We start from the raw sequence: 121,896 nt of genomic DNA, 5'->3' as shown, positions 1-121,896 counted from the left end.
TGACTTGCCATCTATGCCCATACAACTTCAATCGTTAATGGTATTTCTTCAATTCTCCACATAATCAAATTTAGCACTGTCTGGATGGTCGATGCACGCCTCTGCCCTCGAACATAATACCCGATTATGGACATAATTATCGTTTAGTATACAAGTAAGTACGGCACAAATTGCAAATTATAGAAAAAAAGTGACTGTTTTTAGTAGTTTTGTTGTCTAAAAATTAAGAGTTGATACTAAACACACACACAAACACATACAAAGAAATTATACACAGAAAAACAAAATTTTTTAATATGCAAAACTTTTAAACCTTTACAAAATTCAACAACAACCACAACGAAACACCATACACAAAATCAAAAACCCAAAAAAAAAAAAAAAAAACTCAACACACAACACACTTTTCTTTCGACACAACATTTTTGCCCATTTGCCAAGGGATCACAGAATATAAGAAATTGAAAGGGTATACAAACTTCAGCATGATTGTATTATCGTCAGGTTCTTTGGCTACAATTAATTTTGGTTATACTTACACAATTCACTCCCTTGGTTAGGACATATTTGTATACTGTTAGGGAAATTGAAAAGACCGTGTTTTATATTATCCAGTTAATAAAATAGATGCCGCAATTTTATTTTGATTGATTTTTTTTATATTTTTATATCATTATAGGAAATTGTAAACATTCTTTTAGGCAGACAGCGAATGTCATCTAACAATGATACAAAACAGAAAACGGAAATTGTCCACTCAAGATTGGGTCGGTCCAGAAGTTTTGTTTGAAAATTATTTGTTTTGTTGCTGAAATATCAATTTTTTTTTGGTTGCATAGTTTAGATTTAGATTTTAGATTTTCCTTGATTTTACGATGAAGTCCATCTTTATTTTGGTCGGATGAGCATCTGGACAGATTTGAGAGAAATACACCACGACCAGCTCATACTTAAACAATCATTGACTTCTCTATTGAAATATTTTCCGTTGAGGGAGCTAATTAAGATAAACAAAATATTTTACAATTGGTAATTCAAGAATTAATTATAATATAATTAAATGAGTTACTTACACTGAGCCACAATCTTTATGCCACCAGGCTCCATACCATTGAGCACAATTACTATTCCATTGATCATTATCTTGATCAAAACTGGAAAATGCTTGATTTAAATTGTGCTTCATAACTTCGTTAGTTGTTCCTTTAAACTCTCCCAACGACTCCAACTTATATTTTGCAGTTTCGTTGCCAATTTTAAAATTATCATAACTGTCAAATTGGAAAGTTCCATTGTGAAATCCCAATTGCACATAAAGTTCATAGGTTTGGGAATGGGTAATACGATGCAAATTCTCCAGACCAATAAAAAATTCTCCCTTCTTATTTCCGAACCCATCACGATACTCAGTCCAAGTTCTATCAAAGTCAACGCTGCCATCAAATCGTTTATGAATGACTATCCACCCACCACCTTCTATATCTCCCTCGCAGAGAGCAGAAATCGGATCAATCCCCGGAATCTCAATTTGATGAATTCCCGAAGAGAGGTTTTTGCAATTGGGTTTTGGTAGTTTTCCCCGACACTCGATTAAATATTCCTTAGTTTGGTTTAGTTGTAGGGAATGTTTTTCAACTAAATGATTCGCATCAGTTAACTGAGTTTCAGATTTTTCTAGAGTTTTCTTTAATGATGAGATTTTAGAATTTAATTCTCCAATTTTGTTGCTGGAATTCTTTTCCTTAGTCTGATATTCTTCAAATTCCTTCTTTTTCGACTCGAGGTCTTTAATTGCTTTATCCAAATCTGACTTTTGGGTCGCTAAGTTCTCTTTTAGATTCTCTTTTTCTCTATTTATAGTTTTTTGTTCAGCTAAGCTTTCTTCCTTATCTTTTTCTGCTTGACGTTGAACATTTTCTAAATTCTCTTTCAATTGTTTTACTTGTCTCTTATAATTGTCTATCTCAGTTTGATATTTGGCATTCTCTTCCACCTCTTTCTGCCTGTTAACTGAGTTTGTGATAAAATCGTTAATATTAGCTATCTGTATATTCTGTTGATCAATTTTACTTTGCAAATTCTCAACTGCTTTGCTAAGCTGACTAATTTCTCTCTCTGAATGATTCTCTTCGAGTATTTTGATTTTTTCCTTCAACTCAATTATATAAGCTAGACCGAGTTTCATGGACCTATGACAATATGAGGCACACAAATCTTCCTCGTCACTGGAGAATCCACATTCCTATGTAAACAGATTTATCAATTAGATTGAACTTCACTTTGTACTATTCACTTGTTCACTCACCCCGTGATCATCCATTAGGAGAAGAGATTCTGAGATTACATGCTGGAAACCAAGAACAAGGAAGAGGCCAACAAGTGGGAGGACACTTTTCCTTCTCATTTTAAAAACTAATCCAGAATATATGCCAATTATAAATTTGTTAATGTTTAATTTACTTAACACTTGCGACTGAGATTATGTCTCTGAGAGCAATGATTTAATTTTGAAATATGCATTGAATAATATATTTTTCGGATTGTATTATCGTTTGTCGCGATAAGAATTTATTCCTTACTTAGTGCAAAATCTATTTCAGTTCAATTATGTGTTTGCACTTTGACATTAACTAAGACGATAAGGTTGTGTACGAAAATATTAAAACAATTATTGCTTATCTCTCATTTATATATATATGTATATGGGCATTTCAGAAATGACACACACGACTTTCGAAAGCAATTCATTAATAATAATTTTTATACCATGCAAAAAATAACGAAGTTATTGAGAAAAGTGACTGTTCGTTTGAACATGCAAAATTTCAGCTCTGGATCTCTTACGGGCTAGAAGTTTGTGCTGATCCAGACGGAGAGACGGACAGACACACGGACGGACATGGCTATTTAAACTGATCTCGTCGTGCTGATCAAAAATATATTTACTTTGTACGGTCGGAGATGCTTCCTTCTATACCCTTTTTGCAAGGGTATACGAATATGAATAGTCCCTTCTTCTTGCTCTAAATAATATTCCTAGAATATAAATTCTAGATACTTGCGTTTATCTTAAATTAAAAACACAATTTTTTTTTTTTTTTTTGTATATGTATATTTATTTAATGTATGCTTAATTTATATTTTATTTTTTTGTGTATGTAATAAATGTACAGTTTCTTACTTTTTTTTTAAACAATTTTTCATTAACTACAACTAAAACTTATTCAGTATATATAAAGTTTGTTTAATTTTGTTTGTATAAATGTATGTATGTATGTGTGTGTGTGTGTATGTTTTGTTTAACCAAATATAGATCATTAAACTATATAAATTTAAATTAATGAATTTCATTTAAGAATATAAAATGGAATTTGTTAAGTTTTCTTGTAGGCAAAAGTGCGGCAAGGTAAATGTACTTTCTACAGCAAAAAGAAAAAAATCTACACATTCTCAAGCAAAAAGAAAATCATAAATATTTTTGTTAAGTAGGTGTAGAATTATTTATCTTGTTTTTTTTTTATCACATTGGAAAGTGGGATTTCGTTTTTGTATTTACTTGTCTTTTCTTAATTTCTTTATGCCAAAATGTAGGAATGAGAGTATGAACTTTTGTGTGTGTTTTTCTGTTGAGTTTTTCCTCCTCTATTTATACAGACAATAAGTATGTACTATTTTATACAAGATTTGCATTAAATTAAATTATATAATATAACATATTTTGTTCAGTTTTTTTTTCTTGTTGTTGTAACAAACAAATGTGCGTTTTTGTTTTGTTTTTAAATTAGTTGTTGTGGCTAGAACTAAAAACAATTACAATTATAATAATAAATTCTAGCTAAAAACACAAATTTAACTGCAAAGATTTCTTTATCAAAAAATCCAAAATTTCAAAATGGCAATTAAAACCAAAATCGACGTGTGCCAATTCCAAACGTTCCACGGCTGCACTTTCACTAGAACGGAAACAGCTTCCAGTTAACCACTGCGCCGAGAGGGAAAAATAGAAAAAAACGTCAAAAAGTTAACAACAAATTATACAAGAAATCAAAATAGAAAGACGTGCAAAATAATAAAAAAAAACAAATAAATAAAAGAGAATGAGATAAAATGTTTTATTTTGCTAGATAAAGAGAGATTATTATTAAATAGATCGCCGCCATTAATAAATATAATTATTATAATGTGTGCGTGTGTTTGTGCCATTTTGTGTTCCACATTCCATGCGTTTCCATTTGCCAAATTACTCTTGTAGCCATTTGCTCATTTACTCATTACTCATTTTAGTATGCTGAATGCGTTTTATTTCGCTAATATTTTAACTCCAGGCCATTTTGCAATATATATTTGATAGATTTCAAATTGTTTAAACAAATGTGTATATGTATGTGTATATATGCTTTGGTGTGTGTAGTAATATGGTGTGAGAAAGAGAGCGTGTACGAGTATGTGGATGTGTATGTGTGTGTGCATGTTTCATTGCCAATCTGTTTCGGAATTGGTTTATTTGCGATGCAGTTGTATGTGATATTGTTTTTTTTTTTTTTTTTAGATTTTCGAGTTGTTTTCGATGATTTAAATGGTGTTTTCGTTTAAAAGATTTTCTTCAAGCATGCCAAAATGAAAGTCTTAATGATCAATCTAAGTATCCTAAATTAAAGTCTAAAAAGCTAAAAAAAAAAATATTAAAAAAATATATTTGAAAAATTCTGAGAAGAAATTTTCAAGTTGAAAACTCTGAAAATTTATAAAATTTAAACAAAAATAAAGTTTAGCTTTTAAATGATTAAGTATAATCGAATAAATTATGAAAATACTTGTTTATAATATTAGAATTCATGCTATAAAAGTTTCTATATAACTACAATTCAAGAACTACTTGTACTACGTTTTTTTTTTTTTTTTTATCAACTTTTTATTTAAATATGATAGGATAAAAATGAAGTAATAATGTATTTTTATGAGATCAATGCCAGTTTCCATTAATATAACTGATGGTAATGCTTTTGTTTTTTTGCTGGAGAATTTTACTATTCTCAACTCCATTGCCATAGAAGCCATTTTCTTAAATTTAAATGAGTTTTTGTTTCTTTGATCATTTTAAATTATTTGTTGGGGGTTTTTGGTTTTTGAATTTTGCCGCGCGCTGCAAGCTCAATTACCAGAGTTATACCAAGTAAATAGGCAGTCAGGCAGAACTACTAATTACTAATTATGGAAAAAAAAAAAATGAAATTAAAAGGTAATGCAGAAGGTATTTGCGCTTATCCATGCTCTAATCAAAAAATTATTATAGTATACTTTAAGGCAAAGCTTTTAACTATGTAAAATTGATTGGTTTATTGGTTGAATCTGACTTTTGTTTTTGGCTTACCGCACGTAAAAATGGGGAAAAACGTTCGTTATTGCTTTGGAAGGGGGTTTTTGCTTTTCATTTCATTTATTTTTGGGCATTTACGTGTGTGATTGGAGTTGGAGGGTGTTGAAGAATGTGTGCTTTGTGGTGTAATACCAGTGTTGGAAAGTTGTCTTTGAGTAGTAATTAGCAGAGTTTTGTTTTGTAGTATATATATCTCTCTTTCTCTCTCTGTCTTTCATTGTATGTGGCTGTTTTTCATCGTTTACTTGACTCGTGTGCGACGTATCAATCTTTGTGTCTTAATTTTGGGTTTCTTTGTTGTTGTAGATGTAGTACTAGTAGTAGTAGTAGTAGTTGTAGTGGTTTCCACAATTCTCTGCGTCTGAGCTGTTTCATTGTTGCTGTTGCTGTTGTCCAACACCGCTGGCAGATTGTTTGTATTATCGCCAATATAATTGGTTGTCACATAGGCGGGCGTGTTCTTGTTGTTGTTGTTGTTATTATTATGATTACTACTACTACTACTACTGCTATGATATATATAACTATTATGTTGATCATTTTTATTAATACTACTCGTACTAGTGCGTTGATTTGGCGTACGTTTTAAGAATGCGCTGCCATCATGTGCTTGTTGCAGTTGCAATTGTTGTTTGCTTGTTGTTGCCGCTGTTGTTGTTGTTGATGATGATGATGTTGACGAGCTGTATGATTTAGTTACGGATGTCGCTGTAACGGCACCATCCAGTGGCAGTGTTGGTAAATGCAATGCTTGTAATTTTTTCAAATATGCATCAAGAAACGATGATGATGAACTTGTTTTAATTGCTGTGGCAGTTGCTGTTGGCTTGTTGGCATTTGTTGCTGTTGTTGTTTTAGATGTTTTTGTTGTTGTGACGGTTGGTTGTTGTTGTTGTATGAGAAACTTACGTTTTTGCCGCTCAATTGCTTCATTGCTCTGTATGCCGGCATTGGCTTCATTTTCCTCATCCGTAAGTTGTTGTTGTTGCTGCTGCTGCTCATCCTTGGTTGCTTGTTCTTTTGTCCCACTGTCATTGTTGTTTATGTTGTTGGTTGCACTATAATTTGTAATTTTTCGTTTTTGTACCAAAGGTATTTCAACTATAGACTGTTCTTGTTGTTGTTGATTTGGCTGCGTTTGTTGTGTTTGTATCATGTGTAAATAGTATTCAATTTGTTTGCGTAATTCATGTGTATAAATTTGAAAAATATTCGGTGTTTGTGTGGTTGTTGATGTAGTTTTTGGTGTTGCTGTTGTTTGTGTGTAGTGTCCATTGCTATTGCTGCTGCTGCTGCTGCTACTGCTAACACTGCTGCTGGTTCGTGTCTTGACTAAGACACCATCGTTTTGCATCCATTGCCTTTCAGTGTTGTAAAATGGCAACAAACGCTGCAAATATTCAAAACTTTTCGACTTGGAGCGTTCGTTGGTGGGTTTTCTTGTCGTCGATGTTGTTGTTGATGTCGGGGATGCCGATGACACAGCAGCAGCAGCTGCAGCCGAACTTTGTTCAACTCTATTATCATCCTGTTGATGGGGATCCAATTGTTCCCCATCCTCTTCGCTATTTGTCTCTACATCTTCTCCTTCTCCTTGCTCTTGCTCTTCTTCATTCTCATTTTCAGATTCTTCGGATTGGGATTCGGTCTCTTCGCTACTATTCTCAATATCCTCGGTGGTCTCATCATTTTTATGGCTGATTTTACTGTTGTTTTTTGTTGTGTGTGTTGAGTGTTTTTTTTTTTGGATTTTTGATTTTGTGTATGGTGTTTCGTTGTGGTTGTTGTTGAATTTTGTAAAGGTTTAAAAGTTTTGCATATTAAAAAATTTTGTTTTTCTGTGTATAATTTCTTTGTATGTGTTTGTGTGTGTGTTTAGTATCAACTCTTAATTTTTAGACAACAAAACTACTAAAAACAGTCACTTTTTTTCTATAATTTGCAATTTATGCCGTACTTACTTGTATACTAAACGATAATTATGTCCATAATCGGGTATTATGTTCGAGGGCAGAGGTGTGCATCGACCATCCAGACAGTGCTAAATTTGATTATGTGGAGAATTGAAGAAATACCATTAACGATTGAAGTTGTATAAGGATGAGGAAAAAGAGTTACCAAGTTGCCTTATTAGTTTTTCGTCTGTACTTACATAACCATTACCACATGCCGAACCTTCGGCAGCTGGTCTGTAGGCCACACAGTAACCCGTCTGGGCATCGAAACAGAAAAGTTGGGCACACACACGTTCATCCTTGAAGCAGGCGTAAGTGCCGCGATCCCGTCGACACTGGGCATCTAGAGAGAGTAGTGTACCTGGCAGATTTCTACCCAAAGCGCTGTCCTCATGGGGGGCATTGTGCAGACAGGTCGCCGTGTCGCCATTTAGGAAATGATGGAAACTCTGCACCGTGCAGGCTGACCATCTGAAGCCACGTTCGGTGTGACGCAAATCGGACATAATGTAACCATCCTCCCAGCGACAACGCTGAGCACCCGGTCCGCCCAAATAGCTCGGCGGTGGGGAGCCATCATGTACAGCACCCAATCTGAGCAAAAGAAAATGTTAATTGATTAATTGCACGGCGAATGATGTCAAACGGAAATGCAAAACGAGTTTCAATGACCAGTTTTGTTTTTGTTTTTTTTCTTCACTATTAAACGGAAATGAAATGTTGCATTACTCTTTACTCTGGCGTTGATTTTTTTTTGGGAGATACGCCATTAATTAAAGGGGAAGTAAGGCAAACACAACGACAGAGAGAGAGAGAGTGAGAAAAAAAAGACTGACCAATAGTTCCGCTCGACAGCTCCGCCAGCAGCGGAATGAAAGTTAACCAAAAAGACAAATAGTTGGAGTTGCCGTTGGAGCATATATACTTACAAATGTCCCACTTCATGGGCAGCCACTATGATGCCGCTGAAGCCGCCAGTGTCTTCAATGATGGCCACGCTGTTAACCTTTTCCAGACGTTTGTTCACCACACAGGCGCCACCGACATAGGCAAAACCTTTTTCGCAACGATTTGAAGAAAATATGTGTACGTTCAGTGTTTAGTTCAGGAAGTTGACAATTTTTTAATCAAGTTATTCAATCGAAGCAAAAAATTATTAAGTGTTGGGTAAACTATATATTTTTTTTTGCCTTCTACTTTATATAATAACTTTATATACTGCAAACCAAGGGGAGGGAGGCCTTTGAGTGCTTGAGTTAATCACGATATTTGGTTAGTGGATGTGTTGAAAGCGTTTAACTTTAATCAAGTTGGATAGTTGAGTTGTTAGAGTAGTGTTTAAATCTTTTTACCTTTTCATTAGTAACAGGTTAATGTTAGTATTGATATCTTTAAGAATTTAAGCCAAAATTAGTTACTTGAAGTACTGGATATACATATCGCAAACTTATGTTATGCAACACTGGTTAAAAACAATCAGTAACTTTTGAATATTAAGCTATACTGTTTAAAAACTTAGAGTATTTATTTCCTACAAATATATGGAAGTGGATTCATTTTTGAATCGCATTAAAAATTCTTATCATTACAATAAATAATTCTATTTTGATAAAGTTAGGCAGAGATAAAAATGGAAAGTATATTAAAATTATTAAAAATTATTATTTGATCATTATTGAAATATTTCATAGATTTTGACACTTTTTAAGCCTTACAATTTGCATTTAACGATTTTTATTTAATGCTTAGATCATTTGTTATTATTTCTTATTTTAACGTAATGAAAATAAATTTCAAATAAATGTGCAAAAGATTTGTTTAAGTGCCTAGATGTAAAATATTTGCTTTCTAAGGACTTTTTTTTTAATTTTTGAGTTATAAGTTGAGTTCAAAATACACTAAATTATAATGTAATTTTTTGATCAGTGAAATGTTTTTACACATTTTCTTATTAGTTATCTAATGAAATAAAAAAAAAATATTGAGAATTATAAATATAAGAACTTGGAGAACTGTAAAGTCCACATACTTATATGCAAATCTAAGTAGAACCTAACTAAACACATTTATAGTAAATATTTCAAAAGTTCTTCAAATTGATTTGTAGACGATATTAGAATATTACCCGTTGTCTTTTTCTTTATAATTTGCTTAGACTAAACTAAAACTGCTTCATTACAGTTCTAAATAATACTTAAAGTTACTCAAAAGTATGCAATAATGTTGTTTATCTTTAAATTGAAATACTTTTCACAGGTTCTTTTTTTTATTAAACTCACTGTGAATTTGCATAGATTTTAACATGCATTTCCTAGATAAAACACGAAAATATTTACACAGACACATATATAGAAAAGAGACACATACAGAGACAGAGAAAAAGAGAAGGCAATGCATTGAAAACTGTACAGTTTGGTGTCGATTGAGCAGAGCGAACGCATGCGCAGACATTTCCATATTCTTGGTTCTCAATTTGCTTGCTGTACAGGAGGGAACCAAGACAGAACGCGTGCTACACACAAAACATATAAATTAAATTCGCATATGATAAAAATAGATATATAGAAACACAGAGAAAGAGAGAAATAAACAGACGTGCATGAAATTCAATTAAATTGGCTTGATTTGCTTTTTAGATGATGGAGCGAAGTATTTGTACATTTTGTTTTTGGGTTCGGCGTCTTTAATGTTATTTTTTGTTGAACACTTTCGGTTCAACTTTGTATAAATATGTACAATTTGGATTTGGTTTTTTTTTTTTGCCTTTTTGGCTAACAAATTGTGATCATTGGGTGTTTACCTGCGGTACCGCGATTACATTCACCATAAGCTGAGGTGCGACGGCACATATCAAGTCTGCGGGCGAAAATCGTTGAAAAATGCGTAGAGATATGATTGGTGTTTCTTATATATATATATCATTAAGATTCAATTTAATCAATTCACATTGATTTGGTTTATAGTTGTTGTCATAAGAGCGACAGTATGAATTTATAAATAGAAGGTAAAGAAAGGATACAGTACTAGATTGATTGAGATGTATAGAAGGGGGAATAGAGAGTTTTTAGGAAAGTGTGTAGAAATTATTGTTTTATACTAACAACTTTTTTGAAATTAACTTGATATACTAAACTATACTATATTTCAGTTCTCTCAGCAAGACTCAAAGATATATAGTTTAAAATCTTCACTTAACTTACATTCTACAGGGAGAAAATGATGTCCATTGGAGCAATTTACTAAATTTTAATTTCACATTTTTAAGTTCTTCATTAAGTAATAAATTAAGCTCCAAAATCGGAAGAAATAAATTTAATCGATCTATGTATAAAAAATTACTTCATTCTTTAAAATATAAATACTTTGAAGCGTTTTAAAAGTTAGTTTCCTTATTTTGAAACTTTTATGCATACCCTCGTATAAAAATGTATAAATTATTTTTGATTCTAGAAAAGCTTCACTTAGAAATAAATTCAATTTTAAATGCTAAATACATTTGTCAGTTTGTTTGTAAGTTGTTTGTTTTTTGTTTTTTGTGTAATACTCTAAACCAATGGCAATAGTTTTTAATACTAAATATAGTAAAAAAAGAATCAACCGGTTTATTATGATTTATATAAACCCGCTCCAACTACCTTTTTGCCTCAAATTAGTTTAAATAAACACTTTAACTATTTGTTTTATTTGTCGTTGTAATGTATGTATAATGTATGTAATATGTATGTGCGTGTGTGTGTATCTGTGTGTGTGTGTGTGTGTGGTTGGTAGTAATTTATTAAGACCCACACGCAAAAATTAGGTAACTTTTTGTGCCACCAAAAACAAAACTAAACTAAAAACTAAATGACATTTTTCTTGTACGTAAATGTGGTATAATTTGTGTGTTGAAGGAATGTTTGTGGTTTGTGTGTGTCTCTGATATTTTTTATTTCTAAATATTTGTTTGATTTTGTTTACCCGCTGTGCCCTTGGTGCAACGACCGCCTTTTCTTCTGCGACACATATCATACCTGGACATAAGTAGGATATATATAAGATTATAGATATATCAAGGTATATATATAGGAGGAGAGATATGGAAATCAAGAAGATAGAGGGGGATAGATTGGAAAGATAGAGGGTAGAGTAGAGTAGAAGCATATTGCTTGCTGTTGACACAAACATCTAATTCAGCTTTCTCTGGAATCGAATAAAAATTGAGAAGAAACAACAAAACGCAATAATCAGCGTTTAAAATCCTCCGATAACTCACTTGGTAATGGCCACTGCAATATCATAGACGGGCAGGCGACGTTCACGGAATAGATATTTGCCCATATCGGTTAAAGCGGCCGCCGAATCAATAGCATCACGGCCCACACGATTACGTTCCAAATAGGGCGTGGCATCACGACCCTGAAATAGATGAAAATTGGAATATTAAAATCTAGAATTTTACGTATTTATTACAAATCATAAGTGTGTGACAGTGAAATTAAGCAAAGGCAGAGTTTTTAAAAGGTGATTAAGATCCTATTCCCAAAATTAAGATCTAAACGTTACAGAAGGTTGCCATCTTGATTAACAATCTTGTCCTCCTTTTGCACAATCTTTTGTGTTTTTATGTAAAAGGATTCTTATCACTTCTAAATAGACCATATCGAGTAAATCAACTTCTCTGCATTTCAGAAGTGATCTAAAGATAATCTCTAGCTCTTAACTGTTCAAATTGTGCAGTAGTTCTATTTAAAAAACTTTCTCATATATGTAGATGAATTTGGATTTTAATGGTAAAGACCTTTAGTTGCTTTAAAATGGTTTAGAGCTCAAGATATTTTTGTAAATATTTATTTATTATTATTGATAAAAACGATAATCTCTTTAAACCCATAAAAAGGAATTCAATAAATACATTTTTGCAAATGAAAAATCAATATTTTAGATTGTCTTTAAATAAATGGGGATTCGCCCACCCCACAGAAACTATTTACATCCTATTTGAGTGTCCTATATTGAAAACTGGTAAATATTCGTGTTCTAAGACCCATTACAACCTCAAATAAATAGATTTGTCCAGGCTTTAAACTGAATCTTTTATTATAATTTGTATTCTATTCACCAAAATATTTCTTCAGAGTGATTGTTTGGTAATGAAATTTGTTGCGAAAATGGGTTCAGTCAATCTTAAATAAAAATGGGTAAATTAATTACCTTAACTAATTTACTAACTCATTAGATTGGTCTCAATATAGACATTAAGGCTCATCTCTAAATAAACAAAAGATAATAAATGTATTTTGAATTTGAATCCAACACATCAAAATGTTCTGTTGTTCCACATGAAATTGATAAATCATTTTGAAACATATTTATGGAAGTATTTAGCATGGATTAAGATTTATTTAGACTGAAGCAAGCATAAATGTTGTAGACTATTTATGTATGTACATATATTAACGTTAATATATATACTTAAACAACACTTTGTCAGGGGCCCTATCCCCATCCCCCAAATCCCCCAGCCATCTCGTCATGGCCTGGGCAATATATCAAAGAACGCTTTACTTCGACACACGACGATCAAGCGCAGTCACAGTCATACTTGGGACACGGTAGAAGGAGTTTGAACGTAAGATAGCAAAAATTGTTAGTATCTTTGTCTCTCTGGTAGCAAATCAAAAGTGTCAACCACACACATCTGTATGTATCTACATACAGAAATACAAATGTTTGAAAAGTGCTTTAGTTTTTATCACCTGCATGCTATGTAAACTGGTTCTACCCACTTTTTCTTGCATATTAAAGTATTGATTAGCCCTACGGCTCAACATGATTGACAATTGTGTTATTGTAATTTATGTAGCTGTCACTTTATAAAAACCTCAAACGCCCCTAAGTCATGATAATTGGCTAAAGCGAGATGTACATACATATATGTATCAACTGAACCGAGTTGAACTGAAAGTTGCCCTGGGATGCCACTGCCAACTGAAATTGCAACTGTAACTGCAACTGCAATACCTCCATGCCTCCTCCCTCTCTTCAATTATGCAACAACGCACAATTCCAACTGGTTTCAAAGACACACAAAAAATAAAACAACTGAAAAACTTCCACGAAACCCACACGACTTTGACTTTGCCAGACAACATCATCATCATCATCATTATTATCATCCCCATGATGATCATCCCATTTTATAGCAAGTTTTTCACGTTCACTTGTTGCTTCCGTTTTTTTCTTTTTTTTTGTTACCAACTTTATTTCCCCTCCAATTAACATTTACCAACTGGAACATAAATTTATGTCCAACATTTCTCCGCATTTGTCTTAGAAACAATTGCATAACACTTTTAGCCACAAACTTGATCAGCTTGGCAACAATTTCCCTTTCACCCAACACAAAAAAAACTGCAAAAATTGTTCTAATAACATTTCAAATGCCACTCGATGTCTGTTTCGGTTTTTTCCGTTTGACAATTTGACATATTTGATCAATTGTGAGTGCGGGGCACGTTGTTCCTCAAGAATTGTGAGTAGTTTTTTTTTTTTGGTAAAACTATCAAGAATTTTAAATGTTTTGGCCTTGAGTGCAGAAGGAGGGGAATAAGTATACTCATGAAATTAAATAGCGAAAGGCAAAGCAACGGTTGAATTCAGTTGCCAAATAATTGGTCTGAATTAACAAATTATATGATGATGATCTTCATCGTTGTTGGAACTTGCCCTGAATTCCTCAAGTCGGAGATTTTTCAAAATTGATTGACTCGAGTTGAACTAAGATTTTCATTCAAAAGAATTATATCAATTTTTTAACATTTTATGCCATGTATCTCCAGTTAAACTTCAGTTGAAGGGAAGTAATATATATGACAGATTAAAAGTTGTGTTTTTTTGGCTTTTGATTTCATACATCTCAGTGTCTTGTCATACTTTGGTTCTCATTTGAATGACAGATCTAACGATTTCTTAAGCCCTTGTCGTGTATTAATCAGATTCGAATACTGCAAAAACTATTCTCTCAATGGATCTAATAACACGATTTAAATGACAAGTCTTAGTATCTTGATCTTCCTAGAAACTGATCGAAATTCCACAATTAATTTCAATCGAAATTTCATGTGATTGATCATTGGTTAGCTTGTATGTTAACGTTTATCCGATTCCTTGTTCCATAATCCGAAATGGATTATGCAATTTTCGTTTCTGTGATTGTTTTGCGCTCTTAGGAAAACATTTGCACAGTTGTTCCCCCTTTGAAGCGTTCGCGAGACAAGTTGAAGAGATCTCTCAGGTTGAAATTATGGCCCATATATGCACTTGCCTTTTGGCCAACCACACTGACACCAATCAACGTCACCGAGAGTCATGGGAAACACAGACAGACTCCACGAAAATCCACAAACTGAGCAGTAACCAATTCCTCACTATGTTTTGCGAAAGTAACTGGACTATGGATGACCTGGCACATCTTTGATTACATATTCATGGGAAGGGGTACTGAGAGGGAGCACCCCATTCGAAAAGCTGATTTCAAAATTTGTCAAATAATCACAGAAAATGTAACTCTCTGCCTGTAACAACGTGTAGGGACTTTAAAACTAGGCTCCCAGTCGACCAAGCGGCGACCGGTTTGCCTTTCCCAAAAAAATTTGAAAAAATTTGCGACAGTTTTGCAATTGCTTTTGTGTGCGTAATTAAAAGCTAAAATAGTTTTTTTTTTTTTTAATTTTGTAGCTGAAAGCGGCTTTTTTGACTTTTTAATATAGTAATTTAATTTGGCCAAGCTGGGCGTCTGGGCACCTGGGCAGGGCATATATAAATCTTGGCGACTGTCAATGGACCCAGGTCTATGTAGTAATTTCTAATATTTCGAAATGCGCACTAAACTATGCCACTAACCACCACAAAAAAAAAAAAAAAACCACTAACAAACTCTAACCCACCCACCATGGCCAACTGCACCACTCTTCACCCGCCCAAAAAACCGACAAGTTTCTTCCTTGCAGTGACATACGATTTGACTTTCGCGTGGCCAAAATAATCGCCCACACAGCATGACTAAAAAAAAAAATTAAGGAAAAAAAGACATGGGCGACAGGCGGGGCCGATTGGGCGGCCACCACCCACGGCGTGTGTGTTCAGTCCGATATATATGTATATATATATATCGCTTGGCAATTTGGGTCAAGACGATTGGGAGACTTTTCCTTTGCCATATACTCTTACCAAAAACTAAGTGGCAAGTGCTTTACTTTGGTAAGTTTAAACTCATAGATATAAATGCAGAAAGTTATGGAAAATCATTATAATTAGATGACTTTAAAAAATGTTTCAAAATTATCTATTATTTTATCGAAAGAAATATAATTCATACATTCATGAAGTAATGATTGAGCTGAACTTTTTCTAGAATGCTTTTAAAATAGTCAAAATAGAAGTGAGTATTTCAGAAATCTAACAAATGAATTATCAAGAACATTTCAAGTAAGTAAATGCATTACTTTTGTTAAGAAATTCTCACCTTTTCTTTCGAAATTTATTTTAAATATCAAAAAATTTATTTGGTTTTTCTTTTAACAACATCCCACAAATGCGTTTCAATATTGTTTTGTTATATTTTATAGAAAGTTAATCAAAACAAATGCAAAGATCAAGCGCTTTCGTTGTTTAACTTTGTGTAGATAATGACAGAAAACCAAACTTTTTAATTTATAAATTATTAACATTTTGAATTGTTTCGGTTGTGTACAAACTAAAAGTCTATTATAGATTATTGATTTCATGTAAAAGATTAGCTTAATATATGTAATAACCTTAGAAAAAAATGCATATATATTGCTAATCATCTACAATTAATTGCCATCTGTGATTTAATTTGAATGTAGAAATAATTTCATACAAGACTGTGACGGATAATAATTGTATATACTAATTTTTTAAATTATGTTTAGTTTAGTAAAGAAAACAAAATACAATAAAAGAATTTCCTCTGGGACCAAATTTTAAGCTAACCCAAATGGTTGCCAAATGTTTGGTTCAAATAATAATACTTTTGAAATGAAAGCAACTCTTAGAACTTCTGTTCTATAGAAAATGGAAGGCATACTCGATGCTTAGAGTATACATCAATCTAATTGTAATTTGTAACTTCTTGTCTATAGAAATCCATTTGATATTCATCATTTTTTTTAGAGTATTCATGTAACGTTTCACAGGAATATAGGTTTACTAGCTTTTCCTCTAAATCGAATGTTTGTCTATCTGTCTGTCTGTCTCTCCATTTGTATGTTTGTTTGTTTTGTTTATTTGTATGACTGCTGTGTGTGTGTGTGTGTGGCGAGCTTCACGTTTCCATTTGCATTATGGCAATTTATTGTATGTATATCTTTCAGTTTGTCTGGCACTTGCATTTTTGGCTACCGGCTAACGACAACCGACTCGAGGCGATAAGCCTTTTGCTTTCCCGTCACCGCTTTCGTGGCACATTTTTCTCCAAACTTGCATATACATAGCTATATAGGTAGGTAGGTAGGTATATTAGGATTATAGCTGGGGAGTGGGAGGACTAGAAATGTTTGCCCTGAGGCCAACACCTGGTCAAGCGAATGGTGACTTCGTTAGCAAACGGAATTTGTTATGACAAAAAAAAAAAAATATTGTTTGACACAAGGAATATAGATTTTCCGAATCGGGTGTGGCATATGCAAAGTTATTTTTTGACATTTCCGCAGTTGACTGATAAACAGATAAGACATCAAGATATTGTCCGGGAGATTGTTGATTGGCAGCCAATCGAGAAAGTAAAAATCAAGCAAACGAGAGAATGGAGAATTGTGAATTAAGAACTGAGAATTGTGACCCCAAATGCTGAGCACCCAAAGTCCGATTGGCATTCATTAAAAAACTCACATAAATTAATCACACTTTGACAAATAACTAGCTGAATTACTTAAAGCCAACTTGTTCTTGTTGTTGTTGCCGACTGTGTTTTCGAATTCGCGCAATTAATTGATTCTTACCTAAAAGCCAAAATGCCAAACAAAACGATCATAAAAATCTTTGCCAAGCTCGCTGCGTAAGTCAAAATGACTTATAAACTACGAAAACTACGAAAAACCGAAGGCGTTAAGAACTGTCAAGGCAACAAACTGCAAATTAAAAAACCAACTCGCACTAACTTAGTATAATTGAATGGGAATAAGAACAAAGACTATGACTATGACCAAACCTAGATTCAAGAGTCTAATAAATGACATTAAATTAAATTAAAAAAAGAAAAAAACAAAAATATAGTTCTACAAAACTTGGTCAAATCAAAAATTTTAATCGATGGCAGCTCTTAAATTACACAATATGCTGGATGAATATTAAATAAGTTTAAAGGGTATCCAAAGGTTATACCAGCTGAAATTAAAACTTATCTGGGTAGAGAAAAAACTCAAACTAAAACAAAAACTTCTTGAAAAAGACTTTGAAAAAACATTTCTTTTTTCACTCCATAAGGGCATAAAATGTTTAGTTGATTGTTTTCTAAAGAAAAAATTGATTTATGGTCAAATAATTTAAACAGAAAGCTTCAAGAACTAAGATAGACGAGGCTGTTTGTGTGTTTTAACTAATTAAACATGAGCAATTATTGTTAGTTTGTGTAACTGAGTAACAACTAGTCGAGTTCTGGTTTGACTTCTTAGATCTCTCTCACTTGTTTGCGCTACCGACACGACACGCGCACATTTAGTAATAATAAATTGCGTATACGCAATGTTGGCACATAAATACATATACATATAGATATGTATTTATTGGTGGCGCAAGCGCGCAAGCTGCCAATGAGTGCCCCTTGAATAACATGTATATCCATACAGCTGTCTCCAAAGAGTGCGTTTCCAAGAGGGGGCGGTGGATTTGTGGGGTGGTGCATAATGTGACTTCTAACGGAAAGTTGCCCGCAATTAATTAAAATGTTAATTAAATGTCATAGATAAAAGTTCAACCTAATCGACAACGGTAGTCGATTTACCACTACCTACGTCAAATCATTGAATCATGATTACATTTCAAATCCCCCAAGTCATAAAAAACAAGAGTGTTGGTTTAATAAATCTAAATCTATGGATTGTTATGATATGAAAAGGAGGAGGTGGTGGTGGTGATGGTGGAGGGGGATAAGAAAAATAGCAACCAGGCAGAAGGCGTTTGATTAATTGGGTTGCTCAGGAAATCGAGAAAGAGGGCAGAGAATTAGAATAACCATAAAAGAGGGGGTCTCTTGAATGCATTGGAATGCAGAAATGTCATTACTTATGATGAGGCAAGATTAAGACACTTGTCCATCATTTGGCTTATTCAATGGATCAATGAGTTATGATGGCCAAGAGTTTATCTTTTAAGCTTATGGCAAATGTCAAAAGTTTGGCGATATCTTTCGTTAGTATTTGCAAACACACATCATCGACTTATCAGATACGATATATGGCTATAAATTTGTTAGCCAATTTCTAGATACATGTATGTATGGATATATTCTGAGTAATTACTTGACTTGATTTCCACTTAAACATCGGTTCAATTTTCTTGAGTCATAAATTCGCATTTTATAGTTTATGGCCGAGGCGCTAATACTCATATATATATTTCAACATTAATTAGCGACAAAAAAACCAAAACGAAAACGAAAAACCGAAACGAAAATGCAGCATTGGCCAACGTTTAGCGACGGATGCAGCAGCAGTAGCCAGCAGCGAATAGCCATATGTATCTATCAGATACATACATACGTACCTAACTATATGGCATGGGTAAAACGTGGGTAGGAAAAAATAAAAAAAAAAACTTTATAGAAGAGGAAGTTTCGGTTTTTTTTTTGTGTTTCAGTGTGTGAAATTGGGCAAAAATCTGAGTCCCATTAGATTATGTAAGCCAACAACAACAAAAACGGCCAACGCAGCGGCAGCAACAACAACATCAACAACAACAACACGCAAGACGTTGCTGTTGTTGCTGCTGCATTATTTATGTGGCCTGAAATAATTTCTGTTGCAGTTGCAGCCAAAAGCCAATTGACGTACTTAGGGTAAAACCGTCGTCATCGTTTTTGTGCTGGTCGTGTGGGCAGCCGCCGCCGCTTTGCTTAAGCTTGTCTCTGCAGCTTCGCTGTCTGCCAAGTTGCAGGTGCCTGTTGACTGACTCCTACCTAGCTAGGTAGCTACCTGTGCCAATTTTCCACTTTCATTCGTGTGTCTCCTCACGCTCTCTCTCTCTCTGTCTCTCTCGCTCTCTCCTAGCGACAAATGGCTTCCTGAACTAACGCCAACTGATTTGTGTGAGAAAGTCTTGAGTTTATGGAGATGAAAATGCTAAGATTGAATGTGGAATTGGAAATGAATGTGAAGCTGCGGTGGTGGTAGTGGTAAGTCGGTGATGTTATAATCATGTCAAAGTGTTTTATGGCTCTTTTTTCTTCCTCTGTCTCTATCTGTTATTGTTTATGTTATGCAATTTAATTAGCTTAAATGGGTTAAACAAAATTCAAAGATTACATTCAGTCTGCTATCTCGAAAGTGTGCGGAAAAGCCCTTTCAAATGCATTTACAAGTCCACAAATCATTTCAAGGCATATACTACGAATGAAAATGCCAAATATATATAAATAAAAAGAATTTAGCTAATCTATCTTGTCAGTTGGATATCCATGTATGTGAATGGTGTTGAAATTTATTTCAAACGAAACGATAAAGATGTAGATAAACCTATTGCTTAACACTTTAGTCCGAAATTAAGCTAAACTGTCAGCCACCTGACCTTGAATTGTAAACATTTGGTTCCAGAACTATTTATATTTAAAGTTAGGGGAATTTTTTTATGGTATAAAAAGTGTATCTGCCTGTTAGTTTCATACAAAAAGTTTAATATGAGAAAACATTACTTGACCTGACCATTTCTAAATGACTATTGCTTTAACATTACTTTCTTTAATAATACTTTCGCAGTTTTAAAGTTCTAATGTCTATATATCAAAAACTGGATAGATTATAAAGCCATTATCCATTAAAACCACAGATATTAAACTTAACTACAGATTTTGGTGAATATTTACATAAGCTACTCGAGATTTCAGTTTTGAAAAGTGAAACATTTTTTATTTGGCGCGTTATTTGACCGCCCTGGCAGCCAAATATTTTACACTGTGTAATAAAATTGAGGAATATTTGGCTTGTCTGGCAACACTATCTCAAGATTTGAAATTTCAGTTTAAGCGCATTTTGGCCCGAGTAGCTTAAGTAAATATTTACCCTTTTTATATTTAAAGTTTAAAGTATACTACTAAAAACACAATATAGAAACTTTTTAAGACGTTTTTTTCTCACTCCTTTCTCTCGTTTTTTTCCCTTCTTTTTTTACATGATGAGTTTCTCAATTCTTAACTAATCTATAATAATCCTCCATAAGCTTTGAACACAAAAACATTATTTAAGTTAACCATTGCGATTAGACATTTTACGCTTTGTATTTTAACGTTTAAGAATTAAAAAAAATATTTTCTGCCCACTTTGTTAAATTTTGGGAATAACCTCGAGTCTTTTTGGTTAATCGGCAGAGTAACTAAATTTGATAGTATATCTAACTATGAACTTAAAACTTAAGTTACCATAGCTTAGCTTTTAAAAGTTAGGCAACAATTTAAAATTAACATGGAAATTGTGAAAACTGCCATACAGAAACTAATCCACTTTACTTTTCGATTTTAATATTAATTATGTGAGCAATTAGAATGGCAAACATAATTGACTTGAATTGTATTCAGCAACTTTTTGAAAATTAAGTTTTAGTTATGCCAGTTAGTTTTGCTCCAGAGTTTAAAAAGTTTGGAAAAGTATTTTCAAATCCCAATTGACGCATTTGATTGTTCGCGTGCCCCCATAAATTTTTGCTAATTTCTAAAAAAAATATCATTTAGCAATGGTTTTGCTTCTGCCAAAGCCAAAAAAACAACAAAAAAAAAACTGGCAAATAAACAAAAGCGGAGCACAACAAGCACCAATGAAAAAAAAACTTGTTAAAATTTGTTGCTTTAGTTTTAGCCAAATTGATTGTTCACATTTTTTCTAACGAATCGAAGCGCATGCGTTGCATGTTTTTTTTAGTTTCTGTCTTTTTGTTTTTATTTTTTGCCCCCACAAAATCGTGACAATTCAGTTCAGTTGAGCTCTTTGGCCCGCGGTTAGGACCAAAGTTGTTCCAATTTGCAAAAGATCCCATTTTAGGTTTTAGTTTATCTCTCTCACTCTGCCTCTCTTTTTTTTGGGGGGGGAGGTTAAAGTTGAACTACCAAAATGGATTACTCAATTAGCCAAATGAAAGTTGAAATTTGATTGGATTGTGTAATGAGTGAGCTTTTAGATTAACATTTGGTCAACTTACTCGTGAGATAATAATGCCGGCAATACTTATACGTATTCTGGGTCCTTTAAGCAGACGATAACGCAAATCCACGCCATTCCAAAACGAAATGAAATAACGTTTGACCTGAGAAATTAAAAGAAGAGAAACCAAATGAGTAAAGGTACACAAATTTTATAATACAGACTTTTATCTATGCTGCTTAATCTTATAAATTTTAAGGACCACACCCAGAGGAGGCAAATGTTATAAATCTCTTATATTAATGATCTTTGTAGCCACCATAAAGACAGTGGGTGAAGAAGGAAGTAGTCAATTATGATGCAATGTGTCTTCATGTTCAGCAAATATCAGTCAACAAATTGTAGTCATATATTTTCATTGTGTCAGCAAGTCAAGAATCACACCCGATTTTACGTCTTTATGATGGACTCATAAAATGTCAAATTGCTTCTAGTTTAGGAAGATTGTGGGAACTTTTTTCTGAAGCTAATCAGTTTTTATGTCACTGTGTTTTACCTTCAATACTAATTAGAATTTATATTCTAATGATGTTTGTTATGATATCAAACAAAAATCGGCTCAACTGCTTTATACGTATTGAAAATTTACAGCATTTGAGTTTTAAATTTGACACATCAAACCCTGTAATGAAATTCTATGTGAAATTTATTTTATTTATCTATTTTAATTGTTGTTCTGCCCAGTTTAATAAATGATAAAGATAATGTATCAAAGAGTCGTCATGCCATTTGATAAATTATCGATTGTGAACAGATCTACAAACAACTTTCCTTTAATATTAAGAAATTTAAGCGTTCTTGGATGCGCTAAGTATAGACCAAAGTCAAGAATAGAGTCATGATTGGCTGTTTGATTATGATATGCAGAAAGCAAATATGGAAAGATGTTGTCTAACTAAACTTTTTTACCTATTACAGTAAACATTGGTTATATTGACTATCGGTTATCGGTTTAATCCCTGCTTATTTGCCCCAAGGCGAAGCAGAATTTATAAACTCTAACTAAAAATAAGTGTGAATAAAATTGGTTACATTTTCCAACTAAGAGATCATGTGAGATATCATTATAGATGCATTTGGAATGGAAATAGTTTTCAGTCATGAGTTTCAGTCATTGCACAAATTGTGTTTTCATTCAATTACTAACACTGGTTATTCCTCCAGGCAATGACTTAAGACCCATCTATCAATGTGCTTAGACTGGTCTCGGGCAAACAACTTTTACAACAAAAATATATTATCCCCCATCAAGCCCCTTAGGCTAATGGCATATGGCAATTGGGTGTGGTTCTGTGTCCAAAAAATCATATCCAGCTGTCTGCAGCGACAACTTCATTTGGATTGCAGTGTTGTTGGGCTGCTGGCCGTTGAATGTTTTCGTTGTTGTTTCATTTATGTCACGCACCTGTAAATTATCACCGCCGTGCAGACGATAGCCATCATAGTCGACAATAACCAAGACCTCGGGATAGATAATATAGGGAGCCTGACGTCTGGAACGTGTGCGAGATTCAGCTGTTTGGGTATCCCCATCTAAAGCACCTTCATCCTCATCATTCAGATCTTCAAAGTCGGGACTTGCGGGAACGTTTTCTGTGCTGCGACGCCGACGGCGCTGCTGACGTTGCTGTAGACGTTCAAGTTTTTCGCTGGCCAGCAAATCATCGGGTTCCATGAAGGCTGCAATATCGAACAAAAAAATGGGGAAAAAATTAAATTTCATATGACTTTATTATGCTAAGACGCAAGTCAGGTAGCGCGACAATTTAACTGTATTTAGTATAATTTTTTGGGGCATTAACCAAAAAATAAAACAGAGACGACGCCAGAAAACTTTAAACATTAAATAACCGTTTTTATAGCTTGGTATTTTGGCGCCACTTCTTCTTCAGAGAGGTAAATGTAACCGCCGAAGGACAATTGCATCCGTAAAGTTCAAGTCTTACATTGAACTCTCTGTGTATGTAGATGGGTTTTTGTTTCTGTGTGCTAAACAGGAAATTGCTATCAACTACACGTCGATCTCTGTTTATTCTGGCTGTTTTTGTTTTTTTCCTTTCTTAACCTGTCGGTTGCGCCTGTATGTCTAAGAGATTTATAGATGCTTAGAGACGAAGACGATTTCTAGTTCAATGCTCCCATTAAGATGTAGATTTTAGAATGTTATTTGCTCTACCCGACGATGAGATTACATCAATTATTCATACAAAACTCAAAGAGAAGAATACTCACCAAAATCACTAAGTTGATCTTCTGTCTGACTGGCCTCACGTTTGTAGACAATGTGATGGGACTCCTCTTTATTGGGACTCAGTTCATGTGGCAAAGGTTTAATGACCAGATCGTGACCAATGCTGCCCTCCTGTAATATATTAAAAGGAAAATTATGAGTTTAGTTATGGCAACATGAAAGAAAATCTCAAAGAGAGTCAAAGCACTTTCAAATGTGGTGGCAAAATGACTTAAAAATATTATAGGCAATTATTCAAATTTTTTAAGGTTTTCCAATTAATTCTTTTCAGTTAAAAACCTTTTGTTACTTGGGAATCATTTACTTATTTTATTTTCTAAAATGAACTTAAGTTTTAAAATAAGTTAAGCATATGTTGGAAATAAAATTCATAGAAATATTTGCAATATTTCCATCTACATCTATATACGAAAATAATCTTTAAACCAAAACTTGAAATTGTTTTAATTTAAATATGGCTATTATTATTTAGTGGCATTTGGCTTTTTCCTTTTTTTTTATTTGGTCGTTATGACTCGCATGAAATCTAAGCCAAAGATTATGCACTTTATGGACAAATTTGAATTGAATTTGTCTTGGCCTGTAGATTGGTAAAAAACTATTAAGCAACTTCTGCATACACATATATCCGTTGGAAATATTTAAACAATTTCTGTCTGTCTATCGCCTTCTTTCTCCTCTTCTGTATCAATGGAACATTTGTCAAACAACTTGTTGTCGACCACATTTGGCGCCAGCCAACCACAAGCCACATATAAATTATTTATTACATTTATTACTTATTATTTCTCTTTGGCTGGTTTTTTTTTTCTTCTGTTTTTGTGTGTAAGATTTACACGCACACATGTGAAATAAATATTTTTATAATTTAATATACGTATCAGTAGTATGAGAACTCTTTGGAGAACTCTTATGAGAGTTGCCAAGAACTGGCTGGGCGGTCATAAAAATTAGTTGCAATTTGCATAGTTGAACATTTTATGCAAATAATTTTGAGTTGTGATCTAGATAAGAATTTGTTTGCTTTAGTTGTGGTTGCTTTTGCTGCGAACTTTAGTTTTTATCGCCTTTGTAATGGCAATAATTAGTAGAACCAATTTTAAACAAGTTAAAAAACCTTGAGAAAGGTTGAGCTAATTTGTTTGGTTAAAATGTTTTTGGAATTTGTTTTTCCATTGTTTTATCTAAGCATCTTAGGGTAATAAAATAAAATCCGAATGAGAGGACTTGGTTAAACTTGAACTAAACTAAACTTTACCCTTGAAATTTTAATACAACTTGAATTGCTATTCAACTGGATTGTAATTTGGCCACAGCTTACAATAGTTTCTTCTTCTAATTTTTGAATAAAACTTTCTTAAAATCTATCATTTAATTGTTCCTGTAGAAATTGTCTTGCTTTTAGATCTAGAGTTAATATAACCTTTTGTGCTAGGGTATAAGAATTCTACCAAATGGACACCCACTCGAAAACGCCCCGCGGTGACTTAAGGCAATTTAAGTCTTAGCTAGTAATTTGTTATTGTAGTTGTTGTTGGTGTTCTTAGTGCTGCACTCCAGTGGTATAATTAAAATATTAACTATAGAATTAGCTGGTGAAACAGTTTGCTGCTTGTCTTATTGCCTTGTTGGGTTATTAATGTGGCCAAAACACGAGAACTTTGCATGCAAATTACTTAACGGAAATTGGAATTGTGTTTTTGATTTGTGACTCAATTGTTGGGAATGTAAATTAATAAGAGTGATTAAACCGCATTGATTCCATTTCAGTTCAGTCTTTGATTGCTTTAACGCCCAAAACGAAAGACTTAAGAAACGAACTTGAATTTGTTCCCAAATAAATTAAAGACTGACAAAGTTCAATGTCCCAGCTTACGAACACGCGACTCTGGCCAAAATGTCAACAGCTAAAAAAGCACAGCAGCAACAACTAAGTAAGCAAGTACAACAACTTGTGCCATAAACAAATTGCCAACAGACACAGAAAGAGCGACAGATAGAGAGAGAGAGGGAGGGAGGGAGGGAGACAACAGCAACAACAACAAATTGCTATTGATGACATGCCAGCGAACCGAGGCAAACAAAATTTTTACTCAACGTCTATTGAAAATTTTTAAGTTTTATTTTTTGTATCTTTGTTTTTGTGCGTTTTGCGCGTTGCATTGCAATTGCTTTTTGACTCTTGCCTTTGGCTATTTGCCTGTTGCATCTCTTCGATTTGGCTGTGAATTATGAAAAATGTTTGCTCTGGCGACACTTAAATGGATTTGCCAATGGTTAAACAGTGCGTAAAATGATAAATGCTTATGATAAACATTTGCCATTCAACTTGAAAGTAAGTTGAGGCGGGGAAAATGCAAAAGCCAAAAAAAAGAAAGAAAAAACCTTTGCAGTAGGTTAAAAAAAGGATGTAAGGCTGATGTTAGCATAGGTTGCTCTTCCATGTGGAAAAGATATGATTTTAGCTTATTGTTTTATAAGCTCAGATTTATGATTTCAATTGACGTTGACAATTTCCCAAACTAAATTGTCAATTTAAATTAATGGGAAGACAAAGAATACTACATATGATCGAATTTAAGATATTTTTAACCTATGTCACCCAAGACTATAATTATTTAGTTTGCTTATTTTTAGGCTGTTAATTTCATTTTACTTTCAATTTAAATACATACAGATATGTACAAAACAAGTATCTAAATCAATATCAGAAAAGGAGCGCAGTAAGTGCAATACCGACAATATTTTGTATAAAATTTGAATATTTTAGAAATGGTTAATTCCAATGCAGAGTTTATCATTTAACTGATCAATTTACCGCCTTTAATGTTACACTTATTATTAGTATTATAAGTCCACATAAAGCAGTTGCATTGAAAGTAAAAAGTCAGAATTGCTCGAAACAGGATGAACCATGTGATCAAAATTTAGATATCTTTAGTTATACTTGTCTTAAAAACTTGTAATTGTTAATTTTTTATTGATTATTCTCTCCTAACATTTTTACGACTGACAATCTTAAGCTATCATGCAAATATTTCACAAAGTTTTGATTATCTTAAAAAAATGTCGAAATCTAGACAAAAATGTTAAAATGTTATTTTAATTTAATTTCTAAACTAGCTCTTACAGGGTATCTACTGTTCGATTTATTAAACTAAAAGTCAAATGAAATGTGTGCTGTCTCTTTTCTACGGTTTTCAAACAAACTTTCCTTGCCTTAAGAGACAAAAAGAAAAAAAAAAAAACCAAAACAATTAATTTACTATTAATTCTGTCACAGACAACTTAAAGTTGCATTTTTTTGTCTTTTAGTTTTATTTCATTTGTTAAGTTATTTTAATTTATGCGACTGCCTGCAAATTTTTTTTTCTTCACGGCTGCCAATTGAGAGCAACTTGGGGTATTTTTTTTAAACATTTTTTGTTTGCAGTTCGATTTGTTTTTTTGTTGTTGTTTAGTTAAATTTACTTTTTTATGCATGTGTTTTTTATTCCGCATTTTCCAGCAAACTGGCCAAGGTATTTTGGGCGTGTGCTGTGCCAATTTTTTGTTGTTGTTGTTATTAGTTTTTTTTTTTTTTTGTGTCGCATTTTCTACGCTTATTTATTTATTTTAGCCGAGTTAGTTGAGTTCTTTTTGGGACGTGCCAGCCAAATGTTATGCAATTCGTCTACCGAACGCAACACGTTGTAATTTTAACTAATAACATTAACTAACTATGTATATACGTGTATATAGTATATTTATCTGACTTGCATTTGGGATTAATGGGAAAAAGCAATTAATAAATTACTTGGCGATTTATGGGAGTCTTTTCCTACACGGAAAGTGGCGGCTTTTAATTTGGGGAATGGTAAAAAGCATTTTATTTAATTGATATCAAGAGAATTTGTCAAGCTTGAAAGTTGCACATTTTTTTTTTTTTACTTTTGAGATTGTTGAGTGCTTGGCAAATTTATGTAAATTGAACTTTACTCCATGATACGATAAACGAAATTTATTAGTAATAGATTCGACTTCAATACTTTGAAAGTAAAAAGTTTGTGTAAAAACTATTGAAAGTAAGGAATAACTGGGTGAGAAAAGTTACAGTATGGCAAAGCTGGAGAGTAGTATTGACGTTTATAGATTGAGACTGTGGAGATTATTGTAAGTGTAAATTATTGAAATGATTTTCAGTCACTTTGAATTATCTTTTATTAAGAATTGACAAAGTAAAAAGTAGTGAATAGACCAGCTAACTCCTGTTTTAGCAATAAAAGAATACATTTTTGTATTGCTTCTAAAGTGAAGCAGCTAATTTTACAGTGCAAAGATTACTTGTGCTTGGATTTGTACTGAGGAGTAGATTTTCATACACCTTTTAAGTCTCGAATGCGTTAAGAACCAAAATATTTGCTTTACTTTGATATTTCTTGGTCGAGCAGATAATAAATGTCTTGAGATTTATACATAAACTACTTGGAAAGAATGATTTCGATAAGCCTATACTAGTAAAAGGATTTGCACTCTTAGGTTTGATATTCTGAAAACTTATCAGTAGAAATAGAAATGCTCCAATAGCAAAGGAAACTGTTCAGATATATACAAACAATACTCCTTTATTTAGGCTTTCCTCTCTTAAAGAATATCAAGAATAATCAGTCTGGAAACCTTTAACTACTAAACCTAAACTACTATTTCTTTCATACATATTTGATTACATTTCAATTACCTATTCAGAGAAAAATGATTGCTTGCTGTATGTATAACATATTGTATATAAAACAATCTTTGAAAACTTTAATCTCATAATTCGTTAAAATCTACTTATCTATCGACAAGTGCTACCAAGTCAATTACATTCGATTTAAAACAAAAATAACTGAAACAAGAAACCATGCCACAGAAACAACAAGGAAAACAGCAAATTGCTTTCAAATCACGCAGCTCAATGCATAGACTGGCTGGCTTTTAGCCTGGCCTAAAATGAATAAAGTTGTCTACTTGTCTAGGTTTATGTAATCACCCACAACATGATTGTTACAGTTGGAGATAGGAGTCAGTTAGACTTCGAATGAGTGTTTCTGAGTGTGTGTGTGTGTGTGTGTGTGTGTGAAAGGCTGTGTTTTTTTTTCTTCGACGTAACACACTCTATGCCCCGCATCTGTCAGTTAGACACACCAGAGAGTGGCACCTGCGCCAAAACACTCGTTGGATGACTGAAACCCCACGCCCCCATCTCAATCTCAACCCCAAAATAGATTGCAATCAAATGTCAATCCTTTTTGATGGATTTGTGATGATATTTTTTTTGGCCATTTTCTATATCTTTTGGCTGATTTATTGTCTCTATTTCACTTCCCTCGATTGCATAACAAGTAAGGTCACTGAACCACAGGAAAAAAAAACACATTACCCTCTATATATGTTTGTATTTTCAATCGACAAAAAACCAACTCACTTACAATCAAAATTAACACCTTTTGTGTTATTTGTTTTTCATCTCGATTTTTATTGATTCGCCACAAGCAATGGCAAATATCACAGCGGATCAACCGAGAGACAGAGGCAGCTAGCCAAAAATCACTTTTTGCGGTTTGTAATTTTGGAAATTAGCATAATTTGTGCAAATTCATGACACGATCAAGCATTGTGGCTCTGCCAGGGGAAAGAATTATGTTTGTCATTAAAGCCATGACTATTGGCCTAACGTCGCTGCTGGTGTTTAATGTTGCGGGTTTTATTGTTGCTGCTGTTGCAGCTGCCACCATGCCACACAGACAATGAGCCACATCAAATGCCGTCAAGAAACTGAATTGAAAGTGGCAGTTAAGTGAGTTGTATTCGAAAAAGGAGACAAATAAAAGAGTAAGGTGCAGACGATTAATTTAATGAAACAGATGGCCCCCTTATAAACTTTTAGTTACCAAAACGATTTAAAGTATATAGAATAGAATAAAATATCACTGGCACTTTAAGTTTATATCTGTGATGACAGCTGTTGATGTAAAATTTTGATTCATTTACAATGCCCAGCTGGGTGATGGATTTGGGCACACTTTTATGGCCCATCACTGAACTTTTATTGCTCTCTAATGAAACAAATTGGAAGACAAATGCACTCAAAATATTTAAAGGCATAACCAAAGTCTTCAAGTAAATAAAATAATAAAAAACATTGATTAATTTGCACTTTGGCATCGATTAATTCATATTTTCGTAATGCAATGACAGAAAAAATGGAAAAGATTTCAAAGTTTTCAATAATTGGATTTTGCAATTTCCAAAGTTGTTACCTTAAGTTCAAATTGAATAATTAAGATTATTTGTTGGCTTTGGAATTGTTATGATCCTTCAATCACTTAAGAGAGAATATAAAAGTATTCAAATAAAAAGAAACAAGTCTAAAATACTCTCTTGAAATTTTCCACTTCTCGCAAGAAAAGAATTTTCAATTACAGATCTTCAGCTGAATGATCAATCAAATGCAGGTTTTAATATGATTTCATTCAAATAATCGCATAAGTAGAATAATAACCAAGTCCATATTGTTAAGTGATCATTCACAGTCTGCACTTGTTAACAAGCTAATGCAAATAGTTGAAACCTTGAGTTCAACTTAAATTTTTGTTTGAATTGCCACCTCATTAATATCGTCTCATTATCCCATCATCGTCGTCATCATTATCATCATTTTGGATCATCAATGAATATGCGTAATGGAATAGATTTGTTTTTTTTTTTCTTGTTCGTTTCGTTTTTGTCTATTGCAGTTGATTATTATTGGTATTTTTAGTTATCATCTTGGTCAAGGTTAAATCTAATCGGCTCTTAGGATCGGCTTTTCAATTCATGCTTATGGAGAGTCATAAAGTAAGCCAACAATAAGAACAAGAACAGCCACTCACACTTACTCAAGACCTGCCACGGCCCCAAACTGTGTTAACAGTTTGTTTACATAAAGCCAGCTCGTTAAAAAAAAAAAATGGAAAAAAGAAAAACTACTGAGCACAGAGAGAAAAAAAAATGGAGATAAAGTAGAAATACTCAGCCCCCACTCGTTTAATTCAGCTATATGTACATACTTACTTAGCTACACACACTCTGATCAATGAATATTTATAGAAAAAAGAAAAAAAGAACAAAAAATTGTAGTTGCAGCCACCGCCCATGGTCATTCTATGGCTTAAGAACTTGGCCCACACCGAAACGTTCTAAACCGAAAAGCAATCAAAACCAATCAAAATTAATTTGCTCAAGCAAAATGTATCTGCCACTAAGACGCACTCTGATGTAGTTGTTTTTTTTTGCTTCTTTTTTTGGTATAATTTGTTATAACTTCTTTTTTTTTTGCGTAGCTCTGCGCTGCGTTGCTTTGGCAACAAGTTCAATGCGAACGGGGGGCGAGTCAAAGTGCGCTTTAAAGTTGCCGCTCCAATAAGTTTAATGTTAGACCGTAGGCTGAGGTTGAAGTTGGCTGATTGATACATATATTGGATATCGGTTATTGGATACTGGGTGTATTGGGCTCACTAGGCACTAGGCGTATGGGCAGCAAACGTTTAATGAAGTTGATGTTGGAGTTGAAGTTGCCATGTCAAAGTCAAGTGGAGTCAACATCAGAGTCAGGTTATCCTTGCACTTAGCTGCAATCAAATAGTGAAGGTCTCTCAAGGTTGACAGTCGTTTTAGATAAAAACACAAAAAAAAGCCAAAGCAAGTTTTGTCTGATCTATGCAGACATAGAACACTTTAACACTTTATTGCTTCACGTCGGGCGTCAAAATTGTCACTTTTAAGTGCAACTATTTTAAGTAGTGTTCAAGATTGAAAGAAAGTTGTCATAGAGGTCAAAAATTAAGGTGTGGCAGGTGTAGAATGTAGTAGCTAGCCTAGATCATTGGAGATTCAACCAGAACACAGAATACAGTTCATTTTTTGCGTTGCAATGAAATTGGCTAATACTTTTGAGCAAACAAACTCCAAGAGAATTGTCTTCGAACTACAATTTCTAACTAACTATTTTCAAACGATTTGTAGAATCAATGGATGTATGTAGGTATAAAGAAGCAGCTGAAATCGATCATTTTAGGAACGAAAATTGGTCTTGTATCTCATCTCGTCTTTTAGGCAATGTCGTCTTATGAAAAGATGAGGCCCTTACCCCAGATGCCTCTTGACAAATTCTTCTAAGCTGTTTCTAAAATATGAACAAAAGGTGAAAACTTTCCGGGCCTTTGATACTTTGTCACTATGATTCGAAATATAATTTGTCCTACTTCTGGTTTTATATATTTCAGTAATGGTAAGCTATTATGTCAGACTCATCTTCTACTGCAATTGTACTAAAAGTTAATGCTTAATCCAAATGAATATATATATATCAGATGAAAGCTTGAAAATGAAATATTATTGTATTGTCCTCCGATTTGAAGATTATATAATTTTAGAAATCGGGTCACCTATTACCCCGTTTAGCTATTCGTCGTATTCATTGGATATTCAACTATTTTTCATATTCTAAGCATGTCAGTAAGTCTAATATTTTAAAACGAAAATAAACTAGTATAAGTTTTTGTTTTTTGGCTTTCAGGGCTTCAAGTAATAAATAATATGAATTTGAATTTACCTGGTCAAAAAAGTTGAATCATTCTCCTCAAAAATATATTTTCACAACTTTAACTTAATTTTGATAGCTATATTGTCATTCAAGTAAATTGAATTGTCATGCTTAAATTAATTGTAAAATCAAATTAAGTTACAAAAAACTATCTTATCCTGTTGTTGTTGTTGTTGCTAAAGCTTTAGTCATGTTTAGCAGACAACGAACTGAGGAAATTTAACACCTTCAAAACGCAAGTCAATTAAATTTGCATTTTTCCTTTCCAATCATCAATTGGGAATTTTCTCGTATAATCCGCAACTCGGCGTCAATTCAATTTGACTCCTTAATTCACTTAAGCCACTGCACAAATGACTTTCGCTATGGCTCTCTATGTGTCTATGGCTTGGCTTAATGGCTCATGCACTCCTCCTTCTCCTTGGGGATTTTCTTAGCCACTAATCGTCTTATGGCATCGCAGATACTCACAACACTCACACACACACACACACATACTAAGTGAGTGTAAGTGTATTCACGTAATCGAATACGCCTGCCATTAAAGCCAGGCCATAGAGAGCACAGAGGAACGGCACCCGCCACTGGGTTTAATTTCTTATCAAACCATTTTCGAGAGCAATTAAAAATCATTTTTCATAAGGAAATTGCCACAGACACTGCCCCAAATTGTTTGATTAAATAATATGGAAACAACACTAGTTAGTGGATTAAATTGAGAGAGACGTGAGGGGGAATATGTACATATAATTGAATATATCTATATATATACATATAAGGCTGCTGCTTTTTTTGATCAATTTTGGCTCGTGTTAAATGCTTTTTGATAGAAAATCTGCATTGAGGAGAGAAGTGAAGTTTTATGAATATTGGTAACACGCTTGTCGGTTATGTCGACTCGATTTAGTTTCAAATATGAGATTTTTCATAGTTGTTCCTTGCGGCAATCGAATCGAGTAACCGAAACTCGAATGACTTGAGCAACAAACTTGTCAGTTGATTTTTTGGGGTGGGTTGCGTCGTCTCTGCTTTAATTTATATGCATTGGAATTTGGTGAAAATTTGTTAATATATATTTATGATGCAATAATGCAAATTGCAGTGACTCGTTGAAGGAGAAGGAGAAGGAGGAGGAAATTGATTAATCAAAAAATAAATTGACATTTATCTACTATTTACCCACACCCTCATTTGGTCTTCTGCTTTTGATCAGTTTGTTAGATTTGCCCTTTGCATTCAGAGTTTGACATTTTGGCGAAAAAGATCAATATGTACATGGCATATTTCTTACCATTTTGATGCCATTTGTTGTTCATCTATAGTAAGCAATTATTAGGTAGCTAAAAGGCGACTGACAGACACAGCATATTGCCATTTTGGCCACGCTTAGGCAGAGGCTTTTAGCTTTTCGGTCAACTTTATTAGACATAGACAAACACTGAGCTAAGAGAGTAGCCAAACGAGTTTTCTAGAGCTTCTGCTGCTCATCATCATGATCATCATCATGATGATCATCATCATCATTGGTAGCATCATCATTGTCATCACCTTCTTAAACAAATTGGTTACTTGGCAAACGCTTCTTAGCCTTGATATTTACAAAAAGAGTTGAACGTGTGTCCAACAATTTAATTTCTAACTATGTTTATTTAAATATAGTTGCATTGATTTGCATCAGGTTTAAGTGCACACACACACACACACACACACACACTGCTCACACTACACTCACGCCATCACATCACAAAATTTATGTTATTTTGCTCATTTCGGTTGGCGTTGCTCAAGCCTTTCCGTTGCATGACATTCATTTAGGTGAAACGAAACGATTTGCATTATAAAATTGTTCGATTGATATTTATGAGACGACATTTGCAATGTTTAACACATTTAATGGCTGCTCATATATAGAAACAACGGATCGATCTCTTAATTGCATCTAATTGAGTTTTTAACCCCCTTTTATTTCGTTTGGACACTAAAAATGTTTCTTTTGTCTTGTGGTGTTAGCCTATGACGCTTTTATTATGCAAGTTTTTTTTTCTTGATTTTGTTTTCATGGTTATGGAATTTTACAACAATTCCATTTATGCTTCATGTCTGCCAAGTTCTTTTCAGATGTTAAAGTTGTCTCTTATTGTATATGTAACAGTTTTTGATATGACTCTTATGCTAATGATAAAATTGTTGTATTTCAAACCCGTAAGTTTCTTTTTAATGAATTTTGTTTCAATTTTAGTTTGGGCATTGGGCGGTTCAAATATTTCTGTTGGTTTGTTCTATACCAACGTATTTTAGTTAGAAACATTTTGTTATTAATATACGATAAAGATAACATCTCCGTTCATCTTCTATATTATATCCAATCAATTAGACCACCCACACAGAGTATTAGGTATTACATTGCTTTTCGAATATTATTATCTAAAAGCAACTATTTCCAATGATTCTAAAGAAATTTTACTTCAAAAAACTGTTTATGCTTGGCAAAATTCGAAATATCTTCTATGCAGTTTCCATACCCCTCTCCAAATTGCTTAGACAAAGTCACTTAAGCTTGAACTTGATTCTTATGAATTGTAAAACAAACAATAATATAATTATTATACACATTACCCACTAAAGTTTATAAATCCATCAAATTAAAATGTATTCTGTTGTCTAAAATTGTAAACTAAGCGTTTAATTTTGATATTAAATTTAATGATCTTAGATTTATTAGCAATATCTATTATAAATTTACTACGATTTTATGGCATTTTAAAAATGTGCATTACAATTAATTCTCTATATCTAATATTCTCAGATAACCTCTGTATAATTTCCATTATTAATGTACAACAATAAAAAAAAAGAAACTCATCAATTTGATTACCACACGGAAAAACTGAAGATGTGTTTTTTCCGCCCATTTCTATTATCGAACCCAACAAAAGGCATTAACAATAAGCTTGAATAATGCTATTTTAAGAGAGACAGAGAGAGAGAGAGAGAGAGAGAGAGAGAGAGAGAGAGAGAGAGGGAGGGTAAATGAGCTCTTCCAAAACAACAATTTATAAAATTAACAGAAATTTAGAGAGAGAGAAAGAGAATTACATAACATACAAGCACTTAAACATATATAGTTTAAGCTCTGTGAAAGGGGAAGAAACAGATATAATGCATTTTGTTGATTTCAGGGCCAAACTTTTCAGTATGCATAGGTGTAATTAGCAGTGAGATAACAAATTTTGGGTCCATCATTCAGTTGGAATACTCGAAGGCTCGACCTTTTTGTGTGTGCATACATATTACTCATTTGCTTGGCAACCTGATGCTCTGACATTTAACGCAATTAGCATTAATCAAGCTTAGTTACAGTTGCCACTGCGACTGTGGGTTTTCAGTTTCAAGAAGTTGAAGAACTGATGGTCCGGTCTAAAAGTTATGATTGCAATTTATTTGATTGACGTCTGCAGTTGGCGCCTGCGGATGCTTCTGCGGGTTTCCCTTGAGCTCGTTTCGTTTTGATGAATTTTTACGCATTTTTTTGTCATAAACTTTTTGTTGTTTTTGGAATATTTGCTAAACAAATTGACAAACATTTAACATCCAACAAAAATACAACCACACAACAAGAGTCTTTTCTTATGAGTGTAATTGACCATGAATTAACCATGTGGCATGTAAATGGGTTTCTTAGGTTTTTGAATTTTTTTGTCTCTGTTTCTTTTTCTCTTTGGTGGTGCTGGTGGTTGTGGTGTGGGGGGATTATGCCAAATTCAATGTTAATACTGATTAGATACATTATCCAACGATTAAGGTTATGCCTGTAGACAAATGCGAAGGAGATGTTTCAAGTTCAGGGTGTTAAGGGCATTCGACAAACAGCATATAGATATGTAGGAATATTTTTCCCACACTTATAAATGAGGGATAATTGTAGGTATTTTAATAACATAGGATGCATCTTGAATAAAGTGTGGGAATCGGGGGTTTTTTTTTGAGGTTTTAAAGAGAGTCAGAAAAGGTGAATTTTATAAATGCAACGACCTGATCTTTGCATCTCATTAACCATCATTAACTGATTTATTAATTATTTAAATACAAATTGAAACTAGGGCGTTTTGTTTTTTATAGTCTCGGTTATTATGAATACATATACGACCACACAATTTCTTAGACCACTAAGTTATCTCTAGTTCAAACTTTGAAGAAATTTTTCCAATTCTTTCTTAAATTGTAAGAGCAGAAAATCAGATAAAGTGACCAAAAATATCATAGAGTTATTCAATTGGCCGGCATTCTTGAGTCTTATTTCCTGTAATTTTGATTTTTGATGTCATTTCTTTGTTAAATCTTTGGTATTTCATATATTTTCCATTAGATCATAAAGGTTGTCATTTCAATGTTGTCTGAGCTACTGTCATGGCAAATATGCATAAGCTTATTAATTTTTTTTTTTTAAAAGATAATGTATTAATTAGTTATTAATTGCTATTTGGTAGCCATTGACTACACATAATTTGAATTTCGATTAGTAATGCTGCCATAATCATTCAAAGAAGAGGATGGCCACTTTATCATTGATTGGTTAGTTAAAAAAAAAACAATTTTATATAATATTTGCACAAAATCTTAAAACAACTTTATTAGATTGTGCGTTTTGCTTAATCAATATAGTTCGTTAATTACCTCTACTTTGATTAATAATATCTTAAGCAAGCAAGGGAAATAGGAGTGTATAATATTCAAAACTCAATCAATTTAAATACTTAAAAGATTTTGTTTGTCAAGAAAAAATAAATGATATACATAAAGTACAATTCACAAAAAATCGTTGATATGACAGACAATTTCTTTCATAATTTCTTCCGACAGTTTTTTTTGAAAAATACTTTTGTAGTTTTTAAATAGGCGTGGCCTTCCCCTTCGCCAACAGCAGCGTCAGCGGCAGCGGCAGCATTTTGAGCTGTCATCAGTATCTCCTACATCGAGTGACTTGTCAGTTTTGTTGGCCATTTTATTGTTGTGGCTTTTACGCTGTCGTGACGTTATATATAGTTTTGTGAATTGCCTGTGGGCTGGGCGGCCCATCAGTTACCATGGAACTGCATTTTACTTGCCAACTTTATGTAATCGAAACGAAAACACCAGCAACAACAACAAAAACATGAACCAAATAGTGCGTGCAAGTCTTGTGCCAATTTTTGAAGCCATAATTAAATCAGATGTGAAGAAAAAAATAAAGTAAGCGAAACTGTTTAGCTGAGAGAGAGAGAGAGAGACTTGTGCAATATAAGCCATGAGCAAGTTCGTTTCTTAAGTCTTTTGTTTTTGGCGTGAAAAAAAGGGGAGAAAAAAAATTGGCTATTTAAAATATTTTAAAGCTATTTCTTAAAAGCAATTTTTGATAGCTACTTTTGGGTGAGACTAATTAAATGGCCATTGCAGCTCGCAATTTATTTTGGCGGCTTTTGTGTTTGAATGGCCAGAAGCAAAAAATCTTACGCAATGTATGGATGTGCTACCTTTAGACATCTTCTGACGATTTCTTGTTAATTACAAAGTCGACATCGACGCGGTGTTGTCTCTTGATATTTTCAAGCCGTTTAAGGTCAAACACAAAGCCGGAAGACCAGCCAATGTCCAAGCCGGCCAACCAACCGGCTGTCTGGCCGACGACCAGCTGCGCACCTCTTTGGAGATCTTGCGAAATTTGTTGTCTATGTGTTGGTTTCTGCCACATTTGCACCTCTAACAAATGTCAGCAGCAACGGCTAGCGAAACATTTTTCATGTGTACCTACATATGTGTACGAGTATTTTCTACATATTACTTATGAATTTTTGCCATCTTTCAATGCAATTTTTCGGCGCACTTGGCCATAACAAGTCGGTCAAGTCAAGCCAAGTCGCAATGGACCGGACCCAGACCCGGACTACTAGACCATCAGACATTGCTTGTTTGACCTTTTATTGGCTGTCTGTAATTATTATCAAAAAATAGAGAAAAATCAATTTTTCGGTTTTTTTTTTCTTGTTTTGTTTAACAAATTAAAAATAACTAGGCAGATGTCCGATATCCGTTCACGATAATTGCCAGCACCAAACAAAAAAAAAGACCCAAAAATAACAAAAACAATCGCCAAAAATATTGTTTTGAGTGCCAAAGTTGAAGTTTTAAGTCTTGTTTATTAGCCACTTTGATGTTGACTGTCAATGATGATTGTTTTTTTCTTTTCTGTCTCTCTCTTTTTTTCGTAGGTTTTATTGACCTTATTGTTTGGCTTAACTTGGCTTGTCCATTTTGGTTATTAATTTAGCCAGCCATTGTGACATTTTGCTTGTGCAATTTAATATGCAATCAACATTTGAATTATAAGATTATTTGTCATGGCTAAGGGATTTGTGTGAATTCTTCAATGAATTTTAATTAAAACACCACTTCCTTTAGCCGAATCGAAAAACTTGTTCTAAAGTGTCATATTTTTCTCTTTCTTCTCATACGACTCCGCAGATCGGTGTTTATTTCCGTTTTGGGGTTAAATGTTAATTGCCAATTGTTTTATTTTTTAATTGAACGTCAATGGAATTTATCAGACAACTGAAATCTGAACAGCATATGTAGAGGAAAACTTAACTACTGTTCGACAATGGCAAATTTAACCTTGAAACAATGAAATACAGATAGACAAATGTACAATAATAATTGCAAATGCACATGATCTCTATTAAATCGAGGAAGTCATCAAGAAGTTGTTTCAAATGTTTGGTTTCATAGAGTGAGAAATGTCAGAAATATAACTGATGATGCAACACAAAAACCAAACATGAAACATGTTTCAAAAACTTCTTAGATCATTATTTTAAAATATTTGGAGACATGAACAGAAATCTTTGCTGTTTGGGTACAGCTTTATGGTATTTTCTTTTTGAAATATGTATAGACGTTGAGAAGACGTAAAAACATTTAAGACAGTTTACTTATTTTTCAAAGATAACTCAGATATTTGTCATAAAAATTTGTTGAAATAATTATTACCTATATGATATTATAATATAGAATTTGTCAATATGGTCAAGGTGGTCAAACAGCATACATGAAATGGATTTATACAACAGAACAACCAATAAGAGAGTTAAAAAAACAAAACTTTGAATTCTAAGTAATTTTCGACTGTCAAAAAAGTTTATCTTCATAAATTTAATAGGTACAAATTAGTCGAATACGACCTTCATTTTTTTTGTTTAGATAAATGGACATGCAATTTACATTGACGATTGGCCAAACGTCTGGGCATTTACTTGAATGTATATAGGTAGGTATATATATATCGTGGGGTATATGTAGATACGATAAATTAATGCTTAATCAGCAGAAATTGTCTAAATCCGCAAATTATCCGCAATGGTCGACGGGCGTTTAATTGTAACGACAATGCCGGCCCCCAAAGTGCAAAACGGCGGCGGCCCACAAGAAAAATACATTTTTTGCTACTTTATTTTTCTATTTCAATTCTTTTTTATACCATACACCCATAGGGTGAAATGGTATATTAAAGTCGCCAAAATGTATGTAACAGGCAGAAGGAAGCATCTCCGACCCCACAAAGTATATATATTCTTGATCAGGATCAACAACCGAGTCGATCTAGCCATGTCCGTCTGTCCGTCCGTCTGTCCGTCTGTCCGTCTGTCCGTCTGTCCGTCCGTCCGTCTGTCCGTCTGTCCGTCTGTCCGTATGAACACCTAGATCTCGGAGACTGTAAGAGCTAGAGCCACCAAATTTGGTATGTAGACTCGTGTAGTATGTAGAGTGATCAAGTTTATTTCAAATTTTTGCCACGCCCCTTTCCGCCCCCGCAATTTAAAAAAAGCGTTTATCTCAAAAACTATTCCAGCTAGAGACACCATATTTGGTATGTATATTCGCTTAGTAAATGCACACATTTTGTATGTATTAAAATTTTGCCACGCCCTTTTCCGCCCCCGTAATTTCAAAAACTTGATTATCTCCCGTATTTTTTTACCTTATGCAACCAAATTTGGCACACTTAAATTTAATACTAATATCTAGCAAAACACCAAATTTGATCAAAATCGGACAGAAAACAGTCGAGTTATGCATATAAACGTTTTTCCATAAGGCCGGAGTTGGCCGTTGGCTGGTGGGGGCGCTAGGGTGCTCGTCTGATTGAGTGAGCGAGATACTAAGATATGCTTGTAAAAAGCATGTGAAAATGCATTTGTTTAATAAAGTTGAAATATTTGCTTTACTGGTGTATGGTATACCTAAGTCGGCGAGACGACTTACTTACTTCATTTTTTTTGTGTTTCTAGTCTGTGTTCGAGTTAGACATGTTCAATACCAAAACTGACCATAACAATGGCCATCTGTCTGTCTGTCTGTTGAGTAAAAAGAACAAGTCTTAACGGGTGCGCTAATTGAAATTCTTGTTCTTATACACTTTGGTTTGTCGTTTGTTTGCTGTATTTCATTTTATTGATTGCAGTGACCTTGTGAGGTCAGATGTATGAGAAATTGAATATGTGCCCAAGAAAAATATATTGTGGACTTACCATTATCAAATCACCCGTTTCCATATGGCGACGCATCAAAATGGCTGCCATATTACGCTCATCCTGGAAGACTTCACCAATCTCATCTCTTTGATGCTGTAAAGAAAATAAATAGTAAAACGTTGTTATAGAACATATTTTCCTTAAATTCTGAAGAAATAGTTCTGAGTATTTGAGTTCAACACCTTGAAAATGGTTTTCAATTAAAAAACAATTATTTTCTTGAATATGAATACATTCCAAGCATACCATTGGCACAAAGCAAATACAAGTGCAGCTGGCCAAAATAAATTTAGAGCTATTATTTATATATAAAACTAAAAACCGAAACGAACAAAAACCAAAAGAAAAAAAAAGCACCTAACAAAATGCCGGTCTGTAATTTTCTTAGACAAAGCCCGTGGTTAATTAAATGCAACTTTGTCGAGGAATGGTCAAGACACCAGAGGAGGCGGACAAGGAGGTGATGGTGGTGGTGGTGGTGCTGGTGGTGGTAGAGACACCTCTAAGAGCGTGGGGTAAACCGCAAAAACGGACTAGTAGGACTGCGAGCTTTGATTTATGCGGTTGGTCAGCAAATGTGACGCCTCAGCATGCATGTCACTCATACGCCATGTGTACATTGCCGTTGGCTGACCATGAAAAATACTAAAAAACCAAAAAAAAAAATATAAATAAATAAATACTTTATCCAAAAGCTTAAGCTTTTGACATTTTGGCCAGCTGGCTAAGAGTTTTTGGCTTTACGGCGCTCTGGTTTCGATTCTCAACTAATGCCCAATCCTTTGACATCGACATTCGGCCAAGTTAGCCGAAAAGAAAAAAATTCAAGGCAATTTAGTTGCCAAAAATTGTGTTTCTTTTTACGTTTAGGAATACCCGGGGGATATTAGTGGCGATTTGTTGTGCATATTAGCATAAATTTTGATATCTCAAACTAATTAAATTAATTTGAGGCTACGCTTGACCATTAATTCTGTAATAAATATCAAAATAAATGTAATCTGACACTTGACATCAGCATTTGGCATTGACCAAACCAAACTGAACCGAACCAAGCCAACTGTCCACATAGAAACTTGTCTGCGGCACTCTATCAAATTACAAGCATAAATCATTTTTCATAACTGGCCGTATTAAAAATTGGTCTAATACTGCAAAAACCAAATCAAAATCAAAGTCAGAGACAAATGTGATCCAAATGGCCTTTACCCAACATTTCTGATGAAAGCCAAGTGAGAGACATAAATCAGTCTAAGAAAAACCATTGACCAAAAACAAAAAACAAACCAAAATTATCAGCAATTAGATCTTTGCCATTATCAAATATTGTTAGAACAAATAATGCCCAAGGCTACTTTTGATAAAATCAACTGAAACACTGTGAATGTGGTAGCTATTTGTATTGGTTTATCAGTTGAATAATATCCATAAAGCAGCTCATTCAAGAAGTGCAGATAGAAAAGCTCACCTAAATTTCCATTTTTGTCTTAATACGACCAAGTTTTCATATTTCTAAGCAGCAGAAGTTGATATGGAGTCAAAAGTTCCCATTGAGATCGGTCCGCAGAATATTTGAGGTACCACCTATATCTTATTCCTATTCTGTTTTGCTAATATACCTAGTCTTGATGTACTCAAAAGATGTACTTAATGTGTCTCTTTTAGAAGCTCCAAATCCAAGTTTAAGTTATATCATACCCTGTTTTTCTATTATCCTAAAAGAGTCTTCTGTCTTGCTGATCATAGGAACAGAGAAGTCTTAATGGAGAACTACCCGTAGTCAAATGTATTTAACTCGCTTAAATGTAAGTAAGTAAAAATAACGAAGTAAATTATTAATTTTAACTCTTATTGTTAGAAGTAAACATATAACAATAAGTCAATTTCTATGATCAGATATAGCAATGTGAGCTACGAAGGGCTATAATAGAAAAAATTCCTTGGAAAGCTATAAGCAATAGTTAGAGGAGTGCCCATAATTAAATCTATAGCTTTGTAAATCTAATAATGCTATATCAATTATTGGATCTCTCTCATCTGTCATAATTATTAATTTGTTAATCGAATTATTGTGTTGTCAATGTGAGGCGTGGTTAGGTTCTCCCCAACGGCCGTCAAAACGTGCGGACACGCAATTGGGCAGCAATTTTCATGTGCAACAAGGCATTTATGGCTTAATTTGTTGCTGCTGTTGTTGTTGTCGGCGGGGCCATGCCGTTGAGTCGACCTTGTGGAAAATAAGTTCAAAGCAACAAGTGCGACCCCCACACCACAACCGATCACCGAGCAACAAGCAACAACTCACGTATTTCGGTTGCCAAGAATTTCAGTTGTCAACGCTGGCTCCAGCTCTGGCTGGTGGCCAAGTGTTTTGGCCATATTTATGAACTGTCAGTGACCACTTATTGGCCAGCATTTGCTCTTGACTTGACTTTGCATAGACTAAAAACATAACAACAACAAAAAGAAACTACAAAAAAACATGCACCAATTTCCTTTTGTACGTTGACAATTGTTCATAGAATACATTTTGATTCATTTTATTTTTTCTTTTTTTTTTGTCTTTTTTTCAGTCTTATTGCTGCAATTTTAATTAGTTGAATTGATGCATGAATTGCAAATCGGATCGTATCGCTTCGATGTGTATTTCTTTTTCTTATATTTTATTTATGGCGTCGTAAAATTTTAATTACAAAATGGCAACAAGACATTATAAAGATTGCCAGACATTGATATGTAGTGCAAAAAGCCAAAAAAAAAAAAAACAAACTTATGTAAAAGACATTTTTTACTTGGTTTTTTCTGAATTTTTGTTGAGTATGCCCCGAAGGGCTTGAAACATTTTTCTGCATATTTCTGTTATTATTAATATTATATCATTAAAAATTTATAGAGCAGTGAGTGAAATGCGTTTGCTGAACGATTGTGTGTGGGTGGTTGAGTTATAACGAGAATCCAAAGAAAGCGAGAAGTTAAGTAGAGAGAGAAATGATCAAGATATTTTGCTTTCATTTTGAAAGACCAGAGGTGTTAGCTTTATATGATACGACCGAAGTGTATATACCCTTGAAAAGGAGACACTATTTCCCCATTTCTTGATCTGGCAAACTTAGGGCATCAACTAACTCACTCTTCTGCAAGGGTATTTTGAAAATTGTTTGCTTTTGTTTTAAATTTTATGGTCTTCCTTATAAATAATCTTTCTGAACCAACAAAAAAGAAGCGAAAAAATGAAAGTAAAAGCATAACATTTAACAACTTCCTGACCAAGCTTTTTATTTGGGTCTTTTTCTACCACACTTTTTTTTTGGCAATTTTGTTATGCAAATGAGGCCTCAACTCCACTCAACGACAAAGAAATGAGAAACAAATGACTTAAGCAGCTAACTTGGCAAAGTGAAAATTAGCCTATGAACCTTTCAAGTATATGAGAGAAAGACATAAAAGTGGCGAGAAAGAGAGAGAAGTAGGCAGGAGAGGTGGAAGAAGGTTAAACGCTAGCCCTTAACCTGACCAGGTAATTTGGCATTGTTTCTTAGTTTTTTTTTGCTGCGGGCTAATGCTAAAGGGGAAATGAAAGCTCTACAAGTTGAGTCTTTAAACATTTTTTTTTTTGGCTGGCGCCCACATTCAAATGGCAGTCGCAGCCGCACTTTGGAATTGGAGTTGTAGTTGGCTTAGATACATAAATCCGCACACCATTTAACCACGCTAACTGACAATTAACGCATTAGCAGCCAAAGTCGTTGGCCGTGTGGGCGTTTGTTTGTTTCTTGATTGTTGAATTTCTTGCATGTAGTTGTTGGTTTGGTTGAGTTTGTTACGCATACACCAGATTGGCCGCGTCGCATAATAATTTCCATTTATCAGCGTGTCGGGTTTTTGTCGATTTGCTTTGGCCGTTTATTACGCACCATTATGCGTATTGTTCATTGATTTTCTCTACATTCAGAGTAAAGGCATGACAATGCCAAGGCTTTTTCTTGGCCTGACCTGGTGGAGGTGACCATTGTTTGTCTATTATTTGGCTAATTATACACGTATTTCATTGCACATGATCAATGTTATGATAATGCTTGGATAATATTATTTGTTAATTTAAACAAAATTGTTGTTGACAATGATCAATTTGAATGGTTTAGGTACGATAAGTACGATAAGTGAATAAGGAAGAATTAAAGTGACAAGGATAGAACTGCATATGCTCATAAATCTTTAACTCTTTTCAAAGGGTTGAAAATCCGACTAGCAGTCAAAAGGCAGTCAAATTTGAAAATTTGGAAAGGGCTTTCTTTGGGGTTATTAGCTAATCAAAATTGCCCAGAGTTAAGTGTAGCTAGTTACTCTCATTTCCTTAACTATAGTTTAGGATCATTTATTACCTAAGTGGCATATCTTGTGGGTCTCTATGGAGATCTATCATCATGCAGTATTGGCCATGTTATCACATGGCAACAACATCATTTATCTTCTAGCAATTACCGCACTCTGCTGGCAGATACTTTCTTGTGAACCATAATTTTGTATCTCTCTCGGTCTCTCTTTCTCTTGGGTTTTTCTTGTGTTTGTTGTTAATCATTAGAGTGTATTTTATGTTTTCTGGCCAATTCGTTAACTTCCTTGAAATTTCTTTGAAGTCGACGATAGATAAGCGTAGCTAACAAAATCACTGAGCAACAGAAAAAAAGACAACTAACCTAAGAGAGTGCAAAAAGGGAATGAGCAACCTCAACTTCAAATGGTTCGTTGTTGATGATTGTTGTTGTTTTTGCCGTTTCTGTGGTTGTTGTTGCTGATTTTGTATTTTTTTTTTCAAAGCAACAAGCCGCACAGCGTTAACAATAACTGCAACATGAGCACAGCAGCAAACAGCAACAACAACAACAACAATAACAACGACTGCAACTGTCAGGCAATGGCAACAACTTGGCCATATTATGCAACGAGCCATTTTAGCCACAAACAAAAAAAAAAGAGGCATAGGCGAGCGGGAGTGAAAGACGATACCGCGGTCTGGAACTGCTTTCTAAGCCACAAGACTTTTCCCCCCCAAATGCAATCATCAAACTGAACCAGTGAGCTAATTTTAAATTCATTCAACTGCTGCGCTGCTCTGCTGACCGATCAGATATAGATATAGAAAGAGAGAAAGAGCGAGGGCGAGGGGAAGAGAAAGAGAGAGAGAGAGAGAGAGACCATAATCGCCAGCTCATTAATCATGCACCTCCTATCTGCACCTCCGCCTTGCCAAATGGTCGTCGTTTTGCAATGACAAGATACAAATACTACAATTTTTTTTTTTTCGGACTTGTGAAATGTGTGTAAAGCATTTGCTTTACCCCTCACTTCTTCTCTCTCTCAAACCACTCTCTCTCTCTTATTCTCTGGCTCTGGCTGTTTGTTGTTGTCGCTATTTTTTTTATTAATTATGCACTATTAAAAATGCATTTTTGTTGTTATTTTGTTGAAAACTTAATTAGTTTGCTTTCAATTCCAAGCGGAACGCACTCTTATGAGTGTTTTATGTTGAGTCCGAGTTCGTTGCCTAAGTCTTTTGATATGCATTTGTTGGCTCTTTTTCCCGCTTTTTTTTTCTGTTGTTTGAGCCATTTTTATGGTAATTGACCTGGCTTTGAGTGAGCCCATAGAAATAGGTATTAAGTTTTGTTTTTTTGGGCAGGTTGCCAAGCCTTAGTCAAAAAGGGGATTGTTCTGGCCAACAAAAAGATAGAAATACCAAAAGAGTTTAAACAAAGGCAAAACACGTTACTACACTTGAACAAAAAAAATTAAAGGGACCAGAATGTTGAGCTATGTCAGAGATTTTGGTATAAAGAGGGCGGATCTTTCTGATGAACCAAGAGGACAAGTTGGAAAAAAACATATTCATCTGAATTGTACATACAATTCAAACGATTCCATGCTTGATTCTATATAACATAATTCTATATTTTATGAGAGACACCAAATAATAAGTAAAACGACGGGAATTTTTAAATTCTAATGGCCTATGCTCTTACGATACTTCATTATTAATATTTTTATCCTCAGATACAAAGCAGTTCAAAAATTTCTAGCTAAGCACTTCTACTCTAAGAAGATGTGGCCTTCTCTACGCCGTTTACTCATTTGCTTCCTTTTTCTTGTTTTCATAAGAAATATAACTTGAAAAAGTTCTCGAACTTGAAAATCATTTGAAATATGAGATCAACGCGGGCAAATTAACAATTATGCAAGGCCGAAATAGAGTTCAAGAGGACGTGTTAATCCATAATAATAAAGAAGAAGCATTATATTGCTAGACAGGAAATATATTTAACTGAGAATGTTCTCTATTACTACAAAGTCAATTTCCAATAATTTTTTTAAAAAAAAATATTCATTAGGAACTGGAAGTCAAGTATATTTTCATATTTAAAAAGAAACCAGAACTAAAGATTGTTACAAAAATAGAATTATTCAAAAATATAATCACATGTGGTTTTTCTTAGAAAGGCTGTCATTTTAACAAATTTTGGCTTCTTGACTATACAGCTTATACTTTTTTGATAAAGCCTTGATAAAAGGTTTAACATCATCCCCAACTTGGGAACGTTTACGAGTTGCCTTTTAAATAGTTCTATATTTAAGTTTTAAATGATTATTTTTTAAAAATATCGCAAACTGAGATAACTTATTGCTACTAATAAAAATGAATCCGTTTTAATCTAAAGAGAAATCTTTTATATTTAAGAGATTTTCTTCAAGTGTAGGTGAGTTTTGTTAATAATCTATTTAGCCAACTAATTAGCCTAAGAAATGGGGAATAACTCAGTGTGCCAATTGAAATTTTGATAAATATTTTTCCCATTCTGCTAATTGTATGTAAAATGTGTTGCCAGTTTCTTTTTTTTCCCCTTTTTTGTTGGCTTTGTTTAAGCCAAGTTGAGTTTCTGCCTGTTTGCTTCCAGTTGCCAGTTTGCCTGCACCTTTTATTTCATTTTTTGTTGTTGTGGATTTTGACCTTTGGTTGAATCGGTTGGCTGAATCGATACAAATGCGGTAGTGGGTGTGCCTCAGCGACGCCTTGTGTTTGCCAAAAAAATAAACTCAAGTAAATAATAAATAACTAACAAAAGAAAATGTTGGCTAGGGTGTAGCCTACCTACAATGGAAATTTCACTCCTCACGAAATCTGATGAAGAAAAGTAAACCCAAAAAGAAAGAGAGCAAGACACCATGAGCATAAGGGAGGGGAGTAGGAGGTTGTTAAAAAAAATGCAATTATTTTCATTGCTTTATTTTTTGTTTTTTAATTTAAACTCAAATTAACTTTTGACACCTAAAAATTTGGAAAATTTTTCTTAACCATTTTTTTGTGGCTATCAAAACGAGGTCATTTTTTTTTGGCCAGAATTTTGCTGCGGTTGATTTCTGCCAAAAAGAAAAAAAGAAATAAAAGCACAAAGAATCAAACAAATACCACAAATTAGAATAAATGTTTTTGTGTGGAAGGTCTCACCGACAAAATGCCAACATTAGCCGACAAAAAAATAAAAGCAATTCAATTGTTATTGCTCTTGTTGTAGTTATGTGGTCTATAGCTTAAGGCCATATCGGTTATTATAGTGCCAAGTCACAGAAAATGTCTTTTTCGTGGGTTTAATTTCGATGTTGCATAAAAAAGCATAAAATACATAAAAACCCAAGAAGTAAATCTGTAAATTTTTCAATTAAAAACCAAATAACAAAAAACACAAAATCCTCAATCCAATGCATAAATCTTTCCGCATTGCACTGACAGAGGCTTAAAAGTTAATTTATCACATATAAATCAAAAAAGACCTACAAAAGAAAAAAAAACGGCCATGCATCCCATAAGTAAGCCGACTCTAGAGTACCCTATATCGAGGAAAGTCATAAGAAATATTACTCGATGAGAAAACTCTCTCTCCAATCTCTTTAGTCTATATCGATCCCTCCTACATCTAAGCCATTTCAATGGACTTATTCAATTATTATAGGGTATACAAAAAGAGTTTGTGGAATATTTCTGTGGTGGTGTTTGTTGGCCAGTTACTTGCTTGTGTCGTCTGACATGACATTTCACTTTCATTTCCGAAGTCTGTGTCTTGCATTAAAATTATTTGTATATGCACAACGGGGCCGCAACAATCCACAACCTCCACCCGCAGCACTGAGCTCCCCTCCACCTTCGCACTCCTCCCCCCATTTCCTTAGCCGTCATATAAACAAACTCTAGCGGCAAAATGTGTGGTAATAAGCAAGGAAAGTAAAAACGTGTAATGAAATGCGATCGATCGATCGTTCAGAAAAAAAGGGAACACGCCCACCAACAGAAAAAAGAAAGAAGAAAAATTGATGCATAAAAGAAAGTCAATTGAAATAAAGCGTAAATTAACCTAAACGGAATGGATACTCTTTGCATTCACAGTCATTTGCATAATAACTATTTGGCATATGTTTTCTACAAATAATCCTCTTACACATATTTATTTGCATAATAATCTTGCTTCTAGTCATGATAACAACTTGAAATGTCCATATGTATATGCATATATAATCTGATTTCCGTACGTCCTTGACTTTAGACATTTCGATACTCATTTTCATCATGTTTCTCTTTTTTTCTTACTTCACACATTCATAAGCAGCTAATTTTATATAACAACAAATGTAATTAAACAACAACAAATAAGTATACAATATACATACATTTTTCCAACAGCCAAAGCCAAGTCATCGTTGGGCCTAATCTCTTTATCACATGGCCAATTAATTTTGTTAAGATATGAGAAAGAGAGAGAGAAAAAGAGACCGTAGCCAAAGCGAAGCTGAAACGCAACTAAAAAGCAACTTCAAGCGGAAGCCAAATGGCAAAGGCAGAAAAAGAGCTACAAAAATTGTTACAACTCATGATGTAATCATGTAAGTGCAACAAAAATAATAACAGAAACCTCAAGCAAACGAAAAAAATATAAATTTTAAACAAAAAAACTAATAATAAAAAAGATGTAGAAAAAACTCTGGCAAGTTCTGGGTCATATTTGAAAAGTCATTGCAAAGCAATTTATATATGTACATAAAAATGTTTTAAAGATTGCCAAGAACAAAAGAAATTTGATAAATGATAATAACATTTTGGAAGTGAATGAGGGAAATCTTTAATAAATATAAAAGAAGGCCAAAAGCAATTGTCGTGAAAATTGGAAATATAATATGATATTATTAATAATATAGGGGATATTCCCTGTGAAACAATATTTTCTGAGATTATCTTAAAATAATGAAAATTGATCAATACTTTTAAATATGTCATTTATAATATTGATTTTATAGCGAGTCACATTCACAGAATTTGTGAATTGTTTTATCGCATCGAGAATTTCTTGGATTTATCTGCCTTCTTTACGGCTTTATTTGATACCTTCCTCTCTTTGTCATGGTACAATAGACTTAAACTCTTCTGTTCCGTCCTTGTAGAGTCGATAGTTCAACGCAGTGACGTATCTAGACCTAGTACCTACATTTTGGAGAAAAACTTTAAGCAATTGCTTAATTCACTTGTTCAAAGCTGTAAAAACTTTTCATTGAACTCTACTCTTTTTTCTACTCCATTCTTCGTGGCACTATGTACCTCTTTGCTATTGTATACGACCTATGCATCTTAGATCGAAGCTCTTCTTTTTAATCACTGTGTAGACGATTTTGAAGCTCACTTTTTGAAAACTACTATGGAGTCTTTGAGTGTAGTTCTCGTTGCAAAAACTGTTTATAAACAACTTTTTAGCTACAGACTACATTGTAGTTTTTAACAAATACATTCCTGAACCATCTATTTCAAATTTTGAGGTGCCAATTTCCACATTTAACACCCCTAGATCCGCTTTTGCTTTAATATTGTCATTTCATAATAATTTCACAGCTTGGAAGGCATCCCTAAAAGGTCACTTTGCTTTTGGACTCTAACATATTTGTAGTCTTTACAGAAGAACCTAAAGCTTAGTTCTTATACATATCTAAACAGCTCAAGTTAATGAAAATATTTAAATTAACAATTAAAGATTATGCAACAAAATACAGAAAGTGTCGTTTTATCATAAGACTACTCTTCTCTCCTTTAAAAATGAACTCTTATAGTTCTTACTCTTACTCTACAAAATGCAAGGAAAGCTTAACAAACTAATAGGATTTCAATTCAAATATGTAGAGTATATAAAATTATGTTTATAAGTCGTCGCTTTGACTTTGATACCAATACATTAAATTAAAATTTATAAAGCTAACGTCATATGCATTTTAATTTAAAGAAAACTTAAAGAGAGACTACTTTATTGTCTTGACTATTGAAACAGATCAAGAATACAAATACTTTATAAAGTCAAAAACGCTTTGTTCTGCCTATTACATACATTTTGACTACTTTAATAAACCATATCACCCTTGTTGACACGTTTTTCCCTTACTTTTTCATCTCCTTTTTCTTATTTTTCTAATTTCCGACTTACCTCTTCTTTGACCACCTCCTGCAGATCTAGGCCATGTGTGGCATTTGGTTCACTGCCCACTGTCCACATTTTCAGATCGTGTGGTGATCCCTTGAACAGGCCCTGGGTGGCCTGGAGCGAGAGATTCATTTGCCTGCCAAAGGCTTCGAAGGATACATTGTGTGACTTGATGGCGCTAACATCGAGCAGATGATTGCCATTGATGCCAGCCGCAGCCTGTTGCTTCAGTTCACTGTAATATGAATTCTTGCTGAGATCCTTTTTCACATGGTGCGGGGGCAGAGCCTTGTTTGGGCTCGAATCAATACTGCGACGCCGACGCTGATGTGTGTGATGAGTTAGCTGAATGAGCTCATAGTGGGGCACTGCATCGTGTGTGTCCACATGGAAAACCGTTTGCAGTTGCTCCGCTGTCATTTGTTTGTGAAGCTGCAATGGAAAAGCAAGTAAAAAAATGGATTATTACCTGGGGGTCCAAAAGCGAAACTACAAATTGTAGCAATTGTGGAATTGTTAATTGAATACAGAAATTTTTATCAATAATTCAATGTGAGCATGAGGCTATGAGTGTTGTTGTTGTCGTGTTATTGTTAGTGTTGTTGTTGCTGCTGCTGCTGCTTTTCAAACGGTTTTTATTTTCAAGTGGTCTAGAGATTAACGACTGAGCCCAAAGACAAGTCAAGTTAAGACAAGCCAAGCTCAGGCTCGAGTGTATCTTCAGCAACTGGGTCAGGGTCAATGTGTTGTTTGTTTGCTCTAAGATTTTTTTTTATATTGTATATATAAGTTATACAGATATATGTACATATATATATATTTATATTATACTTATGTTTACATTTCCGAAATTAAAGATCTAGTTCGCGTGTACCATGAAAGCAGCAAACGAATTCATATCGCAACTATTTTATTTTTATTGCGAATTAATTTTGATTGCTTTTAATGGATTTTTAATTTAATGGTCAATTGTTATAGTATTTATATAATTGAACTCATTCTGATTTAGTGGAGATTAATTGTGGGGAATTTCCAGTTTGCATTAGACTTACAATTAATTGTTTGTCAGGTCTAAGCATTATCTTGGCAATTGCATTATTTTGCATAAGGTTAGTTCGAAAATATTACTTGGGTATAATATATGAGGAACAAATCGAAAAGACAAGTAAACCCAGTAGAAATCATTAACAACCATTATCAACTTTGCAATGTTCTTACCCAATTAAAATTTTTCAAATTGATCAATATAACATTATCCAACTCTAATTACTAACTTCTTGACTTCTGCATACGAATATATAGAATATATTATCTGGTCAACATTAGTCCTTAACAGGATTTTTCATCATTCTCTGCCTACTCTGTTTATTGATACTCTTGTTCTTCTTGATATAGCAAAGCTCTTAATACTATATCCTCAATTTATATATTTTTATGTAAATTGAAAAGCTATTTGTCTGAAAAACATTAAGTAATCCGTAATGGATTGAAATCAAATTTTATTGATGTTGACTTTCGATGGTGAAAGATAGCTATCGATTTTTGTTCATCGATATCATAGTAAACGTTAAAGATATCTTAAGAGGTCTTAAACGCTCTAGTAAAAAGATAGTTCGAGTTTTTTATTTTTTCGGTGTATTACGCATTGCCCATGAATTTTTAATACTTTTGTTTGTCTTTAAAAGTGTTACTTACTTAAGGTAAGCTAAAGTTTCTTTTGATCTTTGATGCTCATAAAATGATTAGACCATTATCATTCCCAAAGTGTTTTTTTAGTGAGTTTAGTGAAATGTCATAACATCTACTATTTATTTTAAATCTTTCATATTTTAGTATTAAAGCATAGAGTATAGCATAGAGTATAGAAAGCATAGAGTATACCAAACTTGTTGTTAGTTAACTTCTAGTTAGACAAGTCGCATAAGCATATGTAAATACATATATAATACATGTAAATTCATGGCTAACTCATATTTTATGTAAAGAGATCTCAACAAATTGCGGTATAAGGGATTATGTCATATGGTTATCTCATAATTCTAGCTAACACTCAGTTTAGCATATCACATATCAAAATGTTTCTTTTTGGGTTTTTTTTTTCTTGATTTTATCTTGTTTCTGGCAATTACATTTACATTTTCCGCTCATTTAGAATTCTCAAGTTACCAAATGTTGCTGTTCTTTGGCCAAATTGCCCTCGGTTAACCTTTTATGGTCTATAGCAGCATGCTATCATTCCATCAATATTTATCCATCATCAATCTGTAGCATGTCGAACTTTAATTGCATTTCCGTTTGCTAGTTTCATTTTTGTTTTTCCTTTTTTCTTCATCCATGTTCTTCTATCATCTCATATGCATTCGAATTTGGGGAAAATTTGTTACAGGGTCAACTGAACCGCAGCAAAACGGAAAACGAGTAACTAGAATTTCCTTAAACAAAAGACTTAAGAAACGAACTTGCCGAAAAGGCCCAGCATGCGAAGCGAACAAAAAACAAAAAAAAAAACCCAAACAAGCATCTCGGCAATTTGGTCAAATTTCTTAAATTGTTTCCAGTTTCTTGATCAGACCAAAAATGGTGAATCCAAAAAAATTTTACAGAAGAGAAGTAAACGAAACAAAAAAGACAAGGTAAACAAGATGGAGAGCCGCCTGCCGCCAGTCTGACTGGATCATATAAATATATTGTCAATATACCTATATATAAATAAATTGTTTCATTTACCAGTTGTACGTATGTACGCTTTGGTTTACAGTTAACATTTTTTTGTCAACCGTAAGCAATGATAATTCTTTTATAATTGAAAAGTGCAATGAAAAAAGTGGAAATTGGTAAGTTTAATGAATTGAGCTCGGCCACAGGTGAACGAACAAATGCCAAAGGAAAGAAACAAAAACAAAATTTACAATATTAAAAGGCAAAGAAAAAAAAAAACAGAAACCAGACACACAGACAATGCCAAAGGAGTTTTTACTTTCATTTGAAACGTGTTTTGTGACCACAGACAACAGCAGCAACACCAACAACAATAACAACAGCTGTTGCTGGTGTCGTCTCTTTGCTTTGTCTCTCTTTCTCTCTCTCTCTCTCTCTGTCTGTCTCTAAAATATTGAGCAACTTTTGCCCATTGAAAGTGAAACTGACTCTCGAGTGGAATGACAGTCCGAGTGGAATCTAAACATGAGTGCATCGATGTCTAGGGCTCTTTTGGTTGGCTTTAAAAGAAAAAATAAACCATTTGGAAAGTTGCACCTGCAGCAAATTATTATTACTTGTCGATAGCAATCCGATATATATATATATATGCAAATCGTTTAAGTGTTGCCGATGCAGTACCGATCGATGGCGACCACACCTTGGAACACCAATCAACACTTAAGCAACCGAGTTACTTAGCCCTTGTGGCCAATTAATAGCAATTACTATATCTGTCTATACAGGTAACTATTATGCAAAAGAGTCTCTATGATTACGCTAAACAAGATTACTAGCGCCGATAAACGAAAACAAACGAAAAAACTTGACTAATCATCCACAGAGCAGGGATGTGAAACCATTAAGAATTCTATATGTTTGTTCTGTTGCTTGAAATGAATCAGTGCAACAGTCAGCAGCATTGTGGTTGTCAGTCAGTTCGATTAGTTTTCAGTTGCCATTAAGTAGTTGCTGTTGTTGCTGTTGTTGTTGCTGTTTGTTGGTTGCTGGTGGCAACATTCATTGGCGATGGCGATGGCGATTTGTCCGAGTGTCGCGCTTTTGGTTTAATTTTGTTCGTTTCGACGAGTTGAGTGCAATGACGGATATTGTGAAATTTGTGTTTGTAATTTGTATGGCTAGCTTGGCTCTGTCTCTCCGGTTGGTTGTTGTTGTTGGTGGTTATTTTGCGCTTGCAATTACAGAAAATTGTGTGAGATTACTCATACGCCCGATATAACCGGCATCGCAAAGTAAAAGGTGTACACAAACACACACACACACACACGAAAAAAGTGTGCTTCAAATTGGCTTTGGGGAGGCCAATACACTGTTTATGGCGGCTGTACAGACACTTAACGCACTCACTGTTGTGCAATTTTATGTGTGGCTTATGTGTGTGTGTGTGTGTGCCTATTTCTTGCCGGTCAAAGTCAACAACAACGAAACAAACGTACGAAAGAGTGTCACTCGACCTTTTTGCCCCATTCATACAAAAAGGAAATTATTCACTCAGAGCAGCAATAAGCGATGAGGTATAAGAGGCATGCCAAAGAGGTGAAGAAGTAAGCGCAGCAGTCAAATTATTTAACTACAAGTAAATATGTTTAAGTCGAATGTTGTTTTTTGGGGTGTGTTGACCTTGTTGTATCTAGTTGGCATGCGGCGGAAATTAGCAACTACTTCCACTGGCTGGCGCCATGTTTGCTATTTTTATAGTTTTTTTTCGCTTTTCGTTTCAGCCCAAAAATTAACAAAGTGTGAAAAGTTCATGCCATCAGCTTAACATTTGACTTGGACTAATGATGGAAATTTTGCAGCTAGACAAATATTCGCATTCAATAGAAGGTCAACATAATGTACTTTTCTGGATCTGCTTTCTAGTCTTGGCTCACTGAGTTCAATAGCTTCAAACAGCCATTAAATTTAGGCCAAGGCTGTACTTGAAATACACATTTTTTTCTTTTGCACTTTTAGTTATTGTAAAACTTAAAAAGTTAATCTAGTTGAGGTCAGATTGCCAAAATCAAGCAATCAACAATAAATTGTTGCAACTTGCAGGGGGGGGACTAATAAGTTGTGCAAACCAGAAGCACCTCAATTACAAAGGTCGTGCACACTTGAGGTCTTTTTGGCTACTTTTGGTTACCACATTTTTGGGTAAATTTAAAATAAAGTCCATAAGAGTGCCCAATCAAGCTCTATTTGCATTTTGGCAGACAATTTGATTTATGTTAAATTAAGAAACCTTTAGAGGCTTTAGCCTACAAAAAGTAACTATTAAGAACTGTTTTTACAGCTGTACAGATTTTTTTGATACAGAAGATCAGTAGAATTTTAAAAAGTAAAAGCAAAAACTTAATGTTTAAGAATAAACATCGTGTTCATCTGAAGCGACTTTACCAAATCGGATGCACTAAAGAAAATATAATACAACTGTACTTTTGTCACAAACAACTAACCTAGCACATGACTAGAATTACAATCAGCCTCACACATTGTGGAAAAACCACTTGTAATTTTAAACTAACTCAAAGATCACAACGGCAGGATGTCAAGTGGCTGTTGCCGTGTCTAAAGTAATAATAGCTTTTCAACCCCCGAAAATAAGGGTTTGAGTCGCACTAGAATAAAATCTTCTAAGAACAATTGTTATCTCCTAGAGCCTAAGATTCCCTATATAAACTCCATACTTTTGTAAATAAAATGAGTTCACATTTGAATTCAACGAATGAAGATTGGGTTATTTTCCTTCTCTCTGGAATCCCTATTCACTTAGCTTACTTTGCAAACGCAACTAAATACACTAATATAGAGTATATTCAATAAATAGTAATGAGGCAAACAAAATCTCCATAAAAAACTATTAGCCTCTTAGCCAGACACAAATCTGAATAAGACAAATCTTAAGGACTGTGAATGAGAAATTTTTTATTAGCAAAGGAACTGATCTTTAAGAATTTTTCCATTTATAGTTGGATTAACAGAACATTCCTACTTTAAAATCATAATGTAAATTATTCATATAGTAATCCTAATCGTAGGAACAGTTTATACCTTTAGTTAGAGATTAATTGCATACCGATTTTAATTCTTAAACATTCTAAGAGTCTTGCATTTGTCTGCAGCACAATCTATTATAAACACTAAGAATTCAAATTCTCAATTAACTAAGTAAGTTCTCTACGCCATCATGGCAACAAAATTTGGTAATAAACAAGAATTAGATGGTTGGCTTAAATTTGTCTCACAATTCTTCCGCTTCTTTCGTTTACTTCATCTCGCATTGAATGCGATGTACAATAACCTTGCCACAGTCTTCTAAATGGCGCTTGCAACATGATGCTTCCACATAAACTACTAACTGCTGCAATTAAAGTTGACATTTTTTTTGTTGCTGTTTTTTTTTTGTTGGTTTGCCTTATAAAAACTAACTATGACGAGGCCCTTTAAAGCTGCAACCAAGCATAAAATTATGACAAAACAACAGCAACAACAACAACAAATTAAAGAGAATACAACAAGAGCAAAAGAAACAACACGAGCAACAAAAAACAAAAAAAAACAACAGATGGAAACAAAAGTGGAGTCAATTCAATGAGTCACCTTCTCAGTTTGTGGCCCGTTTTATGTTTTATGTGCTGTCAAGAATTGTAGGCAAAATATGAAAAAGCTGCCAACCGCCTCATACCTCTCCCTCTCCGCTTCCCTCTGCTCGCCCCTCGTCAAGCTAAAGATACTTCCTTTTGATTCCTATTTGGCTTGTTCCTGTATCAATTGACTTGGCCAAATAAATTAAGCCTTTAATTGTGAAATCAAGAATTTTGTGGCATTTGTTGCACGATTTGTTGTTGTTGTTGTTCCTGTTATTCGTTTCGGTTGTCGTTTTTAGCTTGTATAAGTTGGCGGCTGTTTGTCACGGTTTGTTTTTCTTTTTTATTTTGTTTTTATCTTTGTATATTGACCAGCCATTCGATCACGTTCTCCAAGTGGGTGAAGCGGCAGGGAGGAAACATTATAATGGTCGCCGGGCGTAATACTGGGTGAGTAAGTGGCTATAATCTTAACCAGAAGAAGCACGAGTTATGCATGAACGAAATGGCTTAAAGAATCGCTAACCTCCATTTCAACTGGACTTCAGTGAACTTCAAAAATTTGTTTGTTGTAAAAATCGTAAACGAAATTACTAATTTTTCATGTGTCTAATTAAGTAATATGGCTCTAAATTTGTAAGCTGTGCTTCAATGTAATCAAAAGTCTACATTAGAGTTAGTAGATATCATATATCACATTATTTTATATATAGATTAACAAATGATCGTTAGGATAAAATCTCTAAAATGAGATTTGACATTATAATTCGAATTTCAAAACTGCACACCAAGTCCTACAAAATTCTAGAATATATCCAGTTAAATAAAAGCTAACTATACTTGGAAAACAGTTGCAACATTTTTAGAAATTTCTCCAAAGATTTCACTGCAAAAAAAAACCATTCATACAATTGTCGCTATGTTTGTCGGAAAAGTCTCTTGTGAAAAAGCAGTAAATTATTGCCATGCACGTGTATATATTATAAATTATAACTATTGTGCGCCTATATATCAAAGTCAATATTTAAATTAGATGATAAACCCACACTGATATACATATATAACAAGTCAACACAATGTTTGCCCTAACGAGTTCCATTTCAATCATAAATTTTCTAACCACCCAACAAAAGCGAACTTGGTCAGCAGTAACAATGGAGAACTTGAAGAGGGATAGAAATAAAAAGGTTAAAACCAACAACAACGAAAAAAAAAAGAAAAACAAAACAAAACAGTGGCTCAGACAAACAATTGGCAGTTGGTTAAAGGGATGATGGGGTCATGGGGGGTGATGAGGGGATATATATTATGGCCAGACACAGCAACAAGAAAAAAAAGAAACATACAAAAAATTTACTTGAAATAATTACAAGAACTTTTTACGTCTGACCTTGGCCATAATTTTTGTTGTCGAAGCTTTTTCTTTGAGACAAAAGCTGAGTTTGTAATTGTTGATTTTCAATGAGACTCTTGCCCACACACACACAGTCTCTCTCTCCCTCTCTCTCTCTCTCTCTCTTTCTCTCTCGGTCTGTGTATTCGTTTTTACTCTCTGAGAAATAGTTTTGTAATTTAATTTCTGTATATACAGAAAGACAAAAAATAAAAATAAAAGAAATAAATGCTAATTACACATAAAATGACAATGAAATTTTTTGTTGACTGATGGTCATTTTGTTATTGTTTTTATATCGTATTTGGTCAAAACGAACTGTTAACGGTTAATTGTAATTGTCTGTCAAGTGCCCCCCAAAAACAAAAACCAAAACCAAAACCACAAAAAAAAGGCAGACAGTCCGAAATCAATGTTTATTTGTTTCATTGATTTAAATTGATTGATGGCTGAGTTCTCTCTGTGTCCACAACGATAAATATATATGTTTATACATATATGAAACGTGATCCATCGATCTCAAGGTATAGTCTCATATACATATATGCAAATAAATTCATTTATAAATAGATATGTTTAGGTAAAATGTTGTTGTACTTACATCTGGCAGTGCTTGGCATATTGAACTGGCCAAAAGAAGCGCTGCAATTATGCTGAGTAATGAGGACATTTTTATGTGCAGGCTCTGGAGTCTCGAGTATATCCTTAAAGAAGCTTAAACTGTAAGGAAAACAGAACAGAAATGTTACACAATTAATTTAATTACAAGACCAATAAACTAAAAATTAAAACATAGACTCTCGACCATAAACTTAAAGTACATATGTAGAACTAAATACATTTTTATGATCACTCATAAACACGAACATTTGAACACTTTTTTGGTTTAAATTGAGTCGTTTGGAAAGAATTATGCGTTTATTTTTAATTCAATTTTGTTTCGTTTTTGGATTACTTCAAGGCAATTATGAATGGCTTAGTGTTCAATAAAAAAATGAATGAAATGAATGGAATAAATATCCCAGAGTTAACCATAGGGAATATACTTTTTATCGTGACATGCCACACAATAATTTCCTTTGATGTTAAAATTAAACATTAAGTTAACTTTACATTTAAAAATACATAAGCAGCCTGAGTAAAAATATAACTAATTGCATTTACCCTGCATAATTGAGGCAAAACATAAAATATACATATTCAATTCAATTCAATGTGTGCTTCATTTCCAGTAACATGAATGTTTGATTAAAGCTAACGTTTAAGTAACGATACATACTTAATCTCTTTGAAATTCAAAAACTAATCATGAAATCGTTGTTGAAATTTGAAACCAAAATATTTCTATTAGTTCAGAATTTACAATATAAAATGTAATAAACAAAAGCTTACAAGTAAATTGCAATATTTACTTGCATAAGCTTAGATATGTGAAATATTTTTTATCTAAATATACATATATTTAAGTTAAAATCATAAAAGATTAAGAAATTAAGATAGAAGTTGAGAATTGGTGATCCCAAGAGTTGAAGAGGAGTTTTTTTTACGGTCAATAATAAAGGTTTCTTTTCAGAAATAATTGATAGCAAAGATTAGATCCCAATTAAACGCTTTTATCCAACAAAAAAGAATGATATTTATATTTAGATTAAAGTAAAAAAATTAATCAAGTTTTTGAATAATTTTTCACATTTTCGAGTCTATAGCAAGAGTTCAAAGAGAATGTGCTTAAGTTTGAAATGGCATTAACAGATGGACTATAATGTGATGTGATCGATTTTGAGACTGTTCTAAACAAAGCCAGCCAATCTTAAAGATATAAATCATTAAATTTCGACAATTATATTTGCATTTACCAGTTCCTGATTAAATTTAAATTCCATTCTAAATAAAATAAGTTAATAAAACTTAATACCAAACCATTAACTATTTGAAGCAACAAAAGAAATGAATCTACTAACATTAAGCAACAAGTTATTATTTTCATAAACTTAGTTTGACCATTTTGATAACATTATCTTTAAAGTGTCATGCTTGCAATATAAATTCTTAAACATTTCTGCACTGTCTCAACCTTTTTACCTTAAACAATTTAAAATACTTAACTTCAAATGCAAAAATTTCCATTACTAACAATAAGACTGCATTATTATTGCATTTGCAAATGAAATTTCGCTTCCATATTGCAATTGCTGCATGCTAAACATATTGAAAATAATCAGATAAATAGGTATATATTTCTCTACCCGCTCTCCATCTGGCTGCCCCTCGGGGTCCCCGCTCTTGTCATGCTCAAATGGACATTATGCCAGTAAATTTACTTACTGGCATGATCGTCATCATGCAACTGTTGCAATTTTATTGCACTTTATTTGTAGTTGTTGTTGGTTGTTGCTGTTGTTGCTGCTGCTGTTGTTGGGTTTGTTGTACAATTAATAATTATTTATTGTACAGAAAACCTAGTTTTCTGGCCCGCTGCTGGCTGGTAATTAATTGTTGCGTAAGGCCAAGAAGCAGCTTTTGTTCGAGGCTATGCCAAAATACAAATCTTCTATGGCCCTGTTTATTGTCTATATGCTGTCTGTTGTTTTTGTTGTAGCTGTAGTTGTCGTTGTTGTTTATGTTGCTGTTGTGTATTGCACATCCGCCCAAAATGCCATCGAATGCGGCTAATTGTCAATAATGATGCAGCGATGCGTGGCAGCATCACCATCTCATGTCTCTGACATGGCCAAACCTTTTGACAAACCAACTGAAAACAAACAGAATTGACCAGCAGCAACAACAGCTTTGCATGTTGCAACTTCTCAGCGGCAGTTAACACAAATAGCATGACATTTATTTTACCTCTCTATTTATATCTTTGTAAATGGCTTACACACATTGAAGAAAGTTGATCTATGAGGCAAGTATCGCCATTTGGCATTATCTCAAAAAAAAAAAAACAACCGAAAACATTTGTTCCTATAGAAATCCCTTCAGAAAACCCTACAAAAATATTGATTAAACGACTAAAAGAATTTCAAGATCTTTTAATATAAATATATTCTTATTCTTTCTTTCTTCACTTAATAACTTCTATTATTAAAGTCCGAATTGAAGGCTAAATATTTGAAAAGAATTTAATATTGAAAATATGAGAGCAGATCATTAAGTTAATGATATTTTGAATTAAAGTCTAAACCAAGCCCACTTTGAGGTATAATGAAATCTCAAAACATTGTACTCAAATGAAGAGGTGAAGAAACGAAGATCTAACAGAAATAATCTATATCTTTGATAGTAGTTTTTTTCAAGATCAAATAGCTTTGCGTTCCCTTGGCATTACACACAGAAGAGCTAAGCATAAATCCAATTCTTACTTCTAAGCACAATACGCATACGCCCCATTGGATAGTCTTTGAAATCGTTCACCTAAAATAAAGGTCAATATCAAGCTGAAACAACAAAAACTTCATATCTTTCTTTCTGTTACCCAAAAAACAGGTGTTGACAAAAACCCAAAAGAAATCTCGCAATGAGTTGAGTCAATTATGCCAAAAAGAAGAGAAAAAAAAAAAAGGCGACAGTAAGCAACAGCTGTCACAGACAGACAAAGAAAGAAAGATGGAGTGAAAGAGAGCAAGAGAGTAGCCAACTGTCAATGTCAATTTAGGTAAAATGCTGACGCCCCCAGTTTTTGTTTACAACAGACTCAAGAGTTGTGTCAGCAAATTCATTAAGAAAGCCAAAAAAGACACACCAAAAAAAAAAAACCAAATAAAAAAAAGTGCCGAAAACCAACTAAAAATTCCCATAAATGCATTTGGCAAAAAGGCAACCAGCAAGACAGTCACCAACACTATAAACATATATATATCTTTATATCTGTATAGTTATGGCAACTATGTCTTTGGCGGCGGCATAATTATGCGGAAGCTGACAATGCAACTTGCTGTATTCGGTTGGCAATTTTTTGTGTTTGTGTTTCTTTCTTCTTTAGTTTTGACATTTGCTTTCAATGACTATTTGGCATAATTTTCCTTACTTGCTTTTCTTTTTGCTTATATAATAAAATCAAATGTAGAAAGAAACAAAAAACCAAAAAAAAAACACAAATTGTGCAATTTTGTGCAGAGATAAATCAAAAGTCTAACCTTGAGAGTTTTAGATTTTGAGATTCATTTTTATCGGACCCTAATCGACCTTAATTATGCAAATGACCACACCACAAACGAAACGAAACCGAAACCAAAACAGCATTGGCTATACATTATGTTGACTGTTTTGGTTTAGGTTTTTTTTTTGGCATGGCATCATAACTGTTTTTATTTATGTATATGTACATGTATTTATGGTTGATATCTTTTAAAATGTTTGCCAGCCACTCTGACGAAAAAGCATCACGTTTTTTGCCTTAGGTCTGTCACTTTTCTGTGATTTTTTTTTTTTTGCTTTTATGAATGATGCTGCATTTTGATTTCCTGCTGAGGTTGCTGCTGACATTCAGTAGCTCTGAATTCAACTTAATTTTAACACTTTTGATATATTCATCAAGAGTTTACACTGTGCGGGTGAAAGTCTTACTGAAGGTTAATACCAAAGTTTAGCTCAAGTTTTTGTTTGTGCCCTTTCGATAAACTTGATGAACAATTTCATTGAATCAAAAAGAAATGAAAATGAAATCATAGCTGAGATGAGTTTGTTTTTACACTTAAAAAAAAAAGAGAAATGTAAAGTCATTCGGGTACAAAGTTTACGAAATGCACATACAATGCAATCATTTTTGTTATAGACTAAGATGATGTGGCTATGATACACATATCTATCTATCTGTAGGTATGCCTATATGAATCTTTCAAGCTCAATATAAAAAATGGGAATTCTTTGGATTTGCTAATGAAACATTTATACTTAGTGTATTAATAGACTTCGTTTAAGAACAATAATAATAATTTGCTTATATTCGTTTTAAATCAAATGGTGACAGCATTCTTAAGATCAAAATGAAAGAAATAAAGAATTGCAGTAGATTTTTAAAGTCTAAAGCAAGTATTTTTTTTCATATATAGGTTGAAAAAAAGGCTGTGACTAAAGATAGACGGTTTCTGAAACTATTCTGAGACTATTTTGCAATGTTCTCTCTTTCATGATCTTCCATATTACGGAATTCACTGTGAAAGCAAAATGAATACCTCGAGGGTGAAGAAAAACGCAAACTTGAATGGTAGAAACTTTAACGCCTCTAACCAATTCGATCGAATAGAATTTCGCCATCAAATCGATTTCAGTTTGACCCACTTAACGTCTTCATTTAACTATCGGCTTAATTTGAGGGAAAATTCGTACATTTGGCAACATAGTTGAAAGATTTGTAACCAAATTGGGCTAATATCAATTGTCTTTCGTTTTCCCTTTTTATATGTTTTCACTTGAACATGAGCCAATTACAAAGTACGTTATTTCACTTTCTGTATCCGGAAGAGTCGACTGAGACGAGAGAGTCAGGTTTTGCCCTAAGCCCAGCCTAACCGCAAATAGTCGACAATCAAATTAGCCAAGTGTAAGTATAGTTAACTCAGTTCATTGTGGGACGTTGCTGGTGGCCCAAAACTGTCTTTCAACTCCCTTCCCTAACACACACACACACACACGTGAATAAATTGCGAAGGAAAAAAACAAAACGAAACCTTTATCACAAATCTGACATAACAAAGTTCAACTGTGAACGTTTTGGCAAAGAGACAATAACAAAAAGATAATAAATTTTGATTTTTTTTATTCACTTTTGCTTTTGGCATTGCAAGTTGCCAGTTGAGGATAAAGGAGAAGCAGTCCGCCGACAAGGGAGTAGTAGAAGGAGGATGAACAGATGTCTTACGTAAAATGTCTGTGACCTGAACTCTTTGCATTTGTTTAGCATTTTTTTCTTTTTTTCAAAATCAACTGCATTTTTTGCTTATGGTCTGTGTGAGTATATAAGGGCGAGCGAATCGTTGCCATTGTTTCCAAAAATACAAACACGAAACAATGAATTCCGTTGGGAACTTGTACCTGCACCTTGAATGTGTGTTGAAAAGAGTTTGTCAGCTTTACACACAGCCAAACACCTAACAGACAAATGGTCCAACAGCTGTGTAAATGACTTGAAATAATTGTGTTGAAAACATTTTCAATTAGGAATTCCTAAACACTTGCAATTTGGGGTTAGAACTTTGCCATCAAAAAGTAAATACCTACAATTACTTGAATTTCTAGATCAGCATAGAATGTTAGGCTAAAATATGCATTTACGGCTTCAATCTGACTGTGGGCTTCCTAATTTCTATTGGAATCGACTTGCAAATGATTTTAGAATCTTTGCTCAGCTTGAATCGATGAATTGTATTTTTTCCTTCAACAAAAAGCACAAAATAAAATATATATATATTAGGTATCCCAATAAAAATTACTGTTCAAAGTTACCAAGCTATTCTCATCAATAAGCATATAAATGTCATTAAACTCAGATGGAAATGATTGATCAAAATGCTTAACATATAACCACATATATATATAAAGTATAGAAGTCGGCCATCTGCTCATATTTCTGTCATCTCAACATTCTTGGCTCTGAAAACTTGTTCAAATGGAAAATTTATATATTCACAATGGTCTTCTAGTTATTAGACAAATATTTTATGCATATTAAGTATGTAGTTAGCCAAGAGAGAACCATCATCATCATCATTATTATCAGCATAATTAACTGAACATCGGTAAGCCGCTTCAATAGCATGGCCAAGCCGACAAACACATGGTGCGTATACGTAATCTACACCACGCACAAACACACACACACACACACACGAAAAGCCAAAAAACAAGTTTGAAGAAAAATACAAAATTAAAATGCCATTAAAAAATAAGCAAATATTGAAAAACTGCAAGCAAATTAAGTAGAAATCAACGAACAAAAAAATAAAAATAAAAGCAAAAAGAAAATAAAACAAAACACCAAAAATAAAATCTGCCACACTACGTATACGTAATATGCCAACTAATTAAATGAAAACAAGAAAAAAGATGAGCAAACAAAGAAGCAAAATGACAGACAGAAAACCAAAAAAAAAAGGGTGGCCAAAACCAAAAAGAAGAAATGGCCAAAAAACAACCAAGCAAAAGTCAAAAATAAACCAAAAGAACATGCAACGGCAGCAACAGCAACAGAAATTTGCTTTCAAAAAGGCAGCAAAAATGGATTTCGGAATTGAATTGTTTTTGGGGTTTTTTTTTTTGTTTGTGTTTTGTATTTTTTGTGCAACTATTGTTAGTGCTCTTGTTATAATTTTCCAGCTGTTGCAGTTACAACATGCAACAGCAAGAGGCATGCTGATTGCGTGCAGCTTAGTTGCGTCTGCTGCTGCGGTTTAAAGCCAAAGCCGGCGACTGTCGGAAAAAAAACTTTAAGCCACAAAATGAAAGTGAAATTGAAATTGAAGAAGACGTCAGCAAACAGCAACCAGCAAAACTCTAACTCTAACTTTAAACTCTGATATTGTGATTGCTTTATGATTTTTACAACAGTTGCTTTTTTTTATTATTTGGTTTTGCTTGTTTTGCTTTTCTCAGCCTGTTTATGTGTAATGAGTGATTGTTATTGCATTTTTGACATTTGCATTTGAAATGCGTTTGATTTTAATGATTGCCTTAGCCTTTTGACTAATTGCAGTTACAATCGATTGCATATTCAGGAAACAGAAAGAAAACAAACGCAATTTGTACAACACAAAATTGATTCAAAACCAAAACAAAACAAGAAAAAACACACTTACAGCTAAATTTTGTTAATCAAGCAATGGAATAAACATTTTAGTTACTTTGTAGCTGACTCATGTCCATTTAAGTTTATTTACCATAAACCAATAAACCATTTGGCAGGGCAAAATGTTGTAAACTGCATTTAAATTTATTTTTACTGCTAAATGATTATTTCTTAGGTAATGGTGAAAATATAAACAATTGTGAGACTTAAGCAGAATGCGTTGAAATAGAGTTGGAGTTGGCCATAACCATACGAATGAGTTAAAGTTAAGTGTTACGAATTTAGTATACTCTAACATGTGAATATTTAGTCTTACTAAATTTTTAAAAGAATTAATTTCAAATTCAGTTTTTAATGGCAATTAATAATAAGTTTTCGACGACATTGTCTTTCAGATAGTCAGAATGAATCTTGATGAAATGTTTTTCCATTGTAGGAGCTCTTTGACCTTAAGATTCCAATGAATTAATGATTCTCTGATAAAGAATTGAGCGAAAGATTGTGCCAAACAAAAAAAATGTAAGTATACACATAGATTAATCATAATTTGATGATCTGTAAGTATTTAAATAAATGAATTATACCCGTTAGTAAAGGGTATATATAAAACGATAAACAGGTTACTCGAGTTTCTTCTACGATGTCAATGAAAAATGAAATAAAAGTGAAGATTATTCAGATTGATGAACGATGTCAAAGCTCGGGCAAGGTTTTCTATATAAATAAATACAATGAATTAACAATAATAACATTTTTTGAATAAATTTTAACAAATATTCGGTCTCTGGTAAGAATTAATCAAAAGAAGCAGATGATAAAAAGTTAAGAAAGTAGGTAAATCTTCGACAATTTGTTAAGTATCAATATGTTTTTCTCTACCCTCTCTCTTTCTCGCTCTTTCGCTGTCTCTCACTGTTGTTTTTGTTTCTCTCTATCTCTCATGCTCTCTGCTTTTGTGGAGAAAAAAGTTGTTATAATTGCAAAAACAAAAGCAAGACAAAAAGCGAAATAAAAGCCAAAACAAAGGAGCGCATAAAGGCAAAGCAAAAGCAAAAGTTAATAATAGTACAAGTAACTGTTGGAATATTACAAAACCGCCCAACCGTCGATATAAAAGCGAGAGCATAAATAAAATAAAAATTTAATAAAAATTATAAATATAAAACTTTAGCCAAGAAACAAATTCAAATTTATACATATATATGTACATATCCATCGCACAATTAGCAACTTTAAAATGAAATATAATAATCATTATAATAATGGATCAAACAGAAAAGTTTTCTAAAACGTGCGAAGGTTTTTTAATTAGTAAAAGCCAACTAAATTTTTATATTTAGGTAATAATCAAACTCTCAATCACTAAGACAAAATGACTAACGAATATGTATATATCACATATATGCAAATTATGATATAATCGACAAGTTGGCCATGTGCAAGAAGACTTTAAGCCAAACTCAATGATGGATTGTGATCCCAGTAGACGCGGTGTCTAGAGAAGACTGCTAAGGACCAGTAAGAAAGCAGAACAGAAGAGAAGTTCTCTGACTTAACAGTAAATCATGTGATTCTAAGTGACCAAAGAACGATCTTGTCACAAAACATATGGGCGACAGAAAGCGAGTCATAAAATTGCTTAATTTTTTTAATTAGACCTTCAGTCGGAATAATATATAAAACTTGATTGTTTTCATCACTTCTAGGAATATTTTAGTTTATATATAAACTATTCTACAAATAGTAGTCAGAAATATTAATAAGTCTCTATATGCAATATATTAAAATATTCTTTGTAAATTAATGCTTATATGGAATGCCAAGTATTTCTTAGAGTTTCTAGGATTTGTATTTTAGACATAAATAACCCTTATCTCAAGGGAATTCTCCACTTTACATAAGAAAGTTTATTATGTAGAAGATACACAAACATTCCTAACTAATTAAGGACTGTACGGTTTCTTTAATTACCTTCTAAATCATTAAATTATTATCTACCTTGTAATGTTGAAAACTATGAATACTAAGAATTTATTTAAAAAAAAAAATTGTTGAACAAAAACAATTAATATTTTATAAGAAAGATATTATAAACTGTCTTTACTTGCGAAAGCTATTCTGGCATTTAACACAAACATTAAGAGTACGTACTTAAATATTTTTAAAAAGCCCACGAAAATACTTAAAAAGTCAAAGCACAAGAATTTTTAAAAATTATGTTTAAAGCTGATTGAATTGAGTTGTCTAAGCAATTTGAATTTGCGTGTAAGTTATATGTATTTAGCTTAGTTTAACATTAATCAAAACTTACCTAAAGTCTTTTGTATTGTCTAACTCGAACTTTCTTTAAACCGCAAAATTATATATATTATTTTGTGTGTTGATAAATTTTGTTATTATTTTTATTTTGTTGTTGAAATCCTTAAAACACTTTTCTCATGACCGTTTTGCACAAGACTGGAACACTTTTTTATTTGGCGAAAAAAATGACCTCTCTTATTCTCTCTCTGCCTATTGAAGAATGTTCATCCAATGCCTTAGACTGAAAAGAACAGAGAGAGCAGCAGACGGGACACGTTGATCTCTAGATATGATCTATGGGGTTCCAGCGAAGATCTGAACTGACGATAGATATAGATATCGAAAAAGTGCGCGACGTAACGATAACGTGCAGAACACACAACAACGGAACGGAACACAGAACACAGAACAAACCGAATGCCGATCAACGGAGCGAACGGAACGGAAAGAAAGACGAGCAGCGATTAAGCCAAAGGCGGGCAGTGAGCTAAGATTAAATACGGCGTGAAATTTGCTTGGCAGTGAATTTTTTTCTTTTTTTTGTCGTTTTACATATATTTATTTTATTTTTATTTAACGAAATTTATTTTTCACTCAATTTCATTTCATTGTGATTACTTCTTAACCTTCTCTGCGCGGGCTCAGAACATGACAACAACAAAAAAATAACATAAACAATAAAAAACTCGACGACGGCGACGACGGCGACGACGACGACAGAGGCGAGATCGACAGCAGCTGCAGTGGAGAAGTATCAAGATGGGTGCGAATGAGATGGAGATGGAAGATAACTGAAAGGCAGATTCACTTTTTTTGTATTTTTTCTTCTACTTTATTTTGAGTTGTTGTTTCAATATACTTTTATTTTGTTATTTTTTGCACGATTACGAAAATACGGGCACGTTATGGGGCATGTGGGGGGTGGATGGCAGTGGGGAGGAGTTCCAGGGGGAGACCTATGTGAGACAGTCGGGAGAGCAGGGGGCGAAATTGGGTATTGAGAGATTGCAAATTGAGCTGGTTTCGCCTTTGTTGTTGTTGATGTTGCTCGTTCGAGGGGAGGTTTTCGTGTAGTAGATTGCACTTTTTTAATGACGTCACTGCACTAGGAAGAAGAAGCAGCAGCCGTAGAACTCTCTTCCTTATGTAAGCTGCAATCTCTTTTGTTTCTTTTCTCTGCTTTTCTTTTTGTGTTGCCCGTTTTTTAAAAATTGATTTTTTGATTAACCGAGAGTTTAGCAATTAAGTTGTGAATACGATTTTTTTTTTGAATTTTTGTTGTTTTTTTTTTTTGCTTTAGCGTAACGCCGCGGCCTGCGTTTTGGTATTTTGTGGCCGTCTACGGAAACTGGTCGGCGCACACTAAAGTTAACGTTCGCTTTGGCAGAGCAACAGCTCAGTCCACAAACAAAAAGAAAAAAAAAAAAACACAAAAAAAGTAAAATACAACAAAAATTATAGCTCACGATCCAAAAGCTGTTACTGCTGTTGGTTAACACAAGTGAGATAGCTATAAAACTGAAACAAAACCAAAAGAAACACACACACAAACACAAATTCATTCGAGCTTTGGCCCAAGCCGAGAGACCATTGATCAGGCCAAAAACAGAGACACACACAAAAACAACAACAAAAAAGACCGCTCTCATAGTAGTAGTTTATAGTTGGCTTAAAAGCCTTGAAAAGCTTCGTCAACGAAAGCGAAACTCCACAATCACAACAACAACAACAACAACAAAGGGGAAAAAACACTTGCATTTTCCAGATAGATAAAACGAAGCTTGGCTCAAATCTTGGACGAGATCAACTCAAATTCGTTAAGCTTAGCTCAAATTTGAACGAGTTTAGCTCAACTTTTGAGTGGAATCTCAATTGAATGAAGCTCAGGCATTATTATTATTATTATTTTCGAGTCATTTTATCTCAATGTCTTCACAGTTGAATGACATTTCGAGACGTTGTCGTTGAAAAGCATTTGATTAATGTTGTAAAGATTTGTTTTAATTAATCTTAACTTGGCAATCTTCATCTAACTTCAATCTTTCCCGATGTTTGTTTCTTTTTTGCTTTTTGCTCAGACTGCAATGCAAATTATTTTGTTGTAGCATCAGAAAATTTGACATTGTTTAATTATACGTTAATTAATAAACATAAAAAAAAAAAATATATACAGAATCTACACAAATAACTTGTCATTAAGACATTGACATCATTGGCGTTTGACTTACAGGAAGCCATTAGGCATTCCTAGAGGAAAACAAAACGTGATCTATGCCTAACGGTATAGCTATAAAACTAATGTTTGATCCCAAAAGTTCATCAGCAAGCAAATTATAATCGTTTTAGAGGTGAGCAAAACTAAATGTGACAAATGTGGTTGAAATTTTAAGTAATTTATCAACAGTTTCTAATTGATTGTGATGAAGTTATAGATATCTATTACACTAGTGGCCATAAATATATGGACGAAGAATTTGCACTTCCAAGCAATTACAATTCCCAACAAGTTTTAGCATTAAATATAAAACTACATTTGATTGTTCCTTCCCTGAAATGTTGCCTGCTAAGAGCGGATCTTCATAGTTCTCGAATTAACGATATACAAATTAAATTGATTCATTAAATGACTTAATTCAATAAAGCCTGAACCGGATTGGCTGAAAATTAGTGCAAAAGTATCCCGGAACCAGGAGCTCTGATTGTTAAATAATGAAGAATGTTAAATACATTATACGGAATAGAAAACGGCTTCTGCTTGTAACACAAATTATGGCGACTTTAATTATCTATTTTAACCGATGTTTGCATCTTTTCATTTAAAATAGATATAGACATCCCTCGATTTACAATAACAAATCGAACCAATCAAAGTAAGTGCATAAGGCGGTAGATTTTTGAAAAGCGACAAATTTTCAGAAATCGAGCCAAAACTTTTGAACTAGTTTTAATAGAAATTTAAGTATGCAAATATTTTTAAATTTTCTTCAGTTACTTTCATAGTTTAAGTGTCTCTCTTTATGAAAGAGAATTTCAATTGAATTTCGAAGGATATAAGAATCAACTTCGTCATTAACTTATACTATGAGTCTTATACACATTTTGTTTCACAGTTTAACCATTTAGTATTTGTATCCTGTTTAAGAAGTTTACCAAAAATATCTATATATGTTAGTGTAGAATATGTAGAAAACATTTTTAAATGATTTAATTTTTGTTGATATAGATAAAAAAAAGTCGTTAATGGAGTCATTAAATTATTTTATATTTTATCTATATCAACCTAGGTACCTTTTAGCTAAATATTCATTGTCGGCGTGTAAATGTCAAGAATTTTAAGCAAAAGCCTTCCATTTAGATGCCTTGAGCAATGAAAACTTAAAACGATGAAACTTAATACGATCTTCTTATTCAATGCGGTATGAATCAAAGATTGGTATAGGGTAAAAGACTTTTTATAATCACATCCAGAACCCAGAAATATTTTGATTTTTTTTAATATCTTTTGAAATTACGCAGCTTATTGTTAGACAAAAGGAAAAAACTTTGCCTAATAAAAAATCTTGATAAAAGCAGCGAGTAAGAAGAAAAAAGTGTTCAAAGTAGCATGCAACGAAGTATTGCTGCTAGTAACTTTGGTACAAGTTCGAATCTTTGAAAACTGTTCAAAATGAATTTTTCCTTTATTCATATGAATCGTAATAGGTACTTTTGAGTAAAAAATACGCAAACGTTTTTTTAGGTGGCTCACTTGGGAGATTTTCACACATTTATAAAGCATTTTAATACATTGCACAAACTAATTGTAGTAGGATAACTAGTTTAAACTATAACGAACACCGATAAGTATGCTGGAATTGCCAACACAGTTGTGGCAGAGCAGTATGCACGTTGATTAACACTAAACAATGAGAAGAGAGACAGACAGACGAACGGAGAGAGAGATTCATTCGATAGGATACAATGAAAGAGGACAGAAGTTAAAGAAGTTAAACCTGTAAGACAAATGAAATAAATAATAAGCCTGTGATAAAAAATATAAATTTGAAAACAAAATGCCAAATTGCCAAGTTCATTTTCCGAAGAGTGTGCGAATAAAAAGAAAAGTATGACAATTGATCATTTTGAGCTTTTGGATCTATTAATTTTTGGTTACTTACTACTCCATTGATCGTTATTCTGATTAAAAGACGAAATTGGTTAGTATGAATTGTAGTGTATAATTTCGAAAAATATAAGTATATTTTTAGTTTTAGTTCCTATCTATTTAGAAACAAATGCTTCTCTTTAATTCATCTGCGAATTACTGATTCTATGAAACCATACGGTCTTATGATCTGCAGACATGAGTCCAAATCAAGGGGCACTAGCAGTCTATGGCTATGGCTAACTGGGATCCGAGTATTCGCCTACCTTCTTATTCTGACAGACTTCTTCTTATTACTCTTCCTTCAGGTTTTTATACCATGCACCCATAGGGTATAATTGTATATTAAAGTCGCCAAAATGGATGTAACAGGCAGAAGGAAGCTTCTCCGACCCTATAAAGTATATATATTCTTGATCAGGATCAACAGGCGAGTCGATCTAGCCATGTCAGTCTGTCCGTCCGCCTGTTCGTCCGTCTGTTTGAGCACGTAGATCTCAGAGACTATAAGAGCTAGAGCCACCTAATTTGGAATGACAGCTACTGATATTAAATTTAGTATGTAAACTAGCTTAATAGGTGCATATTGACAATTGACAATTGACAACAAAACTGATTTTCTCGAAAACTAACAAAGCCAACGTCACCAAATTTAATAAGTAGATTCGTTTAGTATAGTTTGAATATTTTGCCACGCCCACTTCTGCCTCCATAATTTCGAAAAAATCGATTGCCAGCTGCAATTTTTGACTATCGCAATCAAATTTGGCAGACCAATTAATCTTATCTATTTCTACTAAATTACCAAATTTGATTGAAATTGAGACTTGAAACATGCAAAATATACGTATGAACGTATTTTACTACGCGATCCATAAGGGCAAAATTGGCCGTTGGCTAGTGGCGGCGCTAGAGTGCTCGTGTGTTTGTAGAGTGAGCGAGATAGATAGATATAGATCTTACTTTATTACTTTTTAAACTGAACGACATTGGGTTTCCACCTCTTTTCCTTTCTTGGGTTCGAGAATATTTAACAAATAGAAAACAGAAGGTACTTTGTAAGTCTTCTTTTTCTGATTCCATTCCTGGGACTTCTGGTGTACCTCAAGGTAGTCATCTTGGCCCTCTGCTTTTCACATAATTCATTAACGATCTGCCATCAGTCATGTCAAGCTTTGTCTTACTTATAAAGATGCAGATTCATTTAGTCGGCTACAAGCTGATCTTAAAAACTTTGAATCCTGGTGCCAGTTTAATCTACTAAATCTTAGTACTACCAAATGTAAGGTAATGACTTTTTTTCGTAACTCTCCTCAACTGGTCACTTATTTTCTAAACAAAAGTCCTTTAGAACGTCTAAATAATATGAATAATTTGGGCGTACTTATGGACCATAAGTTAAATTTTAGCACCCATATTTCCATCACGGTCGCAAAGGCCATGAGTGTTCTGGGTTTCATTAAAAGATGGTCAAAAGAATTTGACGACCCCTATACAACTAAAGTTCTTTTTACTTCGCTTGTTCGTCCTATTTTAGAGTATGGATCTTGCATTTGGTGTTATTACAGGTAAATCTGTCGGTACCATGTAGACGGAGTAGACATCCTTTGATACCTTTATCCGTTACTCGTTGTTCTTCTAACTATGCCATGCATGAACCTTTTAGGGTCCTTTGCTCTGATTACAACCTTCTATTCCATGTAATCGGCTCAGAGTTTTCTATTAATATACTTAAAACATCTATCCTATCCCATTTAGTTAATAGATAGCTATAGTATTATTTGTTTGTCTGTTTTTTCTATTGTGTATTTGTCCACACCATTCATGCCGTGCGTTATACGGCTGCATCCCTCGGTCGGTCGGGTGGGAGGTGGGCAGCTATCTGCTTGGGCTCGCGCGTAACAGGCTTTGTCCTGGTGTCGTAGGGGCCACTTGAACGTACTGCGCTTAGTATTGTCAACGTCCGCTAAAAACAATTCAATAGACATACATTTGGTTTTCGAAATTTGAAACACTTCACCTGGTGCATGGTATACCCAAGTCGGCGAGTCGACTTACTTAATTCATTTCAAAGTATGTGTGTTTAGAGTACTATTAATCGTAAAAAAAATTTAGGGCCTTCTATTTTTATCTGTTGAGAAAAATGCTCCAAAAGAGCGACCACTCATACGAGATCAAATGTACATGACTTTAAACATCATCAAACTCTGCGAATTGTGTGAGATTTTTGAACTTTGAATATTTTTTGGATAAATAAGAAATATTAAACTTTATTTGTAGGCTTACGATTTTTCCATATTGGCCTCGAACTTCTTTTTAAAAATAATTCTTTTGGGTCACTCACACGACATTCTTTCCAGTACAGTTTTTAATGCATTTACATAACAGTTTTAGTTACTACATTAGTATTTAAGCTGTTAATACAAACCAAATTAAGACCAGAAGGCCGCAGCTAAAATAGAACGCGCCGAAGTTTGTATACCCTTGCGAGTTTATTTTGTTCGTGCCTTTGATGTTTGTATGGGAGCTATATGATATAGTTGTCCGATCCGGCTGAATCCGAGATACACAAACTGTGCAGTATATACAAGCCTGCAAAATTTTTAACTCTGTAGCTCCCACGGTCTAGGAGTTGATCCAGACGAACGGACATACGTACGGACGGACGGACGGACAGACGGAATGGCTATTTGAACTTGTCTCGTCGTGATGATCATGACTATATACACATTATTAGGTCGGAGATGCTTCCTTCAAAATTAATATCCCCTTTTGCAAGGATAAAAAAAAACATTGTTGAATTTTGGTTTTTAAAATCTCCTATATATCTTATCTTTTTATACCCTTGCTAAGTGTATTATAAAATTCATCAGATATTTGTAAGGCACAGATGGAGACGTTTCTGACCGCATAAAGTATATATATTCTTGATCAGCATGAGAAGTTGAGTCGATATAGCCATATCCGTCTATCCGTCGGTGCGTATCCGTTTTACTCATCGGGCTAGAAAACTATCGAGATGAATTTTTTGGGTTTTAATTAATTAAGATTTTTTATTACCTGCGTGAGATCATGTATAAAAATCGCCCCCATCCGACCCCTATATCATATAGTTATATAGTAAAAGTAGAAATTACGTATTGATGAATTCAGTTACAGAAAAAGAACTTTGAGCATGTAAAAAGATTATTGGCAACGACTGCAAGGGCATTTAAACTTCGGCGTAGACGAAGTTAGCTTCTTGATTTTTTTTGTATTAATTTATTTATTTATTCTATCTATCATTTGGATAGGTTTATGTTATTTGAATTAAAATTTAGAATTATCTACCATCTTCACTTTGAACATTATCTTGATCCAGAGTGGAAAATGACCCATTTAAATATTAAATTTAATTCATAGCATCCTCAACTGTTACTGTTTAAGATTAAACATCGTGTCCATCTGAAGCGGCTTCACCAAATCAGATGCACCAAGAAATATACACAACGAAATAAAATCATAACACAAAAATAAGTCATAAAGATTCATATGACAATTATTGCTTAAAAACCAAACAAAACATGCATCCACACTCTGTGGAAAACACTTAAGATTGTAACAGTGGCGCGGTATCGAGTGGCCAACGCTGAGCATGAAATATAAACAATTTTCAACCCCCGAAAACATGGGTCATTAGAATAAGTATTTTTAAGAACAATTGTCGCCTCTTAGAGTCTAAGAATTCTTTGATGTACACAAGACGTTTGTTAATAAAATCAGTTCATATTTTGAATTCAACGAATGAAGATTAAGTTATTTTCCTTCTCTCCGGGAATCCCTATTCAGTTACTCTAAATTCTTTCAACGACTCCAACTTATATTTCGTTGCCAATTCTAAATTAACCATCAAATCAGAGAGTTCCCCTGTGATATCCCAACTGCACGTAAAGTTCATAGGTTTGGGAATATCTCCCTCGCAAGTCCAGGTATTTCGATTTTATGAATTCCCGATGGGAGGCCATTTAGAAACAGTTTTTGGTATTCTTTACTGACACTCGCTTTAATATTTTTTAATTTGGTTAATTTATGATTTAGATTTTCTGATCAAAATAAGATAAAAAACATAATTTGATTCCATTTGTATTGTCGTCTGGTTAAACTTAAAAAAGAAAATGAAAGGAGTAACTTTATAAACTCACCTCGTCATGCTCTTTCTTTCTTTTCTTTCGACACAACAAGTTTTCCCCATTTGCCAAGGGATCGCAGAATATAAGAACGTGAAAGGGTATACAAACTTCAGCATGATTGAATTATCGTAAGTCAGGTTCTCTGGCTAGAATTAATTTAGGTTATACTTACACAATTCACTCCTTGGTTAGGACATATTTGTATACTGTAAGGGAAATTGAATAGACCGTGTTTTATATTATCCAGTTAAGAAAAAGATATCGCAATTTTGTTTTGATTGATTTTTTTCATTTATATTTCATTATGGTGAATTTTAAAAAATAAAATTATGTTTGTATTTGAACTACAGTAAACATTCTTTTAGGCAGACAGCGAATGTCATCTAACAATGAGACAAAACAGAAAACGGAAATTCTCCACTCAAGATTGGGACCAGAAGTTATGTTTGAAAATAACTTGTTTTGTTGCTGAAGTATCAATTTTTTTTATGGTTTAAGGGATTTTCCTTGATTTTGAGATGTCCCATCTTTATTTTGGTCGGATGAGCATCTGGAAAGATTTGAGAGACATACAGTTCCACCAGCTCATACTTGAACAATCGTAGTCTTCTCTATTGAAATATTTTCCGTTGAGGTGGCTAATTAAGATAAACAAAATATTTGACAATTGGTAATTCTTGTATAATTAAATTGGTTACTTACATCAAGCCACAATCATTATGCCACCAGGCTCCATACCATTCAGTACAATAACCATTTATCAATTGAGCATTATCTTGATCAAAACTGGAAAATGCTTGATTTAAATTGATCTTCATAGCATCGTAAGCTGTTCCTCTAAATTCTCCCAACGACTCCAACTTATATTTCGTAGTTTCGTTGCCAATTCTAAAATGATCATAACTAGCAAATAGGAAAGTTCCATTGTGAAATCCCAATTGGACATAAAGTTCATAGGTTTGGGAATTGGTAATACGATGCAAATTATCTAGACCAATGAAAAATTCTCCCTCCTTATTTCCGAACCCATTACGATACTCAGACCAAGTTCTACGAAAGTCTACGCTGCCATCAAATCGTTTATGAATGACTATCCACCCACCACCTTCTATATCTCCCTCGCAGAGAACAGAAGTCGGAACAATCCGGGGAATTTCAACTTCATGAATTCCCGAAGAGATGCCTTTGCAATTGGGTTTTGGTAGTTTTTCCCGACACTCGATTAAATATTCCTTGGTTTGGTTTAGTTGTAGGGAATGTTTTTTAACTAAATGATTCGAATCAGTCAACTGAGTTTCAGATTCTTCTAACTTTTTCTTTAATGATAGCATTTTAGAATTTAATTCTCCAATTTTGTTGCTAGAATTCTTTTCCTTAGCCTGATATTCTTTCAATTCGTTGTGTTTCGACTCGAGGTCTTTAAATGCTTTAACTAAATCTGATTTTTGGGTAGCTAATTTCTCTTTTAGATTTTCTATTTCTCTATTTCTTTGTTCAGCTAAGCTTTCTTCCTTATCTTTTGCTGCTAGACGTTGAACATTTTCAAAGTTCTCTTTCAATTGTTCTACTATTCTCTTCAAATTGTCTATCTCAGTTTGAGATTTGGCTTTCTCATCCATTTCTTTCTGACTGTTTTTCTCTAACGATGAAATTTTAGAATTTAATTCTCCAATTTTGTTGTTGGAATTCTTTTCCTTAGTCTGATATTCTTCAAATTCCTTCTTCTTCGACTCGAGGTCTTTAATTGCTTCATCTAAATCGGATTTTTGGGTTGCTAAGTTCTCTTTTAGATTCTCAATTTCTCTATTTCTATTACTTTGTTCAGCTAAGCTTTCCTCCTTATCTTTTGCTGCTAGACGTTGAACATTTTCAAAGTTCTCTTTCAATTGTTCTACTATTCTCTTCAAATTGTCTATCTCAGTTTGAGATTTGGCTTTCTCTTCCACCTCTTTCTGCCTGACTGAGTTTGTGATGAATTCGTTAATATTAGCTATCTGTGTATTCTGTTGATCAATTTTACTTTGCAAATTCTCAACAGCTTTGCTTAGCTGACTATCTGAATGATTCTCCTCGAGTATTTTGATTTTTTCTTTCAGCTCAATAATATAAGCTAGACCGAGTTTCATAGACCTATAGCAATATAAGGCGCACAAATCTTTGTCGTCACTGGAGAATCCACACTCCTAAGTAAACAGATTTATCAATTAGATTAAACTTCACTTTGTGCTATTCACTTGGCCACTTACCCCGTTATTTGGGAGAGGAGATTCAGAGATTACATGATGGAAACCAAGAACAAGGAAGAGGCCAACAAGTGGGAGGACACTTTTCCTTCTCATTTTGGAAAGTAATCCAGAATAGATACAAATTGGGATTTGTTAATGTTTACTTTACTTAACACTTGCGACTGAGATAATGTCTCTGAGAGCAATGATTTAATTTTGAAATATTCATTGAATTATATATTTTTCGGATTGTCTTGTCGTTTTTCGCGATAAGAATTTATTCTTTTCTTAGTACAAAATCTATTTCAATTCAATTATGTGTTTGCTTTTTGACATTGACTAAAACGATAAGGTTGTGTACGAAAATATTAAAACAATTCTTATCTCTTTATATGTATATATGTACATATATATATATGGGCATTTCAGAAATGACACACACGACTTTCGGAAGCAGAATAAAATTTAATATGTGAAATAAATCAAAGAAAATCAAATTTTTTGCAATTTATAAATAATAATTTTTATACCTTGCAGAAAATAACGAAGTTATTGAGAAAAGTCACTGTTCGTTTGTACTTGCAAAATTTCAGCTCTGTACCTCTTACGGTCTAGGAAGAGTTTTGCGCTGACCAAGACGGACGGACGGACAGACGGACGGACATGGCTATTTGAACTGGTCTCGTCGTGCTGATCAAGAATATATATATATATATGAGTAAGTTATAAAAATGCTCACCAAAGAAAAAAGGTTGATTCTTGATAGGATCTTAATGTATTAACTGTTAAACATTCAATGTCAAGATTCAGCAATCGTTACTGTTTCATTGTTAGTTATTATTTATTTATTTACCATCTTAGATAAAGTATTAAATACTAGACCTAAACAAAAACAATGAGTACTAGCTACAAGGCCTTCGACTCTAGATATTCTAAAACGATATATTACATTTTTTTTATAAAATTATACACTGCGGTTATATTGTCCGGTAAGGGGGTTTTTAGTAGGTGGGAGATTGGGAGTGATATAGAGATTGATGGAGATATGGAAGCCCAAATGGTGGTTGGCAAGAGTCCAGGAGGTGATCCAAAGCAGAAGGGGCAAGGTAATTTTGGTTCCCCTGTTAGAAGGTGCTGATGGGTAGACTGGGTGTGTCCGATGCGAAGGCGAATAAATGTGCTGTAAAGGTTTCTGGGTAAATTAGCAGGAAGGTCAATTCTGCTGCCTGATGGGTTAAATGCCGTATAGCGGTGGCTGAATTCAGTCCATGTTGATTGCCTATCCTTTATGACATGTTGTTTGATGAGGCATTTAATATCTGTGCTACTGGTCGGGGTAAACAGAAAGGATGGTGATAGGTTTATAGCACGTGCGGCTCGGTCAGCGTTTTCGTTTCCTCTAATTCCTATTTGGCTAGGGGCCCAAAAAAATGATATTTTATCATGACATTGGCTGCCTATTTGACGGATTTGTCGAACTGTATGGTCATTGTGATAAGGACTTTGAAGAGCGGAGATGGAGGAAAGACTGTCGGTGCAGATGATGAACTTGCCGGGATTGTTTTTAGCGTAATGGCAAGCGCTAATTATAGCGAATGCCTCTGTTGTAAATAGCTAAAATTGGGTAGTAGTAGCGCACTTAACGATGGTATTGTTGCTGTCTACGACTGCGAATGATGTGTTATTGTTTGTCTTTGAGCCGTTGGTTTATCCCACGTCCTACTGGTAAATCCTTCTTTTGCAGCATGGAAACCTTGAAGATAGTCTTCCCTGCTAGTTATATTTTTTGTGGTATTGTGAAGCGTAGTGTTTATGCAAGGGGCCTTGGCCCACGGCGGACATGTCTCTACCACACTAGCAAGTTTCGGAAGAGGTAAATCGAGCTGTTGACTATACAAGGCACACCGGCGAATTGTAGATACACATTTGTAGTCTTTCCTTTGCTTAAAAACGGAGACGAAGTCTTTAAAGAGTAAACGGTTGGGTGTGCTATACAGTTTAGCCACAAGTTGCATGGTTGTAGCCACGGTCATTTCGCCGATACTCGGTAACCCAGCTTCTGCGAGGATACATCTTGTAAGCGATGTGTGGAAAGCGTTGATGGCCCTGCGGAGTGATGCGTGATACGGTGCTTGGATCCTGGTTAGGTGCGATTTGGCACACCACCCATAGATAGGGAGGCCGTAGACGATTTTGGAAAGAATTAAGTCTTCTGTTATGCGTATTAGCGTGGACGTATGTATGAAATCATCATTGTTAGTTACGTATTAATGTTTCATGCTTATATTGATTAGGTTAGACATTCTGTTGATACGGTAAGATTTGAACAGTTTAAACAGAAGACCATTTTTATGACGCTTTTGGGAAATTTTTTCAATTTCTAGAATATTATGTATTATTATGTATATATACAGACATATTTATGATGAGCAAGAATACGCATATACGAAAGTCACTTCCCCTTCCTACAATACTTAACGATTATGATTATTCTCAAGGTAATTTACAAACCAAAAATACGATAAAGATTGATTTTGAGAGATATTGATTATTCACTTCATACGTGTAAAGACAACCCGAGTTCAATGGCAGACAGTCGGCAATCAAAATCAAAAAGAAAAAAAATTCAATCAATTTTTTATGTGAAATTGATAAGGCATAATTTAAAAACTCCCCCACCAAAACAAAAAAAAAAAGAAACAATTAATAATACGGTGATAAATTTTCCAAAAAAAATAAAATGTTTTCAAATCAAAGTGGGCCAATTAAGAGGAACGACAATTAAGCAGAAAAAAAGGTTTTAATGTAATTGTCACACATTGCGACAATATTGAGATTGAGATCAATGTGGATATATCAATGAGCTGAAATTGAATGAGTGCTCGGTTGGCTGTTCGCGTTGATGGAGTGGGAATTCTGGGCACAGTGAACTCTCATAAAGATCGACGTAAGACCAGCAGCCGTTTAACATATGTACATATTTGTGTTTTAGCTTCGAGTGAAATGGCAATGAACCGTCAATCAATTCAAATCAAATGATATCGATGACTCAACACCTGAGTTCCCCCCTCAAGACGATGATCATGAAGATGAGAGTATGACGATGATCATTGAAGTGGCCACCTGACCCAAATTGCCCATGAGCTGCAAATGTGTTAATGTTACTCTTGTTGCCTTTGCATGCCTTATATAACAACAATTACGATATAGATCTGGATCTCGATATAATATCCGCAAACACGCGTGGAACCAAGCGCAACATTGGGTTTATTTTTTTCACTTTGTGAGTTTTTTGTCTTTTTTTTGTGGTTGTTTTTGTTTTTGTTTTTGCGCGCCAAGCGACATTTAACTCGACCGATAGAAATCTATTAATGAGCTGTGACATTTCTTGTTTTACCTTCTCCCCCCTTCCCCTGCAGAATGTCGTCGTCTCCCTGGGCATCCCTGGCCCCTTGCAATGGCACTGTATCTTGCAACTTGCAACGAGTTTCACTCTTCTCGCTGGAATTGCAAGTTGAACTCATTACTTTTATGTGATTTTCGTGTTAATTACTTTGCATTTGTTTAACATTGTCTTAAATTTGTTGGTTTTATTGTCAAAAACGTTTTTTTTTTTTTTAATTTTTGCTGGCTGGCTTTCTCACATTCTGTCGCTGACGATCTTCCTCGAGAAATTGCCAAGGCATTTGCCTTTTTTTCCCAAATGTATCGAAGTGCATTAAATATTATTTGACACGTTTTTTGTTGTTGGTTACCTCTCTCTGTGAATGGATGCGCTGGTGATGTTGGGGTTGATGGAGATCGTGTAAATTATTGAACCCGAAACGAGTTTAGTGTCACGGGTTTCAAAAAATCGAGGAGAAGGCATTTGGCACTTGACCAACCAACCAGCCAACCAGCCGACCAGCCAGGCACTTGGTATCTGACACATATTTGTATTTGGTTTGTAGATGAGATGGGTTCGAAATGGCTGGGATCTCGTTTGAGCACTGACAGAGTGGGTTTCAGAGCTAATTAGGCCTTGTTACCAGTCACAGACCCTGTCATTTTGGGGGTGAATCATGCGGTTTTTGATTTCAAATGACACAGACTCCAGATGAGTTTGACCACGTTTACTAAATGTAAAAGATTTATTAATTTGAATGAATTAAGTGTTTTTTTATTAAGTAGGTGAATATATATATTAAGTCTAGATCTAAGTTGATTCTTACCATTTGTACTATGTAAGAATTAGCTATTAATTTGAATGCCCTTTAATTTTGCTATCAAGAACCTCCATAAGGTTGTTCAGTAATGTTAGTCTTTTGCACTCAGATGGGAGCCCACGAACTACCTTGGCGTAATGTTGTAGCTTCGCGTAAAGCTCTTCCTCCATCAGTAATTGATCATTCCATAGCTTTGAGTTTTCCAGGATTAATTGTTGCTCATCAAACATAAAATCCTCCAATGAATCATTATCCGGAGCTATTAGAAATTTCCAGTTAACTTGTCTAATGCCATAATATAAAGACTTGGCCAAGAATATACACTGCCTTGTACTGGTATCCATAAAGTCTAGAATGTGTTCCAAGTTCTCATAGAGCCGCAGGATTCCATGTCGAGTGGATACACTGCCAGCTAGAAAAACGCTGCCAGCCAGAATAAGCTTGACTTCATGATTAAATGAAAACCATCCAAACAAAACACTCGAAATATCACCAAAAAATAGAAAAATAGCTATAATAGTCCAATATTTTAGCCATTGAATAATTAATGTCTCATTGCCATACTCTAAAGCACGAAACGTCCCCCAACCAGGATGCCAAAGGCCGTAATATATAAAGAAAAATTGTATTAAAACCATAGGGATAATATCTTTAAGTCAAGTATATATTATCACATTAGTTTAGCTATAGAATCAGAGGCTACTTGCTCCTAAAAAAAAAACATTAAGGTTGCCCAGGCCTCCTAAGAGTAAAAGTTTTATTTGACAACAAAGTTGAATATTTATCGAATCAAAGCCGTGCTGACTTTTAGTTAGAATCAGCAGAATGAGATCTATTTTGCTGCTCTATGAGTTTCTGGTAAATCATTTTGAGAGCATTGTCTAGAGAATCCATCACCTTTTTGGCCTCCTCAGGGGTCTGTGGATCTGGCAAGAGATTTGCATATTCTTTCAATGTTCGAACGAGATCTTGCTCCAGGTCCCAGTTCTGTCCCATTACCTCGGATAGTTCCTTCTTCAATTCGTCTTCCTCAAAGAAAAAGTCCTTAAGATCTTCACGCTCCGTGTCTACCGAAATGTTGGCTTCTTTTTGCTTGAGCTGATAAAACCAGGATTTAGCTTTCACCATAGAGTTATTGATAATCGGCTCCGCGAATCGAAAAATGGGTTCAATGCACTCATAGAAGCGCACAATGCTATAGGGACTGGTCAGCCATACGCATCCGGCCAGAATGAGTTTTGATTCATCGTAAAATGATAGCGATCCTAAGAAAATGTTTGAAATGCTGCCAATTGTTTGAAAAATGCCAAATATAACCCAATATTTAAGCCATTGATTGATTAATGTAAGATTTTTACTCTCCAGCGAATGAAACGTCAACAATCCTGGACGCAATATGCCAAAATATACAAAGAAAACCTGAATCACGATCGAGGGTAACATTTGGATAGATTTTAAAAGCGTTAACAATTAAATAGTTTGTTTTTTGGAAAAATGTGAGACACTCCTAAATGGAATTTGTAAAATGTATCAGGGCCAACTTTTCAAGGCAATTCTACAACTTGTTCTAGGAGAGCGCATGACATAAAAAAACTAATACCCAATGGAATTGTATTTACTCTTCTCTAAACCGTTGCTTGACCCACTTTTAATTGCGCTAATTCATAATTTCTCTCGCATATTTGGATAAGTAAGCTTGAAGCCAATCATCGACCCTGCCAAAATGTACGCTCATGACATTTGGCCACACACAAACACACACAAGGGGAACTATTAAAAACCCATCAGCAATAACCATCTGAAGCAAAAATCTCATACAAATCAAAAGACCTTTCAACACAATAAAAAAGAAATCCGAAAAAATAATTTCCGATAGTTCCCAGTCAAATGTCGATTCGAGTAGCCTGGCCCATTCAAATTGAAATTGAAACGAAAATTAATTGTAATTGTGTCTAATAACTGAAATGTTGACGGAAATAAAACACCACTATACCACCACCACTATGCCAAGTGTGTGTATGTATGTGTATATTACGTATACGTCTGTTTGTCTAATGTAAAAGGCAAAAATCCGATTTCAATTACCAACATTTGCATGCATAATTAATTTGTGGGTCAATTGCAAAATCTTGAACTTCAACTCGAGAGTGATTTTAGCGGGGAGGAGCAGGCAGGCAGGGGCTGCTGTCAGCTCATCATCATCATAATCATTATCAACACATTGCCTAGGAAGTAAGTAACAATAACAATAAGTATCAAAAAAATAATAATAATAAGAAGAAAAAACAAAAAAAAAACACTCGAAACAATTCATTTTCGCATGCAAATTAATGGCAAACAATTAGCTACAGACAAGCCGATTTATAAATTGTGTGTATTATTATTAATAATTTTTACATATATGTATTTTTGTTGTGTTTTTTTTCTTTTTTACAAAATATGTAAATAATTTTTGCACCATGTTTTCGGGGCGTCGTCGATGGCATTGCGCTCTTTATCGCTGATTAACCCAAATTTAAATGAATCAAGAGAAAAGGTAAAGACAGCAACAAAAAACAAGAAAAATACTCATCCCCAAAAAAAGGCTAAGGAACTCCCAGAAAAGTTATTGACTTATTTTTTTTTTGGTCTGTCAGTTTTTTTCATAATATTTTAGGCGGGGGAGCATTGTGTGTTATCTTGATAAGCAAATTAACTAAATATTCCACGCGCCTTTATAAGCAATCAATAAGCAAACAAAACGAATAAAACAAAAAATTAAATGATTAAACAAAATTTTACTGAGAATTAAAACCTAAGTGTAAGCAGTCAAAAATCTGAATTTCTAGAAATTGAAATTTAATCGAAGAAGTGGTATATAGTCGACTTACCTTTATGAATAGATTTGAAATAAACCATCAGAATGCAGTTCTAAATTACTACTCTACCTTTAAACCCAAACTATTATCGTCTAGCTTTTAATTCATAACAAAACTGTTTGCTAAATGAGAAAACCAAAGCTATAATTCTCGATGTTCAGTCAAAATTGTAAACTGCATAAAAATATATTAGTTGTTTTAGTTTCGAATTCCCAGCTTTTTGAAAGAGGTTTAGTGTATTTATTATTTAAAATATACAATTTTTTGGCTGCAATAATCCCAACATTTGATAATTCAAATATTTGGTGTCGTGTTTCCTTTTTTATATAATATTCTGTCGCGAATCTAAAACACTTAAGCACATTAGAACAAAATGGAAAAGAGCTTTTGTTATAAATAATTTGAAATCTGCCAATTATCTACCTTTTATTATTATTTTCTTTTATCTTTAAAATTGTTCTCTTCATTTATTAATTAATTAATGCATATTAAAATGAAAGAGAGGACATCTGGCCCCCGCTTTACTCCATCACTTTTAAAACTAATTCAATCTTCCACGATTGTAAATCCGATACGTTCTTTTTCTTTAACACGCCTTAAACCCCAAACTTTAACTATTATATACCTATATTTATTTTGGTTGAAATAAATTTAGAAATGGTAATGGCTTTCGGAGAATTCTTTATACATATAGGTATGCATATTCTAGCGAGGATTATGCTACTTAAACGGCACAAAGAGAATGTCATAATATACTAGAATCATTTAGTTACTTATAAATAATCCCCGTGCTATGTGGGGGCTAGGTGTAATTTGGTTATAAAATTTAGGTGTAGCCCATGCTGGTTTATTTGATATACTGATAGTACGCTTTTAGAGTGCAACAAAAATTAATAGGTTAACTATCCTGAATTTTAAATATTGTATTGAAAAACTATCATAAAATAACTTAAGATAAACAAAAAATTATCCAGATACTCCTATTTTTCTTAATAAATGAATTGAATACTTAAGAGACAATTGGATTATTCGAGAGCAAAGAAAATTACAATGGAACTACAATTTAATAATTAGTCACATGTTGTTTAAAATACTAATTAATCGATTCTTAGTTAGTAATTGCAAGATGCTTTTAATATTTCAAAGTTCTACTACACGTTATCTTTCTTTCATATATAAATAATAAGTTAATGAATAAAGAATTCAATCTTTTTGCTAATGTAAAAAATCGTTGAACTTTACAACCCAAAAAGGCATTCACTTACCAGAGTTATTTCCTCTGAAGTAAGCAACAACAACAACGAGAGGGGAAGAGAACAAATTGCTTGCAGCTGGATTTTTACAGCGATTGCCATTAAACAGGGTGGGGAGAGGGGGGCGAAAAAACAAAAAATAATGTTCGATTTTGATCAAGATTAATAGTGTGCTAATTGCATTAAAATTGTTTTCACATTTGTGGACACAACAACACTTCTTGTTGCACACTCATCCGACTAAACGAGCAGGAGCAGCAACACGCTTCCAAAGGGAGCAAGTTCGTTGCTTCAGTCTTTTGTTATTCATTAATTACTCAAACGCAAGGTGAGACAGGGGAAGGGTTAAAGCGAGGACGAGACACTTTGCTTAGTGTAACAAATATGCATGTGTTTTGCGTTTATCGATTTTGTGGCGCCTTTTGTCTAAGTGACGCAGTTTTTGGGTAATTACACACACTCAAATCGCTACCGATCATCATCACCAGCTCTGCGGTTCATCATTTAAGTGTGCGAGTGTTAAAATGTAACACACAAAATGTGTCAGCTCATCGATTAAAATTAACGAAATGATCTAGACCTGGCCAATGGCAATGAACTTCTTAATTAATTGGATGTGTAGAATACCCCAGAAAAAAAAAACCAAACGACAGAATTCCCAAAAACTTCATCGTATATTCTAACCATTTAATTTCTCTTTGAGGAGCAAAAACTTGCTAAGTGTCTAGAGTTTAAGTTATGAAGTCATATACTATGGTCATATGCTTAGATGGATGAAAGTCGTTGCTCATTGATGGTTCCAGAGACTGCGGCAGATTTGCTTTGAAGCATGAAATTGTGTTTCCAATTGATGCCACAATTTCCGGGCAATTGCCACTACCATTTCAGCCCATTTATGTTGGAAAACTAAATCTAATTTATTTTATAAATTATCAATATCTCTGGACTCTTTTTGAACTCTTTCAAGGCATCTACAAAAGACAATGCTGGTCAGACACCCACGCCAGGTAACCCAGTCCACATCATTTACATGAAGGTTGCATTTGGGTTTACCTTTAAAAGATATGCATTCCGCTTAATCAATGATGATTTGTTCCTCCCCCATCTGTTCGATTCATTCCCTTCGTCCCCCTAGACAATTAATCCATGTCATATCCGAAGGGGTCAATGTCATTTGCCCCGCATAACCCTGTCCAGATGTTGAGGTTGCTTAACCACAAATTGAACTCAGAGTTAACTTCTCTCTCACCATATTCATATGTAGTCCCCCCACATGAACAAAAGTCATAACTGACCGATTTTAATGAGGCGCCAACATCGACAATGAAACATAAAAAACATAAAATTTACAGTCAGCTGATATTTATGAGACCTTTTTAAATTTCTATAAAAATAAACAAAGAAAACTCGTAAAAAACAATTTGCATAATATTTTTTTGTTTTCTCAACATTTTACGCTAGAAATTGAGCAAACATCGCGGCAAACAAAAATCCGCCAACCGAAAAAAAAAAAACACTCACAAAATTTACGAAATTGTCAAACTTTTTGGTCAACTAAATGATGTAATAATAAAATATAAAAAAACATACACATAAACTCAACTAATCAGGTTTAAAATTGTAGCAAATATATACAGAAAGAAATATGAATATGAAATTGGAAACAAGTTGAAGAAATGTGCATAAATTAAGTTGGCAAAAATCCAATGAAAACTTCGACATTTTGGCTCTTAAAATCGATTATTTTAACAGCACTATCAACAACAACAACAAAAACAACAACAAATACAATTGGGCTACTTAGTTACCCACCAAAAAAAAAAGAAACATAGCCAAGCGTCTCCTACCAAAACGAAGGCGAAAAGGTGCCGCTGCATTACAAACCTCAGCCCATAAACTGGGTCTTTGCAGTCGTTTTGTTGTTGCTGGTTTGTTGTTGTTTGTTGTTGTTGGCGGTTTTGTTTGAAGCAAAAGTTAAAATAACCATCGAGATGGAGCAACTTTGTATTTATACTAATTTTCTATACTCTCTCCCGGCTTTTGCCTTACTTTGAAAGAGACGCCTTAACTGATGTTGATTTATTTTATAGTCCATTTGTAATGATTTTTATAAAATAAAATGGTTTATGCTGTGTATACAGTGTTGGATGAAGCTTAATATTAAATTTTAATAATTTTAATAATATTAAATTTTAGACCTTTTTTATGTATAAGCCACTCTTCTTTTCAGTACTGGCTTCAATTTTTATAGCAAACCCAAGGCAGAGAAAATTTAAATATTGCAAAAAGTAATAATAAGAAAAAAAGATTTATAAACGTATTTCTTATTAGAAGCCTGAAATAATGTTTTAATAAAATGTTTCAGATAACTTTAAGGAAACCATTAAAATAATTGGTCAAAAAATTATTGTCAGCGAAAGAAGCAATACATTTTTTTATGGAAGCGATTTGTTAAGGAATCAGAGACAATTCTGATCAAAAACAATTTATATTTGATTAAATTAGACAATATTTTTGAAACGGTTTTTAGGACTATGGTAAAAAAAAGTCTTTCAAAGTAAGATTTCCCACCAACATGAAATGATGGAATTTGCGACCCTGTCCAAGCGGAGTGGAACGAAAAACGCATACATTAGTTAAAAAACTATTATTAATTTTAATATTATTAAGTAAATTTTTTTTTCTGTATTTTTTTTGCTGACTATGATTAAATTGTAAACATTGGAAGTATAATCAAAAAGAAAAAGCCGCAGGATGATTTACCGTGTGGGATCTTCAATCGTCATCTGCAGAGACCGAGAAGATTTAGCCCTACCAGTTAGGATCAGGCCTTAAGGGTAAGTCTTATATATCTAGAAAATTTCATTCCAAAAATTAAATCTTATTTTTTTGTTCTCCTAAATGGCCGTAACAACTTGACCAACTGTAGATAACTTAATGCGATAGAAGAATCTGGTTTGAGAATATTATTGGATGTCTACCAAAATGACAAAACTGAATGAAAAATATAAGGTAAATATATGGAATATGGAAATCCATTTTATTGATGATGTTTGAATGAGGAAAAATGAGAAAGAGAGGATGAATTTCCTTTTTTTTTATTGGTAGAGTCTATGATTTAACTTTAAAATTAACCAGTTTGTATTTAAATTTAATTGAACACCTAAATTCTACACCAACTAATTCTTCATTCATTTCGAATGTCATGATATACATTTATGAAATAATGTTTGAAAATTTGACAAATATTTTGACAGCTTTATCTAAAAGGGGTCGATCAATTATATGAGTTCAGTGCCCACGTCGTTATAGAAATCTACCAAAAAGTTTATATTGCAGTGAGTCATTTAGACAGATACTCACAGTCAATTGATCACAGTCAAGAAAATTGCTACACTTATTTCATTGCATTGCAAAGACATTAGCAAATGCTATATACCTCTTGATGAGAGTATTCAATATTGGGAAAAAAGCTAAAAACCAAATCTATAAATATGCATAAGTTGGCACACATGACGCTTTGTCTCTGCTGGCAACATTTGGCTTGGCTCCTGGGCTTGCGAAAGGCAATCGGAGACTCAGAGAGTCAGAGAGTCAGTCAGGCTCCAATTTGAAATTCCAACTTGGAGGTAACTTCCCCCACCTCTCAGTTGGTAGTTGGCAGTTAGTTGGCCCGAAATTGATGACCAAGTGTTTGGGCATTATTGCCGTTTTTACATCGTTTTCAATAATAAACCATTTTTCATTTGAGAATTATCATCTCATTTCGTTTTTATTGTGCAATATATTTACACGTGTAAGAATTTGATTACACAAAGCTAATTGTTTTTAATATAATTATTCAAAATTTATTTCAATTCTCTTTGCTTGGTTTACAAAATTTATGTGTAATTTATAAATTGGTTTATTGCACTGCGATTGATTTTTATTACATGTATTTATATTCATATTCTTATTCATTCAAGACATTCATATAGTATTTTAATTAAATGTATTTTAATTTTCACTCATAACTCGTTCGCTTAAACATTCGAATTGGCTTTGTTCAACGAAATTCTGTCAAAGTGAAATATGCCTTGACCCAGGCCCGTTCCATCGAATCGAAACTGAATGTGGTATAGAGGGCATAGTCGCCAGTGGGCAAGGGTAACATCTCCAAGGCCTTGACAGGAAAACGAAAACGCTCCAAAATCAATTCGTGCTACAAAAAAAGGGGAAGCCAGTGAATGGATTCTCTTGATAGTTTAAGCTCAGGTTCACTTACCTGCAAGGGACACTTCTTGATGTTTGTGCGATTGGCAAAACTGTTTAGTATTATATTGACAAACGGATGATTACGTCTTTGCAGATACTCGCAGACATCTCGCTGACTGACATCATAGAGAAATGGCTTATACCCACTGGCCCGTTTCAGCAATTGCATGCGCATCTATTGAAAGAATGGCAAAAATCATTAAGAGGCACAAATGTTAAATGAAAAGCATCATACAGGTAACATCCTAAAGGTGATAGCAGAGATACTTTTTTTAAGAAGAACTAAACTCAAAAATTAGTAGGTGATGCTTTATACATATATCAACATTCGGCAATCAATTCATTCATTTCTAACCTTTCGCTCTTTCTTTTTTGTCGGTAAAAATTTCAATTTTATTCGAAATACAAAACCCAAAAAAATTGTTTGTAGCTAACATCAAAATCTAACTCTCTTCGGTTTTATCTAGCTTAAAATGTGTTTTCTGGGCATTCTGACGCGTTTTCTGATACTCATAAATGGCACCTTGTGGCCGGCTTTTCGCACCTACAGATCACTGAGCAAGGATGGCGTGGAGGAGTATCGCTCTTGGTCAAAGTATTGGATAGTTTACGCCTTGCTGATCTGTCTGGAGTATGTCATGGATTTCTTCTGTTCCTGGATGCCACTGTATAATCCCAGTAAGTTCCTCCTGGTACTGGGTATGGTTGTGGCTGCACCACAGGCGAGTGTTTGGGTCTATGATGCAATTGTCGGTCCATTGCTGTCCACGCGTCAGCAGCAGATCGATAATTTCTTGCTAAATGGCAGGGAACGTATAATAAATGATTGCCTGGGCATTGGACTACAACTGATTGCTCGCAGTCGGGAAGTAATGGTGCCAGTTCTCTCGCTTCTATGGTCCAAGACGAAAGCTACGCTCTCATGGAATGCTGAGAATGGAAAGGTTGCTGCTGGCGTCGAACAATCTGAACCTGAAGCTGCTCTGGCCCCTATCCATGGTGGTTCTCTGTACTCATCTCTATCCAATTCCGAGTTAAGTTTCAGCGATAGTGGATCTAACATTGAGTTTGACCAGGACGAAGTCGAGGTCAATGCATCCGTGGCCAAGACTCAATTGCAGGAGCCCATGTTGGTGAAGCCTAGACCTTCCCTGGTTGATCTGGCCAAGAAGTCAATGGACATGAATGCCTCAAAGCGTCGTTCGCAGCGCAAACAACTGCGCCTGGTCAGGAAGAGCCTTATACAGGCAGTAGCTGAAAACCCCGAACTGGAGATGAAATTTAATCCCGATGATGAATTTGAGCAGCAGCTGAACGATGCCACCATGGAGGACACTCCAATGGAAAACCGGGCCCAACTACGCAAACGTGTGATCACCAAGATCCGCCACATGAACGCATAAGGCCGATCAAATTACCGAAGTATTTCCACAAGCGCGAATTTCGAATATTTACTGTAATTTATTCCAATAGACAATCCCCACATTTGGTGAGAAATTTTTAAAATTGCGCATGCAACACCAAAAAAAATTATAAACTAATTAAAAATCTTTTCTCTAATATCTTCTAATGGTTGTCTTGGCTAGATTATATATCAGCTTATCGATTTCCCATTAGTTTTAATTGGAAACGTTTAAGCCAATTGCGTCTGTTGATTCTTGTCTATTAGCTGAATTAAGTCATCCATGAAAATGTTTAATATTTTGTCGAACAACTGAACCGAATCAATGATTGGCTTTAAAATTTCAAAAACAACGTTTAAAAACGATTTCCAATCATTTTTTATTATCTTTTAGGAATCTTTAGAGACCTACATTTTTAGTTATAAGGTCACTGCCCGTTTCTAATCATATACATACATACATATTCGATCTTTACGATCTAACACCTTTATCTGATAAATTTTCATATATATCTCCCATGGGTTTGATCTATTATTAAAAACATTTATACATTTTTGTATTATAAATGTTAAAAACTTTTGACTAGACGTATATAAATTATATATTTCTATATATTTATTATATATTATATCAAATGAAATGTAAATCGAACTTGGCCGGCTCGAGGTCAATCTTACAAAAGAAGATTATTTCAAAGGCAACACACAAAAAGGTGAGCAGGTTGTCTGTATATCTATTTCAAGAACTACCAAGTTCTATCATCAGCAGACTTTGCTACAGAACTACAGAATTGCAATAGCCATACCATTTCTTCAACGCTAAAACTAGTTGGGAATTACATTGCAACTAAATGAAGCGAAAAAAGTTGGCGAAGCCTACAATACCGAAGACCATTGCCTTTGAAATAATCTTTTTTTGTAAGATTGACCTCGAGCCGGCTAAGTTCGATTTAAATTTCAATATGTCGTAATCTTTAACCAGATAAAATGAAATGGTTTTAAAAAATAGTAGAATATATACCCAGCTATACCCATAACCCACGGCCAGGATCTAAATGAATGTTTATGAGATTCTAGTCTTGAAAATATAAAAATATATAATCACTAGTTTATACATACATCATTGATGCAAAAATGTCCAATTAAATAAACATAATTGAAAAGTTAAAGTTCCATTAAAAAACGGTCGGTTTCACAATTTAACACGCATTATTCTCGAAATTTAAATCTTCAAGCCATAAAATATTAATGTCTAGTTTAATTTCATAAGATTGGAAATTTGTGGAATTTATTGGAATATTTGTACCTCTGTATTTACAGTCAGTACATTTACTAACTAAGAATCTTCAGAAGGCAAAGAATTATGGATATAAAGAAACATTATTCTTCATGGATTCTTGAAAGAAAATTAAATGGGATATAGAAAATAAGCATACTATGAATATTAAGCACTTTTTTTTAAGCATTAAAAAAAACGGCCAAGATCCGAAATTTCCTTTTAAAAACTTGCAATTCTTTAAAATTTTGAACATGTAAAGTTAAATCCTATGTAGAAACAGAATCAGCCCTCACTTTATACATGAAATTCTTATGCAAGAACTCACCTCTATGGGATACTGGGGGAAATGGATTATGTTAGCTCGCAAACTCATCTCGACCACGTCGCGCTTCACTGCATACAAACGACACAGGGAGAAAGTGGTGAAATTTTGATCAAGGCTTAGACATTGGACATTTGTAAATTTGGCAACACCCTGAACCTGAATGTATACAAATCAATTTAGACTCTGGTATATTTTGGAATTGCAGACGACTTGCCTGTAACAACTGCAAGAGCAGGATCACAGCACTGAGACCCAGAAACATTGAACGAATGATTGGTAGTTGGTAGAATCGTTAGCAAAACCGTTTATAGACCGACTGACAGGGAATGTCATTAGTGACTAAACAAAACAAGTCAGCCAAATCCCCGATGGCATCGATGCACAATTATTTGTAATTATTGTTAAAACCACTTAACGAGCGACAATTATTCATGTTTATGTGCGTGTATTAAATATATGTATATATATATAGGGATTTTTTGAATTATTATTATTAAACAAGATTATTTATGTGGATGATTTTTGGGTCTGTATCTAACAGTGATCTTAAAAAGAACTATAGCTATAACTATGGTATATTTTGTTGTTGTGGAATTAATCGCTGCCATCATCATCCTCATCCTCATCATCATCATCTTCGGTGTCCTCCTCACTCTCATCATCGGTTGCCTCTGCTTCGCTTTCGCTCTCCTTCTTCTTAGACTTCTTCTTATCAGCATCATCTCCTCCTGATTTGTTCTTCTTTTTAGGTGGTTCCTTGTTGCTGGATTTTTTGGCCTCATCTGAGGATGTGGAATCATCATCGGATATGTATTCCTTGCTCTTGAAGCCACTGCCTGAGGTATTTGATTTCTTTGAGGGTGAAACATCGGATTTGCGTTTCTTGGATGATTTATCGCCATCACCAGAACCACTGGCCTCAGGCTTGTAGTTCTTCATCTCATCCTGATAACGTTGCTTATCCTTGGCGGCAAGATTCTCCCATTTCGATTTATCCTTCAGCTCCTTCCACATTTCACCGCCCTTTTTGGCTATTTCAGTGACCTTAATACCCGGAGAGTCGCGCTTTATTTGCTCCCTGGTTTCATTTAACCAGAGCATAAATGCGGTGGTGGCTCGCTTCGGCTTGTTGTCGTCCTTCTTCTTGGTGGGTTTTTTCTAGAAAATTATATACATTTCGTAGGTTAAAATCGGTGAGGAACTTTTGTTGGTTTTGTCACTTACCGTTCTCTCCTTCTCCTTGTGTTTCTTTTCTTTCTTCTCCTTCTTCTTTTCTTTGTGCTTCTTTTTGCCTTCGCTGCTGTCGCCTCCTCCGCCACCGCCACTGGCGTCACTGTCGTCATCGGAATCGCTCTGGACATTGCTGTCATACTCATCGGCCACATCTGATTCGTTTTCATTGGGTTTGAAGTCCTCGTCAGTGGACTCCTCATCCGAATCATCGGCGTCATCCTCGTCTTCCTCCTTCTCCCTGGCCTCAGCCTTCAGACGCGCCAAATAGGCATCTGGCTCGTTCTCATTATCCGAATCACCAAAGTCCACATCCTTATAGCCGCTCTTATCCTTGCCCATGTTGCTGACGTGCAGCTTCTTCTTGGTTATGAAATCAAAGAGTTTGGCATACTCCTCCTTTTCAATGGATGAGAAGATGTGGACAGTGCCATTCTTGAGGGTGATCTCGAAATCAAAGGAACGCGTAGAGCCGCCACTTCGGGCAAAGTTCACCGAGCTAATCTCTTCGAAACGTATGTGAAGAGGTGGCTTATGTATATAGATAAATCCACGTTCTAGGGGATAGAGATAACCGGCTGCCGCCTTGAACGAACAGCCCACTGCTGCTGTTCCCGAGTGACCAATAAAGTTACCCGGTCCAGTAATCTTTCTGCCAATCAACACCTTCATCACTTTACCCATTACTTCGTAGACGGGACCCGATAGCTCCTTTTCCAACTTGCCCTCGTATTTATCCTTTAGCTCTGCCTCTGAGAAGGGCAACTCTATGGTGGTCTCCTCATCGGGTGCAAACAACAAGACCAAATAATGATACCGTGTTTGACCCTGTTTAATGGGCGGATCCAAGGACAGTACAAAGAACATTTGCCGGCTATCCTTGTGGGGCAGCATGAACAGACGCAGCACCGAATCCATGGGAATCTTGTAATCAAATGTCTTGCCGTGCAACTGGAAGAAGGTTGAGAAGATTTTAATGTCGTAGCGACCACGTGGCGTGAGTATCTGTATCTCCCGAAATATGGCAATGGATTCGCCTGAGGCCGAAATAACCGAAGCCTTGTTCATCACATTCTGATGGAATTTATCAACTGGATCCTCATCTGCCGACTCCACTGCTGGTATATGGAAACGCATCTCAAGCAAACCCACTGGGGCATCATCATTCTGATGAAATTCCAGGGTAACCTCATTTTTGCCCGTCACGCACTGCGAGACATGTGCTAGGGGCACTTCGAATATCGTTTTAGTGTCCTTGTCGAAGCTCAGGACAGAGCCCATGAATCGAGCAGTGCCCCAATTCCAGCCCTTGACACACATCTCCTTCTCCACCATGTCCTGCGAGTAGGCATCCTTTATGAATTTGCCCAATTTCTCGTGTTCGCTATCGCGAAAGCCGGTGAAACGATGGAGAACTCCGCTCTTGGTGAAAACCCTCAGGCCCCAGGTACCCACAAATTTCTGCGAATTGATCAGATCAATGTCATCGGCGGCTATTTGCTCCACCTTGCCAGTTTTGGTGTTTTTAAATGTGATGTTCTGCTGGGTGAGCTTCAGACGGCCGGCAGACTATTGGAAGGGGAAAAGAGTCCGTCAGACAACATGTGCAAAAATATGAGTTTTCTATTGTCTGCAGAATTTCTCACTTACCAAGACACCGCGCAGTTCCGAATCGATGTCGCTGTACTCCAAGACATCCGTCATGTTGCTTTCAGTTTCTCTGACTAATGCGTAAAATTAACAATTATTAAATTGCAACAGCAAACGAAATTCTTTAATTGTGCAAAAAAAAAAATAAACGCCGACAGCCAACAACAACAAAATAACACTGCGCGCCCAATTTTAGGTTAAACGACGCTGTGATTCAGTTGAACTAGTTCAATTGGTTCGATAACCGAATTCTAGTGATGGCAAGTTGACAATTTTGCCATTAGTCACGATGTTCAACAAGTGGCAAAGTTTCAAAACAGTGATTTGTGAACAGAATGTTCTTGAAAAATCTCTGAAAATAATAAGAAGTCTAATTCAACAAAGTTCAACAAATTGTATTTAATTATAATATAATAATCAATTCGATTCAGGTAAAACGATAAACTGCTTTTAAACTGCTCAAATTCAATATGAAGTATTGATTATGCCTAAAATCGCGATTTGACATAACCTGCACCTATAAATTCCTATTTTAACTCCAAAAATTAATATGAGTAAGAGAAAAATATAAGTCACCCTGTTTTTGGTTTATTATTTTGCATTAGCACGTTAGTTACGCGCGTTCTCTCTTCGCTCAATCTAACTGTGAATTAGAATTCCCGCTAACTCTTTGAGCATCTCTATTCTTGCACTACTGAGCTGAACTAGTTCTTGCTTAGCCGTTTGAGACGAATCAGTTGTTTGATTCCGTCTTTATTTTTATATTTGTTTATTAAAAAATATTTGATTGTAAAAATATTGCTGGAGACCATGCAGCGTGGGAAAATCTCATTTGGCAAGATTCAATTAAATGTGAATAAGCCAGCTCCTGCCCCTGCTGCCTCTGACAAGGAGGAGAGCAATGAAGGTGCAGGAGATTCAGCTGCCGGCGGCGGCTTTAAGAAAATTGATAAGATACAAATGATACAACAAATCGAAGATGTAGCCGAAGATCTAGAGAGTCAACACCTAAAAGAAGTGATGGGCATCAGTGGTTTTGGCCGGAAGGCAGCCAAAGTTTTTGACATCAATGAACAGATAGCCAAGGCACGAGTCACACGGCCTGGTCACCATAAGAAAACAGCGGAGAAGGACGAGGAGGAAGATAATGACGACGTAATAGGTCCACAGCCACCATCACTGAATGCGAATGCAGCTGAGAACACAAAATCATCTGAAGATGCCTCGGAACAGTCTAAGGAACAGGACTCTGATGAAGATTCCGATGACGATGGTGAGGATTCTGATGATGAGCAGAGCCTGGCCCGCCGCATACCCTACACCCACGAGGTACAGATGCAGCACGGTTCTCGGGCTGTGCTTGCCTTAGCCGGCGATCCATCCGGTGCCCGTGTGGTGTCTGGTTCCATTGATTACGACATGTGCTTTTGGGATTTCGCTGGTATGGACTCGTCCATGCGCAGCTTTCGTCAGCTCCAGCCTTGTGAGAATCATCCCATTCGATCGCTTCAGTATTCAGTGACGGGGGACATGATTTTGGTCATTTCGGGCAATGCCCAGGCTAAAATTCTAGACCGTGATGGATTCGAGAAATTGGAGTGTTGCAAGGGCGATCAGTATATATCAGATATGTCCAAGACTAAAGGTCATGTGGCTCAGTTGACATCTGGGTGCTGGCATCCCTTCAATCGGGAGCAATTCCTTACCGCAGCACTTGATGGCACATTAAGAATTTGGCAAGGTATCAAAAGCAAGGAGCAGTTTCAAGTCATCAAGACACGGGCCCAGGGAGGATTGAGAACTAATGCCTCGGCTTGCTGCTTCAATCGGGATGCCACACTTATAGCCGCCGGTTGTGTGGATGGTTCCATTCAGACTTGGGATACACGCAAAATGTTTGTGAATACAACCCACTGCGTGAGAGGAGCTCATCAAAAAGGCGCAGAGATCAGTTCAATTGTATTCTCCTACATGGGTCAACAATTGGCCACCAGAAGCAATGATGAGACCATGAAATTGTGGGATTTGCGGCAGTTCAAGCAACCGCTTCACACATGGACAAATCTCTTCTCGCGCTATGACACCACCGATTGCTGTTTCAGTCCCGATGATCGTCTCCTGGTCACTGGTGAATCGCTACCCAAGGGCCAAAAAGAGGCCAATCTTTATTTCTACAGTACAAAGAGCTACGATGAAGTTCAACGCATTCCCGTGGCCAGTTCACATGTCATCAAAACGCTGTGGCATCCGAAACTTAACCAGCTTTTCGTGAGCTGCGGCAATGGAACAATCAAATGCTACTACGATGAGCAACGTAGCATACGAGGAGCCAAGCTCTGTGTGGTCAAGACTCATCGCAAGCGGCAACAAATCGAAATGGTCGGCGTATCACAGATTCTCACGCCACATGCTCTGCCTCTGTTTCGTCAAGAGAAATCACGCTCGTCGCGGAAGAAAATGGAGAAAGCTCGCATGGACCCCGTTAAATCAAAGAGACCAGATTTGCCCATCACCAGCGGCCAGGGTGGACGTGTGGCCAGCTCTGGTGGCACTCTCTCCTCATATGTCATCCGCAATTTGGGTCTTAGCAAGCGTGTGGACGACGATCAGGATCCCAGGGAGGCCATTCTCAAGTTTGCCAAAGATGCCGCTGAGAATCCATATTGGATAGCCCCCGCCTATAAACAAACACAGCCCAAGGCCATATTCTCCGAGAAATTACCCTCCGACGAGTCCGCAGCAGCTCCGGCGGCCAAGAAACCAAAAACGGAAGATGACAAATAGTTAGTCTTAGATATAAGTTGTCTAATGGTAAGAAATAATTGTAAATAAAGTTCTCTTAAGTTCAAATAAATTGCAAATATACTCTGAACCCATAGACAATTTGTTTATCTGATGATCTGAAGGAAACAACCTGAATCTCATGTATATATACTTTTATTAACTTAGTGTAAAATGTATTTGATTTATCGTCTAATTTTATATAATGCATAAAAATCACAATTTCAAGGGATTAACTTAAACATTTCGCTGGTTTTTAGAGGGAAAACACTGGCTACTAAAACTACGAGGCACTGTGGGCTATATTATAAACTAAATGCTACGACTAACCCAAGACTAAACTGGTAAATTGGAATCTTAAGAACCCTGTACTAAAATGTATTTCATTTTGTCCCCTTGAAGATATTAAGCGCCCTCCACAACGCTCGTTGAGTTTTCTTTGAGTGGCTGCAGCGGCAGCAACTTAACCGTCTTATAGCCCCGATCGCGGCGGAACCAAAGCCAATTATTGCCATTGAAGTAGTCCTCGATGTGATCCAAACTTCGGCCCTTTGTCTCTGGTTGGAACAGACACATGAAGATGGTGAGCAGGAAACTGGACAAGGCAAAGACCAGAAAGACGCCGCGCATTTTCAATGCCGCTTGAAGGGCAGGAAAACCTTTGGCAAAGATGAAGAGGGCCACATTCATGGAGGCAAAGACACCGCCAGCCGTGCGTCCACGAATTCTTGCCGGGAATAGTTCACCAATCATGATGCCCGGCATTACCATTAAAGCCGTATTGAATACTATATAGCCCAGCAGACAAATTCCAGCCACCAGAACATCGTAGGACATCTTGGGTTCGCCCATTCGCGCGTACATGTAGCAACTCAGGACCAGACAGAAGATACCAGAGCCAATGCCCGCGATAATCATGATGCGACGTCGCCGCACAAAGATCAAAACTCCACAGAAGATCATGCAGCATATCACACGAACGGCCGCTGTCCAAATGGCCGCCTGTTTCGTGTCGAAATCTCCACCGAATTCCGATATAATATCGACGGCATAGAAGATCACAATGAAGGTGCCCGAGAACATTTGCAGCAGCGAGAAGACAATCACTATGAACAAGGGTTTAATCGCCACCCGCTGGCAGCAGAGCGTGAAGATGTTTTCATTCGTCTTGGTTGTGGCTCGCTCCTTGGACAGACGATGCTTCATATCGTTGAGTTCCTTTTGGGCTGTTATCTCGCTGCCGCGTAGGAATCTCAGAGCAAGCAGGGCACGTTGCTCGTGGCCATTGCGCAGCAGCCAATTGGGTGTCTCTGGAATACAGAAAATGGCAACCATGGCACACAGAGGCAAAATGTTGGCACACCATGCCACAGTGCGCCAATAGAACACTGAGCCCAGTGTATAGACCAGAAGAATGCCACACGAATAGGCCACATAGGGAGCACCAATGAGGAGACTACGTAAATTCGGTTCCGCTGTCTCTGCTATATACACCTGGAAGATACAAGATAAATCGGTCAGTTGAATTCATTTCTAGAAAGGAATTACACCTAATGGGATTTGATCTAGAACACTTTCCTTTTTCCCGAATAATAATGTGTTAGATATAAACAAACAATTTGATCAAATTAAATGCCAAGCAGGGTCAAAACTAATACAAAACAATCCCGGATTTATCAACAATCTTAATCTCTCTGTGTGTATACATATCTGCAATCTTAAACTCATAAATCTTGTCATTAATGAAAACGAAGTGACACGCGCTACACTCACTAGTCTCGGCGTCTAAGCGCAACCCATCCCCATCATTAAGCCCCGCCCACCACACCCCCCTACCGAGAACAACAAACTTATTATAGACTAAGGTCAAGAATCCGGAAGGAAAAAGCACGCTGTTGGCGTCGTCGACGTCGTACGTCGCCACTAATGCACATATGCTGGCCATTTAGCTGGTGCTGCTGACGATGATGATGATGATGATGATGATGACGACGACGACGGCGTCAACTACGTTATCTTCGTTATCATTTTGGCCGCCTGATAAGTCATGGACATATCCATAAGATGAACAAACCGGCTACGGCTACGACTACGGCTACTACAGAGCAAATTGCTCACTTGACGAATGGAAATCTGACGTCGCATTATCATAACACACACAATGGATATGTCAAAAGATGCCAAAACGCCGGGACAATAGACGCGATTAAGTGCTCAATTGACAGGCCCGAAAAAGTAAAATCGACAGAGCGGACTGACTGAACTATCACCCATGTTTACGTGCTGGGTTCAAGGCAGTGTGAATTAAGTGGTGAATAATGGTTAATAGGTCAGTGGAGCACGCACTCACGCACACCCACGCTAAGGGGACGGAATCTCTGATTTATGTCACGTACTAGTTGAATGAACTGCACGTTGAACTGCATTTAAGTTGCTCACCTGTCCGGGTCCACCCAAAATGCCCGTGGCAAAACCGCACAGGAAACGTGCAAATATTAGAACTTTCACCGATTTAACCATTGCCATGATGCTCCAGCCAAAACATAATGGTATAATCGAAACCATCAGGGTTTTCCGCCGTCCCAAATAGTCAGCCAAAGGACCAGACATCAAGGAGCCAAATGGTGTGGCCAAACTATGGACGCTGGCTGTAAAATGGATACATGAAAATTAGTCTTAGTTAATATCGAACTCATAAGAAAAGAAATTAAAATAGGAGAGCATTTACTTCCTTGTAATGCAAAGCGACGAGAAGAATGATAAAAATTGAATTAAAGGAAGTATGGATTGGAAAAGATATTAAAATGAAGGACATGTAAAATAAGCAGGGACTGTTTGGCTCTCAATTCGAGTGACTGTCAGGATCCTAATTTTGAAAATATGCCTAAATTTGTGTGGATGAAATAGAAGAACGGATTGAATCAAATAAGGAGTCGAATGAAATAGGAAGGAAATGACTTTATTTAAAAGAAGGAATGAAAATTGCTTTTAATGGTAAACTTCAATTGCTATTGAAATGTAATTAAAGATTGAAAACAACAACAAAGGAAGTAAATTAAACTTTGGATAGAATAGAAGAACAAATGAAATCAAAGAAGAAGTGGAATAGAACAAGGAAAGAAATTAAATAAGGCATGGAATGCAAGAAATGACTGCATTTTAAAGAAGGAATGAATATTTCACTCACATAATTAGAAATGTTATACAGAAAAGAATGGTATGGGAATGGAATTTATTTATTGAAAGAGTGGAATGAACTAAAGTTTAGAATGCACTATGGGAAAAAATCCAATTTTTTTGGCATTATTTCAAAATAATGAGCTAGAGACATGAATTTTTTTTTGGATGTTCGTCAGACTTTAATTTAATTTCGAATTTTTTTTGTTTTTTCAATTTGACCCTGATTTGACCCCTATAATTTTTTTCCTTTACCAAGTGTGTAAGCAAAATCTAATCAATAAATAAATCTAAATATGAAGAGTTGCACTTGATATTTTTTGCCGTTAGTAAGAATTTGACACTTCTTTTAATTTTTGTTGTTTTTATATTAGGTTTTTTATATTAATATTACAACAAAAATATTTTAGTAACATGTTTTTTATTTATAACTAAAATTAGTCACATTCTTCTTCTAATTCAATATCAAATGCAATATCCTCATCTTCTGTCCATTCGTTACTTGAATCACCTTCATGATTTTTCAAAATATTATCGGGAGATTCAAGTAGCGCAACAACTTCATTCGGAATATTAATTTTTTTATTTAATTTTTGGCGTTCATTTAGGCAGAGGCTGGATAAAAGAGGATCCGACGAATGGATCGAAATAAGGATTAAATGAAATGAAAGATCCAACAAAATGGTTTATGAAATCTTTTGCAACTTACTGCAACTACTGCTTACCTATCCATGAACCAATGTTAACATCGATGGGAACCTCTGTGGTATTCGTATCCATCAGCTGGGGCAACAGCACCGCCGAATAGCCAATGGGCATGCCACAGGCAGCAGAGAGTAGGAGAACAGCACAAGTGGACAGAACCTAAATAAAAGAAAAAGTTGACAAGATCATTGTCGTTAATATTATGCACATGGCAACAAGAATCTAGCTATATATGTATGTACATATGTAACTAGATATATTGCACATGCAACTGTCGGAATTGAATTGCATTTTGTAATTGAAACTGCATCTTGGGTCAACTAATTGCCATCAATTGAAGTTGCGCCGTTTCAGTGAACTTGTTTTCCGTCGATCTCGATCTCGATTTCTTGATGCAACACTTTTTGATTTGAGGTAAATGGGTGATAAATGATTTTGCCCTGCGTGCCTGCCACTGACACACACACACTTACTTAGTTACTGACAATTTATATAGATACACAATGTTTGTTGTGGTTTTTCTTGTTGCTATTTGTGACGTTAGTGGCCAGTCAGGCTGTGCATGGACATTCAACTGCCATTTCATTCAATAATTATTTAGTTTGCCATCACATCACATGAACCATCACATGCACGCCACATGTGGGGGCCTCCAAGTTAGTTGCTGTTGTTGCTTTCTGTTTCTCTTCTAATCACGGCAAGAAGAAAGTTCAATTGCGTATCTTATCATTTTGTCCTTCAAAAATCATACAACTAAATAAAAAATAAATACATACATTCATTTGTCTCACAGTATGTTACGTTAATTTGTTTTTTTGCCAAAACAAGGTTGAAACCATTAACTAACTAACCAACTAACTATTAGTTGATAGATTTGTCAAATTTGAGTTGGCAAAATGTAACCACAATCTTCTGCTAAGATAGCGCAAAAAATTTCCTGGAAGTAGTTATTGTTAGTAGACAGAAACTACAGATTAGACAGACTACAGCAGATAAAAGTTTGCTGCATTTTGCTATATATGTATATAAGATTTTTAAAACAAATTTAGACATTTTAGAAATCATTTATTGCAATGAGTTCTCCTTTTCATTGCCAACTTTCATTTGTTGCATTCTTTATACGAAGATCAACTATTTAAATGCAATTCAAGGCCAACAACATTGCAAGTCTTAGGCTATTGGTGTCCCTTTTCTCTTACCTGATTCATAATACCCCGTCTGTTGGCCCCATCACAATCCTGTTCATCGATTGTCGATAGTTTGCGTGTATGGGCGGCATGAGTGGCTAATTTACATTGAAACTCTGCACCGGGTACCACATGATATGATAATTTATTTGGCACAAATTTACTGTATTCATCATCCCTAAAAATGTGTAAACAAAATGAAATTATAATATTGTTAACAGTGTAATGACTACATTTTCATATCGTATATATATAAGTTTTTGCTTTTGTTTAGTTGTGGTCAATGGTTGAATGATTGGAATGAATCCATTCTAGTTATTGGCAATTACGCGTCCACTTGAAAATATCGTCGACAGCTTTTTTTTATTCACTTTAACTGTAATTGAGGGCCCGTGGGCCAATTAATGTAGTACAATTTTTACATGGCATTCGAAGCGATCAAGTTGTACTTTTTGTTGCACTTTAATCCTGATTGCTTGCAATTGTTGAGTCATTCAAGTGCCCTGTAGGTAATTTGTACCTTTCAAAGCAAATGCTTTGGGTATATGTGTTTCTGAATAGCCCTATAGGCTTTATATTTTAACTTCCTTTATAAACCAAATACCTATGCTTGCATTTGTTTCTCCCCTTGCCTATCTGTTGCGAGGGTATCTGAAAGTCGTTGTTGTTAATCTAGACCATGTCGACATGGTTCAGTGACAAAAGCCAAGATAATTAAAAAGAGAAAGACAAGTAAATAAAAACACCAGGGGTGAGACAGAGAGAGAGAGAGAGAGAGAAACACAGGGAGCAAAAGAGCTGGGCACACGCTGCGTATACGTCATAGCGTAAAATATGTTTTAGTATTAGTTTGTTTTGGCCGATAAAACAAGAAAATTGAAACTAAAACAAAATTGGTAATACAAAAAAAAAAAAACAAAAAGAAACGTTTTTCTTGCCGTTTGTTTTTATATACATTTTTTGTGTCTCATTTAATTAGCTGGTGTTTTTTCTTTATTTGTTTTTTTTTTTTTTTGGTTTTGTTTGTAATTACTTCAAATGACAACAAACAAGAATAAAAAAATGTTCAGCTTACTGTTTGTGATTTTATTAAATTTTTTTTAGCTTTACATTAAAAAGGGAATAACATTTGAATGCCAAGGTGAAGTCGGTTTGATAAGCTCTCAATTATTTGAATATTGATTTCATTTAAAGGATTTTTGTAACAAGAGTCCTTAAAATTTGTGTTAAGGAAGTAACAATTGTGTTTATAAGCTAAGTAAGTAATACTAACTATGCTTTGACTAAGGCAAACAGCCTTTTAAATGGTGTATAGAAAATCGATTACCTTGCAGTAAGTTTAAGTCTTTGACTAAATTAAATAGATATTTTTGATCGAAATTCAAATTTATTAAGACCTTCAGTTGGCAGTGATTCCTTCCTTCTTCGCTTTTGTTTTTGCATAGTTTTATTTGTTGTTTTGCTTTGTTTTTTTCGTTGTTTTCTGTGTTAGGCCTAAAAATTGCACACTTCCTTAGATCCAAATATGAAGCATTTGCTTGTCATTGATCTATTAAATTTTGCTCAAAGCCTTGACAATTGATATTACAATTGTTTCACCTTTAGCATTGGTAAGACCAAAACAAAGTGCAAAAAATAAAGCGAAAACACTCGACTCATCGTGATATGCATATACAAAGAGTCCAAAAAAATAGAAAAAACAAAACAAAACAATATTGTTAAACTGATATAAGTATATACTATATAGACGACTGCATCAGTTACCGATTTCTTGGGACATAATTATTATCACATGAATGGTCTGTGTCTGGGCTTGTTTTTTTTTATCGGTACGATTAAGGAAGTTCCGATTAAATCAGACGACTAGCAGTTCAATGTACCAAAACAACGACGAAAAAGCAGACGAGGTAAAATCTATATCAGAGTGATTATTTTAATGCAAGTTAAGACCCCTCAAAAAAAAACCCAATAACTGTTTATTTAAATGTTCTGTTTATACCTAAATATAAGATGCTAAATATGGATTAGCCGACACGAGTTTGTCACACGCTTTCAATTGGCAATCGGCGTGATTGCTGGCTCATCGGTTGCTGTTGGGATTGCTTTCCAGTTGGTTCAATGTGTGAATTGATAGAAGTGACCAAACAGAAAGAGTTCCTTAATTGGTGGGGTCTCAAGAACTCTGTTCTGTTAACCAAAATAGATGAATAAATGCCAGCGAGCGTAATTGAGCCAATCAAAAAGGCCATCAAATATAATTGTAACGTATACAAATTCATGTATATGTACATATTGTATTGTATAACATTTTCATAAACTATTGATTTCATCACAGGCCGAAACGAGCCAAAGAAAGCAAGAGTGATACACTTTGATGGGGTGTGAGTGAGTGAGTGAAAGAGTGAGAAGGTTGCCAAGGCTGGAAAATTCTGTGTGTAATTAAATTGCATTTAATTCCTTCAAGAGATAAGATAAGGCCGTGGGAATTTGTTGACTCTGTGTACATAGTCTGGTAATTAAAACCAGAAAATAATGAAGCACCTTTGGAGCTTATCGCACTAATTAAATTATTTAACAAGCTAAATGAAACATTTCACATAATTATCTAGAGCCAAAACACCAAAAAAATCAATATATAGACTTTGTCATAGGTGAAAGTCATAGTAAATATTGGAAATGGTATTAAATATTCAAAATAAAAAGCAAAAAGGTATACGAAAATTGGTTGCTAAGAGTGTATGTAGTTTAAATTGTTTAATTAGTAATTAAAATCAGCTGAAACTCAATTTCATCCTCCTTAGCAAAGATATCCAATTCAACTTGGAGCAAAGTTTGAGCCCATCGATAGATACAGTTCTTAATTTCAACCTTAGTAATATCTTGTTAATAGTTCTTGTTTTGTAAATTACTTTATTATATGTTAAAAACGTTAGGTTTCGGGTCTAATATTCTTATATGGATCGAAATTTTTGATTGATGAATGTGAAAACTTTTTCAATTCAACACTCTTCGTCAATTTTAATCTAACTTAAACATTTAATCTGGTCAAAAGTGACCCTTAAAATGCTGTCTAAAGAATGTAATCGGGAAATGTGGGAATTTCCCTCTAAACTTGTTAATATTTCTCTAGTTAACACAAAAAATAAGTCTTGAAAATTAAGAAAGTTTTGCAAAATTTAAGGGTTTGGCCAAAAAGAGGATAATGAAATTAGTTTTTTATAGATTTTGAATAATTGTCTACAGACTTCTTTTAAATTATTTTTATTGATTATCTTTGTGTGCTAAAATATTGACTTAATTTTTTATGAATAAAATAATTCTTATTCGAGCTCATTGTCAGATCTCTCACTGTCTGTAAAACTCAGTAACAAATTACTCAAATAATCCGGCAAATCTTACAAAAAAGTACTTAATTCTAAGAAATTTGTCTTTAATATATTTATAAAAATTATTAAGCTTTGTTGCTCACTGACTGTTTGATTGATTGTCAACAATGACATGCAAAAACAAAAAAAAAAAAAAACATGAATAATATTCGAAATAACGTGATATTTTTCTTCTATCGATGTCAACACTCAGTTTTATGGGTGTAAAAAAGTCTGATAAGGTCTTTAGCCGATTAAATTTTGAAAGGGATAGTTCTTCTATTTCGCTTTTGAATTAAAGGTAAAGTTTTATACAGTTTCCAAACTATTCACAAGTAGACAAAAATTGACATTTTGAGTTGATAATTTGGTGTCACATGTTAAGGTTATGAGACATTGGTCAATGACATGGCACTAAGGAATTAAAATACTTTTTTGGGACGATAGGTTTTTCTTTTGGTTATAAGAAACTTTTGGGGAGTGTCAGTTATCCAGACTTTTGAGAGGAGTTCAAGAGCGAAAAGGTGATAGGAAAGAAATTTAAACAAAAACTTTCAGCCAACATCTTTGAATTGCTGCTTGTGATGAAATTCTAAATCAAAAAATCGGAAGCTGGTAAATTCTAGTAATAGCTAATAAATTCATTATTTAAATATTTTAGGAATGCCAAATGAGATTGTAAATACAGATTAGTTGCGGCTTATCTGGACACTGACAATTTGCCATTTTCACACTCAATAATTTAATTTTAATTAAGAATATTGCATAATTTTATGGGATGACTATTGGTATACGATTGTCTCCATGTGATTTCAATGTTCAAGTGTTTTCACACTTCTTTTGCAGAGAACTGGCTAACACACACATGCATATGTATGTACATATCTAATCAAACTCACAAAAATCACCGAATAAGAGAATATATAACCCAAACAGAAATACCATTTTATTGTCAATGTCTGGCAGAAGTCGGAAATCTCAGTTAATATTAGTCACTAATTATTAAATTTATACGTGTTTTTAGATTGCTGCTGACCATGTGTGCGTGTGTGTACTTTGAACAAAAATTTTCCTCGGCCGATTGGCCAAAAGAAATGTTTTTCGAAATCTTATCGATGGGAAAAAGAGGCCTAGTCTACCTGGTGGTCAACGAAGAGGCACTTAGAGGTGTTTGGACCCTTGGCAACAGAAAAAACGACTACCTATCTGTGGTGGCTTGTTGGAGGGTTTAAAGTTTTGCCAAATTAATGTGTGAAACAAATGTATTTTTAGCTGCTCAGACCAAACATATTAAAATACGCAAAAATATTCGCAAAATCTATGTATATATTCGTAGTGTTTTTTGCTTGTTTCTGTTTTGTTTTTTATTTTCTAGCAGAACAGCTGAGAGAATTTGAATGTATTTATTTACCTTTCGACACTCATTTTGTTGGGGGAAATAATTTAGTCGGAACACGCAGGGTAAATTAGTTCAAATAGTTTTTGTATAATTTTGAACAGACTTTTATATAACTTTTGCACCTCCTTTAACCTTGATTACAAATGTTCACCAAGTCTGGACTTAGTCGAAGACACACACACACACTCACACGCAGGGTTTAAATAAAACAACAAACATTTACTTTGGAAATATCACTGGGAACACGCGATCCATTTGATTTGATGCCAAAACGCGTACTGGCTGCAAAATGTTTAAAGCGGCTTCTTATATTTATGAGTCGCATCGATCTGTATTCACACACAGATACATACACAAGCGCTCACACACAGATACAAACTGGTCTATACACACATACAAATAAACAGTCGCACGCATAAGCGAATGGACAGCATTGCTTCCTCTCTTTCGGTTTCGTATTTCTTGTTGGGTGATCATTTCAGACTCTCTCCCTCTCTCTCCATCACTCTCACAATAATTGTTATTTAATTGTCGATTCGATCAGCTGTTCAATTTAACAGCTGCTCCCAGAAGAATTCGAGTTTACGCTCTTCACTTCTCTTAGTCGTTAGTAATGCTCTTATAGCAACAAGCTTTTGGGCCGAAGTAAAAGCTTTGTGCGTAAGCAAAGTTTTAAACCCAAAGAAAAGATTACGATCTATGAAAACTTGTCTATATACCTACATATATCTAAAACAGTAGATAATAGGATTCTAATAGCCTATTTACAAAAAATTAATATTAGTCAGCTTAATTTATTTATGTATAACTGTACCAAATTTTATCCAAATTTTAAAACTATTTTAGATATGTTGTTCTCATATTATATTATTTAGTTGTCGTACTATATTATACATATACCTATAAGTTACGACTCTTAAGCCTGGTTCATGGGTGCGAGTCTGGTCCCTACTCGGGAGCCAGCTATGAGTCTATCATACGTGTCTCCCTGTCGGGGTGTGGCATTGCCATGATCCTTCGGATACACATGGGAGATAACACACAAGACTCTTTCTTTAACCACTAGTTTACCATGAAACTAATTACACAGAAGCTTCGACTTAAAGTTATAATTTGTTTATTAATCACTTTAATGTACTTCTGGTTCCGAGGCCAGACTAAGACTTAAGCTACTCCAGAGATCGGGGATTTAAATATACCCCAAGAGGGCTGATCAACGTCTGTTGATCATACTGTGGCCGATGTTGAGAGTATGTCACTCTTCCGGTGAAGTCAGCAGAAATGGGTTGGTTACAAAGGTGAATAGAAAAGTGCTTATGCTATGTGATAGGAAGTTAAGCGTTAAAGTGCTTACTCCAGGTAAAGGAAGTCAAATATGGAACAAGTGGATAGTATGGATTAATATGGGTCACAATGTACTTCCTAGGGTTATGGGGTGTGTCAACGTGACTTTTAATGAGAAGGGGTATACTACCCGGAACTCATTCAGCAGTTTCTGGTATTGCGTCTCGTCGTGCTGCATCATAGATGGTCGGTGTGCAGGGCATGGTTCTACTTGTTCTGTAGGAGTCGGTATTTATTTATGTATTTATTTTTTTTTTGTCTCTCTGCTTGGCATCATTTTCAGCAAAAAATTCATTCTAAACTAAAACTACACTTGAACTACGAAAGGTGAATGATTATTGTTTATCAAAATTGGATAAAAATTAAATAGACTTTCTTGCCTTGCAAAACAGGTATTATTTAGCAAACAGCAGAACTATTTTCATCTCTTTGTTTTGCATGAAGAATACCTTTACTTAGGTAAAAAGGGACGAACAGGTATACGAGGCAACAAAGTCTATTAATTTGTTATCGAATGATGCACTAATTCTCATTCGACGGAAAATGTAATTTACTTTCTTTTGTTATTCAAATATAGTTTTACTTTAGAATGAAAAAAATTATTCAATTACATACAAAATCGAGTTTTTCAATTGGCTCCAAATTAGATCCCGGGGTCAAATTGGATTTTGTTTTATACAGTTTATCTTATTGTTAGATTTAAAAGATCTGAAACCGTTTGTTAGGGTCCGAACGTTTATAATTAATTTGTAAAAATTTAACTTTCTTTTTTGTTTTTGCCAGGTCGAAATTTTGGGGCTTTTTATTAAAATTCATTTAATTACCAACTTACGGGGTTATATACATATGTACATACATATGTTGTGCTCGGTAAAAAAAAATATTTTTTTCTTTTATCTTAAAGTACAGTTTCTGAAGAATGTTATCCCAAATTTTTGTAGCGATCCAATCAACAGAACCAAAGTTACAGCGCCTTCAATATTGTTTCTTCACGCGCTTTTTTGAAACTTTCAATGCGATTATCTCGGAATCATGTTTTTCAAAAAGAGTCGTTGTCGTGACCAAGATAACTAGAAAAGTTTTCAACCGATTTCAAAATTTGTTTTTTTCTTGTTCTTGTTCTTAATTGAGTTGGTGTGTACTTGACAAAAGCTTGTATAAATATTAAAATTTTTTTATTTTTTTCAACGGTTTGTCTAGATTTCGACCTTATTGAAGTTAATCAAAACTGGGCTTAAGCCGGGCTTCAGGTCAATAAATCTTAATAATTTATAAGATTTTAAGCCATAGGCAGCACAAAAGGTGAGCAGGTTGTCTGTATAGCTATTTCAGGAAACACCAAGTTCTATCATCAGCAGACTTCGTTAAAGAATCCACAGTTGTAAGTTGTTGGAAATTCGAACTACATGAAGCGAGAAAAGAATGGCAAAGCTTGCACCACCTTTTTTATGTGCCACATTCTTCATGTGCATAGAATGCACTGCATACCCTTGGGCGCCATCATAATTAGTGTAAAGGGCTTCGCCTTAACCAACTAACCGTCGCGCCCAAATATTTTTGTTATTGTATATTGTACTATATGCAAAAAATCAGACATTGCACTACGCAAAACGTGTAAAAAGTTTTTAATAAAAATATTTCTTCATGCCTTAAAAAAAATCCAAACTTTCACCCATTTTTGCGCACCACAACATATATGTATAACCCCTTAACGAAAAGGGTATAACTCTATAATATTACATACTATAGTATGACAACAATATAATTGTACTATATAATGTAAGGCCTTTTTGCAGGGGTATACAATATTTGTGCTTATTGTGTACTGAGATTTTAAAATTATATTGTTATTGTATTATAGTTTTTATACCCTTGCAAAAAGGGTATATTCATTTTGGTCAGAAGTGCGCAACGCATAGAAGGAAGCATCTCCGACTATATAAAGTATATATATTCTTGATCAGCACGACGAGACGAGTTCATATAGCCATGTCCGTCTGTCTGGATCAACGCGAACACCTCCTAGACCGTTGGAGCTACAGAGCTGAAATGTAGGCATGTACAAACGAGCAGTGACTTTTCTCAATAACTTCGTTATTTTCTGCATGGTATAAAAATTATTATTGATGAATTGCAAAAAATTTGATTTTCTTTGATTTATTTTACATATTAAATTTTATTCTGCTTCCGAAAATCGTGTGAGTCATTTCTGAAATGCCCATATAAATATATATGTAAACATAAGAGATAAGAATTGTTTTAACATTTTCGTACACAACCTTATCGTTTTAGTCAATGTCAAAAAGGAAACACATAATTGAATTGAAATAGATTTTGCACTAAGAAAAGAATAAATTCTTATCGCGACAAACGACAATACAGTCCGAAAAATATATAATTCAATGAATATTTCAAAATTAAATCATTGCTCTCAGAGACATAATCTCAGTCGCAAGTGTTAAGTAAATTAAACATTAACAAATCCCAATTTGTATATATTCTGGATTACTTTCCAAAATGAGAAGGAAAAGTGTCCTCCCACTTGTTGGCCTCTTCCTTGTTCTTGGTTTCCATCATGTAATCTCTGAATCTCCTCTCCCAAATCACGGGGTAAGTGGCCAAGTGAATAGCACAAAGTGAAGTTTAATCTAATTGATAAATCTGTTTACTTAGGAATGTGGATTCTCCAGTGACAATAAAGATTTGTGTGCCTTATATTGCTATAGGTCTATGAAACTCGGTCTAGCTTATATTATTGAGCTGAAAGAAAAAATCAAAATACTCGAGGAGAATCATTCAGATAGTCAGCTAAGCAAAGCTGTTGAGAATTTGCAAAGTAAAATTGATCAACAGAATACACATATAGCTAATATTAACGAATTCATCACAAACTCAGTCAGGCAGAAAGAGGTGGAAGAGAAAGCCAAATCTCAAACTGAGATAGACAATTTGAAGAGAATAGTAGAACAATTGAAAGAGAACTTTGAAAATGTTCAACGTCTAGCAGCAAAAGATAAGGAGGAAAGCTTAGCTGAACAAAGTAATAGAAATAGAGAAATTGAGAATCTAAAAGAGAACTTAGCAACCCAAAAATCCGATTTAGATGAAGCAATTAAAGACCTCGAGTCGAAGAAGAAGGAATTTGAAGAATATCAGACTAAGGAAAAGAATTCCAACAACAAAATTGGAGAATTAAATTCTAAAATTTCATCGTTAGAGAAAAACAGTCAGAAAGAAATGGATGAGAAAGCCAAATCTCAAACTGAGATAGACAATTTGAAGAGAATAGTAGAACAATTGAAAGAGAACTTTGAAAATGTTCAACGTCTAGCAGCAAAAGATAAGGAGGAAAGCTTAGCTGAACAAAGTAATAGAAATAGAGAAATTGAGAATCTAAAAGAGAACTTAGCAACCCAAAAATCCGATTTAGATGGAGCAATTAAAGACCTCGAGTCGAAAAACAAGGAATTTGAAAAATATAAAATTAAGGAAAAGAATTCCAACAACAAAATTGGAGAATTAAATTCTAAAATTTCATCGTTAGAGAAAAACAGTCAGAAAGAAATGGATGAGAAAGCCAAATCTCAAACTGAGATAGACAATTTGAAGAGAATAGTAGAACAATTGAAAGAGAACTTTGAAAATGTTCAACGTCAAGCAGCAAAAGATAAGGAGGAAAACTTAGCTGAACAAAGAAATAGAAATAGAGAAATAGAGAATCTAAAAGAGAAATTAGCTACCCAAAAGTCAGATTTAGATAAAGCATTTAAAGACCTCGAGTCGAAACACAACGAATTGAAAGAATATCAGGCTAAGGAAAAGAATTCTAGCAACAAAATTGGAGAATTAAATGCTAAAATCTCATCATTAAAGAAAACTCTAGAAGAATCTGAAACTCAGTTGACTGATTCGAATCATTTAGTTGAAAAACATTCCCTACAACTAAACCAAACTAAAGAATATTTAATCGAGTGTCGAAAGAGAATACTAAATGGTTGCAAAGGCCTCTCTTCGGGAATTCATGAAATTGGGATTCCCGGGATTGATCCGACTTCTGCTCTCTGCGAGGGTGATATAGAGGGTGGTGGGTGGATAGTTATTCATAAACGATTTGATGGCAGCGTAGACTTTAATAGAACTTGGACTGAGTATAGTAATGGGTTCGGAACTAAGGATGGAGAATTTTTTATTGGTCTGGAGAATTTGCATCGTATTACCAAGTCCAAAACCTATGAACTTTATGTGCAATTGGGATATTACGATGGAACTTTCCGATTTGCTAGTTATGATAATTTTAGAATTGGCAACGAAGCTACAAAATATACGTTGGAGTCATTGGGAGAATTTAAAGGAACAGCTGATGATGTTATGAATTACGATTTATATGAAGCATTTTCCAGTTTTGATCAAGATAATGATCGATGGGAAGATGTTAATTGTGCTCAAAGGCATGGAGCCTGGTGGCAAAGAACTTGTAGCATAGTGTAAGTAACCAATTTAATTATACAAGAATGAACAATTGTCAAATAATTTGTTTATCTTAATTAGCTCCCTCAACGGAAAATATTTCAATAGAGAAGTCATTGATGATTCAAGTATGAGCTGGCGGTACTTTATTTCTCTCAAATCTGTCCAGATGCTTATCCGACCAAAATAAAGTTGGACTTCATTTCAAAATCAACAAAAAACGTAAAACTATGCAATCAAAAAATAAATAAAAAAAAAGATAATTCAGCAACAAAACAAGTTACGTTCAAACATTACTTCTGGACGGATCCAATCTTGAGTGGAGAATTTCCCTTTTTTGTTTTGTCTCATTGTTAGATGACAATCGCTGTCTTTCTAAAAGAATATTTACTGTAGTTCAAATGCAAATATAATCTTTCTTTTTGGAATTTCCTATAATGATATATAAATAAAAAAAAAATCAATCAAAACGAAATTGCGACATCTATTTTATTAACAAGATAATATAAAACACGTTCTATTCAATTTCCCTAACAGTATACAAATATGTCCTAACCAAGGAATGAATTGTGTAAGTATAACCTAAATTAATTGTAGCCAGAGAACCTGACTTACGATAATTCGATCATGCTGAAGTTTGTATGCCCTTTCAAGTTCCTATATACTGTGATCCCTTGGCAAATGGGCAAAACTTGTTGTGTCGAAAGAAAGGAAAGTAATGACGAGGTGAGTTTATAAAGTTCGTTTGTCTGCCCATCTGCCATTTCGTCTATTATAGGTATAGTGCTGAAATTACAATTTTCAAATTTACTCCTTTCATTTCCTCTTTTAAGTTTTGGAAAGGTACTATTTGCTAGTTATGGCAATTTTAGTGTTGCTAGTGAAGCTATGAATTATAGGTTGGAGACGTTGGGAAAGTTTAGAGGAACAGCTCAAAATAAAATGGACTACAATTTACATAAACCATTTTCAACTATTGACCGTGGGAACGCTCGCCTCCATGATTGTGCTTCGTATTTGGGTGCCTCGTGGAACGATTCTTGCAGCAACGCGTAAGTAACCAAGTCTCTTACAAACATCATTAAACAAATGTGGGTTTTTCTTTGTATATTTAGCGCGCTCAATGGAAAATATGAAAGAAAACAAGGCTGCGATTATAATGTTATGAGCTGGTCGTGCGTATCTCTCAGATCTGCCCAGATGCTCATCCGACCAAAATAGAGATTAACTCCATCTAGAATTCAACTCGAATCCGGCTGGAATATGCAATATCAACAAAATTATATATTTTAAATTCAATAAAAGAAAAATTTACTTTTCTGGTCAGGGGCCCTTTTTTGCGGAGCAAATTGCGGAGATCAAATGAATGTGGGACTTGTCTCCGATTCCTTAGAAATAAGTAGTCCCGTTTATATTTAGTTATATGGTAATACGTTTAATGTGGTATGTTTAGCCGGCTCGAGGTCAATTTTTGTTTAAATGAAAAAATTAAAAACAGTGGTTTTTGTATTCTTTTCCGATATATTTCGGCCACTCATCGGTGGTCGTCTTCAGGGCAACTATAAACAATATTGAATTGTGAATATCATAACATTAATTTAACAACAAGAAACACCGACTTATTTTTACACGTCCGCACACTGTGACTACACACTGACTTGTCCCTAATAAATGCCTGTATAAATGCGCGCAGTTTTCTGTATCTACCTTATAATTATGTCTTATATTTGTCGGTGGATTTATTAGGTGCAGCATCTCCAAAGTGTGAATTGGAGTGTTGACGAAGTTTATAGTCAGATCTACATATGTTGGGATAGTCTAGTTTTTAGCCTCGATTTGTCCCTATATACATTTTATTACAGTTTTCTTCATTGGGCCCGTTACACGGTATTTTATAAACTACGTTGCTCTTGTCTGTTGTATTAATCTTGGTTCTTGTCCTGTTGAATATACTCCGTAACGTGTTGTTGGGTTTGTGTACGATCTGTATTTGTTATGTGTAGTAGCAATCCGAGTTTGCCAATCTTTCCGACAGTTATGGGACATATGTGACGGACATAAAACGTTTTGTCATGGTATCTCTATTTGTTTTCTTATTGTGAGAATTTAGTAAAGTCCTTATGGTGTGGTTTGGCAAGTCATTATCCTTTAAAATTCGTCTTATTTCTTCCTTCGTTTCTTCATGAAAAATTGGGTACGACAACCTCTTGCTGTATTCATTATCATCGACTTCTGCTGTCGTCCTGATGCTGTTGGTTTTTTGTACCATTTTAATTTTAGCTCGTTTCCTCGTCTGTGTATTGATGCGTCTAGATATGTCATTTTGTAGTCATTTTCCAACTCTATTGTAAACTTTATGTTTCTGTCAAGTGGATTTTGTGTTTCGGATCTCGTCTTCTTTAATTATGGCAAAAAGGTCATCTACATATTTCGTCATAATTTTAAGGTGGTCGTTGTAGTGTTTTCATCATTTTGTCTAGGAGTTTTTCCATAATTATGTTGGCTACTATTGGTGGCGCTGGTGATCCGATAGGCATTCCTTTTAGTTGTGTGTAAATGTTGTCAGTAATAGGTTTTTTTTTAGATTATAATTTGCTTTTAGTAACTATAAATTGATTTAATTGAATGGTGATTGTTTCGTATGTAGGTTTTTAATGAGAGCGTCGTTTCTCATTCTTTTACACGTCTTCTCGTCGTTGGCTCGTCTTAAAAAGTGTTCTTCATCGTCGTCTCCTAGCAGCATTGCCACATCGTCGTTTAACAGCTGTTCTGAGGTGGTCTGGCCATTAGACGTTACCAACCCTCACATGAATATATACATATGTATGTATGTAAGTCGTCAAATAAATATCAAATAAAAACTTTTCATCATTTGTGAAATTTTATCAAATGATTTTTAAATACGTATGAATAAATATTTATATTTATTATTTGGTTATTTATATATTTTTGTGATCTTGCAGAAAATACTATAAAATTGATCAGATATTTGTAACACAGACCCCATTAATGGATAAATATTCCTGTCCATAAATCCACAACTTCTAGTCCTGCGGACATTTTAACCCTTGTTTTGGTAAAATAAAAAACCCATAGCCTCTACTTATTTTGTTATTCGACATCAAACTTAACACTTAAAAACTTATAAAATGTTCCGAGTTGACAACAAAGATACATATGTACATATATCTAAAATGGTACATCTGGACGCTAAGTCTGGATAAGAAACAAATTTAAACATTTACTGAGATTTTAAAATTATATTAATATATGTATTAAACTATATTTGTTAAATTCGCGATAAGAAACAAGTTTTTTATTATACCCTTGCAGTGCGTATTATAAAATTTGTCAGATGTTTGTAACGCACAGAAGAGACGTTTCCGACCCTATAAAGTATATATATTCTTGATCAGCAAGCTGAGTCGATATAGCCATGTCCCCCTGTCGATTTGTCAGTCTGTCGAGATGCAATTTTATCTTTTTGGGCTTTTTACTAACTACGTGAGATTAAGTATGAAAATTTTTAGGATCGGACCACTACATCATATAGTTTTATACCAAAAGTAGGTGAAGCAGTTGGTGTATCGTTATGAAATTTACTAATATAATAGTATTGTATATAAAACCTCAGATCCCAAAATTTGAATCTGATCCGATAAATAGAACACAAGTTATAGTCAATAGAAATCGGCTTAAGTCCTGCCGGCAGCGCTGCTTGATGCCTCCTACGCCATCATCAAATCAACGAGCACCTGACGCTTCATGAACTGTATGTGTATGCGTGCCGAGCTATGCTTACGGAATGATGGAAGAAGAAGAAAAAATTGTAGTAAAAAAATAACAATGTGTTGTTTGTGTATTGATGAATTAAGTTGCAGGAAAATAATTTTTAACATGTAGGAATGTTATTGCCAAGGACTGCAAGGGTATATAAACTTCGGCATAGCCAAAGTTAGCTTCTTTGATATTTTTTGTCATGCAAAACTTTTTTGAACAAAATCAAATGTCATTAAGTGATACTTAACAAAATACAGATAACAAAAATATAACACTACACACCAATCGCAGACTTTAAAAATATATAAATCTATGAACATTTTAGCACTTAAATCATTGCTGTCTGAGACTTTACCTCAGTCAAATGTGTAAAAATAATTCGAAATATTTAAGAATTTTTATCAATATGGATCTAAAAAATGTATTTCCACTTTTTGCCGTCTTCTTCCTTCTGGGATTCCAGCAGGTGATCTCAACAAGTCCTACAACTTCAGATGACCACGGGGTAAGTGATCGAGTGAATAGTAAAAAGTCAATTTAAATCTTAGAGTACATCCGTTCATATAGGAATTCGGTCAGTTACTGGCATATAACCTCGACTTAAAGGAAATGATACAAATTCTCAAACAGAAGGATTTAGATAGGGAACTTGAAAATAAAGAACTTAGAGGGATATTACATCACTCAACTGATAATGGCCAACTAAGTAAAGCAGTTGAGGATTTACGGAGCACAATTGTGCAACAGAATATTCATTTAGCCAATATTGACGATTTCATCACAAATACAGTTAGCATGCAAAAAATTGCAAATGAAAATTTACTCAAAAATGCATTGAACGAAGAGAAACAGGTGGAGGAGAAAGTAAGATCACAGATTTTGATTGAGAATTTGAAGCGGAAGATACAACATCTGGAAGAAAATTTGGAAAATATTCAACGCAAATCAGCAAAAGACCAAGACGAATGCATAGCCGAACAAAATAATTTAAGAAATAAAATAGAAGAAATCTTGAGAGATAAGAAAGAGGAGAGAGGGAAAGGTAAGACTAGACAAACGCAAATGGAAACGAAATTGAAGGGAGAATTAGAGAATCTTAAAGAGAACTTGGCAAATCAAAAAACAAATCTAGAAAAAGCAATGAATGACCTTGAGTCTAAAAATAAAAAATTGGAAGAATATCAGACGAAAGAAAATAATTATAACAATAAAATTATAGATTTTAAGTCAGAAATTGCATCTCTAAAGGAAAAGTTTGAAAAATCTCA

General features: G+C 34.4%; 10 protein-coding genes across 12 annotated transcripts in view; 3 read left to right on the top strand and 7 right to left on the bottom strand.

Annotated features, from left to right (window-relative positions):
• Positions 1–636: 636 nt before the first annotated feature.
• On the bottom strand, positions 637–2,414 carry LOC111518731 (fibrinogen-like protein 1). Its single transcript, XM_023176322.2, has 3 exons — positions 2,306–2,414; positions 1,074–2,242; positions 637–997 (listed from the first exon to the last, which is right to left on the bottom strand). The coding sequence occupies exons 1-3, from the start codon at positions 2,402–2,404 to the stop codon at positions 889–891; spliced, it is 1,377 nt and encodes a 458-aa protein (XP_023032090.2). The 5' UTR covers positions 2,405–2,414; the 3' UTR covers positions 637–888.
• A 1,326-nt stretch (positions 2,415–3,740) lies between these two features.
• On the bottom strand, positions 3,741–70,003 carry LOC6643412 (venom metalloproteinase 3). Of its 3 annotated transcripts, none has more exons than XM_023176277.2 (14): positions 69,440–70,003; positions 59,947–60,065; positions 51,666–52,094; positions 41,155–41,250; positions 23,970–24,099; positions 23,143–23,417; positions 21,736–21,840; positions 11,585–11,727; positions 11,290–11,342; positions 8,262–8,388; positions 7,530–7,926; positions 7,339–7,418; positions 6,287–7,083; positions 3,741–3,982 (listed from the first exon to the last, which is right to left on the bottom strand). In XM_023176277.2, the coding sequence occupies exons 2-14, from the start codon at positions 60,013–60,015 to the stop codon at positions 3,954–3,956; spliced, it is 2,730 nt and encodes a 909-aa protein (XP_023032045.1). In that variant the 5' UTR covers positions 60,016–60,065; positions 69,440–70,003; the 3' UTR covers positions 3,741–3,953. The 3 variants fall into 3 exon arrangements, with proteins under 3 accessions (XP_023032045.1, XP_046865682.1, XP_046865683.1); XM_047009726.1 differs by lacking the exon at positions 11,290–11,342 and adding an exon at positions 10,133–10,188; XM_047009727.1 differs by lacking the exons at positions 6,287–7,083; positions 11,290–11,342 and adding an exon at positions 10,133–10,188 and having other exon boundaries at positions 3,742–3,982.
• An 8,052-nt stretch (positions 70,004–78,055) lies between these two features.
• LOC111518732 (fibroleukin-like) lies at positions 78,056–80,095 on the bottom strand. Its single transcript, XM_023176339.2, has 3 exons — positions 79,989–80,095; positions 78,445–79,925; positions 78,056–78,380 (listed from the first exon to the last, which is right to left on the bottom strand). Exons 1-3 carry the CDS (start codon positions 80,079–80,081, stop codon positions 78,272–78,274), a joined length of 1,683 nt encoding a protein of 560 aa, XP_023032107.2. The 5' UTR covers positions 80,082–80,095; the 3' UTR covers positions 78,056–78,271.
• A 4,806-nt stretch (positions 80,096–84,901) lies between these two features.
• Positions 84,902–85,722, bottom strand: LOC6643413 (receptor expression-enhancing protein 4). Its single transcript, XM_002066098.4, has one exon. It carries the CDS (start codon positions 85,613–85,615, stop codon positions 84,980–84,982), a length of 636 nt encoding a protein of 211 aa, XP_002066134.2. The 5' UTR covers positions 85,616–85,722; the 3' UTR covers positions 84,902–84,979.
• Positions 85,723–92,223: 6,501 nt separating this feature from the next.
• On the bottom strand, positions 92,224–95,805 carry LOC6643414. Its single transcript, XM_047009577.1, has 4 exons — positions 95,785–95,805; positions 95,544–95,699; positions 92,548–92,712; positions 92,224–92,484 (listed from the first exon to the last, which is right to left on the bottom strand). Exons 1-4 carry the CDS (start codon positions 95,803–95,805, stop codon positions 92,329–92,331), a joined length of 498 nt encoding a protein of 165 aa, XP_046865533.1. The 3' UTR covers positions 92,224–92,328.
• LOC6643415 (receptor expression-enhancing protein 2) lies at positions 92,920–93,940 on the top strand. Its single transcript, XM_002066100.4, has one exon. It carries the CDS (start codon positions 93,011–93,013, stop codon positions 93,938–93,940), a length of 930 nt encoding a protein of 309 aa, XP_002066136.2. The 5' UTR covers positions 92,920–93,010.
• Positions 95,806–95,971: 166 nt separating the features above from the next.
• On the bottom strand, positions 95,972–98,600 carry LOC6643390 (FACT complex subunit Ssrp1). Its single transcript, XM_002066101.4, has 3 exons — positions 98,424–98,600; positions 96,768–98,342; positions 95,972–96,701 (listed from the first exon to the last, which is right to left on the bottom strand). Exons 1-3 carry the CDS (start codon positions 98,475–98,477, stop codon positions 96,138–96,140), a joined length of 2,193 nt encoding a protein of 730 aa, XP_002066137.1. The 5' UTR covers positions 98,478–98,600; the 3' UTR covers positions 95,972–96,137.
• Positions 98,601–99,130: 530 nt separating this feature from the next.
• On the top strand, positions 99,131–101,275 carry LOC6643391 (gastrulation defective protein 1 homolog). Its single transcript, XM_002066102.3, has one exon. It carries the CDS (start codon positions 99,234–99,236, stop codon positions 101,205–101,207), a length of 1,974 nt encoding a protein of 657 aa, XP_002066138.1. The 5' UTR covers positions 99,131–99,233; the 3' UTR covers positions 101,208–101,275.
• Positions 101,276–101,342: 67 nt separating this feature from the next.
• On the bottom strand, positions 101,343–111,261 carry LOC6643392 (facilitated trehalose transporter Tret1-2 homolog). Its single transcript, XM_002066103.4, has 5 exons — positions 111,050–111,261; positions 106,286–106,451; positions 105,107–105,245; positions 103,644–103,852; positions 101,343–102,698 (listed from the first exon to the last, which is right to left on the bottom strand). The coding sequence occupies exons 1-5, from the start codon at positions 111,061–111,063 to the stop codon at positions 101,610–101,612; spliced, it is 1,617 nt and encodes a 538-aa protein (XP_002066139.1). The 5' UTR covers positions 111,064–111,261; the 3' UTR covers positions 101,343–101,609.
• A 9,697-nt stretch (positions 111,262–120,958) lies between these two features.
• Positions 120,959–121,896, top strand: part of LOC124459864 (angiopoietin-1-like) — a 1,909-nt gene continuing 971 nt past the window's right edge. The window contains exons 1-2 of the mRNA XM_047009635.1: positions 120,959–121,133; positions 121,196–121,896. The exon at positions 121,196–121,896 is cut by the window's right edge and continues 591 nt beyond it. Coding sequence (XP_046865591.1) covers positions 120,993–121,133; positions 121,196–121,896 — 842 coding nt within the window. The 5' untranslated portion in view covers positions 120,959–120,992. The remainder of the gene's footprint in view (positions 121,134–121,195) is intronic.

This window comes from Drosophila willistoni (assembly GCF_018902025.1).
Source record: "Drosophila willistoni isolate 14030-0811.24 chromosome 2L unlocalized genomic scaffold, UCI_dwil_1.1 Seg168, whole genome shotgun sequence".
Taxonomy (NCBI): Eukaryota; Metazoa; Arthropoda; class Insecta; order Diptera; family Drosophilidae; genus Drosophila; species Drosophila willistoni.
This window is presented reverse-complemented; position numbering and strand designations above follow the sequence as displayed.

Excerpts from the sequence above, each read along its gene's own strand:
- LOC111518731 (XM_023176322.2), bottom strand. The coding sequence starts at position 2,404 with ATGAGAAGGAAAAGTGTCCTCCCACTTGTTGGCCTCTTCCTTGTTCTT. Across the intron at positions 2,243-2,305 it reads TCCTAATGGATGATCACGGG|GAATGTGGATTCTCCAGTGA; the intron begins GTGAGTGAACAA and ends CTGTTTACATAG. Across the intron at positions 998-1,073 it reads CATAAAGATTGTGGCTCAGT|CTCCCTCAACGGAAAATATT; the intron begins GTAAGTAACTCA and ends TATCTTAATTAG.
- LOC6643412 (XM_047009726.1), bottom strand. The coding sequence starts at position 60,015 with ATGTCCTCATTACTCAGCATAATTGCAGCGCTTCTTTTGGCCAGTTCA. Across the intron at positions 23,418-23,969 it reads AGATCAACTTAGTGATTTTG|CCTTCATGGAACCCGATGAT; the intron begins GTGAGTATTCTT and ends TCGATATTGCAG. Across the intron at positions 7,084-7,338 it reads AATTATCGTTTAGTATACAA|TAAAATCAGCCATAAAAATG; the intron begins GTAAGTACGGCA and ends AAAAAACAACAG.
- LOC111518732 (XM_023176339.2), bottom strand. The coding sequence starts at position 80,081 with ATGAGAAGGAAAAGTGTCCTCCCACTTGTTGGCCTCTTCCTTGTTCTT. Across the intron at positions 79,926-79,988 it reads CTCCTCTCCCAAATAACGGG|GAGTGTGGATTCTCCAGTGA; the intron begins GTAAGTGGCCAA and ends CTGTTTACTTAG. Across the intron at positions 78,381-78,444 it reads CATAATGATTGTGGCTTGAT|CCACCTCAACGGAAAATATT; the intron begins GTAAGTAACCAA and ends TATCTTAATTAG.
- LOC6643413 (XM_002066098.4), bottom strand. The coding sequence starts at position 85,615 with ATGTTACCCTCGATCGTGATTCAGGTTTTCTTTGTATATTTTGGCATA.
- LOC6643415 (XM_002066100.4), top strand. The coding sequence starts at position 93,011 with ATGTGTTTTCTGGGCATTCTGACGCGTTTTCTGATACTCATAAATGGC.
- LOC6643414 (XM_047009577.1), bottom strand. The coding sequence starts at position 95,805 with ATGTTTCTGGGTCTCAGTGCT. Across the intron at positions 95,700-95,784 it reads TGTTTCTGGGTCTCAGTGCT|GTTCAGGGTGTTGCCAAATT; the intron begins GTGATCCTGCTC and ends GTATACATTCAG. Across the intron at positions 92,485-92,547 it reads TCAAGAAGTGTCCCTTGCAG|CACGAATTGATTTTGGAGCG; the intron begins GTAAGTGAACCT and ends CTTTTTTTGTAG.
- LOC6643390 (XM_002066101.4), bottom strand. The coding sequence starts at position 98,477 with ATGACGGATGTCTTGGAGTACAGCGACATCGATTCGGAACTGCGCGGT. Across the intron at positions 98,343-98,423 it reads CGGAACTGCGCGGTGTCTTG|TCTGCCGGCCGTCTGAAGCT; the intron begins GTAAGTGAGAAA and ends CCCTTCCAATAG. Across the intron at positions 96,702-96,767 it reads ACAAGGAGAAGGAGAGAACG|AAAAAACCCACCAAGAAGAA; the intron begins GTAAGTGACAAA and ends ATAATTTTCTAG.
- LOC6643391 (XM_002066102.3), top strand. The coding sequence starts at position 99,234 with ATGCAGCGTGGGAAAATCTCATTTGGCAAGATTCAATTAAATGTGAAT.
- LOC6643392 (XM_002066103.4), bottom strand. Across the intron at positions 105,246-106,285 it reads GACGGGGTATTATGAATCAG|GTTCTGTCCACTTGTGCTGT; the intron begins GTAAGAGAAAAG and ends TCTTTTATTTAG. Across the intron at positions 103,853-105,106 it reads TAACATTGGTTCATGGATAG|CCAGCGTCCATAGTTTGGCC; the intron begins GTAAGCAGTAGT and ends TCCATTTTACAG.